General features: G+C 49.7%; 5 protein-coding genes across 8 annotated transcripts; 3 read left to right on the top strand and 2 right to left on the bottom strand.

Moving 5' to 3' along the window:
* Positions 1-350: 350 nt before the first annotated feature.
* TMEM59L (transmembrane protein 59 like) lies at positions 351-16945 on the top strand. 2 transcript variants are annotated; one of them, XM_081177948.1, is made up of 8 exons: positions 351-737; positions 6171-6276; positions 6785-6879; positions 10112-10258; positions 11544-11652; positions 12699-12807; positions 14141-14339; positions 15722-16945. In XM_081177948.1, the coding sequence occupies exons 1-8, from the start codon at positions 486-488 to the stop codon at positions 15878-15880; spliced, it is 1176 nt and encodes a 391-aa protein (XP_081034074.1). In that variant the 5' UTR covers positions 351-485; the 3' UTR covers positions 15881-16945. The 2 variants fall into 2 exon arrangements, with proteins under 2 accessions (XP_081034074.1, XP_081034075.1); XM_081177949.1 differs by having other exon boundaries at positions 352-737; positions 14222-14339.
* A 2809-nt stretch (positions 16946-19754) lies between these two features.
* Positions 19755-40640, bottom strand: SCAMP4 (secretory carrier membrane protein 4). The gene is made up of 7 exons (XM_081178066.1): positions 40494-40640; positions 31355-31411; positions 30278-30406; positions 29111-29267; positions 27408-27509; positions 25046-25163; positions 19755-24148 (listed from the first exon to the last, which is right to left on the bottom strand). The coding sequence occupies exons 2-7, from the start codon at positions 31359-31361 to the stop codon at positions 23972-23974; spliced, it is 690 nt and encodes a 229-aa protein (XP_081034192.1). The 5' UTR covers positions 31362-31411; positions 40494-40640; the 3' UTR covers positions 19755-23971.
* Positions 40641-49770: 9130 nt separating this feature from the next.
* Positions 49771-101490, top strand: ARID3A (AT-rich interaction domain 3A). 3 transcript variants are annotated; one of them, XM_081177803.1, is made up of 9 exons: positions 49771-50032; positions 63131-63893; positions 68718-69018; positions 86238-86310; positions 92661-92844; positions 95481-95728; positions 96814-97119; positions 98887-98976; positions 101078-101490. In XM_081177803.1, exons 2-9 carry the CDS (start codon positions 63508-63510, stop codon positions 101242-101244), a joined length of 1755 nt encoding a protein of 584 aa, XP_081033929.1. In that variant the 5' UTR covers positions 49771-50032; positions 63131-63507; the 3' UTR covers positions 101245-101490. The 3 variants fall into 3 exon arrangements, with proteins under 3 accessions (XP_081033929.1, XP_081033927.1, XP_081033928.1); XM_081177801.1 differs by having other exon boundaries at positions 49771-50163; XM_081177802.1 differs by lacking the exon at positions 49771-50032 and adding an exon at positions 57958-58046.
* Positions 101491-113100: 11610 nt separating this feature from the next.
* RNF126 (ring finger protein 126) lies at positions 113101-127932 on the top strand. The gene is made up of 9 exons (XM_081177994.1): positions 113101-113227; positions 119541-119599; positions 120009-120072; positions 120906-121150; positions 122037-122105; positions 122236-122305; positions 123609-123702; positions 125723-125838; positions 126901-127932. The coding sequence occupies exons 1-9, from the start codon at positions 113153-113155 to the stop codon at positions 127057-127059; spliced, it is 951 nt and encodes a 316-aa protein (XP_081034120.1). The 5' UTR covers positions 113101-113152; the 3' UTR covers positions 127060-127932.
* A 1893-nt stretch (positions 127933-129825) lies between these two features.
* Positions 129826-136175, bottom strand: FGF22 (fibroblast growth factor 22). The gene is made up of 3 exons (XM_081178070.1): positions 135575-136175; positions 132168-132271; positions 129826-130445 (listed from the first exon to the last, which is right to left on the bottom strand). The coding sequence occupies exons 1-3, from the start codon at positions 135960-135962 to the stop codon at positions 130251-130253; spliced, it is 687 nt and encodes a 228-aa protein (XP_081034196.1). The 5' UTR covers positions 135963-136175; the 3' UTR covers positions 129826-130250.
* Positions 136176-140031: the final 3856 nt, after the last annotated feature.

The raw sequence follows: 140031 nt of genomic DNA, 5'->3' as shown, positions 1-140031 counted from the left end.
CCTTTCAGCCCCTGCACCTATTTCTTCCTCCCTCCTTTGAGACCCTGCACCTATTTCTTCCTCTCTCCTTTGAGCCCCTGCACCTATTTCTTCCTCTCTCCTTTGAGCCCCTGCACCTATTTCTTCCTCTCTCCTTTGAGCCCCTGCACCTATTTCTTCCTCCCTCCTTTCAGCCCCTGCACCTATTTCTTCCTCCCTCCTTTCAGCCCCTGCACCTATTTCTTCCTCCCTCCTTTCAGCCCCTGCACCTATTTGCTTCTCCCTCCCTCCCTTGCGCCCCGGCACCTCTTCCCTCCTTCACCCCCCCTCCTCCTCTCTCCCAGGCTGCTCCGCTGCTCGCCCGGCGCGCCCCCGACGCTTCTCCTCCTCCTCCTCCTCCTGCGCGCGCTCCGGGCTCCCTCGGCAGCCTTCCTCCTCCTCCTCCCGGTCCTCTTCTTCTTCTTCCTCGGGCCTCTCCATCTTCTTCTCCATCGCAGGCGGGCAGGATGGCCGAAGGCGCGGCGCTGCTCCTTTTCCTGCTGCTCCCGCGGGCCGGGCTGGCGGCCCTCGGCGGCGGGGCTTCTTCTCCTCCTTCTTCATCATCATCATCTCCTTCTTCTTCTCCTCCTCCTCCGCCGCCTCCTTCGTCTTCTCCTCCGCCGGGAGACGGCGATCCTTTCTCGGCTCAGCTGGGAGACATCTCCGCTTGCCAAGCGCGCTGCGCGCCCAGCCTGCGTCTCCAGACCCCCGGCGCCAAGGTAACCCACCCAGGAGCGCGCGGCGCAGGCTCCTACTCCGAGTAGACCCCTTGCCCCCAAAGGGAGAGAGAGCGCGCGAGAGAGAGGAAAAACCCAGGTCCAAAGCTCGCCCCGTGGTTCCAATGGGTCTACTCGGAGTCGGGGATGGCGTTGCAGGCAAGCCATCAATTCAGAGAAATGGCACCGCCGGACGCGCACGCCCCAAACGCGCAAGATCCGTGCACGGCTAAAAGCGAATATTATATTTAAAAGCAGCGAAAAGACCTGCTCCTCCAGCACCCGAGATGTGCGCGCGATTAAAAGCGATTCTGTTTAAAAGCAGGCGTAGAATTTGCTCCTTTCAGCACCCGAAATTCGTGCGCCATTAAAAGCCAGGGGTAGATTTGCTCCTCGAAGCAACCCAAGATTCAGTGCTCAGTTAAAAGCGATTGTCGTATTTAAAATCGGGAATAAATTTTCGTCTTTGAGAGTCTGGGGTTTTCGGTTGAAACGCACGCAGAAATTCCCGAGGAAAATCAAAAAGAACGCAGATAAATAGCCTTTGATGCCTGTCTCTGCCTGCGCCGCCCCCCCACCCCCCGCTCCTCGTGGCCCCCTAAACTGGGAAGAATACCAGCATCCATCTTTTCCAGGCTGGAAGGAAAGAGAGATGGAAAAGGTTTAAGGGAAGAAAAAAAAACGGAGGGGGAGCAATTTTAAAATAAAAATGAAACATGCCATTTTAAAACGATCCGTTTTGATTTTTTGGGGGGGCATATCTAGTGTGTTGCTTTATTTAGGTGCGAGGTGCTTTAATTTAATTGTATTTATTTTTTTCTGCATGTGGGATCTGCTTTCTTCAGGTACCAATCCATCACTGCCCCCTCCCGCTCGTCCATCGGCAGAAAAACCGCTTTGGATAAAGACCCCTCGCTCTGTCTGATTTTTATTTTTGTTTGTCTATAGCTCCCCCCCGCCCCAGCTAAAATCCACCCATCTCTCTTCCGCAGACATGCAACCTATACTTGTTTCCAATTTCCTGGGGCTTTTGGCCTCCACCTTTGGGGGCCCAAATACTCAGAGTAGACCCACTGGAACAACAGGAGACGACCTGTGTGCCGTTCCGTTAATGGGTCCACTCTGCGTAGGATTTAGCTGCAAACAACCCATACTGTGTGAGGGATTTCATCTCCCAAAACATCTTTTGTTCTGCATTCAATTTTTATTTGGGGGGGGGGGGCGTTTTGCATCAGCCGTGTTTGCGACATACACAATTAGTTTTGTGCAGTGCTGCGAAAGGAGTATGGGACGCACTGAGAGAAGGGGACGCGATGAAAATAAGCAGGCCGAGTTTGCAAGCTATGCTATGATCATTTTCAAATCCTTAAATTCTTTAAGGCATTGAAAATTTATTGGCTCATTTAAATACGGTTTGGAGGTTGGTGTGTGTGTGTGTGTGTGTGTGTGTGTGTGTGTCCCGGTTTTCCTCCGCCGCTTGCTGGCAATTTCCCGGTAGACTGCTCCTCTCCATGGAGGCTCTGTGGAGCCGCCCCCCTCTCTCCTTGGTGCTGATCTGGAGCCAACGGAGAGGGGTGAATTGTGTTGCTGAATCAAAGAGGATGCTCTCATGTCCTTTCTGTCAGTCAAACGTTCCTGGGACAATCGCAAAGGTGATGCAGCGAAGACTTTTTTTAACCCTCCCTCTAACTCCACAGGAAGGCAATTTAAAAATAACAATAATATTTTTTCCCTCTCCGTCGGATTAATTTAAAAAACGTCCTCTTTAGGCTTGCTTTTATTTCATTTTTCTGTTTTCAAATTGAATTTTCTATTCATTAAAGAAGACTTATCACGTTCCCCTGCCGACCTGCTGTCGAAAGGCATCTATTTTTCTGATTCGTAAGATCTTTGCACCGCTGAATTGTAAAAAGGAAAGCAAATGGGGAAAACCTTAGGGCAGTTTGCAAAAAACCCCCAAAACCTCGGAGTTAGTGCAGAAATGGACAATGCGCTTAGGTTAACAAGGAGGGTAGATTTGGGTTGAACGTTAGGTGAGAGCAATTTGACAAGCGAGACATTAACCTGGAGTTTTTGTATCTCTGGGTTGCCTGCGTTAAGCGATGTGCATGGATATATATATATATATATATATATATTTGCTTTCGTAGATTTTCACGGGTACAGGAATGTAGGTTTTGGTGTCTTCGGGTGTCTTCCCGTGTAAGAGTTGGGGTGTCTAGGCGACGTTTCGACGAGGTCTCACTCGTCATCTTCAGGCTGGTGCTTTCGGCTTCTTGTTACTAGAACAGAAGCCGAAAGCACCAGCCTGAAGATGACGAGTGAGACCTCGTCGAAACGTCGCCTAGACACCCCAACTCTTACACGGGAAGACACCCGAAGACACCAAAACATATATATATATATATATATGTGTGTGTGTGTGTGTGTGTGTGTGTGTGTGTGTGTGTGTTATTTATATGCAAGCATTTGCTAAACACTCACTCAGAAAGCTCTCTGGAAGCAGTGTGTTGCAATGTCAAAATAATTTGTTGTTGTTGATTAGTTGTTTAGTCGTGTCCGCCTCTTCGTGACCCCCTGGACCAGAGCACGCCAGGCCCTCCTGTCTTCCACTGCCTCCCGCAGTTTGGTCAAACTCATGCTGGTAGCTTCGAGAACACTGTCCCACCATCTCGTCCTCTGTCGTCCCCTTCTCCTTGCACCCTCTATCTTTCCCAACATCAGGGTCTTTTCCAGGGAGGCTTCTCTTCTCCTGAGGTGGCCAAAGTCTTGGAGCCTCAGCTTCAGGATCTGTCCTTCCAATGAGCACTCAGGGCTGATTTCCTTCAGAATGGAGAGGTTGGATCTTCTTGCAGTCCATGGGACTCTCAAGAGTCTCCTCCAGCACCAGAATTCAAAAGCATCCATTCTTCGGCCATCAGCCTTCTTGATGGTCCAGCTCTCACTTCCATACATCACGGCTGGGAACACCAGAGATTGAACTATACAGACCTTTGTTGGCAAGGTCAAAATAATAGAGAAGGGCAATTACTTCCCTTGATCTGGACAGGTGTGGTTGCAGTCTAGAATAGCATTCACCTTTTTTGCTGCTGCATCACACAGTGGACTCACGTTCCGCTTGTGGTCCACCAAGACCCCCAGATCCTGTTCACATGTACTGCTAGTAAGCCAGGTGTGTCCCCTCCCAATCCTATATTTGTGCATCTGGTTCTTCCTGCCTTACTCCAGAACCCTACATTTGTCCCACAGAGCCCAGGACTTGCCGATCAGAAGGTCGGCGGTTTGAATCCCCGCAATGACAGGGTGAGCTCCCGTTGCTCGGTCCCTGCTCCTGCCCAGTGGCGTAGCGTGGGTTGTCAGCACCCGGGGCAAGGCAAGTAATTTGCGCCCCCTAACCCGTGGATTTGCGCCCCTAACCCTAACCCCCAGATGTTGCGCCCGGTGCGGCCCGCCCCCCCTGCACCCCCCACGCTACGCCACTGCTCCTGCCAACCTAGCAGTTCGAAAGCACGTCAAAGTGCAAGTGGATAAATAGGTATCGCTCCGGCGGGAAGGTAAACGGCGTTTCCGTGCGCTGCTCTGGTTCGCCAGAAGCGGCTTAGTCCTGCTGGCCACATGACCCGGAAGCTGTACGCCGGCTCCCTCGGCCAGTAAAGCGAGATGAGCACCGCAACCCCAGAGTCGGCCACGACTGGACCTAACGGTCAGGGGTCCCTTTACCTTTACCTTAAATTTGTCCCTATTGAAATAAATTAAATAAATTGTCCAGTTGCACCTTAGGGACTAACTAAGTTACGCTTTCATGTGCATGCGCACTTCTTCAGATACCCTGAAACAGAAGTCACCAGACCCTTATATATAGATAGATAGATAAAATGTGAAGAAATCTACAATAAAAAAGGAATATACAACGGGATAGACAGTGTTGGTACAAAGTGTTCGTACATATATGATTTTGGAATAGGTTTTTTTGTCCTTGTTTCTTTTCTTTAGGTACATAAACTTTGTATACATGCTGAAAATTATATTATAATAAGCCTTGGGATGCAATATGATAATGTTTGCCGATGTAACATAAGGACCTTAATAAATAAATAAAACTCGAGTCATGCTCAGGAGAAAATGAGATTGCTCCCTCTTCCCTGCGACAGCCCTTCAGATATTTGAAGATGGCTCTCCTATCTCCTCTTCTCCAGGCTAAACATGCCCAACTCCTTCAACCGTTCCTCATCAGGCTCGGTTTCCAGACCCTTTGACCATCTTGGTTGCCCGAAGAATATCCTTGTCGATACCCTTCTTAAATTGGGCTTCCCAGAACACAGGACACCCAAGTTGGTTCTGGCCCAGGCAGAACAGATTACCTGACCGGGACACTAGACTTTCTGCGGCGTGTTCCAACTTTTAAACATCGTCTGAAAACTTTTCCGACCAGGCGATTAAGAACAGTTCCTTCCAAAACAGTTCATCGCCGCCCATTTTTCAGCGAATGGTTTTTACTGCCATTAGCAGCAAACATGTATAGGGGCCTTGCAAATATTTCCTTTGATAAATATTTTAAAAATATATCTCAGCCACCCACCCATACAACGCCCCTTGCAGGTAGGCACATATATTGTCAGGCTTTCCGCCATATTCTAGGCTCGGGGTGGCGAGGGCTAAACTAACATCTCCCCGCTCAAAACTACCTTTTTCGTTTTCCTGCTCTCCACCTGCATAGCCCTAAACCTCTGGCTCCCGTCCTTTGGTCACGCCTAGACGTGACCAAGAGACTGAACGTCCGGATTGGGTTTTGTATAGGGTGAAATCGAAGGAAACGGGACTGGGAGGGAACTATGATTCTGTGACAGCGGCGGGACATTGTTGTTGTTGTTTAGTCATTTAGTCGTGTCCGCCTCTTCGTGACCCCCTGGACCAGAGCACGCCAGGCCCTCCTGTCTTCCACTGCCTCCCACAATTTAGTCAAACTCATGCTGGTAGCTTCGAGAACCCTGTCCCACCATCTCGTCCTCCGTCGTCCCCTTCTCCTTGCGCCCTCCATCTTTCCCAGCATCAGGGTCTTTTCCAGGGAGTCTTCTCTTCTCATGAGGTGGCCAAAGTCTTGGAGCCTCAGCTTCAGGATCTGTCCTTCCACTGAGCACTCAGGGCTGATTTCCTTCAGAATGGAGAGGTTTGATCTTCTTGCAGTCCATGGGACTCTCAAGAGTCTCCTCCAGCACCAGAATTCAAAAGCATCCATTCTTCATCCATCCTTCTTTATAGTCCAGCTCTCACTTCCATACATCACTACTGGGGAAACCAGATCTTTAACTATACAGACCTTTGTTGGCAAGGTGATGTCTCTGCTTTTTAAGATGCTGTCATTGTGCGGGACATGCACAATGCTTTAATTTCTCTCTCCACTCTTCCCCCCCCCCCCACAAAAATATTTTTTCCCAGGATGCCGTCCTCAACGCCTGCTACCGGGGCTGCCGGCTGTTTTCCATCTGTCATTTTGTGGACGCCACGGCCGACCTGAATGCAACAAGAGTCGAGTGCGAATCGGGTGAGCCCGCGCCCCTCCTCCTTACAAACAATGCCCCCCCCGCCGTCCAAAGCCCGTTGGTTACATTATCCAGAACTTCCTTTCCACTTAACGGCTGTCATCTCCCCACCGTCTATATTCTGCAACCGATTCCCACAGACAGCCGAGCGGAGGGGAAGGATAATGGAAAATTGCAGGTGGGGACAGGCACGAAACAAGGGGGGGGGACCCTCCCTTCCTAGGATGTGATTAACTCTGCAATGGACTCTGTCTTTTTGAAGGCAGTAAAGTCTTTCGGTCGGGAGGTAGCAAAAGCAGAGCAGGGACTCGTTCAGGGAGTTGACACGTACCCTCCTTTCGGAGGCAAGTTGTTCCCGCTGGGAGATTTCCCCCCAAACTCGCAGCCAAGTGCAGAGACACAACAGTACGCCTTGCCCCATCAGAAAGAGCGCAGACTCATGCAGAGACGCGGCGGGTAACCTCTCTTCCCCCCCCCATCTCTTCCTCCCCACCCCCCTCGACAATTCAGCCTGTATGGAAGCTTACGCTGGTGGCGATGAACAGTTTGGCTGTACGACGGGATGCAGGACTCAGCTGCCGGAGACAGACAGCCGGGGAGAGAAGGTAATTTGTCTCCTAAACCAGTGCCGGATTTACGTATAAGCTAAACAAGCTATAGGGTGGCGCTGTGGGTTAAACGACAGAGCCTAGGGCTTGCCGATCAGAAGGTCAGCGGTTCGAATCCCCGCAATGACGGGGTGAGCTCCCGTTGCTCGGTCCCTGCTCCTGCCAACCTAGCAGTTTGAAAGCACGTCAAAGTGCAAGTAGATAAATAGGTACCACTCCGGCGGGAAGGTAAACGGCGTTTCCGTGCACTGCTCTGGTTTGCCAGAAGCGGCTTAGTCCTGCTGGCTATATCACCCGGAAGCTGTACGCCAGCTCCTTCGGCCAGTAAAGTGAGATGCGCGCCGCAAATAAATAAATTAAACCGTCCTCTGGGAGTACACAAACATGCCTAAAAGGGGTGCTGGAACCCCAAACCTCTCTCTTTGAAAGCATGGCATCCAGATAACTATTAAACTGGCACCTGTCTGGTTTTGGCATCGAAATCTCAGCCTAGAGGGATGGTGTCGCTGCTTTCGCCAGTTTTGTGAGACTGACCAAAGTGTCGGGGGGGGGGGAATATGTGTGTGTTGGGGGATTAGAGAGCCATTCTTTAGTCTTAAAAACAGCTTAGGAGGCTAGTGCCTCCAGACATTTCCTCCAAAGCCAAGCCGTGGGCAGGGAACATCCTGGGCCCAAACAATGCCTCCCGCCACCTGTCGCTGCGGGCGGAATGTGCGTCTGCAAATGTGTGTCGGCGCAGGCTTTTGGATCGCAACGTGGGCTGCAGGGATTGCCTTTCTGAATCCTGACAAGACAGAAGGACTGTTTTGGGGGGACAGGAGGCGGGCAGGTGTGGGGGACTCCCTGGTCCTGAATGGGGCAACTGTGCCCCCGAAGGACCAGGTGCGCAGCCTGTGAGTCATTTTGGACTCACAGCCGTCCATGGAGGTGCAGATCAGTTCTGTGCCCAGGGCAGCTCCATCTAGTACGCAGGATGAGACCCTCCCTGCCCGCAGACTGTCTGGCCAGAGTGGTGCATGCTCTGGTTATCTCCCGCTTGGACTACTGCCATGCGCTCTACGTGGGGCTACCTTGGAAGGTGACCCGGAAACTATTTTTTAAACAGGATAGGAAAATCGGTTTCCAGGTGGAAAAATCAAAACTAGAGACCGAATTGTTAGAACCCAATACTAAGAATTTATCTAGAATGTACAACTTGTTGTTGAAATGGAACACACAGGATGAAACAGTTAAATCGGCTATGATTAAGTGGGCTCAGGATGTTGGACATAACATTATGTCAGCTGACTGGGAATGGTTATGGAACACCGGTATTAAATTTACGGCATGTAATGCCTTAAAGGAAAACATTATGAAAATGGTTTACAGGTGGTACATGACCCCAGTCAAACTGGCAAAAATCTATCATTTGCCCGACAATAAATGTTGGAAGTGTAAAGAGACTGAAGGTACTTTCTATCACCTTTGGTGGACATGCCCGAAGATAAAGGCCTTCTGGGAAATGATCTATAATGAAATGAAAAAGGTACTTAAATGTACCTTTTCTAAAAAACCAGAGGCCTTCCTCTTGGGCATTGTCGGCCAATTGGTGACAAAGAAAGATAGAACTTTCTTTATGTATGCCACAACAGCAGCAAGAATACTTATCGCAAAGTATTGGAAGACACAAGACTTACCCACTTTGGAAGAATGGCAGATGAAAGTGATGGACTATATGACACTGGCCGAGATGACAGGCAGAATCCGTGATCAACGAAAAGAGACGGTGGAAGAAGAATGGAGAAAATTTAAAAGTTATCTTAAGGACTACTATAAACTTAATGAATGCTAAAATGTTGTGGTTTTCAGAAGCAAAAGGGTACAGGGATACAAGGCTAGACTATAAAAGAGGACTAAGATGACAGAGATTAGAAAGTAACAACTGGGAGTTGCTAGTTGAATTATGGACATTGGGATGCAGAGAGGGGGGGTATGGGGAAGTTCAAGAAAAGAGGTTTATGAAAATATGTTTGAAACTAAAAAAAAAAATAAAAAAATGAAGGTGACCCGGAAACTACAACTAATCCAGAATGCGGCAGCCAGACTGGGGACTGGGAGCGGCCGCCGAGACCATATAACCCCGGTCCTGAAAGACGTACATTGGCTCCCAGGACGTTTCCGAGCACAATTCAAAGTTTTGGTGCTCACTTTTCAAGCCCTAAACGGCCCTGTATACCTGAAGGAGCGTCTCCACCCCCATCGTCCAGCCCGGACACGGAGGTCCAGCTCCGAGCGCCTTCTGGCGGTTCCCTCCCTGCGAGAAGTGAGGTTGCAAGAAACCAGGCAGAGGGCCTTCTCGGTGGTGGCGCCCACCCTGTGGAACGCCCTCCCGTCAGATGTCAAGGAAATAAACAACTATCCGACTTTTAGAAGGCATCTGAAGGCAGCCCTGTTTAGGGAAGTTTTTAATGTTTGATGTTCTGTTGTGCTTTTAATAGTCTGCTGGGAGCTGTCCAGAGTGGTTGGGGACATTTCCCCATATACAGTCGTACCTTGGGTTAAGTACTTAATTCGTTCCGGAGGTGTGTTCTTAACCTGAAACTGTTCTTAACCTGAAGCACCACTTTAGCTAATGGGGCCTCCCGCTGCCGCTGCGCAATTTCTGTTCTCATCCTGAAGCAAAGTTCTTAACCCGAGGTACTATTTCTGGGTTAGCGGAGTCTGTAACCTGAAGCGTATGTAACCTGAAGCGTCTGTAACCCGAGGTACCACTGTACTTCGTCTGGGTACGGCATCATCCCCATCACACACCTGTAAGAAACCGACCTTTCACTGGAAGAAATTTAAAGACTATTTACAGAAATATTGTAAAATTAATGAATGTTAGAAGGATGTTGGATAGAAACTAAGGGGTTTTCAGCTGTAATGCTTTAGGAGATACGGAAAATAAGGTTTACAAATGGGTAAAAGCTTAATGGCAAGGATTTGCTGAACTAACAAATTGAAGTGGAATACAAAGAAGGGAGGTATGAGGAGGTCTGGGGAAATAAGCGTAAGGAAGATATGTTATGGAAAATTACCGTATTTGTTTTTTAACTGTTTTTATGTTGTATTTTGTTTCTTTTCATTTTGCATTTTCATTGTTATATTTTAAAAACTTTAATAAATATCTTTGGGGAAGAAAAAAAAAAGAAACCGACCTTTCAGGGTTTGGGAATTTTCAGACTGACTCACGCCTATCTTCACACAGGCCCTGGACCCAAAGCCTGCCTCGTTCTCCGTCTTTGACCTCGTCTCCAGCTTCTGCAACGATATCGTCAGTTCGGCGCAGAGTTTTATTTCCTCCACGTGGACCTTCTACCTTCAGGCTGACGACGGGAAAGTCGTCGTTTTCCAGGTGGGTGCTGCTGGCATGGTTGGGTGGCAAAACCAGGGAGCGGTGAATGGGGGGAAACTCGAAACAGAGGAAGGGTGCTTTATTATTATTTTTCACAAAGTGATGTTGTCGTTTAGTCTTGTCCGCCTCTTCGTGACCCCCTGGACCAGAGCACGCCAGGCCCTCCTGTCTTCCACTGCCTCCCGCAGTTTGGTCAAACTCATGCTGGTAGCTTTGAGAACACTGTCCCACCATCTCGTCCTCTGTCGTCCCCTTCTCCTTGCGCCCTCCATCTTTTCCAACATCAGGATCTTTACCAGGGAGTCTTCTCTTCTCCTGAGGTGGCCAAAGTATTGGAGCCTCAGCTTCAGGATCTGTCCTTCCAGTGAGCACTCAGGGCTGATTTCCTTCCGAATGGAGAGGTTTGATATTCTTGCAGTCCATGGGACTCTCAAGAGTCTCCTCCAGCACCAGAATTCAAAAGCATCCATTCTTCGGCGATCAGCCTTCTTTATGGTCCAGCTCTCACTTCCATACATCACTACTGGGAAAACCAGAGCTTTAACTATATGGACCTTTGTTGGCAAGGTGATGTCTCTGCTTTTTAAGACGCTGTCTAGGTTTGTCATTGCTTTTCTCCCAAGATTATCACAAAGTGATAATCATGCATAAATAAGAATAAAAATGTCCACCCAGCACCCGCAAGACCATTCCTTTGTAACTATCCAACCTCCTGAAATTTCACCTCTTGCGACGGTTTGACACCTTTTCCGTTATAACAGTACAAATTCTACAGACACCTTCCGTATCTCCTCAAAAATCATTTCTCCTGGAGTAAATATATGAACTATTTGAAAAGCAATTGTAATGGACAGATTACGCTAGTAGGACGGCAAGAAGAAGTAAGGAGGACTATTTGAAACATTGCAAGAAAGACTATGAGGAGAATTATTAGTTAATGATAATTAAGAGCAATAGAGAAATTAAGAAAGGCAGAATAAGCGATGAAGAACGGGAAATCATCAGAGGTGTTGACGGAAGTCTAAAATATCATCTAAGACAGGAAGTTATATGATTGTTGGAAATGATGTTAAAAAAACTAGTAAAAATGTATAAAAATATAAAAAACAAAAATCATTTCTCCTGCGTATTCCCCGTCTTAGGAGGCAAACCGCAATATACGGAAAACACGCTCTGCAGAAGCTTCCCCTGTGCATTTCAAAGGTTTCATGGGGTTCGACTAGATGCCTCTAGGGGTCCCGGCCGATTCTGCGATTCTAAAGACTGTCCTTCTTTTTGTCCTCAGTCTCAGCCAGAGATCGAGTATCCGGTTCCAGAGGTCCAGGCGCCCAAATCGGAGGTTTTGGAGAAGACGTGGGCACCGTCCACCTCCAACACTTTGAAGCCCCACACAGGTAAGAGAGAGTATTGATTTTGCTAGTATTATTAATAGCCTCTCCTGGTCTGCCCCGCAGAGGACCTTAAGGTCCATGAATAATAATAGTTTAGAGGTCCCGGGCCCTAAGGAAGTCAGACTATCCTCTACCAGGGCCTTCTCAGTGGTGGCTCCGACCTGGTGGAATGCTCTGTCCCATGAGACCAGGGCCCTGCAGGATTTAACCTCCTTCCGCAGAGCCTGTAAGACAGAGCTATTCCGCCTGGCTTTCAATTTGAACTTAGCCTGATCTTTTATTCCCCTTACCTTTTCTTCCCTCCCCTTTTATGAAGATCACCCGCTCTGAGACCCCACAGATTATTCTCCCCTGGTCTCCTCGCTGGCCCAAATAGGACTAACTTAGCCAGCTAGCCCTGGGGATCATCTAATGTTTATGGGATGGATTTCCCCCCTGAATAGATTTTTGAATTCTGAATTTATTGTTATTCACGTTTTCTATCATATTTCATGCTGGTTTTTTGTTGCATTAATTCAGTGTTTTAAATTTGTTGTTAGCCGCCCTGAGCCCGGTTCTTTGAACCGGGAAGGGCGGGGTATAAATAAAAACTTATTCATTTGTTATTATTTAATCGCCTGCCCTTCAAACCAAGGTCCCAGGGCAGAACAATCGCAGAAATATGGCACGTGCGAAAAAGACACATCTCATGTGTCAGAAGGCCAAAGCAGTGCATCTTCTGTGTTCGCCGAAATATGTGCTCGGCGCACCTCTGTGCGGAGGGGTCTCCACAGTTTAGGGGGCGCAGTGATTTATCGCATGGTGATTTGCACCAGCTGGAGCCTTCGGATGACGCCGAGCCTTTTTGGAAACGATTTTTAACACCCTTGCAAAAAAAACCAGGACGCCGCGGGAATTTGGGAATGCCGCAAAACTGCTCCTGGGTTTATTGCAAACTTTCTTTCTCCCGGTTGGTATCGGCGGTTTGCATTATTTCCTCGGTCCTCCACTTATGGGTCTCCTTTTCTGCCCCGTATTTCCCTCCCCGCACGCTTTCTTTGCCCCTTCAGGCCTTCGGGAGAAGCCCCCCGTGGAGGAGCCGAAAGCCAGAGGGAAATCGTCGCCCCCGGCCGAGACCCAGGCGCCCCCAGAACACGACTTCCTGGGCTGCATGTCCAAGTAAAGAAGTGGGAAGGGGAGGCAATATTTGGGGTACAGGGAGAGGAATGGGGGGTGGGATTGAGGATAAATGTGCAGACAGGCCCCAGAGGATAGGAGGAATCGGTTTTTTTTTTTAAAAAAAAAGGACGCCGAGATCCGCTTTATTTTCGTATTTGATTTTTTGTTTGAAAAGTCAAGTTCTTAGTCCTCATGGAGGCAAAGTTAGGCTCAAAGTCTGTGGCTGGTGCCCAAGGTTCTGCAAAGCGGTTGGGCAAAAAGGAGGTGTGGTGTGGGGGGGAAATCTTCCCATTTTTGCCCCCCCCACCTTATCACCACCAGCAAACAACATAAACCATAGGCACTAACTAACAACATAATCCTTTGACATTACACGTACGTTAACTCCCGACTCGCCTCATTGGGCTTTTTGCACCCTATTATCCTATATGCACTTCATCATTATCATTCTTTCCTGCTACTCGTCAAAAGAAATTTTCATTTTCATAATTTCCTTACACTTCCAGATTCAATCTAAATCTGTCAGAAGCATTGTACTGCCGCAGTACTTTTTAATATATTCTTTGAATATTATCCAACCTTTATTAACTTCCTGGTTTGATTTCCCTCTTATTCTCCCAGTCCTTTTTGCAAGTTCTAAATATTTGCTTGCCAATCATTTTTTGTGTGGGAATTCTATCGCCTTCCCACTTTCCAGCTACAGTGGTGCCTCGCAAGACGAAAAGAATCTGTTCTGTGGTTCTCTTCGTCTAGCGGTTTTTTCGTCTTGCGAAGCAAGCCCATTGACGGATTCGCGGATTAGCGCTATTAGCGGCTTTTAGCGGCTTATCTGCTGATTGGATCAGCTGATAAGCGGCTTAGTGGCTTAGAAAAAGGGGGAGGAGGAAAAAAACCCAGCAGGAACTCGCAAGACATTGTCGTCTTGCGAAGCAAGCCCATAGGAAATTCGTTTTGCGAAGCACCTCCAAAACGGAAAACTCTTTCGTCTAGCGAGTTTTCCGTCTTGCGAGGCATTCGTTTTGCGGGGCACCACTGTATTAAAATCCTAGCCGCTGTGGTTGCACACACGAAAAGGGTTCTTTTCCCGCATTTCATTGGAAATTGTATTGTAAGCAGACATTTGAGGGGCGGGGCCAGAGGCGAGGAGGCGGGGCCAGCTGGGAAAGTGGGCGGGGTGCAGGTGGCGGAGGGGCGGAGCTCCCACGGAAGGGATGCTCACCTGGCCAGACTCACCTGATCCCCTCTTCCACGTTGTTGACGGTCCTTTCCCCCCACCCTTTCCCCACCCACCCACCCGCCGGCTCCCCCTCCCCGTTTCCCTCTCCCCCACCAGCCAGTTCGAAGCGTCCGCCCCCTCCATGGCCGGCCATAATCTCGTCGTCTCTCTCTGGCGGGGGGCCTTTGGGTGTTACAGACGTTCGGGGCTGCCGCGATGGATCTTGGCTGCTTGCCTCTTCCTTTCCATCATGGTGATGTTGTGGCTCAGTTGCGCGAGCTTGGTGACAGCTCCCGATCAACATGTCAAGACCCAGGTATGGTTTGGGGGCCAAAGGGGGAGATGGGCAGTGAGCCTTTTTTTCCATTTCCAATATTCTCTCTCTCGCTCTCTCTTTATATACATATATACAGTGGAACCTTGGTTCTCAAACTTAAGTCCGTTCCAAAACCAAAGCGTTCCAAAACCAAGGCGTGCTTTCCCGTAGAAAGTCATGCAAAACAGGAATGATCCGTTCCAGACTTTTAGGACGCGGGTGGCGCTGTGGTCTGAACCACAGAGCCTAGGACTTGCCGATCAGAAGGTCGGCGGTTCGAATCCCCACCACGGGGTGAGCTCCCATTGCTCGGTCCCTGCTCCTGCCAACCTAGCAGTTCGAAAGCACGTCAAAGTGCAAGTAGATCAACAGGTACCGCTCCGGCGGGAAGGTAAACGGCGTTTCCGTGCGCTGCTCTGGTTCGCCAGAAGCGGCTTAGTCCTGCTGGCCACATGACCCGGAAGCTGTACGCCGGCTCCCTCGGCCAATAAAGCGAGATGAGCGCCACAACCCCAGAGTCGGTCGTGACTGGACCTAACGGTCAGGGGTCCCTTTACCTTTACCTAGACTTTTAAAAACAACCCCTAAAACAGCAATTGGACATGAATGTTGGTATCTAACGAGACCATTGATCCATAAAAATGAAAGCAATAAACAATGTACTGCAGTCACACAATCAATCCATCAGTAGCTGAACTGGGTTCCACACTGTCACAAAAACAAAAACAGCCACAAAAACACAAAATAAATAGCAAAAACAGACAGACCTCAGCGTAATACTCAGATCGGAAGCGTAACACTCAAAATGGAGCATATTCGGCTTCCGAAGAAAGTTCACAAACCGGAACACTTCCTTCCAGGTTCGCAGTGTTTAGGTTCCAAGTTGTTTGAGTATTGAGGCGTTTGAGAACCAAGGGACCGCTGCAACGTTTCTTTTTCAACAACTGAGCAGTGTGTGAATTTTATAAAATACGATAAATAAAATAAAATACCACATTTTTTGCTCTATAAGACTCAATTTTCCCCTCCTAAAAAGTAAGGGGAAATGTGTGTGCGTCTTACGGAGAGAATGCAGGCTGCGCAGCTATCCCAGAAGCCAGAACAGCAAGAGGGATTGCTGCTTTCACTGCGCAGCGATCCCTCTTGCTGTTCCGGCTTCTGAGATTCAGATTTTTTCTTTCTTGTTTTCCTCCTCCAAAAACTAGGTGCGTCTTGTGGTCTGGTGCGTCTTATAGAGCGAAAAATACGGTAGTCACGGTTAAGAACCGGCTCTCAAGGTGAAGTTGGTTTTGCTCCGAGTAGAACTCCCCCGTGGCGTTAGCAAAATATTATTTCGAAGGAAAATAAACGGGCAAATCTTCTCCTTCTTTCTTTCCTCACAGCCCCTGAGTATCAACGGAGACAAGGAATACCTGGAAGACCTGGATAGCTCCCTTCCATATTCCCTCCGGCCCGTAATCGCCGTCGCCATCTGTCCGGCGGAGAACGAGGAAGCGGCGCTCCTGCCAGTCAAAGTGGATTTAGACAAGACCGCCCTCTAAGGACGTCCGCTGCTCCATATCTCACCTTGAACCCACCACCAACCTCCCCTTGTCCCCCCCTCCAACACCCCAGATTACCTCCTGCTTTCCATCAAGCCCCTCGCCGCAACACCACCCTTTCCGACATCACCTGCTGTCTCGCCCAGGTTTCTTGAACTCGGTACCTTACCGGCAGAGGCGAAGGCAGGACCCCCTGTTTTTTTAGCAGTGACGTCTTGCGGGTTGGGAAGGAGCAGGTTGTCGTGGTTTTCGAAACCACGATTCGAAATCAACTCGCCGTTCTCTGGGGAAAGGCTGCAGAAGGCTAGGCAGAGTCGGTCCTGGGTTCAAATCGACGTGTCTCTGAGTAGGGCTGACATAGGGGGCAGGCACACACACACATACACACACCCCTGCCTGGAACGATGCCAAACTCGACAGGCAATTTGGCTCAGTATTAAGGCAGCGTCCCTGCTTGAGTTCGGAACGAAAGAGGAAGAGACCCTCACTTTGCTTCCGAGCTCAGCGACTCAGAGTCCGGGGGGTCCCGAGTTCAGGTCCCGCCCTCTCCCAACAAGCCCTGGGTTTTAACGTCCCCTTCATATCATTCGGAACCCGTGTCGTTTTTGGTGGTGCCCGTTTTTTGTTCCGTTTTGCACTGATGTCCGCCACAGGGGGGGTCCCCATCTCCTAACCCCCTCCCAGCACGCAACTCGTGACCCCCTGGCACTTAAGAGGGCACACGCCAGCTTTGATCGCTTGTACATTTCGCCTTACGCTCGTTTCTCTTGTACAGAGGTTTAACTTATTTCCCGCTACCCTTTTTGCCTCCTTCGGTCTTTTTCTCCTGCCCTCGTCAGGTGGTCCTTGCCGTCCGTAACTTCTGAAGCGATGAGACTCTTTGAAAAAACGCGTCCCCAAATATCAGGTGTGGAAGGCAGTTAGCCAGCGGGGAGAGAGATATAATTTTGGGTCGTTTTGCTATCCGTATCCATCCCAGCTTCCGCAACGGGTCACCCTGTGTGTAAAAAAAGCCGAGCCGCCATTTCTACAATCTTCTCAACTGAATAAAGCTGTTTTTTCCCCCCAACTCTCCCAGTCTCCTCTGCTCACCGCCGTTCATTTTTGGGGGGTTCAAAAAATAGCAAGACCTCGGTGGATCTGAGCTAGGCCTCCGCACCTATCTATCTTAACCCTATATCTCTCTCTCTCTTTTTTGAAAATAATATTTATTCAAGATTTTAAAAGTTACAATAAGAACAAAGAAAAAAAAAGAAATTTTAAAAAGGACAGAAAAATTACATTCAAAAAAAAAGAAAAAGGGAAAAAGAAACAAATCAAACCTTTACATAACTTTCTTCCTTTACTTATTTCGTTGACCTCCTCACACCTCCCATTTTTGTATTCTAAATTAAATTGTTGTTTTAGCAAATCCTTCCAACCTAATTTTTATCTTAATAATTTATTTTAAAATACTGTAGCTTTACATTCTCTCTTTCATCAATTCATTTTTACTTAATCCTTTATATCTTTTTACCAATACCACATAAATTTCTTTTTCAAACATCTTATCAACAAAATCCTTAATTTTACAATATTTTTAAAAGCCACTTTTACTTTTTCCGATCTTAACTCTCATCTAAACCTATATATCAATACTTATTCTTAAAACATTTCCCTAAGGTCGAAACCCTATATATCTCTTTAAAATGGTTTGTTCTTAAGTTGTTTCCCCCGTTTAATAACAAAAATCAGGTTGGGATCCAAGGTGCGGAAGAAGTTGGGTAATAATAAGGATAATAATTTTGTTATTTGTTACCCTGCCGACCTGGCTGGACTGCCCTAGATCCTTTTAATCCAAAAGCGGAAGGGCAGTTTTTGTTTGTTAGGAACAACCCAGCAACCCAAAGCTGTGGGGTATTTTTGGGGAGACAGAATGGGGCAGGAGTACAGGGAAAGGGAACAACAGGATCTTGCTTGTTGGGTCTTCAGCTCCAATCAGTCCTAGCTAGCACAACCGACGATGGAGGACGGTACCCCAGAAACATCTGAAATTCTAAAAGTTCCCCTCCTCTTCGGGGTAGCGTGCAGTTGGAAGCCGTTGCCTGCACAAAGAAAGTAACCTTGCACAAATTCTACCGGACCGACGCACCCGTTTCAACCCTGCATATGTTTGCGTATGAATAAAGATGCTTTGGAAGAACGAAGCGGGCTCCCTGGTTTTTTAAAAGCTGGCGGTCCACGAGATTCGCCTCCAAACAAGCGCACAAATTCTGCTTGCCTGACAACCGATGGGGAAAGACGGAGCCCCCCCCCAAGCACAGGGTGGGGGGAAACATGGCTTCGTACGGTTTATAGCTGTGTCTCTGGCCTCTGTGTGTGTGGGGAGGAAACCTTTGGTGGCAAGAGGTCAGCTTCTCTCGTGGCGCGGTGAGCGGAAAGGAAGTTTCTCACTTGGTTGGAGAAAGCCGCTGTTTTCGCCTGCCACCCTGCTGCAAAATTCAGGCAGCAGCTGCCGTTGGCCAGGGAGGCGTGGAGGAAAGGAGATCTTTTGGGACAGCTGTGTCCAGCTGAATCTCAGCAGGTCAGCCCAGGACAACGCTGCTTTTTTGCTCTCTGGGTCTGGAAAGAGAGAGACAAAAAGTTTTATCTCTCTCTTGCCTGGAAAGAGAAGTTTTGCAGAAGAGCGTCGGAAGCCCTGCGTGAAGCTGTGTTAAAAAATGTGTCAGTGATTAGGAACGTGGCATTTTAGGATAGGGTTTTTTTTTTTGGAAAGAGAGCAGGTTAATTGGGGGACCTTGAAGATGGAGGTTAATTGGGAGGGGAGGCGGAGAAAAACCCCACTATCTGGGCTTCCCCAACCACTCTGGGCGGCTCCCAACAAAATATTAAAATACAGTAATGCATCAAACATTAAAAGCTTCCCGAAACAGGGCTGCCTTCAGAGGTCTTCTAAAAGTCTGGTAGTTGTTGTTCTCTTTGACATCTGGTGGGAGGGCGTTCCACAGGGCGGGTGCCACCACCGAGAAGGCCCTCTGCCTGCTTCCCTGTAACATGGCTTCTCGCAGGGAGGGAACCGCCAGAAGGCCCTCGGAGCTGGACCCTGGTGTCCGGGCTGAACGATGGGGGTGGAGACGCTCCTTCAGTTATACCGGACTGAGGCCATTTAGGGCTTTCAAGGTCAGCCCCAACACTTTGAATTGTGCTCAGAATTGGTTATCTCCTGCTCGGACTACTGCCATGCGCTCTCCATGGAGCTATCTTTCAAGGTCAGCACCAACACTTTGAATTGTGCTTGGAAACGTATTGGGAGCCAATGTAGGTCTTTCGGGACCGGTGTTATGTGGTCTCGGCGGCCGCTCCCAGTCCCCAGTCTGGCTGCCGCGTTCTGGATTAGTTGTAGTTTCCGGGTCACCTTCAAAGGCAGCCCCACGTAGAGCGCATGGCAGTAGTCCAAGCGGGAGATAACCAGAGCGTGCACCACTCTGGAGAGACAATGCGCAGGCAGGCAGGGTCTCATCCTGCGTACCAGATGGAGCTGCCCTGGACACAGAATGGACCTGCGTCTCCATGGACAGCTGTGAGTCCAGAATGACCGAGAGTCCCAAATGGTCCCAGCGGCCGCTCCCAGTCACCAGTCTGGCTGCCGCATTCTGGATTAGTTGTAGTCTCCGGGTCACCTTCAAAGGCAGCCCCACGGAGAGCGCATGGCAGTAGTCCAAGCAGGAGATAACCAGAGCATGCACCACTCTGGCAAGGCAGTCTGTGGGAAGAGTACGGCCATCTTCTTTGGCCACTGTGAGGATGGAGAATCAGATGAGCTCCCTTGGGCCTGATCCTGCTAAAGGACGCTCCCTGAATTTCCCGTCCATTTAATCATCGCACAAAACACTCCTTTCCAGTAGGCAAACTTTTAATTCCGTTTTTATTTTTAAAGTCACCAAAAATCGCCGGGCGAGATCATTCCGCGATGCAAAATAAAAAAAAATCAACGTGGCGGATAGAGAGTTGGCAGAGTTGAGACCCCACCCTCGCTTACCCGCCCCTCCAAGAAAAGGCATCAGTTAGTTCCCTTGTGTAAACATGGTGTTACAAACGTATTTTCCTGTTTATTAAACGACAACAGAGTTATCAGTAGGTTATATTAAGACAACGAGGGGAGACTGTACACTCTGCGTGGAGACCCGGTTTTCGAGATTTAAGAAAAACAGATCGCACGTGGCTCCGAAGGTGGATCTGCGACGCTAGAAGAAAAGCAAGTTTTTTTTCCTGTTTTGGGGGAGAGACAGAGATCTTGAACGTGGGGGGCATGGCGTCGAAAAGACTACAATTGCCAGGGTTCCCTGGGGTCAAGAGAAAAGAGGAAAAAACACGCCAGTTTTGTGGGTCTCCCTCCTAGATTTCGAGGAAGTATTTGGCGAACATTTACCGCCTTGGCTTGGTACGTAAAAAAAACCACACACACAACCGCAACACCCCCAGTGTGAGAAACGTGGACCCCCCCCAAAAAATCCAAGTCTCTCCTTCCAAGGAGTTAGGTAGGTTTGTTTCGTATAAATGGGGGGGGGGGAGACCTCTCCCCCAAAATGAAACAGGAGAGTCCAGAAACTTGGCTTTACACTGGAGCAACGAGATGGGAAAGCAATGTGGTGTTGTTTTTTACATAATTTGGCAACCAAGCAGAATTGGAACCCGCCGCTTACAGCTCAGAGGTTGCTAAGCACCCCTATTTGCAAGCGCTCCCCCCTCCCCGAGAGATGGGGGGTCCGAAGAGGCCACGATCCAGGCACTTCACTGCCAACTCGGGGAGGTGGGGCGATCACCCTAATTCCGCAGGCATCTTCTAAACACTCGGATGCTCTTTCGACACCCCCCCCAAAAAAACACCCCGTAGGAGAAAGGGGGTGCGGGAATTCAGGAGAAAGCGCCCTAGTAGTGTTCCTGCCGGGGGGGCCAGCCTTTGGCATTTTTTTTGGGGGGGGGGTGGAGCTGCAAAATAATCGTAATAATTGCAGGTGTTGATTTAAGGTGGTCCAAAACATCTGGTTGGGAATGCCTGCTTTAGGGTATTGCAGGTGAACGTCTGAGCGATTCTCTACCTGTGGGTCCCCAGATGTTGTCGGACTACAACTCCCATCATCCCTGAGCCCTGGCCTTGCTAGCTAGGGGTGATGGGAGTTGTAGTACAACAACATCTGGGAACGTTGAGAAAGGCTGATTTGAGGAAACCGTGGGCCGGGCTTGGAACGCCAGGAAGCGGGCAGGTGGAGGAGACGGACGGACGACACACCTTAAGGGGTCTTTGGGGTCTGAATCTGGGGGGGCTGCCCACATCCCCCCCCAAAAATTCGTAGTGTGCGAGAGGAATGGCTCCATTTGCAAGATATGCAGGAACGTCTCTGTTTAGGAGAGAGGCGATGTGTGTGGGGGGGGGCGACGACTGCCGCCCTGGCCCCACGGTCAAAGATGGAGCCCATCCTTATCTGGGGTGGGGAGGGGGGCAGCCAAATTCCTTGCCCCCCGTGCAAAACAGGCTGGGGTTGCGGCTTCTTGAGATGAGAGTCGCCGCCCCGTAAGGAGGTTTTCGGACCCCCGCGAATTTTGCGTTGCCCGGTGCAAGATTTCGCCGCGAGAAGTTCAGAGTGTATTTACAAGACGTTGGTCCTTTCGAGTAAGAAGGGGAGGAACGCCCCCCCTCCTCAAGTGTAAACAAAACCACACACCCCGTAGCAAGGAAAATAAGAGCAAAAATCAAGTTACGACGGGAGGGATTATTATTTTTTTCGCAATCTCCGGTAAGGCACATGTCGTTAAAAGACCGCTGACGCTAAAGTCTGCACTGGAACTTTAAGGCAGTTCTGAACTTCTCTAAACAGCCCCCTCGAAACCGAGGCATCTTGGGAACTATAGTTCTCCTCAGGGTGGTGTTGTTAGGCAAGCCCTATTCCATTTGCAGGGCGGTTTAATTATCTTGCCTAGGGAATTCGCTGGGGACTGGAGGGAATCGGAGTCTCCTAAGCACACTGGGCGCCCCCGGGAAAACTACAGTTCCCGGGATTCTTTGTGAGAAGCCAGGGCGGCTTAAAGGGGGAACGATACCGCTTTGAGCGTTTAGTGGACCTAAAAGACCACCCTGCTTTTTAGCCCTGCCCCAATTCCTGCTCCGTCCCGTAAAAAAGAGTTTTCACATTCGTAGTTTCCACCCAGCTGCCCCCCCCCAATCGCTCTGGGTCTTTTGAGAAACCCACGTACCCCCCAGGAAAGTTCCTGGTTAATGCATTCGAATTCCGCTCCTCAAAGGGGGGAGCAGAATAGCTAAGGCGAGACAAGGAAACAAACGGGCGCGTTTTGATTCTGGCAAGGCGTGGGGAGGCGAAAATGAGCCCCCCCCCGCCAAAAAACACACACAATGCAGTTGTTTGCAAAAAAATAAAAACAGCATGCCCGCGCCACACATTTAAAGCACGACGATGCCACTGCATAAACAGTTTGTGGCTTCCCCGAAAGTAATCCTGGGAGTTATAGTTCGCGAAGGGCGCCGGGAGTGGTTCGGAGGCGCCTGTATCTCCCCGCACCCCACTACCGTTCCCGGAATCCCCCTCCAAGAGGCGCCAACCGGCAAACTGAAGCTCCACAAAGGGAACGCAAGGGGCCTGCAAGCAACCCCCGGCGCCCTCCGCAAACTATAACTCCCAGGATTCTTTGGCGGGGGTGGACGGGGAAAGCCATGGAGGTTTGAAGCGGTCCCACGGCATTTTAAATGGACAGGGGGGAAAAAGGAAAGCGAAATTCTGGGGTGACATACAGCGTCTGCTGGTTCCAAAATGAAATTTTCGACCGAGGGGCCCAGTTCTGGAGAGACGGTTGTGCTGGGAGTCGGAGCCAAAAGCCGGGTGGGTTTCCAAGAGGGGGTAAAGGCAGGAGAAGGCCCCCACCCTATAGGCGCCGCCACCCAGTCCTGTGGGGATCAAGGCTGCTGTGATATTTGGGTGGATGAAGCTTAAGTGCTATTCAGGATTTGTGGGGCAGACCCAGTTCACCCCACTGCTTTCTGCTTATTGTGTGGGTGGCTGGGGGTCGCGGCTGGCGGCCACAGGTCCGATTCAGCTCCGAAGCGGAAAGGCGAAGCTTTGCTGAGTTGAAACCTGCCGGGATGCGGTCCGTCAGAACCGAGGAGCCCACTAGCATTTTGGGGTTCCCAGGCCAAACACAAAGTCTTCCTCGTCTAGCTCAGGTAAGCTGGCGTTTGGGACGGGAATGAGTAGCAGGTAAAGCATCGAAAAGACATACACAGCCCCCAAAGTCCTCAACCGATCAAGACTTCCAAGAAAAGCAACCCTCTGTTCCCCCCGTGGAGTTAACATTTCAGCGTTTCCCCCTGTCGCCCCGAAACAAATCCCTGCATGCAGAAATTGAGCACAGAGAGATATTTTGGTTTTCCACCTGCGGGGACTTCCTCGGTTTTTCGCGCTTCCCCAACAACGTTATCATAAATTCTCTCTCGCCGTTGTGGCCTCAAAGGAATGGCAGAGAACGGGCAATGCCGTTCCTGGGCACATAACAATAAAAATAAAATAGTAATAATCAAAGGCTTCTCTCTCCTCCTCTCACAACTATTTGCATGAGCGGAGGCTCCGGAAAATGCAAAAAAGCCCGCAGGCGAAGAACGTGGCGGTGATCCGCTTCTCTCTTAGGAAAAAAGGTTGACCACGAAGGCAGATTTTTGGAAGGTTTAAGGATGTGACTTTCCCCCCTAGGCCTGTGTCATTCATCCATTGGCAAAAAAGTGAGGATGGACACAATGAGAATAAAGGAATAGATATGGCAGCCCGCATCCCTCAAGGCAAACTAGTCAAATGTTGGCAAGAGCCGCGCTTCCTGCAGTTCCAAACCAGCAAGGTCCTCCAAATTGAGATTATTTGAAACAAATTGAGAGAGATGGAAAAAAACAACAACAGGGAAAAGACGAACGTCTTGCATGTTAATTCTTCCACCCGGAATGATTTTTAAAATCCGCAAAAACTGCAAGATGTAAAAATAAAAATTTGCACAGCGATCCGGAAAAAAAAAAAAACGATCCGGGCGCAAGTCTGACGGGAGCTGGTTTCGAACTCACGGCCACCGGCCTCCGGGAGGGTAGTTGGGGACGGTCGGGTATTCAGGGAGGCTGTTCCCGGAGAAATTACTGAACTGGGCTTCCCGGCTCGGGGGGTCCCGCCACGACCCGGTCTGCCACTCGTCCTGAGCTTTCTGGAAGCTTCCGCCGCCGCCGCGGTAAAGCCGGTGGACCTGGTTTCAGAGAGGGAGGGGAGTTTAAAAGGCAGGTTGGAACGGAGCACCACGAACTCAAAACCCCGCGGACAGTGCTTCCGGGAAGTGCAGAGAACTACAGAATATTCCCCGCTACCAGTTAAAAATATTGTGCATGCATGCACACACACACCATAGCTGTCAACGTTTCCCTTTTTTTAAGGGAAATTGTGGTGCTGTGGGTGAAGCCACAGAGCCTAGGGCTTGCCGATCAGAAGGTCGGCGGTTCGAATCCCCGCGAAGGGGTGAGCTCCCGTTGCTCGGTCCCTGCTCCTGCCAACCTAGCAGTTCGAAAGCACGTCAAAGTGCAAGCAGATAAATAGGTACCACTCTGGTGGGAAGGTAAACGGCGTTTCCGTGCGCTGCTCTGGTTCGCCAGAGGCGGCTTGGTCATGCTGGCCACATGACCCGGAAGCTGTACGCCGGCTCCCTCGGCCAGTAAAGCGAGATGAGCGCCGCAACCCCAGAGTCGGCCACGACTGGACCTAATGGTCAGGGGTCCCTTTACCTTACACAGATGGCCACTGTTGTAGAAAACTGGGGGGGGGGGGTGATCTTTGCTGCCACAAGGGACTCTGAGTCCCCTAATCTATGACTGGTCTGAGAAAGGATGGAGGCAGCTTTCGGTGAAAGCAAAGAAGATTTTTATTTTTCTGATGCAAAAATAGTGACATGAGCGCTGCAACCCCAGAGTCGGCCACGACTGGACCTAATGGTCAGGGGTCCCTTTACCTTTACTAGAAATACAGAACTATGAAATGATTGTGAGGTTTAACAAGTTAGCTGTTTACACTTGGGCAACTTTTCCGCTGTGCTTTATTGGAAGGAGAAAAACGACCGTTTCCTTAACAGCAATTTAAACAAAACCTCGCTTACCCGCAGAAGGCATACCAGCATCACCAGGGCCGAAAACGTGAACATGATCGCCGGGATGAGCATGATTACAGCAGCGCCGATACTCGTACCAAAGAACGTCACGGCCGCAAGCCAACCGCTGGAAGGGAAGAAAAGGGCATCTGGTCACTGCTGAATGGGGAAGCTTGCATTCTGGCGCAGACCTTCTCATAAAAGCTTCCGGGCTCTGATTTTCAACAGTTCCCTGGGGGCAAGGCCCAAACGCGGGGTCTTCCTAGTCTAGCTCAGGTAAGTTGGCATTTGGGATGGGAATGAGTAACAGGGAAGCATTAAAAAAAAAATACTGTATTTTTCACTCTATTAGACGCACCAGACCACGAGACGCACCTAGTTTTTGGAGGAGGAAAACAAGAAAAAAAAATTCTGAATCCCAGAAGCCAGAACAGCAAGAGGGATCGCTGCGCAGCGAAAGCAGCAATCCCTCTTGCTGTTCTGGCTTCTGGGATAGCTGTGCAGCCTGCATTCGCTCCATAAGACGCACACACATTTCCCCTTACTTTTTAGGAGGGGAAAAGTGAGTCTTATAGAGCAAAAAATACGGTACACAGCCCCAAAACGTTCCCAAAGTCCTCGACCGATCAAGACTTCCAAGAAAAGCCGCCTCTTTCCCCCCTGGAGTCAACATTTCAGCGTTTCCCCCGAAACAAATCCCCGCATGCACAAATTGAGTGCAGATAGAGAGAGGAGACGTTCTGGTTTTCTGCCTGCGGGGACTTCCTCCATTTTTAGCGCTTCCCCCACAATGCATCTTGACTTGTCACTCACCGCTGCGGCCTCAAAGGAATGGCAGAGATCGAGAACGGGCAATGCCGTTCTTGGGCACGTAACAAAAAAAATAAAAATAAGAATACCCCAAGGCTTCTTTCTCCTCCTCTCGCAACTATTTGCATGAGCGGAGGCTCCCAGAAATGATGGAAAAAATGGCGCAGACCTTCTCATAAAAGCTTCCTGGCTCCGATTTTCAACAGTTCCCTGGGGGCAAGGGGAGCTGGCACCGTTTGCAAATCAGTAAGCGGTGCAAATCCTATGCATGTCCCAAACCTGCTTAGGCGTCCGTCTGTCTGTCCTAAAAGCACCTGTCCGGCTCAACAAGGCTTGCTCTGGACTAGAGGCCCATTATAACCCGTGAGATTTTGTTCTCTTTCTCCTCTTGGAAGGAATATTATTTGTGGTGTGTAAAGAAGAATACGCAGAGAGTGAGCTGATCTATGGGACTCTCTTGCCTAACCCAGAAAGACAGCTCCTTAAGATGTTCCAGAATGTGGCAGCTAGACTGGGGACTGGGAGCGACGGCCGGGATCACATAACACTGGTCCTGAGAGATCTGCAATGGCTCCCAGGACGTTTCCGAGAACAATTCAAAGTGTTGGTGCTGACCTTGAAAGCCCTAAACAGCCCAGTATTTCTGAAGGAGCGTCTCCACCCCCATCGTCCAGCCCGGACACCGGGGTCCATCTCCCGAGGGCCTTCTGGCGGTTCCATCCCTGCGAGAAGCGAGGTTACAGGGAACCAGGCAGAGGACCTTCTCGGTGGTTGCGCCCACCCTGTGGAACGCCCTCCCACCAGATGTCAAGAAAATAAGCAGCTATCTTATTTGTAAAAGACATCTCAAGGCAGCCCTGTTTAGGGAAGTTTATAATATTTAATGCTGTATTGTTTTTTAACACTCGATTGGGAGCCGCCCAGAGTGGCTGGGGAAACTCAGCCAGATGGGCGGGGTATAAAGAATAAATTATTATTATTATTGTTGCCATCGCATGTATGAAGATCGATCAGGAAATATCCGCTTGCAAACACGTTGATTTTCAACTCAGCACGGTCAAAGTCCGGTTGGCCGGCATCCCACAACTTCAACACAATGCGAGGAGAGGACCTTGCTTGGGGAAGCAAGACTCTCTTCCTCTAGACGGGTCTGGGGTGCTCCCATGAGAGATATCGCGGGGATTCGTGCGGCCCTGGGAGATCTTGTGAGAGCCAGAGCACACAGGAGTTGGGTTCTGAGTATGGTCGTACCTTGGATTCCAAACGCCTTGGCACTCGGACGTTATGGCTCCTGAACGGCGCAAACCCGGAAGTAAGCATTCTGGTTTGCGAACGTTCTTTGGAACCCGAACATCCAGTGGGGCTTCTGATTGGCTGCAGGAAGCTCCAGCAGCCAATCGGAAGCCACGCCGGACGTTTGGCTTCCAAAAATGGTTCGCAAACCGGAACACTCACTTCCGGGTTTGCGACGTCCGGGAGCCAAAACGTCCAGGAACTTTGCCATCCGACTTCCAAAGTACGGCTGCGTATCCTCAATCTTTTCAGAAACGAATAAACTTACCACGCTCCCCAGCCGCCGATGCCGACGGCTTGAATGACGGTCAGGACGAACTGGGCTCCGAAGACGAAGAAGAAAGCCATGAAGTTAAAAGAGCTGTCCGACCTGCGGGAGGAAAGGGAAAAGAGGGAGGATTCAGCGGAGTCCGCAAATGGATGAAAACACTACAGAGAGAGGGCCTTCTCGGTGGTGGCGCCCGCCCTGTGGAACGCCTTCCCGCCAGATGTCAAGGAGATAACAATTGGACTTTTAGAAGACATCTGAAGGCAGCCCTGTTTAGGGAAGCTTTTAATCTTGGATGTTTTATTGTATTTTTAATAGTCTGTTGGGAGCCGGCCGGAGTGGCTAGGGAAGCCCAACCAGATGGGTGGCGTATAGTTAGCACATTTTTTGCTCTAGAAGACTCACTTTCCCCCTCCTAAAAAGTAAGGGGAAACGTGTGTGCGTCTTATGGAGCGAATGCAGGCTGCGCAGCTATCCCAGAAGCCAGAACAGCAAGAGGGATCGCTGCTTTCGCTGCGCAGCGATCCCTCTTGCTGTTCTGGCTTCTGAGATTCAGAATATTTTTTTTCTTGTTTTCCTCCTCCAAAAACTGGGTGCGTCTTGTGGTCTGGTGCGCCTTATAGAGCGAAAAATACGGTAATAAAAATTGTTGTTGTTGTTAAAAGTTTGATGCCTTATTGTGATTTCACAATTTGTTGGCTATAACAAAAAATAAGAACGGAAACTAGCCAATAATCCTTGCCCTTCCACAACGCGTGCAAAAGTTCTTTCGGGAATCGGGATGATAAAAGGTTTAGGGAGGGTAGGAAATATTTATAGGATACATGAAAAATCATTACATAGACAGATAATCGGTTTAGGAGGCTGCAAGTTTAGTTCGGCAGTGTTTTAAGTTAGAATTAAGAGATCAGGAGAGGATTAGAGAAAGGTTTGGGAAGGGGAAAATAAGAGGAAAGAGGGGAAGGGAAGTCCTACATTTTCCTTTCCCGCCTGAATATGTAAGAATTTTGAAATGTAATAGAAATGCAAATAGACAGAAATAAAAAAGTCTCCCCGGGGGTTCAGAAGGGCTGCGTCCTAGCCGGATGGGCGGAGAATAAATAATATAAAATAATAATAAATATTATTAAAAGTTTCATGTTTTATTGTGGTTTCATAAGGCGAGTGCGGAAGACGCCGCTTCTGAACGCCGCAAGGAGAAAGGAGCCAGTTTCTTGATGGACTAGATTTCTCCTTGCAGAGAGGTTTTTAAAACCACAACAAAAAGGAGCCCAGCCACAGGGCTCTTAGCAACATCAGTCCTGGATATTTGGGGGGAGATAAATGCAGGTGGAGGGACGCAGGTGGTGCTGTGGGTTAAAACACAGAGCCCAGGACTCGCCGATCAGAAGGTCGGCGGTTCGAATCCCCGCAATGACGGGGTGAGCTCCCGTTGCTTGGTCCCTGCTCCTGCAGTTTGAAAGCACGTCCAAGTGCAAGTAGATAAATAGGTACCACTCCGGCGGGAAGGTAAACGGCGTTTCCGTGCGCTGCTCTGGTTCGCCAGAAGCGGCTTAGTCCTGCTGGCCACATGACCCGGAAGCTGTACGCCGGCTCCCTCGGCCAGTAAAGCGAGGTGAGCGCCGCAACCCCAGAGTTGGCCGTGACTGGACCTAATGGCCAGGGGTCCCTTTACCTTAAATGCAGACGGACGGGCCATTTACCTAAAGGCTTTGTAGACCGGCCGGAACCAGCAGACATAACCGCAGGGGCTGAAAGCGAGGAGCCAGAGGAGTGCCAAGCCGAAGTTTGCCCCGGAACCTCCAGCGATCCACCAGGCCAGGCAGGCGATGAGATTGACGCCCAAGGTGATGCAATAGACTGTGGAAGACGGGAAGGAGAAAAAAAGGGGAAGAAAATAAATGTCTTAAGGCAATAGAAACGGGTTTGGATAGCTCAGTTGGCTGGGCGTGGTGCTGATATAACGCCAGGGTTGCGGGTTCGATCCCTTTACGGGACACAGCTGCAAATTCCTTTTTCTATTTTATATATATATATAATTTTTATGGGACGCGGGTGGCGCTGTGGGTTAAACCACAGAGCCTAGGACCTGCTGATTTGGTGGTTCGAATCCCCGCAATGACGGGGTGAGCTCCCGTTGCTCAGTCCCTGCTCCTGCCAACCTAGCACTTCGAAAGCACGTCCAAGCGCAAGTAGATAAACAGGTACCGCTCCGGTGGGAAGGTGAACGGCGTTTCCGTGCGCTGCTCTGGTTCGCCAGAAGCGGCTTCGTCCTGCTGGCCACATGACCCGGAAGCTGTACGCCGGCTCCCTCGGCCAGTAAAGTGAGATGAGCACCGCAACCCCAGAGTCGGCCACGACTGGACCTAACGGTCAGGGGTCCCTCTACCTTTACTATAAGTTTTATTTTTATTTTTGCACATGTTTTTCAAACATAACACCCCATCTTATACAACAGAACAAACCGTTGGCTATCACAGCCTAGGACTTTTGTCAACAACATGGGTTTGCTGACTTTTTCTCTGATTTTGCATTTTATTTTAATCCAGTGGGGGGGGGGGAGTATTTGATCCCCAGCTAAATTTGCCCTCTGACGAAGAAATGGCCAGTCCCTCATTTTAACGGTAGGTTTATTGCAGCCTTGAGAGACAGAGTAACAACAGGAAAACCCCCAGAAAACCCAGAAGACAAAAGTCATGTAACTTGAATCGAAAACTATCTTTAGAAAGATTTTTCCTCCTAAAAGCATTTTATTTTAAAAATCCCGATTTAAATTTTTAAAAAATCCCTTATTTTATTTACTTAAAAAATAAAAATCATTGATTTTTATCCACCCCGAATGTCGTTTTTCCCCCCAGGGAGAAACTTACAGATCCATAAGTGATAGATCCGTCTCACCAGCGTCTGATGATCGATGGGAATCTCGTCGGCAAAGTTCTGGTAGAAGCACGGTTTCAGCGGGATGAATTTGGGGAGCGGAGGGAAGTTGTTGACTTTCTCTGGGAAAAGAACGAGAAAAACCAAAGTGGGGAAAAGTGGTTTTTGGGTTTGCGAAACGGCGCTTTCGCCGCCGGAAGGTTAAGCCGGCGGCTCAAAACTCCCCGAAAGCACAACAGATAGGAGGAGCTGTCCATTACAAACTATGTACAGTGGTACCTTGGGTTAAGTACTTATTTGTTCCGGAGGTCTGTTCTTAACCTGAAACTGTTCTTAACCTGAAGCACCACTTTAGCTAATGGGGCCTCCTGCTGCCGCCAGAGCACGGTTTCTGTTCTCATCCTGAAGCAAAGTTCTTCACCTGAAGCACTATTTCTGGGTTAGCGGAGTCTGTAACCTGAAGCGTATGTAACCTGAGGTACCACTGTACAGTGGTACCTCGGTTTTCGGGTGTCTCAGGAGCTACTGATTGATTGTGCGACTGCAGAAATGGATAAAAGCCCTCCCATCCGAACAGCGACTATCATCAGTGCAGGGAAGGAAAAAATAATTATTTTTATCATCCAAAATACTATCTTATTTATTTTACAGTACAGTGCATTGATGATTGCTTTCATTTAATGGATCAATGGTCTCGTTAGATGGTAAAATTCATGTTTTAGGGGTTGTTTTTAAAAGTCTGGGACGGATTAATCCGTTTTGCATGACTTTCTACGGGAAAGCACGCCTTGGTTTTGGAACGCTTTGGTTTTGGAACGGAATTTCCGTAACGGATTAAGTTTGAGAACCAAGGTACCACTGTATTCTGTAGGAGACGTGTATATTTCAGCCCGGTGAACAGCAGGCCTTTTTGCACAATTCTCAAGACACACACGAGCCCAACGGGCGTCCGAAGTGGCCTGAGAATCACAGGGTTGCAAGAATGATCTAGTCCAACCCCCTGAAATCAAACACTGTTTTTCAGACCGGTAGGGCGGAAGGCTCAAAACCGTGCCCGTGAATCTCGTTACCTGCCATTTTGTCCTTCGGGTGTTTCCCACGGGGCGGTTTTCAAGTCAGAGTCGACCCTACGAGAGAGAAAAGACAAAAATTCTGAGCCTCAGCAAAACATTTCTCGTTTCTTCAGGGCAGAGGACACCCCCCTAAACAGAAAGAAAGTTAACTCGGCAAAGACACAAAACAGCAACACAGCGTTTCATTGACCCCCGAACTGACGCGGCAGCTAAAAAAGCCAATGCAATTCTGGGCTGCATCAATAGGAGTATAGCATCTAGATCAAGGGAAGTAATAGTGCCACTGTATTCTGCTCTGGTCAGACCTCACCTGGAGTACTGTGTCCTGTTCTGGGCACCACAGTTCAAGAAGGACACTGACAAACTGGAACGTGTCCAGAGGAGGGCAACCAAAATGGTCAAAGGCCTGGAAACGATGCCTTATGAGGAACGGCTAAGGGAGCTGGGCATGTTTAGCCTGGAGAAGAGGAGGTTAAGGGGTGATATGATAGCCATGTTCAAATATATAAAAGGATGTCACATGGAGGAGGGAGAAAGGTTGTTTTCTGCTGCTCCAGAAAAGCGGACACGGAGCAATGGATCCAAACTACAAGAAAGAAGATTCCACCTAAACCTTAGGAAGAACTTCCTGACAGTAAGAGCTGTTTGACAGTGGAATTTGCTGCCAAGGAGTGTGGTGGAGTCTCCTCCTTTGGAGGTCTTTAAGCAGAGGCTTGACAACCAGATGTCAGGAGTGCTCTGATGGTGTTTCCTGCTTGGCAGGGGGTTGGACTCGATGGCCCTTGTGGTCTCTTCCAACTCTATGATTCTATGATCTCCTTTCGGTCTCCTCTTTTCCAGGCTAAACGTACCCAACTCCTTCAACCGTTCCTCATCAGGCTTGGCTTCCAGAACCTTCTGCACACCTACCGGCCTGTCAACACCCTCCTTTAAATTGTGGTGTCCAGAACTGGGCACGGGACTCCAGGTGTGGTCAGAGCAAGGCGGAATAGAGCCAAGACTATGACTCCCCTTGATCCGGACGAGTTAGAAGAAAGAAGATTCCGACTAAACAACAGGAATACAGTGGTACCTCGGGTTAAGAACTTAATTCGTTCCGGAGGTCCGTTCTTAACCTGAAGACCACTTTAGCTAATACGCAACGCCGGAGCACGGTTTCTGTTCTCACCCTGAAGCAAAGTTCTTAACCCAAGGTACTATTTCTGGGTTAGCGGAGTCTGTAACCTGAAGCGTCTGTAACCTGAGGTACCACTGTAACTTCCTATCGTTTGGCAGTGGAACAGGTTGCGGAAAGAGGGTCTTCGGTAACTGGGGTTCCCTCCCAATTTGCCCACCCGATACATGGGACACAGGTGCCGCTGTGGGTTAAACCACAGAGCCTAGGACTTGCCGATCAGAAGGTCGGCGGTTCGAATCCCCGCGATGACAGGGTGAGCTCCCGTTGCTCGGTCCCAGCTGCTGCCCACCTAGCAGTTCGAAAGCACCTCAAAGTGCAAGTAGATAAATAGGTACCACTCCGGCAGGAAGGTAAACGGCGTTTCCGTGCGCTGCTCTGGTTCGCCAGAGGCGGCTTAGTCCTGCTGGCCACATGACCCGGAAGCTGTACGCCGGCTCCCTCGGCCAGTAAAGCGAGGTGTGCGCCGCAACCCCAGAGTCGGCCACGACTGGACCTAATGGTCAAAGGTCCCTTTGCCTTTAAACTCCGATACGCAGCTGGTTAACGCGGCCACGCTCCGCGGAAACCAGCCACAGCCTCCTCCTTTCATCCGGGCAGACAGAAGACCCCTTTGTCCTGGGTGCCTTTTTCCAAAAAGGACCCAGGGAAAGTAATACAAAGAGGCTTGTGTGTCTGTCTCCCTGCCATTTTTTAATTTTTAATTTTTTGCCAAGCAAACAGGAGCAGCTCTGCTAGAGGGTGGGAGGGCTGAATCCTAGCATAAAACCTCCAAACCGCAGAGAATATTCTATTATTTCGAACAGAGGCATTCCTCCAATGGGGGAGACGAATGACGACAAAACAGGTTTCTCTTAGGAATGAATGGCTCCCCGAAACTGATTCATCCCTCCATCTTTTCCATGCGGTAAAGGGAGTGTATCTCAAATTTGCCACCCGCCAACGTCTAGGGATCCCGACTCAGGAGAAGGCTGATTTAAGACAGCTGCACAGCTATTGCACTACGAATTTGGTGCGCTGGACATTTCGGAGACTTCTGGGGGTCAACAAGGATCCCAAAGCGCAACAAAAGCTCGCTTGTTGTTGTTGTTGAGTCGTTTATTTGTGTCCGCCTCTTCGTGACCCCCTGGACCAGAGCAGGCCAGGCCCTCCTGTCTTCCACTGCCTCCCGCAGTTTGGTCAAACTCATGTTTGTAGCCTCGAGAACACTGTCCCACCATCTCGTCCTCCGTCGTCCCCTTCTCCCTGTGCCCTCCATCTTCCCCAACATCAGGGTCTTTTCCAGGGAGGCTTCTCTTCTCCTGAGGGGGCCAAAGTCTTGGAGCCTCAGCTTCAGGATCTGTCCTTCCAGTGAGCACTCAGGGCTGATTTCCTTCAGAATGGAGAGGTTTGATCTTCTTGCAGTCCATGGGACTCTCCAGAGTCTCCTCCAGCACCAGAATTCAAAAGCATCCATTCTTCGGCGATCAGCCTTCTTGATGGTCCAGCTCTCACTTCCATACATCACTGTTGGGAAAACTGTAGCTTCTTGTCCCACATAGAGATTTCTCAGGAGACAGATGAGGTGATCAGGCACTCCCATTTCTTTAAGAACTTGCCATAGTTTGCTGTGGTTGACACAGTCAAATGCTTTTGCGTAGTTAATGACGCAGAAGTAGATGTCCTTCTGGAGCTCTCTAGCTTTCTCCATAATCCAGCGCATGTTTGCCATTTGGTCTCTGGTTCCTCTGCCTCTTCTAAATCCAGCTTGCACTTTTGGGAATTCTCGGTCCACATACTGCTTAAGCCTGCCTTGTAGAATTTTAAGCATAACCTTGCTAGCGTGTGAAGTGGGCGCAATTATGCGGTAGTTGGAGCATTCTTTGGCACTGCCCTTCTTTGGGATTGGGATGTAGACTGATCTTCTCCAATCCTCTGGCCACTGCTGAGTTTTCCAAACTTGCTGGCATATTGAGTGTCAGCATATTGAGTGTTTATCCCTGCGTAAACCGCTCGCCGATGTAGCTGCCAAGCATCGCCTTCCCACCCCAACTGTTTTTCTGCTTAAAAAAGGAAAGGAAAGGTCTATTCGAGATATCCCAGTTTCCTGCCATCTCGGATGAATGAAAAACATCCCTTGCCAAAGTCGCGAAAGCCAAGGCAACACCCGTCACCCGGAAAACGGCATGATCAGGGAACGCCATTTCAGTTAAATCTGTTTTAAAAGGACTATTTTATTTTTACTATACAGTAGTACCTCAGGTTAGAGGGACGCGGGTGGCGCTGTGGGTTAAACCACAGAGCCTAGGACTCGCCGATCGGAAGGTCGGCGGTTCGAATCCCCGTGACGGGGTGAGCTCCCGTTGCTCAGTCCCTGCTCCTGTCAACCTAGCAGTTCGAAAGCACGTCAGAGTGCAAGTAGATAAATAGGTACCGCTCTGGCGGGAAGGTAAACGGCGTTTCCGTGCGCTGCTCTTGTTCGCCAGAAGCGGCTTAGTCCTGCTGGCCACATGACCCGGAAGCTGGACGCCGGCTCCCTCGGCCAGTAAAGCGAGATGAGCGCCGCATCCCCAGAGTCGGCCGTGACTGGACCTAATGGTCAGGAGTCCTTTAGTACCTCAGGATAAGTACTTAATTCGTTCCCGAGGTCCGTTCTTAACCTGAAACTGTTCTTAATCTGAAGCACCACTTTAGCTAATGGGGCCTCCTGCTGCTGCCGCGCCGCCGGAGCACGATTTCTGTTCTCATCCTGAAGCAAAATTTTTAACCTGAGGTAATATTTCTGGGTTAGCGGAGTCTGTAACCTGAAGCGTATGTAACCTGAAGCGTATGTAACCCACGGTACCACTGTACCAGGATTCGGCTACTTTAAACAGCCACAGAGAAAAGTTCGCAAACCAGAACACTTACCATATTTTTCGCCCTATAGGATGCACTTTTCCCCCTCCAAAAATGAAGGGGAAATCTGGGTGCGTCCTATGGGGCGAATGCAGGCTTTCGCTGAAGCTTGCAGAGCGAGAGGGGTCGGTGCGCACTGACCTCTCTCGCTTTCCAGGCTTCAGGAAGACATCCGCAGCCTAGACAGCCTGCGGGAGTTCCCGCAGGGCTGTCTAGGCTGCGGATAGCAGCCTGCTTCCCGGAGCGCCGGGCGCCCTGAAAGCAGAGCGTCCGGCGCTTCGGGAATTCCCGCAGGGCTCCCTACGCTGCGGATAGCAGCCTGCTGCGAGGGGCGCCCTGAAGCAGAGCGCCCCGCCCGCCGGACAGACATCGGCCAGCCCCACAAGCTCGGGGGACAGCAAGGAGGCGCAGCGCTGCCATCCCGCTGTTCCTCGACCTGGTTCGGTTTCCCCGACCTGGTTTTGGGGGGGAAATAAAGGGAAATTTTTTTCCCTTTATTTCCCCCCCAAAAAACTAGGTGCGTCCTATGGGACGAAAAATACGGTACTTCCGGGTTTGCAGTGTTTGGGTTCCAAATTGTTTGAGTCCCAAGGCGTTTGAGAACCAAGGTACCCCTGTATGTTCATACAAGACAGAAAGCCTGTTTAAAAACGGGAAGCTTTAAAGGAATTACAGCAGCAGATGTCACACCCCTAAGGATAAAATTAACTCCCCGCCCACTCTGAATCAACCCTTCTTGCGACAGCTTTTCCACGACTGCGAACCCAAGATTCAAGATAACCAAGAGAGCAAAAATCAACCGTTTCGTTTGCAGGCAAGCCGCGCACATTTATCTATAGCAAGCCTTCGCGCAGCCAAAATGTGGCACCTGCTCCCACAGGACTGAGAAATGGCCACCAATTCGGATGGCTTTAAAAGATGGGGACAAATTCACGGAGAAAGAGGAGGATGTCAGCTCCGACAGCTGCGTCCAAAAACCCACCAAAATCCTGTTTTCTTGTTGCTACCCTCCAGACCTCTCGGTATATTAAAGGAGTTTTCTCATTACTCCCCCAGAAAATGGAGTTTTTAGCCCAAGGCCTCCCAAATTTTTCTACTGGGTAAAGCACTGACTTTCCTATGGGCTTCCGGTGCCTAAAATTTAGCTCCAGGATTTGGAGCTGAGTTTAGTGTCCTGATTAGACTCAGCTGGTTCAATTAAATAAAATAACACCATCTGGTTCAATTCAATTCAATTCCCTCTACTTATTCGCCTGCTCAACTCGCCCCGATGTTTTGTCCCTCTAGCTGGGAACGAAAACCCTCAAAAGCTGGGGCTAGGATCATATGCCTGGCTAAGGGAGCTGGGCATGTTTAGCCTGGAGAAGAGGAGGTTAAGGGGTGATATGATAGCCATGTTCAAATATATAAAAGGATGTCACATAGAGGAGGGAGAAAGGTTGTTTCCTGCTGCTCCAGAGAAGCGGACACGGAGCAATGGATCCAAACTACAAGAAAGAAGATTCCCCCTAAACATTAGGAAGAACTTCCTGACAGTAAGAGCTGTTTGACAGTGGAATTTGCTGCCAAGGAGTGTGGTGGAGTCTCCTCCTTTGGAGGTCTTTAAGCAGAGGCTTGGCAACCATATGTCAGGAGTGCTCTGATGGTGTTTCCTGCTTGGCAGGGGGTTGGACTCGATGGCCCTTGGGGTCTCTTCCAACTCTAGGATTCTATGATTCTACTTTCTCCCCAAATATGGTGGTAGCAAATGAGATTCAGCGTGGTTTTCTGGCTTTGGGGAGTCAGCTGTTTTCAAGCATGCGGCTTGCAAGGAGTTAGAAGTTTGTTCCAAATCACAACCAGTTCCTGGAAGCACCGAGGATCGACTTGCATTGCAGACTTAATAATAATGATAATATTTAAAATCAAGACTTTAGAAAATCACACGAGCTGTCAGATTTCCCCTTCTCCTTCCAGAGAACTGGATTTTGGTCTGGCAACCGATTTGCAGAACTCGCGGAGGAAGCCGTGACTCAGAAACAAAATTGCTCATCCTCTTGACAAGAATGTGCAACACATCACTTTGACCGGATACGGCAGAAAGGTATCTTCTTAGATTTTCTAAGTGAGATCCAAACTCAACTCACGACATCAATATCACCTCCAGAAAGCCGTCCTAGAGAAGACTCAAGTCAACATAATCTCCCCCAACTGCTTGTTTTTACGTATTATCCATACACACCATATATATATGCCTGGTGCTTCGAAAAGCAGTAAGCACTTGATGTTTAAATAAATGTTAGCAGCATTAAATACGTATTTTTCGCTCTATAAGACGCACCAGACCACGAGACGCACCTAGTTTTTGGAGGAGGAAAACAAGAAAAACAAATATTCTGAATCTCAGAAGCCAGAACAGCAAGAGGGATCGCTGCGCAGTGAAAGCAGCAATCCCTCTTGCTGTTCTGGCTTCTGGGATAGCTGCGCAGCCTGCATTCGCTCCATAAGACGCACACACATTTCCCCTTACTTTTTAGGAGGGGAAAAGTGAGTCTTATAGAGCAAAAAATACGGCCTCAGTTGTTGAAAGTGTAACTAAAAAACTAGCAAAACCGACTGTTGCATATCAAACACAATGCACCACAGCAAAAAACCAACTAAAGCAAATATAAATATTGCTGCAAAGTCAAGTCTAGCAAATGTAATTGCACTATTTTATGAGCTTTTCTCAGGGCACAAATAGAACTTAATTAGTAATAGTAATAATGAAAATGAAAATGATGGTGATTTTTTTTTGTTTGTCTGTTTGTACCCAGCCACCTCTGGGCAGCTTCCAGCATAAGTGAAAACATACCCAAATCTACTGTTGCATAGCAAACTCAATGCACAACTGCAAAACCAACTAAAGCAAAAGCAATTATTGCTGCAAAGTCAAATCTCACCAATATAATTGCACTATTCTATGAGCTTCTCTCAGGGCGGTGTACTAATATAATAACAGTAACAATGATAATGATGACAACAACAAAACAATAGTAACATTAATGACAACAACAATAATTATTATTTACAACTGTTGCACAGCAAACTCAAAATGCACTATTTTGCAAAACCAACCAAAGCAAATGCAATTATTGCTGCAAAGTCAAATCTAACCAATATAATTGCACTGTTCTAGGAGCTTCTCTCAGGGCCGTGTACAAATATAATAACAGTAACCACGATAAGGATAATAAATATTTATTAAAACATATTATAAAACATAGCAAAACCAACTGATGCATAGCAAATGCACTGCTACAAAAACCAACTAAGAATGGTAACAATGAAAATGACAACAACAATAGGAATAATAATGACAACAACAGTAATAAATATTATTAAATACCCCAAACCAACTGTTGCACAGCAAACTCAATGCACCACTTTGCAAAACCAACTGAAGCAAATGCAATTATTGCTGCAAAGTCAAATCTAACCAATATAACTGCACAAAAATAATAACTGTAACAATGATAAGAATGACAACAATAAATATTATTTACATACCCAAAACCAACTGTTGCACAGCAAACTCAAAATGCACCACTTTGCAAAACCAACTGAAGCAAATGCAATTATTGCTGCAAAGTCAAATCTAACCAATACAACTGCACAAAAATAATAACAGTAACAATGATAAGAATGACAAGAACAACAATAAATATTATTTACATACCCCAAACCAACTGTTGCACAGCAAACTCAATGCACCACTTTGCAAAACCAACTGAAGCAAATGCAATTATTGCGGCAAAGTCAAATCTAACCAATATAACTGCACAAAAATAATAACAGTAACAATGATAATAATGAAAATGACAACAACAAAACAACAACAACAGTATAATAAAAGCAAATGCAATTATTGCGGCAAAGTCAAATCTAACCAATATAACTGCACAAAAAATAATAACTGTAACAATGATAAGAATGACAACAACAATAAATATTATTTACATACCCAAACCAACCGTTGCACAGCAAACTCAAAAGGCACCACTTTGCAAAACCAACTGAAGCAAATGCAATTATTGCTGCAAAGTCAAATCTAACCAATATAATTGCACAAAAATAATAACTGTAACAATGATAATAATGATAACGACAACAACAAAGCAACAACAGTATAATAAAAGCAAATGCAATTATTGTGGCAAAGTCAAATCTAACCAATATAACTGCACAAAAATAATAACTGTGACAATGATAAGAATGACAACAACAACAATAAATATTATTTACATACCCAAAACCAACTGTTGCACAGCAAACTCAAAATGCACCGCTTTGCAAAACCAACTGAAGCAAATGCAATTATTGCGGCAAAGTCAAATCTAACCAATATAACTGCACAAAAATAATAACTGTAACAATGATAATAATGATAACGACAACAACAAAACAACAACAGTATAATAAAAGCAAATGCAATTATTGCTGCAAAGTCAAATCTAACCAATATAATTGCACATAAATAATAACAGTGACAATGATAAGAATGACAACAACAACAATAAATATTATTTACATACCCAAAGCCAACTGTTGCACAGCAAACTCAAAATGCACCACTTTGCAAAACCAACTGAAGCAAATGCAATTATTGCGGCAAAGTCAAATCGAACCAATATAATTGCACATCTAACCAATATAATTGCACAACAACAGTATAATAAAAGCAAATGCAATTATTGAGGCAAAGTCAAATCTAACCAATATAACTGCACAAAAATAATAACAGTGACAATGATAAGAATGACAACGACAACAATAAATATTATTTACATACCCCAAACCAACTGTTGCCCAGCAAACTCAAAATGCACCACTTTGCAAAACCAACCGAAGCAAATGCAATCACCCCTTGCAAAGAGGAATTGCAATACCCTGGGAGCTCCCAGCCCAGCCCCCCTCCCCTTGCACACGCGCCGGGCGTGCAACACGCGCCCTTTGCCCGGGCTCCTGGTGCAAGCCCCGCCCCCTCCTCCCCAGCCAGCCAATCAGCGGCGTCCCCGGGCCTGAGGGCGTTTTGGGAAGCGGGAGCCGCGGCTCCGGGTCCGTTACCTCCGCCGACGCCTCGGCCAGCATCTGCCGCCGCCGCCAACGCCGCCCTTCGCTCTATTCCCCCGGCCCTCCGCTTCGCCGCGGTGGCCTCTGGGAGTCGTAGTTCTGGAGGCGGCTCCCCTCATAGGGCGGCGCGGGAGGCCGGACTGCAACTCCCGTCGGCCACCGCGGCCGGTCACGGGACGGCCGTCGGCTTGCGGGCGCCTAGGGAAAGAGAGAGGGGGAAGAAAAGAACATAGACTTTTCTTGTAGAGTCGCACGCGGGGACGGAGTTCCGGGATTCACGCGGAGCCAAAGAAGTCCGACATACTGTGAAATTTTGGAACAAGGAGGAGATAAACTGGAATTGCAGAGTTTTGAAAAATTAAAAAAACAAAGTGAGAGAGTGGCTTCATTATGATCAGATAATGGAGGCATATAATTTAGATAAGAAAATTGGCTTCCAGGTGGAAAAATCAAAATTAGAAACAGAACTCTTAGAACCCAAAATAAAAAAAATTCCTTCCAGTAGCACCTTAAAGACCAGCTAAGTTAGTTCTTGGTATGAGCTTTCGTGTGCATGCACACTTCTTCAGATAGCAAAACTAAGAATTTGTCAAGAATGTATAACCTGCTGTTGAAATGGAATACTCAGGATGAAATGGTTAAATCTGCTATGATTAAATGGGCACAGGATGTTGGACATAACATAATGATGGCTGACTATGAACAGTTGTGGACCACAGGTATGAAGTTTACGGCATGCAATGCCTTAAGAGAGAATATTATGAAAATGATGTACAGGTGGTACATGACCCCAGTCAAGCTTGCAAAAATCTACCATTTGCCCGATAATAAATGTTGGAAATGTAAAGAAACGGAAGGTACATTTTTCCACCTTTGGTGGACGTGCCCAAGGATTAAGGCTTTCTGGGAGATGATCTATAATGAAATGAAAAAGGTATTTAAATATACCTTTCTGAAGAAACCAGAGGTCTTTCTCCTGGGCATGGTTGGCCAATTGGTGCCAAAGAAAGACAGAACTTTTTTTATGTATGCTACAACAGCAGCAAGAATACTCATCGCGAAGTATTGGAAGACACAAGATCTACCCACCCGGGAAGAATGGCAGATGAAGGTGATGGACTACATGGAATTGGCAGAAATGACTGGCAGAATCCGGGACCAGGGAGAAGAGTCGGTGAAAGAAGACTGGAAGAAATTCAAAGACTATTTAAAGAAATATTGTAAAATTAATGAATGTTAGAAGGATGTTGGATAGAAACTAACTGGTTTCCATCTGTAATGCTTTAGGAGACATGAAAAAAAAAGATTCACAAATGGGTAAAAGCTTAATGGTAAGGATTTGCTGAACTAACAAACTGAATTGGAATACAAGGAGGGGAGGTGTGAGGAGGTCTGAGGAAATAAGTGTACGGAAGTTATGTTATTGAAAATTAATGCGTGTTTTTAATTGTTTTTTATTTCGTATGTTTATTTTTCATTTTTTGCTATATCTTAAAAACTTTCAATAAATATCTTTAAAAAAAAAAAAGGAGGTCCAAGACTTAAGCCCAAAACAATATAAAAGCCTTATTCTATCCAGTGGCATCGGGGGTTGCCCCGGGTTCCTCCCTCTTGTGGGCGAGGAAGTGCTATATTCGTAAAATGAGGTGAGCACGTCTTGATTTTTCTTATCTCTATGAAAGGAGAAAGCAAGGGGAAAGGGAGGCTACGGTGTCTCGGTTGGGACAGAATGGCTGGAATGCAAAGTAGCCTTAAGCACAGGCAGCTAATCTATTGGAACTCATATGTAGCTTGCAATAATCTAAAGCAGGCATCCCCAACCTGCGCCCCTCCAGATGTTGGTTTTTTTATATATATAATATTTTATTAGGTTTTATCGATAGAAAAGTTTAGAAAAATACAAAAGCAAAACAGATACAAGATACAAAAATACAAGATACAAACATACAAACATTAAACACAAAACAGGAAAAAAGAAAAAACACATATAAAAGAAAAACAAAATTCCCCTCTTTCTTAATCTCTCATCTTTAGTTAACTTATTTTCCTGACTTCCTCACGTCTCCCATTTTTGTATCCCTTTTGGCCCTCCAGATGTTTTGGACTACAACTCCCATCATCCCTGGCCACTGGTCCTGTTAGCTAGGGATCATGGGAGTTGTAGTCCCAAAACATCTGGAGGGTCGCAGGTTGCGGTGCCTCGCCTAAAGCCTTAGCGCCGTGCTTTGTGTGCAACAACAACGATACGCTGTATTGGGATCAATGCCGATTGCAAAAACTAATGCTTCCTTATTTATACCAACAAAAAACAAAATTTGCACAATAGTTACAAATTTGGAACTGCCTACCCCTTCACATCAGGCATGAACACAATGCTTTATTCATATATTTTTTTAATGACACACATATTTTCTTTCTAAAATATAAAATTGTATTGACTGATTGCTTTTACAGATTTATATCCCATGTTTACAAAAACACACCTAACCATCTACAATTAAAATCTATGTAAAGGTAAAGGGACCCCTGACCATTAGGTCCAGTCGTGGCCGACTCTGGGGTTGCGGCGCTCATCTCGCTTTATTAGGACTAAGCCGCTTCTGGCGAACCAGAGCAGCGCACGGAAACGCCGTTTACCTTCCTACCGGAGCGGTACCTATTTATCTACTTGCACTTTGACGTGCTTTCAAACTGCGAGGTTGGCAGGAGCAGGGACCGAGCAACGGGAGCTCACCCCGTCACTGCGGGGATTCGAACCGCCCACCTTCTGATCGGCAAGTCCTAGGCTCTGTGGTTTAACCCACAGCGCCACCCACGTCCCTAAAATCTATATATTCTACTCTAAAATAAAGGGCCTGAGATAATAAATGTAAATTTACAGCAAGGTTACCAGATTTTTCCCCCAGTGAATCTGGGGATACTTTTCAACTTTGGTCGGAATGGATGGATTTTCTCAGGGGACTGATTTGTAAATCCGGGGACTGTCCCCAGGCACCGGGGACGTCTGATAACCTTAATTTACAGGCCTGAGATATGTTACAAATGTCAAACTTCCAGGCCTAAGCTATCTATCCCCCCCCCTTTGTTTTCTTTTCAGCGCCTGCTGAAAATGTTTGATTTCACCCGCGGATGTGCACTCCATTGCTTCTCGAAACAGAAGGGTTGGTCTGGGCGGAGAATAAGGATTTCCAAAGGGCTCTCAGCACCTCTGCTAACAAACTACAGCTCCCAGAATCCTTTGGGGGAAACAGGCAACGGTACCATGCGGCTTTGAAGTGTTACGGTGCGAGTGTAACTTCAGCTGTCATGCAATCATCATCCACTGGATGTCAGGATTTCCAAACAAAAATCTCCAAATAGCCAAAAACAAACCCGCACACCTTTCCTTAAAATAAAATAAGACACATCAACTGGGAAAATGCAGTTGGTATTATTGGTATAACCTGTCAGAATTGTAGACGAGAGAATTGTAGAATTGGAAGGGACATCGTGGGTCAACCCCCCAATATGAGGGAATCAAGAAGGGTCAGAAGTGAGAGAATGGACCCGATATTTGTCAGAATGGACCCGATTTTTGTCCTGTAGGCGTTGAGGGTTGCTACCTCATTAAAGCAGAGACATCACTTTGCCGACAAAGGTCCGTATAGTTCAAGCTACAGTTTTCCCAGTAGTGATGTATGGAAGTGAGAGCTGGACCATAAAGAAGGCTGATGGCCGAAGAATGGATGCTTTTGAATTCTGGTGCTGGAGGAGACTCTTGAGAGTCCCATGGACTGCAAGAAGATCAAACCTCTCCATTCTGAAGGAAATCAGCCCTGAGTGCTCACTGGAAGGACAGATCCTGAAGCTGAGACTCCAAGACTTTGGCCACCTCATGAGAAGAGAAGACTCCCTGGAGAAGACCCTGATGCTGGGTAAGATGGAGGGTGCAAGGAGAAGGGGACGACGGAGGCCTCTTCGTGACCCCCTGGACCAGAGAACGCCAGGCCCTCCTGTCTTCCACTGCCTCCCGCAGTTTGGTCAAACTCATGCTGGTAGCTTCGAGAACACTGTCCCACCATCTCGTCCTCTGTCGTCCCTTTCTCCTTGTGCCCTCCATCTTTCCCAACATCAGGGTCTTTTCCAGGGAGTCTTCTCTTCTCCTGAGGTGGCCAAAGTCTTGGAGCCTCAGCTTCAGGATCTGTCCTTCCAGTGAGCACTCAGGGCTGATTTCCTTCAGAATGGAGAGGTTTGATCTTCTGGCAGTCCATGGGACTCTCAAGAGTCTCCTCCAGCACCAGAATCCAAAAGCATCAATTCTCCGGCGATCAGCCTTCTTTATGGTCCAGCTCTCACTTCTATACATCACCTTTACCTTACCTCAGGAGATAAACAACTGCCACGGGGGCTGCATTAAACTGACCAGCGGGCCGGATTAGACCCCTGAAACGGACTTTGGACATCCCTGTGGCTCAGGACATTCAATACAGGGATCTCAAAGCAGCTGTCGTATTACAAAAGAACTTCAGAAATAGACTGGAAAGAGAAGTTGCTGAATTAAGAACTTATTCCTAAACTGAAAACTGTGGAGAGACCTGGTCCGAGTAGAGATATTGGATTATTTTCTTGTTACACATGCCTGCCTAGATGAATCAAAGGGGCCTTTCAAAATCTAAAGTACTTTGCAATGGAGTTTTGCAGAGCTTTGGGCGGTTGTTATGGTTTTTTTACTGCGAAAGAAGAAAGAAAGAAACTGGTATTTCTTGTTTACTTAATGATTTTTTTTATATATCCCTTCATTCCCTTTCCTGTGCCAACTTTCCTTCCTGTCAGTAGGATTTCTATAAGCCCTGAAGGGCTCTCTCTTGGCATAGCATGGGTTTGGCACCAGTTGTTAAATGTCTCATGATAAGATCTGGGTTCAAATCTCCAATCTGCCATGAAACCAAGGTGTGTGTGTGTGTGTGCAACGTACAATCTTTCCAGGCCAGGCATACCTCACTGGGTTGCTGTGAGGATAAACTAAGCAGACAGGTTGCATGTAATGAGCTCCTTGGAAAATAATAATTATTATTATTATTATTATTATTATTATTATTATTATTATTATTATTATTATTTACTATTTATACCCCGCCCATCTGGCTGGGCTTCCCCAGCCACTCTAGGCGGCTTCCAACAAAATATTTAAATACAGTAAAGCATCAAACATTAAAAGCTTCCCTAAACAGGGACGCGGGTGGTGTTGTGGGCTAAACCACAGAGCCTAGGGCTTGCCGATTAGAAGGTCGGCGGTTCGAATCCCCATGACGGGGTGAGCTCCCGTTGCTAAGTCCCTGCTCCTGCCAACCTAGCAGTTCAAAAGCACAAAGTGCAAGTAGATAAATAGGTACTGCTCTGGCGGGAAGGTAAACGGCGTTTCTGTGCGCTGCTCTGGTTCGCCAGAAGCGGCTTAGTCCTGCTGGCCACATGACCCGGAAGCTGTACGCCGGCTCCCTCGGCCAGTAAAGCGAGATGAGCGCCGCAAACCCAGAGTCGCCCGCGACTGGACCTAATGGTCAGGGGTCCCTTTACCTTTTAAACAGGGCTGCCTTCAGATGTCTTCTAAAAGTCTGATAGTTGTTTTTCTCTTTGACATATGATGGGAGGGTGTTCCACAGGGCGGGCGCCACCACGGAGAAGGCCCTCTGCGTGGTTCCCTGTAACGTGACTTCCCACAGGGAGGGAACCGCCAGAAGGCCCTCGGGAGATGGACCCCGGTGTCCGGGCTGAACGATGGGGGTGGAGATGCTCCTTCAAGTACAGTATACTGGGCCATTTAAGGCTTTCAAGGTCAGCACCAACACTTTGAATTGTGCCTGGAAACGTCCTGGGAGCCAATATAGGTCTTTCAGGACCGGTTATGTGGTCCCGGCTGCCACTCCCAGTCCCCAGTCTGGCTGCCACATTCTGGATTCATTGCAGTTTCGGGTCACCTTCAAAGGTAGTCCCATGTAGAGCACATTGCAGTAGTCCAAGCGGGAGATAACCAGAGCATGCACCACTCTGGCGGGACAGTCCGCGGGCAGGGAGGGTCTCATCCTGCGTACCAGTTGCAGCTGGGGGACGGCTGCCCTGGAAAAATGAGGCAGCGTCACAGAAAGTAAGAGGCTTCCCCTTTCTCAGGAGGGAAGGTCTCTTCTAAGCAGGTATGGGGAAACCTGTGACATTCCAGGCGCTGTTGAAATACTACAGTTCCCAATGGCCATGTGAACTGAGGCTGGTGGGAACTGTAGTTTGACGGGGGCCAGTTAGTATTTTTCTGTTGCTAACCTCTCCGGGAGCTTTGGATGAAGGTTGGTATGCTAATAATAATAATAATAATAATAATAATAATAATAATAATAATAATAATAATAATAATAATAATATGTGCTTTGTAAAGAATAGATTCAAATGCCAGCTCACTCATTCCCAGCCAGATGGGCGGGGTATAAAAAATAAATTATTATTATTATTCCATGCACATTTTTGAAAGGGGGAGGGTGGTGGAAACAGTGAAATCATCACCAGGGGGCTTCCAAGTCATAGCAATTCACTGCTTGCATTTATTTAATATTTGAAGATGCCTTCTTGCTTCAACTCTGGGATTTTTTTTATCTTTCAAAGGACAGTTAAGTCCAGTCGTGGACGACTCTGGGGTTGCGGCGCTCATCTCGCTTTATTGGCCGAGGGAGCCGGCGTACAGCTTCCGGGTCATGTGGCCAGCAGGACTGAGCCGCTTCTGGCGAACCAGAGCAGGGCACGGAAACGCCGTTTACCTTCCCGCCGGAGTGGTACCTATTTATCTACTTGCACTCTGATGTGCTTTTGAACTGCTAGGTTGGCAGGAGTTTTATCTTTCATACAAGATACAAACACAAAATAATAATAATAATAATAATAATAATAATAATAATAATAATAATAATAATTTCTTATTTTACCCCGCCCATCCAGCTGGGTTTCCACCTCTATTAATTCCAATAGAGCATTAGAGTTATGATATAAAAGAGGGAAGATAAGTTGCAGTTAAGGGTGGAAAAGAAAAAAAAATTCTAGGAAATGGGATGGGGAGCTGATAATACAAAAGGGGGAAAACTTACGTATCGGATTTTGATGTGGGATTTGTGGAATAACAACAACAACACAAAATACTTAATAAAAACAAGAACAGAAACAATTAAACCAATCCCTCCCCCTAACTAGGAATTATCCAGGAAATCAAAGGACACAACTAATTCAGGTCCATTCATTCCAATAAGCTTACTCTAAGTAGGATTTCCCTGCATTGTCACTACGGCTCCTTGCATTATAATGTTTGGGTTTTTTCTTTTTTTAAAAAAAGACATATTTGTTCTGAAATCCAAGGGGTGGGGGCATTTTTTTTGTTTTTGGTTTAAAGAACCGAAATAATAATCTTTGTTTCCTTTGATCTTTTCTAGCCTATCCTATTCCTTTGCTTTGCACAATTCACTTTTCCTCCCGTCTATTTTCACGGTATAAAAAGAAATCTATCTACTTAATGCAAATTCCAATTATGGGGTTGGTTGGTTAGGTATTAATGGAAATTTTGAAGCTGCGGGAGGGGGCGGAAGTTGGGTGGAAAAAGGGATGCGGCTCCTTTAAATGAAGAGAGAGAGAGAGAGAGAGAGAGAGAGAGAGAGAGAGAGAGAGAGAAGCGGAACTGACTTTGCCAGGACTTCTAGGGAGTGTCTGCAAAGAACCAAAAATGTCACATTTTTTCATGGTCTCTCCCCCCCCTTTTTTATTTTGCACAAGGGAGAGAAAGGGGACAGTTGGCAATCTCAGAGAGTTATGGGGCATCTGTGGCTGTTTTTGGACTCCAATTGGGGGGGGGCGGCAGTGTGGTCTTGTGGTTAGAGCACTGGACTGGGACTGAAGGTTTCGAATCCTTGCCCCTCGGCTGCTCCCTGCTCAGCCCTGAAACGCACCCACGGGGAAATTAAAACGACCACGTAGGCCGTCTGGAGGAAACATGGGACCATTGTCATAATAATAATAATAATAATAATAATAATAATAATAATAATAATAATTTTTATTTATACCCCGCCCTCCCCAGCCAAGGCCGGGCTCAGGGCGGCTAACAAGCAATTATAAAAACAAGTTGAATGAATGCAACGATGGATGAATAATCACCCCTAACCATTGGCCCTGCTGGCTGCAAGCAGAGCAGTGACCCAAAAGTCACCCGCTGAGCTTCATAGCCCAGCAGGCGATTTGAACCCAGGTCCCAGTCTGGCAGTCTAACCACCAGGCCGCACTGCCTCTCCACCTTCCTGCTTAAAGCTGCCCTTAATTTGGGATCTATGTGAGCCCGGCTTTGCCACGCCGCTAGCCGCACCGCACATTTAAGGCGCCCTCAACCAACCTGGGAACTGTAGTTTAAGGGTGCTGGGAGCTGCTTCATGGCGCTGAGGACTGTGGTTAAGGGTTCTGGAAACCAGGGCATGTCAAGAGAGCTGGGAACTGTAGATTGTTAAGGGTGCCAGGAACTGCAGTTTCTTCTGAGCTATGGGAACTGTAGTTTAAGCGTTCTGAGAACTGTTGTTTGTGAAGGGCGCAGGGAACTGCAGCTCTGCCAGGGCTCTGGGAACTGTAGTTTAAGCGTTCCGAGAACTGCCGTTCGTTAAGGGCGCCGGGAACTGCAGTTTTTCTAGGGCTCTGGAAGCCGCAGCGTGCAAGGGAGCTGGGAACTGTAGTTTAAGCATTATGAGAACCGCAGTTTGTTCAGGGCGTCGGGAACTTCAGTTTCTTCAGGGCTCTGGAAACTGTAGTTTAAGTGTTCCGAGAACCGCAGTTTGTTAAGGGCGCCGGGAACTGCAGTTTCTCCGGGGCTCTGGAAGCCGCAGCGTGCAAGGGAGCTGGGAACTGTAGTTTAAGCGTTCCGAGAACCGCAGTTTGTTAAGGGCGTCAGGAACTGCTATTTTTCCGGGGCTCTGGAAGCCGCAGCGTGCCAAGGGAACTGGGAACTGTAGTTTGCCAAGGGTGCTGGGACCTGTAGCTCCCGGTCTGCGCGCGTTTGCTGTTTTTAAGCGCCTTCCCGCCGCCCAAAAGAAGCTTCACCTTGAGGACTAAAACCTTGTGCGCTGGAAGTGAAATTGCAAAACCCTTTCCCTCTCTCGCGCGCACGCTCCTTCCGCGAGGAGCGGAATTGCGCGACGTCCCCTCGAGGCCCGGGACCCAACCCCTCTCTGGTGTCTGGGCCCTGATTCAGAGGTTAGGAATTTGCATCTGATTGCTATTTTGTCATCCTATGATTTGTCTCTCCTGCGCTGAGCACGCCTTAGGCACCCAGCGACCCAGAGGAGGAGGAGGTGGTGGCAAAAAGGAGCCAGCCAGCCGCCGCCGCAGCCGCCATGGCCTCTTCGCTTGTAAAAGGAAACTTGCAGATGGGAGCCCGATAAAAGAGGCTGGCTGCGCTGAAATAAAACAAGAGAGGCGCAGCTTGCGCGGGCGCGCAGGGCAAGGGCAAACGGCGACGGATCAATAAGGACCGGTCTCTTGGAAAGGTGGTTTCCCCCCTCCCTTTTCTTGGATCACTTGCTTGGGCGGAGGGCGTGCGTAATTTTATTATTTTAGCCTTTGGAAGGAAAAGAGAAAGGGAGAAAAATGAAGCTGCTCCAGCCGCCGCCTTTGCAGGGTAAGACCCTATTTTCTTTTGCAACTTGCTAAATAAGAATTTGCGAATTGGGGTGTGTGTGTATGTGTGGTTTTTTTCCCTCTCCCCCCCAGCCCCCTCCTCCTCCTCCAAAGCTTAGTTGTAGGGTGCCGTGCGTAAATACGCGCGGGCGCGTGTTTGGCGAAGTCGTGCCAACATTCATCTATTTATATTTTTTCAAAAAAGCGATACTTTCTCGCAATGGGTTAGGATGTTTATCTACCCAAGTTAAAATGTTTCTTAGCTTGTTGGCTAATAACTTCCTAAACGAAGCCCAAAACGTGTGTGTGTGTGCGCGTGGCTCTGGATACATTTTTGCCAAGCTTAAGTTGCAAGCGCGCAGTTATCGCGGAGCTGACTCCTACACAAGAGTAGACCCGCCGAAGTTAGGCTTTTACTAAAGGGGGGTCTGCTCTCCAGGAGGTTCTGAGAAACGGGAGGCGAGCGTGCATTAAACGATCGGCCAAGATCATGCGATATTTTAATTAATACTGTATTGGTTTGTATATATATATATATATATATATATATATATATATATATATATATATATATATATATATATATATATATATTAAAAATTGAAAGTGTAGCTTTGCTTGGAAGGGACTTTGAGTGTCGAAAGCTCTAATGGAGCTACGCCCCCCCCCCCCCAAATATTGTTCCTTAAGACTGTCCCTGTGGCTGGCTTTTTGGTTTTTTTAAGAAAAGCACATTTCACATCAAATTTATCTGATGTGATTAAGCTGGGGGAAGGGAAGCGTCACACACACACAACACACACACACACTCCTAAACCTCTCCTGTCCACCCCACCCCCTTCTGGGCACAATTATTTTAGACAGCCCACCCCCTGTTTCCTTTCCTATGCAGAGTTTAGGCTCAATATGCTGCTATTATTATTATTATTAGCTTTGCAATGGCCATGGGGGATAATTTGCAGAAAACGTGTGGCTTTGCTATGTGTGCTTTTTTAAAAGATCTATTTGCAAAAGGTTTGCATACGTGCAAATTATATATATATATATGTACAGGTTTGTATCCTTCCTCTGTTAATGTTTTTTTAATATAGTGGCCTCTCTCTCTCTCCACACACAAGCTATTTTAAACTCTTGGGTGAGGGGGAAATTAAATGTACATACTGGATTATTCTAAAGGCCTCGGTGGCTGATTCACACACCCCTCTGATAAGAGCATGACTCTCTTTATTTTTTAAAAAAACAACACCCCACCACAACCTTCTCAGCTTTAACCAACTCTTTATTTTCAAAAGCTATCAGCCGCTCCCTCTCTTTTCTTCTCTGAAATGATCGGTATCTCCTAGAATATCCTAGAGTTGAAAAGTTTCCTCAAAGGACACCCGGCCCAAACTTGCCAAGACAGGAAGTCGGCGGTTAGCACTATGTGGGCACCCTCGTTTTTTAATTTTTTAAATAACAGAGAAGCGGGCAGATCCCAAAAGCAGTGGCTTTATTTTATTTTTTTAATATGTAAAAAGTTGGGGCGTTCTCCTGCGTGAGTCTCTGTTCTCAGGGGGGCGACTCCTCCTTGGAAGGAGACGATTCCTTCTTGGAGGAGGCGAGGAGCAGCTGTGTCTTGAGCTGGGGAGGTCTGCTTGCCCACACGGCCAGGAGCCACGACCTTTGGCTCTGTGAATCATTCAGAGGGGCGACAGGGACTCTCTCCTTCCCGTTTAATTATCCTCACCTATTTCTTGGAAGTTAGGAGGTCCTTTGGCTCTGTGAATTATGCAGAGAGACAGCAGGGAACATCTCCTTCCCATTTGATTATCCTCACCTATTTCTTGGGGTGAGGAGTTTTTGGAGTTAAAAGTGTTCCAGCCAAGGAGTCAATTGGCTGTTGTTGTTGTTGTTGTTGTTGTTGTTGGTGGTGGTGGTGGTGGTGTTGGTGTTGGTGTTGGTGTTGGTGTTGGTGTGTGTGTGTTGGTGTTGCAGAGACTTAAACAACATTTCTGGCCCCTCTAAATGGGTTTCATACACCAACCGTGCAGGATAAAGCTATTAATGGTGACTTCTGTTCTCGCTCCTGTCCGGCGCAATAAATACCTCTGAATGTCAGCTGCTAGGAATCGGTCACGGGGTTTTCGCCATTTGAGAGCAAAATGCTGGAATTGGGGGTCCAACAGCTACACCATGGGTCGGCAAACTAAGGCCCGGGGGCCGGATCCGGCCCAATCGCCTTCTCAATCCGGCCCGCGGACGGTTCGGGAACCAGCGTGTTTTTACATGAGTGGAATGTGCCCTTTTATTTCAAATGCATCTCTGGGTTATTTGTGGGGCCTGCCTGGTGTTTTTACGTGAGTAGAATGTGTGCTTTTATTTCAAATGCGTCTCTGGATTATTTGTGGGGCATAGGAATTCATTCATCCCCCCCCCTTCAAAATATAGTCTCCCCCCCCACAAGGTCTGGGAGACAGTCTTCTGAAAAAGTTTGCTGACCCCTGAGCTAGACTCTTCCAGTGTCCTTCTGAGGCAGGAAACTTTGAGATAATTCGGGGGTGCTGTGTGGCTCGCCACAGCGTAGAATAAACAGAGTCCCCTGTTGCCAGCTTACAGATATCTCTGTGGCCATGGGGAGTGCAGTCTCTTATCTACATATTAAAGGTAAAGGGACCCCTGACCATTAGGTCCAGTCGTGGCCGACTCTGGGGTTGTGACGCTCATCTCACTTTATTGGCCGAGGGAGCCGGCGTACAGCTTCCGGGTCATGTGGCCAGCAGGACTAAGCCGCTTCTGGTGAACCAGAGCAGCGCACGGAAACGCCGTTTACCTTCCCGCCGGAGCGGTACCTATTTATCTACTTGCACTGGCGTGCTTTTGAACTGCTAGGTGGGCAGGAGCAGGGACCAAGCAACGGGAGCTCACCCCGTCATTGCGGGGATTCGAACCACCGACCTTCTGATCAGCAAGTCCTAGGCTCTGTGGTTTAACCCACAGCACCACCCGCATCCCATCTACATATTAAGACAGATGAAATGCACATTTCAAAAAGTGGCGAATGGGATGTTTTTGCCAGGATTCCCCCAACCCCCAACCCCAATTGTTCACTACGTATTTCTCCATAGGGGCGACTCTTCATTACTTGCTTTGCTGACGAAGTTTAAAGGTGACCCTCCAACTAGTTACAGAGCCCCACCCCTCCGGTCCTGGGTTTATTGGTCACGCAAAGGTGTGACGGAATGTCGAAACTGCCCCCGGGTGTGTGTTCTTTTCTTTATTTCCCCCACGGGGGAATCTCTGTTAGGCAATGATTTACAACGTTATTAGAGGTCCGGAGAAATATATTAAAAAGTCACCCGCAAGGTCGCGCAACACCCCCCCTCCCCGGCTCTGCAAATTCTCACATCGTCGCCCGTCTAATCCAACAATTGGACAGATGGACGTTTGCAGAGAAAAGACCTTGAAGTGTCGGCTAGAGACATTTGCACGTGGACCTGAGCATGGAAGCAAACTCCCGTCTCTGGGCCCGTTTCTTAAACCGGCTCGTGGCCGAAGCTAAAATTAAACAAACCACTTACAGGGACTTTCTGTGCGCCATGCGGCTCTCAAGTGGTACACTTCCGTCCGAGCCAGGAAGTGAAATTTTCCTCCCTGGGAGCAATCGTCTCCTCTTAACTGACTCTTAAAACTGAGTTGGTCCCACAAGTCGGTGCAGAATCGGCAGGGGAGACCCGCCGTTTCGACAGTGAAAATATCTCCTCTGTCCGGAGAATGCACTCTGCGCATGGAAGCGCATGGCTGCCTGTTTTATCTTAGGCAGGGAAACCAAAATGTTCGTTTACAAAGCTATTGTGCTGCCAACCTTGTGAAACGTGGACCACTTATAAACGCCATCTCCAGCTCCTTGAAAGATTCCATCAACGGTGTCTCCGAAAAATTATACACATCACTTTGGGAAGACAGGCGAACTAATGCCAGTGTACTGGAAGAAGCAAAGATCACCAGTGTCGAAGCGATGATTCTTCAACATCATCTTTGTTGGACTGGTCATGTTGTGTGATCGTATTCCAAAGCGACTACTCTATTCCGAACTTTAAAATGGAAAGCGTAATGCTGGTGGTCAACAAAAGAGGTCTAAAGACTCTCTCAAGGCAAATCTAAAAAAATGTAGTATAAACACAGACAACTGGGAAACACTGGCCTGCGAGCGCTCCAGTTGGAGAACAGCCTTTCCCAAAGGTGTCGTGGGCTTTGAAGACACTCGAACTCAGGATACAAGGGAGAAACGCGCTGAGAGGAAGGCATGCTTGGCAAACCCTCACTGGGATCAACTCCCGCCCGGAAACCAATGTCCCCACTGTGGAAGGACGTGGGGATCCAGAATTGGCCTCCACAGTCACTTACGGACTCATTGTTAAAACTGTGTTCATGGAAGACAATCTTACTCGGCTACAAGGGATTGCCAAAGAGTAGAAGTGGTGTTTTCTATGTGCAACCCTCCTTATGTTCGCCGCCACTGTGGGGTGGCCGGCACCAAAAACAGAAGGGACCAAATTGGAAGGGACCCACAGAGGTATCTAGTCCAGCCCCCTTGCAGTTCAGGAGATACAGTTGTTTTCAACAAGGGGCCCTCTTTGCTCTTTAAAATTAATCCCGGCGTAGAGAAAGAGGACAGAGAAGAATTTTCCTGCCTCTCTCCTAACACCAGAATTTGTGGCCGTCCGATAAAGCTGATAAAGATTCAGGAAGGGTTTCTTTGTGGAGTTAAACTGTGGAACTGCCTGCCACTGGAGGCAGGAGCAAGGGCGCCAATCTGGAGGTTTGGGCCGATGAATGGAGCAGGGGAAGGCCAGCTTGGCTTTGTGCGGACAGTTGAGGCATGTGCCGATCTTAGCGCATCTCTCCCGTGCTGTTTTCCGACCTGAATTCCATTTACGAACCCTGATCTCAAAGTGACGTGTTTTTTCGGGGTCCATCAACGGGATTTCAACAACCTCAGATATGCAGATGACACAACATTGATGGCAGAAAGAGAGGAGGAATTAAAGAACCTTTTAATGAGGGTGAAAGAGGAGAGCGCAAAATATGGTCTGAAGCTCAACATAAAAAAAACGAAGATCATGGCCACTGGTCCCATCACCTCCTGGCAAATAGAAGGGGAAGAAATGGAGGCAGTGAGAGACTTTACTTTCTTGGGTTCCATGATCACTGAAGACGGTGACAGCAGTCATGAAATTAAAAGACGCCTGCTTCTTGGGAGAAAAGCAGTGACAAACCTAGACAGCATCTTAAAAAGCAGAGACATCACCTTGCCAACAAAGGTCCGTATAGTTCAAGCTCTGGTTTTCCCAGTAGTGATGTATGGAAGTGAGAGCTGGACCACAAAGAAGGCTGATGGCCGAAGAATGGATGCTTTTGAATTCTGGTGCTGGAGGAGACTCTTGAGAGTCCCATGGACTGCAAGAAGATCAAACCTCTGCATTCGGAAGGAAATCAGCCCTGAGTGCTCACTGGAAGGACAGATCCTGAAGCTGAGGCTCCAATACTTTGGCCACCTCATGAGAAGAGAAGACTCCCTGGAAAAGACCCTGATGTTGGGAAAGATGGAGGGCACAAGGAGAAGGGGACGACGGAGGACGAGATGGTGGGACAGTGTTCTCGAAGCTTCTAGCATGAGTTCGACCAAACTGCGGGAGGCAGTGGAAGACAGGAGGGCCTGGCGTGCTCTGGTCCAGGGGGTCATGAAGAGGTGGACACGACTAAACGACTAAACAACAACAATGGGATTTGCTCGGAATATCTCAAAAGTGATTCGTTTCGTAATCGGGAAGATAGGGAGAATCCTTATGCCCGTCAAACTGATTTTTATTTAACTTTAGTTGAAAGCTGGGAGAGAGAGATGGACTCTTGCAGACCCCACTCTTCTTCCCAGATGTCTTATAACTTCTTTCGCACTGTTGGGGCTTAACATCTGGACTCTGCTGGAAAAGCGGAAACGCCTGTAGGGTTTTTTCTTTTTTTTTGTAAGCTAGCAAGGGCCTTCTGTGAGTTCCCCTTTGTCTGTCGGCTCTGCCTCCTACAAGATCATTAAAGAATTAATGTCTTTAGCACGCGGGGTGGTTTAGGAGAGAGATGTTCCTACGGAGCCAGCTCTGCCATTCTTCAAATTCTCTCCTTCCCTTCCTCCTTCCTGTTTCTGAACTCAGCAGCTGGGGGGTTCCAGGTGGAGAGGATTCGAGGGGACCTACAAGGTGCAAAATCTGCAGATTTTCTGCAGCTGATCTCTTGCTCTTTTGGGGAGAAGACTCCAGAGGACATTGCAAGATTCTGTGTGGGGTGGTGGTCCTTTTTAAATTTCTAAACCTGGGAATGAACAGCCTGTTGGTTTCTTGGAGATGTAGAAGGAAAATCACTCTGCACATGCTTCAGTGAACTACAGTGGTACCTCGGGTTACAGATGCTTTAGGTTACATACACTTCAGGTTACAGACTCCGCTAACCCAGAAATAGTACCTCGGGTTAAGAGCTTTGCTTCAGGGTGAGAACAGAAATCGTGCTCCGGTGCCGCTGCGGCAGCAGGAGGCCCCATTAGCTAAAGTGGTGCTTCAGGTTAAGAACAGTTTCAGGTTAAGAACAGACCTCCGGAACGAATTAAGTACTTAACCCGAGGTACCACTGTAGTTAATTACATAATCGGCCGGTTTCTAGGGCCGAGCCGATGTAATCGAAGCAAAAGGCAGGGGTTATGCACAAGTGCATTCTTATTACAGTGGTACCTCAGGTTAAGAACTTAATTCGTTCTGGAGGTCCGTTCTTAACCTGAAACTTTTCTTAACCTGAGGTACCACTTTAGCTAATGGGGCCTCCCGTTGCTGCCACACAATTTCTATTCTCATCTTGAAGCAAAGTTCTTAACCTGAGGTTCTATTTCTGGGTTAGAGGAGTCTGTAATCTGAAGCGTCTGTAACCTGAGGTATGACTATACCTATATAAAGGGACCCCTGACCATTAGGTCCAGTCGTGGCCGACTCTGGGGTTGTGGCGCTCATCTCGCTTTACTGGCCGAAGGAGCCGGCATACAGCTTCCGGGTCATGTGGCCAGCAGGACTAAGCCGCTTCTGGTGAACCAGAGCAGCGCACGGAAAAGCCGTTTCCCTTCCCGCCGGAGTGGTACCTATTTATCTACTTGCACTTTGACGTTCTATCGAGCTGCTAGTTTGGCAGGAGCAGGGACCGAGCAACGGGAGCTCACCCTGTCATTGCGGGGATTCGAACCGGCGACCTTCTGATCGGCAAGTCCTAGGCTCTGTGGTTTAACCCACAGCGCCACCCGCGTCCCGAGGTACCACTGTATCATCATCACCATCATCATTTACTATTTTTGGCACCCGTCTGTCTCGAGAGACAATGGAGTTCGTCTCTGGGGGTGAAGCCAAACCGCTGTGTGAGCAGCCGCAAAGTGATCTCCCCAAGGCACATGCCTAGGACGTGTGTCTGGGGATACTGGCCTGCAAGCTGGCCCTGACCACAATTGCCACAACTGCCTTGGTTTGGGTGGGATTGCCAGCCGCTGGTATTTGGGAAGGTAGACTGCCCCTGATACTGGAAGTTCAGCCACTGGGAAGCGACTCTCTCCGATCTCAGTCCCCAGCTGCTGGGAATTTTTTCCAGAGGCGTCGATAACCTTCCCTGATATGAGTTAAGAAGGGCGGAAAGCTCAAAGCACCTTCCCGAGGCTCCGTCAATGAAAGCTGTTGGCCGCGGTCAATGGAGAGGCGGGGCAGCTTCCGATTGGCCGCAGCGCCCTCTGACATCAGAAAGGTCCGTGGTCGCCTTCCGTGGCAGTTGTGCGAGAGAAGAAGAGGTGTGTGGCCATCTTATTTCTTGCGCGCGGGATCAAAACTGGTTCGTATTCGTAGCCGATTCACTTGGCAGAGTCCACCCAATGCTTTTATCTGTTCTGAAAATTTACAGGCTGCATATATATATCTATATATCTGTATAACTATCTATCTATCATCTATATCCAGCTATCTATCTATCTATGTATCCATCTATATATCTATATATATATGGACCTCTGACCATTAGGTCCAGTCATGGCCGACTCTGGGGTTGCGGCGCTCATCTCGCTTTGCTGGCCGAGGGAGCCAGCGTTTGTCCGCAGACAGTTTTTCCGGCTCATGTGGCCATCATGACTAAGCCGCTTCTGGCGAACCAGAGCAGCGCACGGAAACGCCGTTTACCTTCCCGCCGGAGTGGTACCTATTGATCTACTTGCACTTTGATGTGCTTTCGAACTGCTAGGTTGGCAGGAGCAGGGACCGAGCAACGGGAGCTCACCCCGTCATCGCGGGGATTCGAACCGCCGACCTTCTGATCGGCAAGTCCTAGGCTCTATGGTTTAACCCACAGCACCACCCGTGTCTAAATATATATTTATGAACATAGGTACCCAATGCTGTGAGACCTGTCAAAATGGCCTCGGTTAACGCAGGTGCCCATTAAATTCAATGGGTCCTCCTCTGAGTAACTCTTTTATTATAGGGTGTGCCATAAGATGCGCTTTGTCAATGCGCTCAGAAATCGAGTGAGACGGGGCCGTCGTGTGTCTGGGAACGCTCGAACCTAGCTGGAAATAGCTATTTTTCCCCCAGGGCTGAGTGTCTCGCCTTCAGGTTTATAATTTGGGTTTTTAATCCTTTAAGAGCCCAGCCAGCGATGGCCAGCGAGTGGCCCCTGAGAAACAGATTCTCCCTTCCCCTTTTAATTTGCCGAATGCCCTTCTATAACCCTGTGGCGGTGAGTTCCTGAATCTGTTTCACGAAGAGAGCGGCTGCCCTGGCGACATATTTTTTATCTCTCTGTGCTTCTAAGGACTCTCTTCCTCACGTGAAAAGACCGTTTTGTTTTCGGTTTTGGGGGAAAGCCAGGTAAGGGGAGGTCATGACCATAGGTGTCAGCTTACAGATTTGGAAATAAGGGACCAGCAGCCAAAACATGGGATTTTCTGGGCACAGGTATGTTCGACTTCTGAGCCCCTCCGAGCCAAAGGCAGAAAGCCCAGCCAGCAGCCAAACGAAGCCTCAAGCGGTGGTTCCCACAGCGCAGCAACCCGGCAAAGGGGACGCAGCAAGGAAAACCACCGTCACCTCTCCGCTGGGAAGCGCTGAGCAAAGGCGAGTCCCCAGGCAACGCGGCCGATTTGATCGGCACAAGGCATGCAAGCTCCACCCCCCAGTCGTTCTTAGACTCCTTATTGGGTGAGCAACGCAGCCAAGCAACACAGTTGGAGCCTCCCTCCTCCCTGGCCGGCAGGGAGGGAGGGAGAGGAGCTGCTTCCTTTGAAACCCGGGAAATTTAAGGGGCATCATCAATAAGGGACAGCGCTGGGATAAGGGACTTTCCCGCCAAATAAGGGACGGTTGACAGCTATGGTCATGACCGCGGTGCCTGAAATGAACGGTGGATATATAAAGGCGTTTTTTCTCCCTCTCTCCTAATCCCGGGATTCGTAGATGAACCCGAGTGGTGGAAGGTCCGGGACAGGCGAAAAGAAGGGTGTGTCTTTCGAACTCGCTTCCGCGGGAGGCAGCGACTGGCCACCAACTTTAAAAGAGGGTCAGACGTATTCCTGGAGAGGAGAAAGGGCCATTGATGGCTACGCTCTGACTCCGATGCTTCTGAACGCCCGTTGCTGAAAACCTGAAGGGAGAGGGGTCTTGGATTCGAATCCTGATTGCCGTTTTCCCATAATAGGCACTTTGATGGCAGGATCCTGGACAAAATTTGCCACTAGCCCCGTCCTTGATTTTTATGGGGCGTGAAAATTGCAAGCAGTTGTTTGCTTGCTGTGTGGGCAGCCTGAATTTCTATCCCTGTACATTATTATTATTATTGTTGTTGTTATTATTCCTCCTCCTACTCCTCCTTTTTCCCTGGCAGGGACTCAAGGCGGCTTGCAGATAAAATATGAGCAGCTGAAAACCATTTTGGGGAGAACCATTTATTGAAGAAACAGTTGAACTTCAAAAGAAATAAAACTACCGTATTTCTTGCTCTATAAGACTCACTTTTTCCCTCCTAAAAAGCAAGGGGAAATGTGTGTGCGTCTTATGGAGCGAATGCAGGCTGCGCAGCTATCCCAGAAGCCAGAACAGCAAGAGGGATTGCTGCTTTCACTGCGCAACGATCCCTCTTGCTGTTCTGGCTTCTGAGATTCAGAATATTTTTTTCTTGTTTTCCTCCTCCAAAAACTAGGTGCATCTTGTGGTCTGGTGCGTCTTATAGAGCAAAAAATACGGTATATACAGTGGTACCTCGGTTTTCGAATGTAATCCTTTCCGGAAGACCGTTCGACTCCCGAAACGTTCGAAAGCTGATGCATGTGTTTCCGGAAGCATTTACGTTGGGAAAACTCTGTGTGGCAGGTTCGGTTTCTGAAAAGCATTTGAAAACCGAAGCAGTTACTTCCGGGTTTTCGACGTTCGAAAGCCGAAATGTCCGGCTTCTGAGAGATTCGAAAACTGAGGTACCGCCGTACGTACAGTGGACATTCAGGTTGCGAACGTGATCCGTGTGGGATGCACATTCACAACCCGCAGCGGCCCATCTGTGAACACACGGGTTGCGATCTGGTGCTTCTGTGCATGCGCAGAGCGCGGTTTAGCGCTTCTGCGCATGCGCGGCAGCCGAAACCCAGAAGCAACCCATTCCGGTACTTCCGGGTTTCGGCGGTTCGCAACCTGAAAAAACGCAACCTGAAGCATCTGTAACCCGAGGTATGACTGTACCTATATAAAGGTAAAGGGACCCCTGACCATTAGGTCCAGTCGTGGCTGACTCTGGGGTTGCGGTGCTCATCTCGCTTTACTGGCCGAGGGAGCCGGCGTACAGCTTCCGGGTCATGTGGCCAGCAGGAGTAAGCCGCTTCTGGCGAACCAGAGCAGCGCACGGAAACGCCGTTTACCTTCCCGCCGGAGTGGTACCTATTTATCTACTTGCACTTTGACGTTCTATCGAGCTGCTAGTTTGGCAGGAGCAGGGACCGAGCAAAGGGAGCTCACCCTGTCATTGCGGGTGTTCGAACCGCCGACCTTCTGATCGGCAAGTCCTAGGCTCTGTGGTTTAACCCACAGCGCCACCCGCGTCCCTTATACCTATATAAGATATCTTTAAAAACACACACACCCAAAACAAAAACATGAAAACATACATTATCTTTCCTCTTCATGGTGAGGAACATCATCTCAAAAGAAATGAGGTTGCTGGAGACGGTCCCTGAGACTTTCCTCTTTCCAAAGAGGAAACCATCCAGGATATTTGAAAATATAGCCCCTTGGCTCGGTCGCCTATGGCGAGAAGCAACGGGTTTCCAGGAGACCCCAAGAGCAGAATTATCTGTCTGTCTTTGGTTTGCCAGTTGCCCTCTGGGATAGATATTAGGAGAGAGTGAAGGTTAAAAAAAGCATTCCTTGGGATCCGGCGACTTGAATCTGGACTCACCAGCCGGACCAGTTGCTTAATGGCCCTTGAAACCTGTTTTACGCAGAAGCTGAGAAGCGACTGGCCTTTTATGACTGGCGTGGGTCCAGTTGTGACCACATGGAGATTTCGGGTTGCCGTTTTGGCGAACTGTCTGCCTGCTCCAGCTTCCCTAAGCAGCTCAGCCAGAAGAGATTATTCACTGCATTTTATATCCTGTGTGAGTGTCTGGAGGCGGTTGGAGGATGGATGGCGGCTAACAGATTGAGGTTGAATCCTGACAAGGCAGAAGGACTGTTTTTGGGGGACAGGAGGCGGGCAGGTGTGGGGGATTCCCTGGTCCTGAATGGGGTCACTGTGCCCCTGAAGGACCAGGTGCGCAGCCTGGGAGTCATTTTGGACTCACAGCTGTCCATGGAGGCACAGGTTAATTCTGTGTCCAGGGCAGCTCCATCTGGTACGCAGGATGAGACCCTCCCTGCCTGCGGACTGTCTTTCCAGAGTGGTGCATGCTCTAGTTATCTCTCGCTTGGACTACTGCCATGCGCTCTCCGTGGGGCTACCTTTGAAGGTGACCCGGAAAGCGCAACTAATCAAGAATGCGGCAGCTAGGCTGGTGACTGGGAGCGGCCGCCGAGACTGTATAACACCGGTCCTGAGAGATCTGCATTGGCTCCCAGTACGTTTCCGAGCACAATTCAAAGTGTTGGTGCTGAGCTTTAAAGCCCTAAACGGCCTCGGCCCAGTATACCTGAAGGAGCGCCTCCACCCCCATCGTTCTGCCCGGACACTGAGGTCCAGCTCTGAGGGTCTTCTGGCGGTTCCCTCGCTGTGAGAAGCCAAGTTACAGGGAACCAGGCAGAGGGCCTTCTCGGTGGTGGCACCCTCCCTGTGGAACGCCCTCCCATCAGATGTCAAGGAAATAAGCAGCTATCTTATGTCAGATGTCTTCTAAAAGGTCTTTATCTCCTTGACATCTGATGGGTGCCACCACCAAGAAGGCCACCAAGAAGCTGTACGCCGGCTCCCTTGGCCAGTAAAGCGAGATGAGCGCCGCAACCCCAGAGTCGGTCACGACTGGACCTAATGGTCAGGGGTCCCTTTACCTTTACTCTATCTATCTATCTATCTATCTATCTATCTATCTATCTATCTATCTATCTCAGCCTCTAGCACGGGTTGAAAGGTCAGATTCTGCTAACTTCAAACGGCGAGTCGCCCCGTCTGTCTGTTCCTTCCTGCCCAAGCTAAACCTCCCCTTCCTTCCCTTTTGTTAAAAACGAAAAGAAAAAAATTATCCCCCCTCTCTCTTTCCTTCCTCTTTTTGTGCGAATATGTCGAGGTCTGCTCCGGGTGTGTTCGTTCCCTAACCCAACAAAGCGGCTGTAAATCAAGTTTCTAGTCCCTGTCGCTTGGGGAGGGGGAAACGAAGTCAGTTTTCTAGTCCTCATTGTGCTAACGTGCCTATTTTATTCTCTCTCTCTCTCTCTCCCCTGTTCTTCCAGGCAGCGCTTTCCCTGACGCCTAGATGACGCAGAAGAGGCCCCGGCCTCGAAGCACGCCTCTCGAACCCAACACCCCCTTCGGGAAAGCCCCTGGGAGCACCGCAGGACCGCCCCACCGGCACGGTTCGGGGCGGCTGGGAAGCGGAGGGACCCCGCGGCGAGGGATGGCGGCTGGCCTCTGAAAGCCCGTGCCCTGCGAGGAACCGTTTGGCACCTGAACTCCTTTCCCACAGCCGTGAGGACTGCTGGGGCTGAAGGGCCCCTCGACGGCGTCCCCCACGGCGTTGCCTCCGCCCGGACGCTGCCCTCCGGCGCCCCCGTTGCAGGGCGAGGGCTCCTCGGTGGCGGCCCCTGCCAGGCCCACCGCCGGCCGGGCCATGAAGCTTCAGGCGGTGATGGAGAACCTGCAGAGGCAACAGAGAGCCCGCCTTCAGCAGGAAATGGAGTCGCGCCAGCCTCCGCCGGCCGACCCGCCGGGCGCGCTTCCGGTTCCTGCCGCGGCAGCGATGGCCTTCTCCCGCAGCCGTAGCCAGGAGCCCGCCGCCGAGGAGGCAGGGGAACCGGAGAGCGCCCGGATCCAGCGGGCACAGATGGCGGCGCTGGCGGCCATGCGGGAGGCGGCTGCCGGCCTGAGCCAGTCGTCGAGCCCCGGCCCGTCGGAGGCCAGCCGCGGCTCGGCGGAGGAGGAAGAAGAGGAGGAGGAGGACGAGGAAGACGACGGAGGGGTGTTCCCGCGGGAAGCGGGCTCCGAAGACGAGGAGATGTGAGTATTGGCCTTTATCGGCTGCGCCGGATTTACGTACAGTGGTACCTCGGGTTACGTACTTAATTCGTTCCGGAGGTCCGTTCTTAACCTGAAACTGTTCTTAACCTGAAGCACCACTTTAGCTAATGGGGCCTCCCTTTGCCGCCACACGATTTCTGTTCTCATCCTGAAGCAAAGTTCTTAACCCAAGGTACTATTTCTGGGTTAGCGGAGTCTGTAACCTGAAGTGTATGTAACCTGAAGCATCTGTAACCCGAGGTACCACTGTATAAGCTAAACAAGCTGTAGCTTAGGGCCCCACACTCTCGGGGGTCCCAAACAAATTTAAAGGGGGGAAAACTGGATGTACATTTCCAAAATATAAGATAGAAAACAAATGAAATAAAACCTACATCCAGGAACAGTGTTTTGTGTTGTGTAGGCTCCTCTGATGTAAGTCATGGGCCCCGCCTGCTAGCCTGCTCCCCAAAATATTACTGGTTAGATACCGTATTTTTCGCTCTATAAGACGCACCAGACCACAAGATGCACCTAGTTTTTGGAGGAGGAAAACAAGAAAAAAAATATTCTGAATCTCAGAAGCCAGAACAGCAAGAGGGATCGCTGCGCAGTGAAAGCAGCAATCCCTCTTGCTGTTCTGGCTTCTGGGATAGCTGCGCAGCCTGCATTCGCTCCGTAAGACGCACACACACATTTCCCCTTACTTTTTAGGAGGGAAAAAGTGAGTCTTATAGAGCAAAAAATACGGTACCTATTAGGTCCATCAAACGTGCTCCGTTTTGAGTGTTACACTGAGGTCTGTCTGTTTTTGCTATTTATTCTGCTTTTTGCGGTTCTTGTGTGTGTGTGTGTGTGTGTGTGTGTGTGTGTGACTGTGTGGAACCCAGTCCAGCCACTGATTGCTTTGGTGACTGCAGTTCATCGTATATTGCTTTCATTTTATGTACAGACAGTCTCATTAGATAGCAAAAGTCACGTCAAATTGCTGTTTTAGGGGTTGTTTTTAAAAGCCTGGGACGATCCGTTTTGCATTGCTTTCTATGGGAAAGCAGCGCGACTCAGTTTTGGAACGCTTTGGTTTTGGAACGGAATTTCCGGAACGGATTAAAGTTCGGGAACCAAGGTACCGCTGTACCTTTGCTCTCTCCAAATATCCTGGCGGCAGCTCTGTTTATGGCTGGCTCCGCAAGAGGCAGTTTCCTCTGAAGCCAACCAAAAACAATGAGGACTAGAGCCTTACTTGACGCTTTGATAAAGGGCTGCATATTCAGCGGTTGAGCGCCAGCTTTTTCGAGCAGGAGGCCTCGGGTTCAGTCCCCAACGGTAGGGCTGGGAACTCTTCCCCGGCGGCCTCCAACCCTGGAGAGCTTCTGCCAGCCAGAGCCGGCGTGATGGGTGGGACCCATGGTTTGGCTTAGAACGAGGCACTGCCGAGCCCCACTGAATACGCGTAATAAACAGGCCCAGCCGCAGAGCCGAATCTCCCCTCTTCGCCGCAATAAAAAGAATTACAGTGGTTCTCCACCTGCGGGTCCCCAGATGTTGTCGGACTACAACTCCCATCATCCCTGAGCTCTGGCCTTGCTAGCTAGGGGGGATGGGAGTTGTAGTTCAACAACACCTGGGGATGTTGAGAAAGGCTGCCTTAAGCTCAGCTTGCACCAGGCTTCCTCAACCAGATGTTTTGGGACTACAACTCCCATGATCCCTTGCTAGCAGGACCAGTGGTCGGGGATGATGGGAGTTGTAGTCCCAAAACATCTGGAGGGCCGAGGTTGAGGAAGCCTGGCTTATGCAGACTCTATGGAAGAGCTTCCCCTCTGTCCTCTTAGCTCAGCGGTTCTCAACCTCTGGGACCCCAGATGTTGTTGGACTACAACTCCCATCATCCCTGAGCTCTGGCCTTGCTAGCTAGGGGTGATGGGAGTTGTAGTCCAACAACATCTGGGGACCCACAGGTTGAGAAAGGCTGCCTTCAGCTCAGCTTGCACCAGGCTTCCTCAACCAGATGTTTTGGGACTACAACTCCCATGATCCCTTGCTAGCAGGACCAGTGGTCGGGGATGATGGGAGTTGTAGTCTCGAAACATCTGGAGGACCTACGGCTTATGCAGACTCTATGGAAGAGCTTCCCCTCTGTCCTCTTAGCTCCGCGGTTCTCAACCTGCGGCTCCCCAGATGTTGTCGGACTACAACTCCCATCATCCCTGAGCTCTGGCCTTGCTAGCAAGGGGTGATGGGAGTTGTAGTTCAACAACATCTGGGGACCCACAGCTTGAGAAAGGCCGCCTTAAAAGGTGGACAACCTGCCGTTTGCTTCTGTGGGAAGAAAGAAAGGAGCTGGAGGGAACAAAATAAGCTTGTATTTCTCCTGATTTTTTTATTATTTTATTTTGGGAAGTGTTTCTCTAAAGGAGAGAAGAAGAAAAGTTTTTAGAAAGACTCAGGTTGGGCGATTTAATAAGGCGCTTGCAAGGTTCCTCGTCCCCCAGCTTGGAAAAACAGCAAAGAGTTTGGATCCTTGGGAAATAACTTGAAAAATCAGTTTCCCCGACTGGCCTCCTGTTTCTCTGCCGCTTCCTTGCCCCACCCTGATCTGCTTGGGGTCAGGAGACAATATAAACAGGGAGGAGAGACCAGTTTGGCAGGTTCTCTCCCCCCCCCCCTCGCTGCCACCCCCTTAAATGCCCGGAGAGCTTTCGATTTAAGTTCCTGATCCCTCTCTGAAAAATTTCCAGCTGTTTTGAAAGCGGCTGGGTCTTCCAAAGTTTGGAGAGATTCCCCCTCCCCTCGGAAAAATCTGTTTTTATACTATTATTATTATTATTATTATTATTATTATTATTATTATTATTATTATTATAGCTGTCAACGTTTCCGCTTTTTTAAGGGAAATTCCCTTATTCCGAATAGGATTCCTCGCAAGAAAAGGGAAAAATTGACAGCTATTATTATTATTATTATTATTATTATTATTATTATTATTATTACTATTGATGTCAACGTTTTCCCTTTTTTAAGGGAAATTCCCTTATTCCGAATAGGATTCCTCGCAAGAAAAGGGAAAAATTGACAGCTATTATTATTATTATTATTATTATTATTATTATTATTATTATTTATGTTAGTGTTCTGAATAATTTGCCGAATCGATTGTTCAGAGACCCTAATGGGAGCTGCAGGCCAGAGACACGTGTTTAGAGCTGGGAGTGGGGACCCCGCAAGACCCATCTAGCAGCTAAAGGATCCCGGCCTTTATTTTGAAACCTGTGCCACCTTCTGGCTCTGACTGCTGCTTCCTAATAATAATAATAATAGTAAAATTTTATTTATATCCCACCCTCCCCAGCCGAAGCTGGGCTCAGAGCGGCTAACAGTAAAAGTAACACAATTTACATAAAATCGCAACCAATTACCGTATTTTTTGCTCTATAGGACACACTTTTCCCCCTCCAAAAATGAAGGGGGAAAGTGTGTGCGTCCTATGGGGCGAATGCAGGCTTTCGCTGAAGCCTGGAGAGTGAGAGGGGTCGGTGCGCACCAGAATCCTAGAGTTGGAATAGACCCCAAGGGCCACCGAGTCCAACCCCCTGCCAAGCAGGAAACACCATCAGAGCACTCCTGACATATGGTTGTCAAGCCTCTGCTTAAAGACCTCCAAAGGAGGAGACTCCACCACACTCCTGGGCAGCAAATTCCACTGTCAAACAGCTCTTACTGTCAGGAAGTTCTTCCTAATGTTTAGGTGGAATCTTCTTTCTTGTCGTTTGGATCCATTGCTCCGTGTCCGCTTCTCTGGAGCAGCAGAAAACAACCTTTCTCCCTCCTCTATGTGACATCCTTTTATATATTTGAACATGGCTATCATATCACCCCTTAACCTCCTCTTCTCCAGGCTAAACATGCCCAGCTCCCTTAGCCGTTCCTCATAAGGCATCGTTTCCAGGCCTTTGACCATTTTGGTTGCCCTCCTCTGGACACGTTCCAGTTGGTCAGTGTCCTTCTTGAACTGTGGTGCCCAGAACTGGACACAGTACTCCAGGTGAGGTCTGACCAGAGCAGAATACAGTGGCAAATACAGAATACAGTTCTCTGCAAGCCTGCAGAGCCCAGCGGGAGTTCAGGCTTGCGGAGAGCAGCCTGCTTTCCCCGAAGCCAAAACAGCGAGACGGGGCGCTGTGCAGCCCTCCGTCTCGCTGTTCCGGCTTTGGGACGGCTGCGCAAATCCTCCGAAGGGCGGAGGCGACAAAGGATGTCCCCGAAGCCTCTAGCCTTTGGAGGGCAGCTGTGCTCCAAAGGCTTCAGGGATCTTTGAGGCTGGCGGTGGGAGAAAGCAGCGCTTCCCCCCACCGCCAGCCCCACAAGCTTGGGGGGCCTGCTAGTGAACGCACCTTGAACACACCTTGTTTTTGAGGGGGAGAACAGGGAAAAAAATCCCCCCTATCCTCCCCCTCCTTTGGTCCGGTGCGTCCAATAGAGCGAAAAAGACGGTACCGTATATCCCGACCTCCCCAGCCGAAGCCGGACTCAGAGCAGCTAGCAACAGTAAAAGTAACACAGTTTACATAAAATCACAACCAATTAATTGAAATAAATTCTAAAATCAATTCATTCTAAAGTCAATTCAGAATCAAATTAGTGGCCGGTCCCGTGCTAAGAAGGTTGAGGACTAGAAACCTGCTTTTCTCTAGAGGGGGAAAGGGCCTGTAGCGTAGCGGACGGCGGTTTCCGGGGGTGGGATATGCTGCCGGCCCATGCCTGCACTGCTGAGCTAGGCGTTCCTTCGGCCCCTGACCTCTTCCTCTTTCCCGACCCCCCCAGGAAAGCTAAATGGGCCGACGAGGAATTCGACGAAGACCTTGGCGAGGAGGAAGAGGACGATTACGACGACGAGGAGGAGATGGCGGAGGAGGAAGGGGTCCCCATGTCCGGGGAGGCTGCCCGTTCGAGCCCGGGCCCCCCGCTTCTCCGCAAGCAGCAGCCCACCTTGCCCTACAGGGGGGAGACGTCCAGACTGGCCGGGGGTCCCGAGAGACTTTCGGCCTCGCTGCCCCACCTGTCCCAGGTTCAGACCCAACCCCTGGACCACGGCGACTGGACCTACGAGGAACAGTTCAAGCAGGTAAGTTTCTGCGGAAAACTCTCTTTTTTTCCCTTCCAGGTTTCGGCGGGCTTTGGCTGGGGAGGGCGGGATACTGCCAAAATCGACCTCTCTTTCAAATCGGAACCAGTGAAGGCGGTGAAGGTCCTATGTGAGTGTCTGGAGGATGGATGGCGGCTAACGGATTGAGGTTGAATCCTGACAAGACAGAAGGACTGTTTTTGGGGGACAGGGAGCGGGTTGGTGTGGGGGATTCCCTGGTCTTGAATGGGGTAACTGTGCCCCTGAAGGACCAGGTGCGCAGCCTGGGGGTCATTCTGGACTCACAGCTGTCCATGGAGGCGCAGGTTAATTCTGTGTCCAGGGCAGCTCCGTCTGGTACGCAGGATGAGACCCTCTCTGCCCGCGGACTGTCTGGCCAGAGTGGTGCATGCTCTGGTTATCTCCCGCTTGGACTACTGCCATGCGCTCTCCGTGGGGCTGCCTTTGAAGGTGACCCAGAAACTACAACTAATCCAGAATGCGGCAGCCAGACTGGGGACTGGGAGCGGCCACCGAGACCAAATAACACCGGTCCTGAAAGACCTACATTGGCTCCCAGGATGTTTCCGAGCACAATTCAAAGTGCTGGTGCCGACCTTGAAAGCCCTAAACAGCCTCGGTCCAGTATCCCTGAAGGAGCGTCTCCACCCCCATCGTTCTGCCCGGACACTGAGATCCATCTCCGAGGGTCTTCTGGCGGTTCCCTCACTGCGAGAAGCCAAGTTACAGGGAAGCAGGCAGAGGGCCTTCTCGGTGGTGGCGCCCGCCCTGTGGAATGCCCTCCCGTCAGATGTCAAAGAGAAAAGTAACTACCAAACTTTTAGAAGACATCTGAAAGCAGCCCTGTTTCAGGAAGCTTTTAATGTTTAATAGGTTATTGTATTTTCGTGTTTTGTTGGAAGCCACCCAGAGTGGCTGGGGGGACCCAGCCAGATGGGCGGGGTATAAATCATAAATTATTATTATTATTATTACTGCTGAAAAGCACTCTGCACGGGCCCAGGGGCTCTGCAAAACCTGCGTTTTCCGAGGGCTGCTTTCTCCGACTCGCACCCCCAGATTGTCGGCGGGCTGCGATGGGAACTACAACTCCCAGTGGCTGGTAGCTATGGGATTTGCGACCCGGTTTTTATAAAGGTTTGGGGCTTGAAGGGAGATTGTCGAAATCTGAAAAGGCGTCTTCGGCCTCTCCTCCCTTTGTGTGGCTTTTGCTAAGGCCGTGTGTGTGTGTGTGTGTGTGTGTGTGTGTGTGTGTGTGTGTTTACGACAAAGATAAGCCGAATTTTTCCATTTGAAATTCAGCCGTGTCAAAGTCCGCAAGAGGGGGGGGGGGGAGAGAATCTTGCTAGTCTGGAAATATTTATCCCCTGGCAAAACGGACCGTCGTCAGCCAGATTTTCCTGGGTGCCGCAATAAAAAACAACAACGCCGCGGTTTTTCGGAACAAGCTCGCCCGGGTTTTGCCTCCACCCGCAACTTTGCTTTATGTGTGCTGAAGTTTAAATAGACGGCGTTCTTGCATTTCCTTAAAGAGACCCTTTCCTAATTTCAGCCAGCAAACATACAGCAAAAATATAGGGATTGGCTTTCGTATTTTATTTTATAAAGAAAGCATTTGGGGTCGCTTTGAACGGCGGCGTCCGGAGAAAAGAGAGTTCTCTGCGGCCCAATAGCTGCTCTGGGGAAGCGCATTGTGTGATCCGAAAGCCTGCCGTGCCGACGAAGAGCTCTGTGCAGCCTGAAAGCTTGCTGAAATAAAAACAGGTATTTCCCCCAGGATTCCTGAACGCATACAAGGTATTAAGAACATAAGAAAAGCTGGGCATTATAAGAGAGTGCTTTTCTTAACGTTCTTGATACGGCACATGTGTTTCCAGCGTCCTGGGGTGTGTGTGGAAATACCCCACGTTTTCATGTTTCACAAGCTTTCGGATCTCACAGAGCTCTTCTTCAGCGCAGCGGGCTTTCGGATCTCACTGGGCACTGCTTCTTCAGATAGCGGGTGGCAGCTAGCTCTCTCCTTCCCCGCGGGTTTGAATTTTGAACCCATCGAGGTGCGTGGTCGATCGGCGCCTCCTGCAAAGAGCAGGCTTCGCGGCTTAACTGCACGCTGCGCGGAGAAGTTTGCATTTCGACGAACGTTCACCCGTGTAGCTGGAATTGCAGCCTGCAATTCATCCGGTTATCTGTGTGAATCTCTTTTCTTTCTTTCTTTCTTTCTTTCTTTCTTTCTTTCTTTCTTTCTTTCTTTCTTTCTTTCTTTTCTTTTTCTCTTTCTCTCTCTCTCTCTTTCTCTCTCTCTCTCTTTCTCTCTCTTTCTCTCTCTTTCTCTCTCCTTTCTCTCTCTCTCTCTCTCTCTCTCTCTCTCTTTCTCTCTCTCTCTTTCTTTCTCTCTCTCTCTCTCTCTTTCTTTCTTTCTTCTGTTTTTTTCCACCGGCAATTATTGCAAGAGATGTCGTTTGCAACAAACTGATCAGAAACACACACAGAGAGGAAGAGAAAGCAGTAATTTAGCGGCCCCGACCTCCCCCACCCCAAAACCTACTCTTTTTTTTCTTTTTTGTGGAGAAAGAAATCCTTCCTTTCTTTCCGGCAGCCTCCCTCTCTCCTTGTTTGATCGGTCCGGTCTGGGTATTGAATCAGGAAAGCTGTAGAGTTAATAGAAGGAAATCGCTCTCTTTGCAAGGGACTTCTCCCTAGAGGACCGGCCTTCCTTTGATGTCCGAGTTGTAAATACATTGGGAATTTGGGGGGGGGGGAAATCAGCGGCAAACCAAGAAGCAGCAGATGGAATCCAGATGGGAAGAGAGAGAGAGAGAGAGAGAGAGAGAGAGAGGTTTATTATTATTATTATTATTATTATTATTATTATTATTATTATTATTATTATTTGTACCCGGGCTCAGGGCGGCTAACAAGCAATAATAGAAACAAGCTGAATGGATACAACCTAAAAACAAGATTAAAATATTGAAACATTACAATATTAAAATGCAGCCTCATCACAGGAGGAGAAAGGAAAAAGGAAAAAAAATATATGAAATAATTATTATTAATTGTTAACAAAGCGGCAGGAGCAATTTGAAAACAAGCGCTTCATCGTTTCAGGAGAAAATTGCCTGCTTCTGTATTACCCTCCTGGTTGCATACATTGGATTTAGTTTTTTAAGGTTTTGTTCTCAGATAAGGGCTGTTTTGAAAACCTTGGAGGTGGGAAAGGTTCCCTGTTGCCTCTCTGCGTGAGTCTCTGCTGTGCAAGGAGGCTAGCTTCCCTCCCCTGCTAATGGCGGGCGAGTTTTTGCCCTGTATTTCCCCGGGTGTGTGTGAGTGTGTGTGTGTGGCTGGGTTGCTGATTCGCTTCCGGTGCAGAGAGGCTCCCCACTGTGTCTCTGGATGAGTCCCCGGCAGCCTCGCGCTAAGCCGGAGCGTCAGACCTAGCTCAGTAGCGTCCGGCAGTGGCTATTTAGGGTCTCCGGCCATCCCCAGTCAAGCCTCGGAGGGCGGACGGCGATTCTAGCCACCCTCCTTGGGAGAGTCTGCCCGCTGCATCTCTGTATGACTTAAACACGCTGAAGATTGTTGTTGTTGAGTCATTTAGTCATGTCCGCCTCTTCGTGACCCCCTGGACCAGAGCACGCCAGGCCCTCCTGTCTTCCACTGCCTCCCACAGTTTGGTCAAACTCATGCTGGTAGCTTTGAGAACACTGTCCCACCATCTCGTCCTCTGTCGTCCCCTTCTCCTTGTGCCCTCCATCTTTCCCAACATCAGGGTCTTTTCCAGGGAGTCTTCTCTTCTCATGAGGTGGCCAAAGTCTTGGAGCCTCAGTTTCCGGATCTGTCCTTCCAGTGAGCGCCCAGGGCTGATTTCCTTAAGAATGGAGAGATTTGATCTCCTTGCAGTCCATGGGACTCTCCAGAGTCTCCTCCAGCACCAGAATTCAAAAGCATCCATTCTTCGGCGACCAGCCTTCTTTATGGTCCAGCTACCCCAGAGCTAGGGACGCGGGTGGCGCTGTGGGTTAAACCACAGAGCCTAGGGCTTGCCGATCAGAAGGTCGGCGGTTCGAATCCCCGCAATGACAGGGTGAGCTCCCGTTGCTCGGTCCCTTCTCCTGCCAACCTAGCAGTTCGAAAGCATGTCAAAGTGCAAGTAGATAAATAGGTACCACTCTGGCGGGAAGGAAAACTGCGTTTCCGTGTGCAGCTCTGGTTCGCCAGAAGCGGCTTAGTCCTACTGGCCACATGACCCAGAAGCTGTACGCCGGCTCCCTCGGCCAGTAAAGCGAGATGAGCACCACAACCCCAGAGTCGGCCACGACTGGACCTAATGGTCAGGGGTCCCTTCACCTTTACCCCAGAGCTAAACTTGGGCGGATGTCGACCCTTTATTTCCGGCTTGGAAACTTTGGGGCGGTTCTGTTTGGCTCTTGTCGGCCTCCTAAGTCGCTGCCTGCAGGAATCGAGACTTTGCGGGGAAAGAGAGTGAGAGATAGCGGGAAGTATGGCAGGGTGTGTCCGAGATAAGGGGTCGCAAGCCCGCTTAATTCCCTGGGTGGGGCGGACTCGGCCGGTTAAGCCGGGCCAGACGCCCTGGATTTTCGGCTGCGGGTTCCGCAGGTCGGAGCAGTCCTGAATTCGAAAGTCTTGGCCGTGTGTTGTTGATTTTCCCCTGTGCCAATGACGCAGTGCTGGTTAAAGGCAGGGGTTGCGTCCGTTGCGGCCCCCACCCAAATATTCTGGGACTCTCAGCTATCTATGGTCGCCTTTTTTATTTTAAATTGCATTTGAACCTGTACTTTAAACTGGTTTTCCCCCCTATTATGATTTTACTGTAATTTTACTCCCGCAAAGCACCCCTGGATCGGATTTTGAGTTTCCCCAAGCACCATGAGTGCAATTTTGAGCTTCTCTTCACTTCCCTAGGAGCTCGAAGTCTGCTCCTTATCAACTAAACATTAATGGACTACCCATCATCTAACGCAGGGGTCAGCAAACCTTTTCAGCAGGGGGCCGGTCCACTGTCCCTCAGACTTTGTGGGGGGCCGGACTATATTTTTTGGGGGGGAAATGAACGAATTCCTATGCCCCACATATAACCCAGGGATGCATTTTAAATAAAGGCACACATTCTACTCGTGTAAAAACACGCTGATTCCTGGACCGTCCGCGGGCCGGATTGAGAAGGCGATGGGGCCGGATCCGGCCCCCGGGCCTTCGTTTGCCTGCCCATGGTTTAAGGAGCCGTGGGGCGCCCGACGTATATATCTCCGAGTTTCTTTCCCCCCCAAAAAACTTTTTTTATTGATTTTCCACATTTCCGCATACAAAAACATCTTTTTGGGGCTATATAGTGGTACCTCGGGTTAAGTACTTGATTCGTTCCGCAGGTCCGTTCTTAACCTGAAACTGTTCTTAACCTGAAGCTCCACTTTAGCTCATGGGGCCTCCCGCTGCCGGAGCACGATTTCTGTTCTCATCCTGAAGCAAAGTTCTTAACCCGAAGCACTATTTCTGGGTTAGCAGAGCCTGTAACCTGAAGCGTATGTAACCCAAGGTACCACTCCATCTCCAAATTTCTAACCCAGGTCAGGACTCTCTCTACACACGCCGGGTTGCGGCAACCGCCGGCTCGCCCTCTGCCCCTCCTCGGAGCCGCGCTTTGGGGTTAAGAAGTCACCCGGCTGCGCCGCTGCCAAGGTCCTCCTTTGCGGGACGGCCCCGGAGGTGGCGGCGGTAGCGCTTTGGCAAGCCCTGGCTCGCCGGCTCCTCCAAGAGCGCCGTTCTGTTTACATTCCTGCGTTCCTCCTCCTCCTCTCCCCCGGGCGTCTCGCTGCCAAGGTTGCGGCCGACCAGCTGAGCTTGGAGAGCGTTCAGAGCCGAGTCGTCTTCTCCTTGGAGCGGGGCCAAGTGGGACTCCCAGCCAAGCCCTTGAACGCTGGCCAGGATCGCTGCTCCGCCCCGTATCGGGGAAAGGCAATCCCCAAAGCCGGCTTTTCCCTTTCGCAAACGCACAAAGTCTCATTGCTCAGACGGGTGTTGTTGATTAGCTGTTTAGTCGTGTCCGCCTCTTGGTGACCCCCTGGACCAGAGCACGCCAGGCCCTCCTGTCTTCCACTGCCTCCCGCAGTTTGGTCAAACCCATGCTGGTAGCTTCGAGAACACTGTCCAACCATCTCGTCCTCCGTCGTCCCCTTCTCCTTGTGCCCTCCATCTTTCCCAACATCAGGGTCTTTTCTCTTCTCATGAGGTGGCCAAAGTCTTGGAGCCTCAGCTTCAGGATCTGTCCTTCCAGTGAGCACTCAGGGCTGATTTCCTTCCGAATGGAGAGGTTTGATCTTCTTGCAGTCCATGGGACTCTCCAGAGTCTCCTCCAGCACCAGAATTCAAAAGCACCCATTCTTCAGCGATCAGCCTTCTTTATGGTCCAGCTCTCGCTTCCCTCAGACGGGTAGGATTGCGCAGTTGCAAGGGACCCCCATAGGTCATCGTAAAATATGCCGGGATCTTTGATAATGCAGAATGAACCGTGGAAAGAGAAGAAGCGAAGTCGTTGATATTTTAAGGATGTTTAAACGAGTGCAGCGGTACCTCGGTTGTCAAACATAACCTTCCGGGTTTTTGGCGTTCGACTTTTGAAACGTTCAGCTCCACTGAACGAGGTTCCGCTGTCTTTCACATTATAAAACAGAAAATTTAATAATAATTGTGTATCCGGGGGCGGGGGAGAATTGCAGTCTGCCGGGCACGGCACTAGAGGAAAAAGCAACGGGCAGGGTTGAGGAAAGAATGCGTCGCTGCAAGGTGCCTTATTCTGTGACCCATCAAGACTGGGCTGGGCTCGTCTCCACCATCTGCCCCCCCAAGGCGATAGCTTCCTAGTGAGGGCCCCCCCCCCAGAGCAAACCTTGCGTAATTCGGACGTTGCGTGCCGGAACTCTTTGTTGTTCAAAGCGTGTTTGTGTGTCTGTTTTTTGTAGCAAACTGACCGAGTTACTGGAAGGTCTTCAGTTGCGGCTGTTGATTTCTGAGCAGAACTTCCTATTTTCTCTCTCTTATTTCCTCCCCATACTCTAGCTCCTGCCTTGCAAACCGAGGGTTCCCACAGCACTGTTTTTTCCCTGCCACCACTTTTGGGTGAAGACATCGACTTCCTTGAGTGGTCTTGCATCATTTTGCAAAAACCCGGCTGCGTGGAAGGGGACGCCGTCCCTTCCTGGCCGTTCGCCACTGCAGCAAGCATTAGCCGTTTAGTGGTGTCCGCCTCTTCGTGACCCCCTGGACCAGAGCACGCCAGGCCCTCCTGTCTTCCACTGCCTCCCGCAGTTTGGTCAAACTCATGCTGGTCGCTTCAAGAACACTGTCCCACCATCTCGTCCTCTGTCGTCCCCTTCTCCTTGTGCCCTCCATCTTTCCCAACATCAGGGTCTTTTCCAGGGAGTCTTCTCTTCTCCTGAGGTGGCCAAAGTCTTGGAGCCTCAGCTTCAGGATCTGGCCTTCCAGTGAGCACTCAGGGCTGATTTCCTTCAGAATGGAGAGGTTTGATCTTCTTGCAGTCTATGGGACTCTCAAGAGTCTCCTCCAGCACCAGAATTCAAAAGCATCCATTCTTCGGCCATCAGCCTTCTTGATGGTCCAGCTCTCACTTCCATACATCACTACTGGGGAAACCAGAGCTTTTACTATATGGACCTAATGTCAGGCCTTTATTTGTTATCATTGTGATGATCATGGCGTACAGCTGATGAAAACCCCAAATGATCATCACAATTATCACAAATAAAGGCTTGGCATATCTCTCGTTGCATGTCGTGAGTCTATCTCATATATTAGTTTCACCTTTTAAGCTGAATTACTGAAATAAACAAACTTTCCCACGATATTCTCATTTTTCGAGTTTCACCTGTAGACGTACAGAGGGGAAGAGGCTTTTTTCTTAAGGAGGGCTGTGGAGACTCGAACTCGTGGCCGGGGTACTGAACGCTGGGAGGTTTCAGGACAGGGCAGGTAAAAGGGAAGGTTGGACTAGAACTGGCTTCCGCAAGAGGCAAGAGCGGCCACAGACTTGGGCGGCTTTGAAAAAAGGGAAAAATTCATAGAATCGTAGTGTTAGGACCCAAGGGTCATCTAGTCTGACCCCGCTCCCGCAGTCCAGGAATCCCAACTGAAGCATCCAGGACAGATTGCCTCCTGACCTCTGCTTAAAAACCTCCAAGGAAGGAGGACCGTTCCCAGCTCTTGCTGTCAGATGTTGAGTCGAAATCTCCTTCCTCGCGGCTTGAAGCCACGGGTTCGAGTCCTGCCCTCCGGAACAGGAGAAAACGAGCTTGCTCCCTCTTCCCTGCGACAGCCCTTCAGATATTTGGAAGACGACTCTCCTATCTCCTCTTCTCCGGGCTAAATAGACCCCGCTCCTTCGACCGTTCCTCATCAGGCTCGGTTTCCAGACCCTTTGACCATCTTGCTTGCCACAAGAACATCCTTGTCGATATCCTTCTTAAATCGTGGCGCCTCTGGCAAATCTGTGATTCCATCTTCCATGGGAGAGCCCGTCAGATATTGGAAGTCGGCCGCCGTGCCTCCGTTTCCTCCTTCCCAGCTCCTTCGACCGTTCCTCATCAGGCTCGGTCCCCAGACCCCGGCTGCCCTCCTTCTGGCTTGTCGGCACCCTTCTTAAAATGGGGCGCCCTGAACCCACAGGACTCCAGGCGCGGGTTGCGACCAAGGTGGGGCAGAACCCTCTCAATAACACGTCCTCTTCGAGCAGGGATCCTGGGGGAGCTGGGGTCCCGCCAGATCTCCCAGTAGCCCCAGCCGGCCAGCTTGCGGACAGCGGCGAAGGACAATGGGAACTGTAGTTTTTCAACTTCAGCTCCCTTTGTCCCTCAAGAGACAATCCAAACCGGAACGGGTCTCCGTCGTGTCTTGTCAGAACCTCTCCTAATTTTCTCGCCAGCTGCGAACCTTTTTGATGTCGTGATCCCTTTTCATCTCATCCCGGTTCCTGACCTCCCTCTTGTTTGCGTCCTAGTTTTTATTTTCCGAGCCGACGACAGTTCCTGTCTTCCTTTCTCCTCCGCCCACCCGGCCTCCTCGCCTTTCTAGTTTTTGTCTATTTTATGGGAGCGTCTAGACTCTTTATGGCCTCCCCGGGAACAACAGACCTTTGCAGTCCTTCTGCTGGCAGTGACCTCTTTAAAAAAAAAACACCAAAATATTTTATTTTCCCTCTTAATGGTGAGGCAATTTAAGCCACGGCACAACTGAGCAATAAAAGCTTTTTCCTCGCCCGCCCGAGTTTTGGGATTGATTCCCAGGGAAGTTGTGAAGGCCCTGGGCCAAATGCGGCGTTCTGTTTAGGCTTGGAAGGTTGCATCACTCTGTCTCGCGGTGACCAGTGTGCTCTGTAACTTTCTCTGGATGTTTCTGCGTTGCGTTTAACGCAGGTGTTTTTCTCCTGGCCCAAACTGGTGCCGAGGTCTCTTACGTTTAGCAAACACAGCCCATTTCACAGATAGGGAGACTGAGTCTCGCCCCACAGCCTTCCCCCCGCAGGAACAAAATCCATAGCTGGCTTTCCACCAGTCCAAACCCAGGTGAGCTGTGCAAGAGATCATCTGCATACTTCTTTCAGTAATTCAACTTAGAAGGTGAAACTAATAGATGAGATAGACTCATGACATGCAATGAGAGATACAGTGGTACCTCGGGTTACATATGCTTCAGGTTACATACGCTTCAGGTTACGCACTCTACTAAGCCAGAAATAGTGCTTCAGGTTAAGAACTTTGCTTCAGGATGAGAACAGATATCGTGCTCCGGCGGCGCGGCAGCAGCAGGAGGCCCCATTAGCTAAAGTGGTGCTTCAGGTTAAGAACAGTTTCAGGTTGAGAACGGACCTCCGGAACGAATTAAGTACTTAACCTGAGGTACCACTGTATGTCAATCCTTTATTTCTTACCATTGTGATGATCATTTGGGGTTTTCATCAGCTGTACGCCATGACCATCACAATGATAACAAATAAAGGATTGACATATCTCTCTTTGCATGTCATAAGTCTATCTCATAGATTAGTTTCGCCTTTGAAGTTGAATTACTGAAATAAATGAACTTTTCCACGATATTCTAATTTTTTTGAGCTTCACCTGTATGTATGTATATATATATATATAAATGTAGATAAAGGTAAAGGACCCCTGACCATTAGGTCCAGTCGTGACCGACTCTGGGGTTGCGGTGCTCATCTCGCTTTATTGGCCGAGGGAGCCGGCGTACAGCTTTTGGGTCATGTGGTCAGCAGGACTAAGCCGCTTCTGGCGAACCAGAGCAGCGCACGGAAACGCCGTTTACCTTCCCGCCGGAGTGGTACCTATTTATCTACTTGCACTTTGACGTGCTTTTGAAGTGCTAGGTGGGCAGGAGCAGGGACTGAGCACCGGGAGCTCACCCCGTCGTTGCGGGGATTCGAACCGCCGACCTTCTGATCGGCAAGTCCTGGGCTCTGTGGTTTAACCCACAGCACCCCCCGCGTCCCTATAAATGTAGATATTCTGGGTCTATTCCCTCCTCTTTTGCAAGCGTGCCCAGGGATTGGGGTGGGGGTTGGAGAGGAAGAAAAAAAGGAACCCAGAGGATTTCGGCGGATGCAGGCTGCGCGAGAGATAGATTGCGTCCCTCCTGTAATGACCGCAGGAGGGTCAATTTACTTTCTTCTAAAATATTGATTAGGGCTTTCTCTGCATTAGCTGGCCGGGCAGATAATCTGCCCCTCGCAGCCAGCAGCTGTTTGGAAATGGACTCCTGGACGTGTGAGATATTCTTCCCGTCCAACTTTTGCAAGCAGACGCGCCACTCTCGAAAGATGCCTTAACAACGCGGAATCGGGCCATTTCTTATTTTTTTGAGGGTCTTTTTAAAATAGAAAATAAAAAATTATTAGGAATAATAATTAAGATAAAATAATTATAATAATAAAATAAAAATAAAAAATTAGGAATTTCAACATAGCAATTTTAACGGAGCTACATCATCCCGAAATGTTTCCCTCCCCCATTTTTCCCCACCCCTCCCCTAAACAGATACCCCCCCGGCTCCTATCTTTGGTTTCTCAACGTATATTTTTATCTGCATATTTTAAATTGTGAAGATCTATCTGTCAGTCAGTCAGTCCGTCAGTCAGTTTTATTGCACGTAGCCAAAGGCTGCCACAATGCACACAGAACCATTCAACGATTAAAAGGAAATGTACTGGACTGATACAAAAAACTTAAAACGTTTACGTTATCAAGACATAACCTACTCTAGAATGTCTTTAGAATGTTGTATTATTTTATTGTTGTTAGCCGCTCTGAACCCAGCTACATTGAGCATATAACACCGGTCTTGAAAGACCTACATTGGCTCCCAGGACGTTTCCGAGCACAATTCAAAGTGTTGGGGCTGACCTTGAAAGCCCTAAACGGCACAGTATACCTGAAGGAGCGTCTCCACCCCCATCGTTCAGCCCGGACACTGAGGTCCAGCTCCGAGGGCCTTCTGGCGGTTCTCTCCCTGCAAGAAGCGAGGTTACAGGGAACCAGCAGAGGGCCTTCTCGGTGGTGGCACCCGCCCTGTGAAACGCCCTCCCATCAGATGTCAAAGAGATAAACAACTACCTGACATTCAGAAGACATCTTAAGGCAGCCCTGTTCAGGGAAGTTTTTAATGTGTGACATCTTAGTGTATTTTTGTTCTTTGCGGAAGCCGCCCAGAGTGGCTGGGGAAACCTGGCCAGATGGGCGGGGTACAAATAATAAATTATTATTATTATTATTATTATTATTATTATTATTATTATTATTATTATTATTTATTACTAGAAGAGGGTTGGAATGGATGATCTTCGGAGGGACCCATCCACCTTCCGATTCTGCCGTTCTTCCTGGGTTGACACGTTCGGGGCTCGTTTTGTTTTATTTTTTTAATCGTGCGGGCCTCTGGGATTCCTCCTCCTTCCGGAAGCTGCCTGTTGTGGGGGTTTTTTGTGTCCCTCTGGAGGGGGAGACTGATATCAGGAGAGGAATCCGCAAGGATTCCCAGCCTCGTGTGACATTTCGGCAGCTATGCCCACCTGCTGTCATGGATACGGTCCGGCTTACGTTACCCCTTCAGCGTCGGGCGGAGGGTCAGTTGGAGAGGAGGCGGATGAGGCCAGTCCCACAACTCCCTCCGGTTCCCCCCCTGCACAAACAAATACCGTATTTTTCGCCCTATAGGACGCACCTTTCCCCCTCCAAAAATGAAGGGGAAATCTGGGTGCGTCCTATGGGGCGAATGCAGGCTTTCGCTGAAGCTTGGAGAGCGAGAGGGGTCGGTGCGCACCGACCCCTCTCGCTCTCCAGATTTCGGGAACACATCCGCAGCCTAGGCAGCCCTGCGGGAGTTCCCGCATGGCTGTCTAGGCTGCGAATAGCAGCCTGCTTCCCGGAGCGCCAGGCGCGCTGAAAGCAGAGCGCCCGGCGCTTTGGGAAAACATCTGCAGCGTGGGGAGCGTTGCAGGAGTTCCCCGCAGGGCTCCCCACGCTGCGGATAGCAGCCTGCCGCCAGGCGCGCGGGGCACCCTGAAGCAGAGCGCCCGCGCGCTGGGCAGACATCGGCCAGCCCCACAAGCTCGGGGGACAGCAAGGAGGCGCAGCGCCGCCATCCCACTGTTCCTCAACCTTGTTTGGTTTCCCCGACCTGGTTTTGGGGGGGAAATAAAGGAAAAAATATTTCCCTTTATTCCCCCCCAAAAAAAAACCTAGGTGCGTCCTATGGGACGGAGCGTCCTATGGGACGAAAAATACGGTAATAATAATAATTTATTATTTATACCCAGCCCATCTGCCCAGGCCTCCCCGGCCACTCTGGGCGGCTCCCAACAGAATACAGTGGTACCTCGGGTTACATACGCTTCAGGTTACATATGTTCAATGGCTGTTTTTCAAAGTCCGGAACAGATCAATCCGTTCTGCCTTACTTTCTATGGGAAAGCAGCGGTTTGGTTTCCGAAGCCGTTTAGGGCTTTCAAGGTCAGTACCAACACTTTGAATTGTGCTTGGAAACGTACTGGGAGCCAATGTAGGTCTTTCAAGACCAGTGTTATATGGTCTCGGCGGCCGCTCCCAGTCCCCAGTCTAGCTGCCGCATTCTGGATTAGTTGTAGTTTCCGGGTCACCTTCAAAGGCAGCCCCACGTAAAGCGCATTGCAGTAGTCCAAGCGGGAGATAACCAGAGCATGCACCACTCTGGCCAGACAGTCTGCGGGCAGGGAGGGTCTCATCCTGCGTCCCAGATGGAGCTGCCCTGGACACAGAATGGACCTGTGCCTCCATGGACAGCTGTGAGTCCAGAATGACTCCCAGGCTGCACACCTGGTCCTTTGGGGGCACAGTGACCCCATTCAGGACCAGGGAATCCTCCACACCTGCCCGCCTCCTGTCCCCCCAAAACAGTACTTCTGTCTTGTCAGGATTCAACCTCAATCTGCTAGCCACCATCCATCCTCCAACCGCCACTTCTGGTTGCTGCGGACCACGCAGCCTAACTTTTTGCTTCCAACAGCTGGGGAAGGGGTTCTTTTTAGAGGAGGGGGAAGCTGGATTTGGTGGGAGAGTCACACACATATATATTTAACGAATTCCTTCGACATTCCTCACATTTCTGGGAAGGCTGAAGCACTCGGGCCGTTCCCGTTTACAGCCGAGCGAGATATCCATTTCTCTCGAACTCTGGATTGTGGGGAGCTGATTGCAGTTCTTGGCTCACCGCTCAAGAATGTAGGTGCGATTGTAATGGAATTTTATTCTTACGGTCACAGACCAGTTCCGGCTCGCTTGCAATATCTGGAAAAGCATAAAACGCAACAGGAATACATGGAATTGCAATTGGGTATAACAGAGACAATACAGACATAGCGGCAGTTAAAAATATACATTGAAATAAAATATAACCTAAAATTGTCATTTAAAACATGAATCCTTTTGGTTGTACAGCTTGTTCCCTAGGTTTTATGGCAGTCACACAGAATTTGGCCACCCTTAGCATGATCGCTTGGGACACGGGTGGCGCTGTGGGTTAAACCACAGAGCCTAGGACTTGCCGATCAGAAGGTCGAATCCCCGCAATGCGGTTCGAATCCCCGCAATGACGGGGTGAGCTCCCATTTCTCTGTCCCTGCTCCTGCCAACCTAGCATTTCGAAAGCACCTCAAAGTGCAACTAGATAAATAGGTACCGCTCCGGCGGGAAGGTAAACGGCGTTTCCGTGCGCTGCTCTGGTTCGCCAGAAGTGGCTTAGTCCTGCTGGCCACATGACCCGGAAGCTGTACGCAGGCTCCCTCGGCCAGCAAAGCGAGATGAGCGCCACAGCCCCAGAGTCGGCCACGACTGGACCTAATGGTCAGGGGTCCCTTTACCTTTACTTTACTTATCTCTGGATATTGCTTGACTACATATCCCATCGTCCCTGAGCTGGTGGGATGGGGAATGGATAGGAACTGGGGTCCCCACGACATCCTTTGCCGCCCTTAAGAGGGGATGCCTTTTCAAAACGGAGATATTCTCCCCCCTCTCGCACGCAGGACGGCTGCCGTAACGGAGACAGCTTTTCGAACAGTCTCCTAGGGCCAGCCCCACACCACCCCCCATTGTAGTAGTCAAGCCCTTCTGGGTTGCAAACGGCCGCATTCACAGAAAGGAAACCTTCTCGGCGTCCCCATTTAGATGTCCCGTCCCCCCCTCCCCTTGAAAGGAAGAGAAAAAGAATCTCTTTGCATGTACGAAACGCAGCTTGGCCGTGTGGTTTTATTTTTAATGACTGGTGCAGCCCCAGCGCACCTGCTTGTTTCTGTGGCGACTCATTTAACGGGTTCGCCTGGCCTGCAAGCAGTTGCTTTCGGTTCCTCCATTTCTGTTATCTTCTTTTTGCCACTCCTCCCTCCCGATCCGCCGTGTCCTCAAGTCCGGTGGTTGCAGCGTTTCGCTGCAGGCAGCATTGAGCCTCTTTCTCAAAAGTGATGTTGTTGTTGTTGTTTCTCTGCTTCTCTCCTGAGCCGGGCGAGCATGAAACCCGGGAAATTTAAGGGACATCATCAATAAGGGACAGCAGCGGGACACAGCGCTGGGATAAGGGAGTTTCCCGCCAAATAAGGGACACTTGACAGCTATCCTCTTTGGCCGCCGTTCGAATGTGTTCCTGCGCCGTAGCTGGATGTAGCCAACTCGGGCAGGGCAGGGGGAATAAATAGAAGCGAGACCCCGGGGGCTTGGAAACTCCGCGCGGGGCATCTCGGCTTCCGACTGACGTGACACGTACAGGTTTCAGGGAGGACCGGCCAGGAGGTCAGCAACTGGTGCCAGAGAGAGACATTCCTGTTGACAGCTGCCTATTAATAGCTGGGAGCAGGGGCACCCAGTTTCCGCCCACCGGGGAGCCCAGCGATGGGAGAGGCAGCTTGCCAAGGGGGAGAGGCGCGTTGCCGTCACACGCCGGAGGTCATCGCGATTCGGTCAGCGGGGTGCCAGAATCTCCCTGCGTCAGATGGGTTCACATATCGTCTCCTCCTGCGCGCGTGTTCAGCACGGTTGTGTTGTGCGCAATTTCACTTACCCTTTTTTTTGCTCTATAAGACTCACTTTTTCCCTCCTAAAAAGTAAGGTGAAATGTGTGTGTGTCTTATGGAGCGAATGCAGGCTGCGCAGCTATCCCAGAAGCCAGAACAGCAAGAGGGATTGCTGCTTTCGCTGCGCAGCGATCCCTCTTGTTGTTCTGGCTTCTGAGATTCAGATTTTTTTTTCTTGGTTTCCTCTTCCAAAAACGAGGTGCGTCTTATGGTCTGCTGCGTCTTATAGAGCGAAAAATACGGTGCATGCTTTCAACAGTTGTAGGCGGGCTGGTTGAGACTGGCACGGTTTAAAAGCGAGCGAGGCGGAGACCTTAACCCTTTTGATGTTTTATTGCTTTATTATTTTTATTATTAATTTTATTAATATTCTGTTGGGAGCTGCTCAGAGCAGCTGGGGAAACCCAGACAGATGGGCAGGGGATAGATAGAACTCGGGTTGCGAACGTGATCCATGCGGGAGGCACGTCTGCAACCTGCAGCGGCGCGTCTGCGCATGCAAGGGTTGCGTCCCACCTAATCAAACTGATTACCAGCCGCTTAATTGCTGCGCATGATAAGTTGCTGTTGGCACCCTTCTGTCCCGGGAGACGACAGAAACGCCTTTTATGTATCTATAGAGAAATGTTGGGGGTTCGATTGGGATGTGTATTCCTAACATTTCTGAGATTCAGAAAATGTCAGAAAATGGTCAGAAAAGCACCCTCAACCCCAAAGACTGGTCTCTGTGGGAATGCAGGGGAGCCGGCGAATTGCTAATTTCCCGAGGTTCCCCAGGAAAGAGACTTGTCAGGTTTGCTTCAGCCTTGGTGGTTAGGCAGGAAGATGTGTTCTTTAAAGGCAGAGGCGCCCGGCTCGAGGCAAAAGGGAGTTGGGGACCCGGGGATGGCTGGAGACTTTTGTTTTTGAAAACCGAACCAAGCCCAGCCCTGTAGCTAATGAGAGGCTCCGCGAGCAGAGAAAACTGCAGGGTCAGCAGCTCTGCAAAAAAGCACACAACGTCCAGAGCCCCATGTCGTCCCGCTGCGGGCGACAGAGAGGTGTGCCGTGTAGAGGAGCAGTCAAAAAGCACGGGCGAATTAGCAAGCTGTTGCTCAATTTCCCATGCTTTGAACCTACGAACAGCCCTGCGGCTGGATCAGGCGCAACTGGGAGCCACCTGACGCAGGATCCTGTCCTCACCATTGACCACTAGATCCCCCAGAGGGAATCTATACAGTGGTACCTTGGGTTACATACGCTTCATTTTTGGAGGGGAAAAAGTGCGTCCTATAGGGCGAAAAATACGGTATATCCCAAACTCTATATTTTAACTGGAAAGGTTTTGGGGGAGTCGTCTTATACGCCCAGTCATCTTATATGCCGGAAAATACGGTAATTGGGAACTTGGTTGTAAATTTATCGCTTTGCTGCAGACTTGATTGCAAACCTTAAAAATACCAAAAGCGAAAACGAGATTTCTGGGTCTCGGGGCTGAGAGTTAGGGTGGCGTTTTCGCGTCTCCCCATTGGAAACGGTCTCTGAATAACGTGTATCCTTCGTCTTATGTCGCCTGCAGCTGTATGAACTGGACGGAGACCCGAAAAGGAAGGAATTCCTGGACGACCTTTTCAGCTTCATGCAAAAGCGAGGTGAGTAGACAACCCACCCCTTTCTCCCTCCCTGCCTGTGTGCCTGTCTGTCTGTCCGGCAAATCTTTTGCAACGCATGCATTTGCAAAGCCAGCTTTGGGTAATCTTCCTCTGTGCTTGCTAAGGTCACACACATACACACAGCGAGGGGTGTGCCGGCTTGCAGAAAAATACTTCTGTTGCATCATTCTCTACTCCTCCTCTGATGAAAAAAGGCAATTATAAAATATTCGTTTATGTGTTTTTTCCAGTTTTACATTTACACGTCACGTCAACACCCTTATACAATATTTTACATAGACCAGGGGTCAGCAGACGTTTTCAGCAGGGGGCCGGTCCGCTGTCCCTCAGACCTTGTGGAGGGCCGAACTATATTCTGAAGAAAAATTATATGAACGGATTCGTACGCCCCACAAATAACCCAGAAATGCGTTTTAAATAAAAGCACACATTCCACTCGTGTAAAAACACTGTCCACGGGACGGATTTAGAAGGCGATTGGGCCGGATCCGGCCCCCAGGTCTTAGCTTGCCTACCCATGACATAGACCCTGGAACTAGGTCTATGTAAAATAGGTAATTTCCTACCTAAGTGGTGGAGGTGCAAAAAAGCTTAAGAGATTATTATTATTATTATTATTATTATTATTATTATTATTTCAACTTATACACCGCCCTATACCCAGAGTTTCACAACAAGACCACAACATATAAAATCAAACAAAACGCAGTAACCCAAGCCACATTCTAAAAGGGCATAGGGTGTAAATCGGATCGACCAAAGGTCTGGTTAAAAAGGAACATTTTTCCCGGTGCCCAAAGGTGTATAATGAACGAGTAAAGACGGTAATTAAAGAGCAATTAGGTTGGGTCCGTGATATAGAGACCGCATCTTTCAGGTGCCCTTAAAATTAATCGATAAGGAGAATCGTTTATCTCACCCATTCCAATTCAAAAGCAAAACCTGCGATGTTTTCAAAGATTGTCTGGGGAAAGAATTAAAAGAATTGCTTTGTGGGAGTCGCAAGGGTCGGGAGAAGAGACGGTTGGTGGTGTCACGGGTTCGGGCCAATACGCCGAGACTCCTGCTGCTATGTTGCTTAACATGGTTTTTACTAGGCAATAAAAACCCGCGCTGGCTGGCAGCTGAAGGGAGTGTCGAGAAAAGCGGTGGGAAGAGAGATTTACCTTAAGTCAAGGAATCCGATTGGGGGGGTGGCGGTTGTGGGGGGGGGGGAAGCAGATGGTCTTGTCCTAGGAGCTTTGCACGACCGGAATCTGCATCTAGAAAACGATTACCGTGGGCAAGGATGGGCGTAAAGGAAATTGCAAGGTGCTTTTGTGGGTTTAAGGGACGCGGGTGGTGCTGTGGGTTAAACCACAGAGCTTAGGGCTTGCCGATCAGAAGGTCGGCGGTTCAGATCCCCGCCACAGGGTGAGCTCCCATTGCTCGGTCCCTGCTCCTGCCAACCTAGCAGTTCGAAAGCACGTCAAAGTGCAAGTAGATCAATAGGTACTGCTCTGGCGGGAAGGTAAATGGCGTTTCCGTGTGCTGCTCTGGTTCGCCAGAAGCGGCTTAGAAGCGGCCACACCACATGACCTGGAAGCCGGCTCCCTTGGCCAGTAAAGCGAGATGAGCGCCGCAACCCCAGAGTCGGCCACGACTGGACCTAATGGTCAGGGATGTTGTTGTTTAGTCATTTAGTCGTGTCCGCCTCTTCGTGACCCCCTGGACCAGAGCACGCCAGGCACTCCTGTTTTCCACTGCCTCCCGCAGTTTGGTCAAACTCATGCTGGTAGCTTCAAGAACACTGTCCCACCATCTCATCCTCTGTCGTCCCCTTCTCCTTGTGCCCTCCATCTTTCCCAACATGAGGGTCTTTTCCAGGGAGTCTTCTCTTCTCACGAGGTGGCCAAAGTCTTGGAGCCTCAGCTTCAGGATCTGTCCTTCCAGTGAGCACTCAGGGCTGATTTCCTTCCGAATGGAGAGGTTTGATCTTCTTGCAGTCCATGGGACTCTCAAGAGTCTCCTCCAGCACCAGAATTCAAAAGCATCCATTCTTCGGCCATCAGCCTTCTTGATGGTCCAGCTCTCACTTCCACACATCACTACTGGGAAAACCAGAGCTTTTACTATACGGACCTTTGTTGGCAAGGTGATGTCTCTGCTTTTTAAGATGCTGTCTAGGTTTGTCATCGCTTTTCTCCCAAGAAGCAGGTGTCTCTTAATTTCCAGACTGCTGTCACCATCTGCAGTGATCATGGTACCCAAGAAAGTAAAACCTCTCACTGCCTCCATTTCACAGGCTGTAAATAAACTGCCCATTTTACAGTTAGGATAGTTAAGGCTGCAAAAAGACCTCTCCTCCTTCCCACCCCCCAAGACCCCCCCAGCATCCTCCCTCAAAGTCTCCCTCTCCTGGGATCCAAGCCATAGGCCGACCGCCCCATCCTCTGGCCGGACACCGTTTAATCCCGGAAAATGACCCATTCCTTCCTGCAATAAAACGTTCGGACGACTGCACCACCGCACAAACGTCTTCTGGCTGCCGTCGGCGCTTGTTTTCTCGGCCCGATTGTTCCTTTCAGCTTTAAGGAAGCAATAAATCAATTAGAGGGGGAAACGGGGTGGTTTGTTTTGCCCCCCTTTTGAAAGCCGCTCCTTTTGTCCGCTAGCTAGGAGTGTCCATACCCATTTGTGTGCCAAAGTGGTGGTTTTTTTGTTCATGTGCTACGATTCAGTTTCCTCAGGTTTTCGCTGCTTGTTCGGGTTTCTAGACCTCATGACTGCATCATCAAAATCATCATTATTACTATTATTATTCTTGTTAGGGATGCCCTGCCTTTTTCCTTCCAAGGAGGTCAGGGCTGGTGCCCCTGATTCTCTGCCTCCCCACCCCGTTTTGTCCTGACAAGAAACCTGTGAGGTAGAGGAGAGAGAGAGAGAGAGAGAGGTTCTGTTCCCCGAAATCACCCGATGAGATTCGCGGCTTGAATCGTCGCGGGATGTAAACGTTTTGAGGCGAATGAAAAACGTTGGACCTGCAGAGAGTTAAAAGCGCCCTTTCTTTCTTTCTTTCTTTCTTTCTTTCTTTCTTTCTTTCTTTCTTTCTTTCTTTCTTTCTTTTTTCTCTCCCCCCTCCTTTCTCTCTCTCTTCCTCTTTCTCTCTTTCTTTATCTCGCTCCTCTCACTCCTTCTCTCTCTCTCTCTCTTTCTTTCTTTCTTCCTTTCTTCCTTCCTTCCTTCCTTTCGCTCTCTCTCTCTTTTTCTCTCTTTCTTTATCTCTCCTTCTCTCTCTCTCTCTTTCTCCCCCTCTCTTTCTTCTTCTTTCTTTCTTTCTTTCTTTCTTTCTTTCTTTCTTTCTTTCTTTCTTTCTTTCTCTCTTTCTCTCTCTCTCTCTTGCTCTCCCCCCTCCTTTCTCTCTCTCTTCCTTTTTCTCTCTCTCTCTTTCTATCTTTATATATATATAATCTTTTTCTCTCTTTCTCTCTTTCTCTCTTTCTTTCTTTCTCTCTTTCTCTCTCTCCTTCTCTTTCTTTCTTTCACTCTCTCTCTCTTTCTCTCTTTCGTTATCTCCTCTCTCTCTCTTTCTCCCCCTCTCTTTCTTCTTCTTCTTCTTCTTCTTCTTCTCTCTCTCTCTCTCTCTCTCTCTCTCTCTCTCTCTCTCTCTCCTCTCTTTCTTCCTCTCTTTCTTTCTCTCTTTCTCTCTCATTTCGGCCCTGAGCACATGCAGAAAGGGCGCGATTTGAATCCACCAGACCTTTCAGAAAAAAACAGCCTGATGCAAATTGGAGGCTCTGTGGCTTGTCTTTGGTCAAAGGTGTTGAGGAAGCGGGAACAGAGTCTTGTTTGCTTTCTGAAACCTGCCAGGGTGTTTGTTTCAGAATAGGCAGGCGTGCAAACATAGCACATCCGACGAAGAGAGGCAGCGCGGTGTAACGGTTAGAGCCGCTGGTCCTGGGAGAGACCAGGGAATCAAATCCTAACCCCCCCAAAAAAACAACAACCCTCTGCTTATGAAAAAATAGCAGAAAGCGGTGAAATAATGTGGTCGGTTCTGTCAAGCACTGAACGTTGAATGAAAAACTTCACGCAACTTTCAAAATAACCCAGATCTACACTATAAACCAACTTGGGTCCCTAATAGGGGAGAAAGGTGGAATACAACTAATAATAATAATAATATGTTACTTATATGCCACCCATCTGACTGAGTTGCCCCAGCTTCTCTGTGCAGATTCCAACAAGTTAAAACACCCAACACAATAAAACATAAAACTTTAAGAACTTCCCTGTGTTTCAGGGTCATCGTGGAGATTAAATTTGGAGCCAGGACAGCAGGGGGGAAGAATAATGAGCCCCGAAACACAAAGCACTCCAGTTTTGAGAGTTAATAATAATAATAATAATAATAATAATAATAATAGCAATAATTTTATTATTTATACCCCGCCCATCTGGCTGGGTTTCCCCAGCCACTCTGAGCGGCTTACAGTGTATATAAATAAAGCATCAACCATTAAAAACTTCCCCAAACAAGGCTGCCTTCAGGTGTCTTCTAAAAGTTCTTTATCTCCCTGAGACTTGATGGGTGCCACCACCGAGAAGGCCCTTTGCCTGGTTCCCTGCAACCTCGCTTCTCACAGGGAGGGAACCGCCAGAAGCCCCTCGGAAGTGGACCCCGGCGTCCGGGCTGGACGATTGTGGTGGAGACGCTCTTTCCAGGGTCATTTGGACAGACACAGAATACACATATACCCAAAAAAGCATCCAGTGGTGGTCTATGTTAATCACTGCAATGCCTCCCTAATCCTTATAATTGTCTAATTATATCAGGAAGGGAACCTGCCCTTCTGATTTTGCCACTGCACGCCTGGTTCTGCCGGCGGAGACTGTGCCCCGCGGCTCAGAAACTCGAGGGGCGAGTCAAGGGAGCTGCCAGTTCGAATGCCGCCTCGTAACCCGAACTTGCTGGTCCGGTCCGTCATAGCAGCAGCAATTGTAATAAAAATAAAAAGGAAAGGAACTTTAAAGAGCTTTGATGGAATCATTTCACTCAAGCTTCCGTTGCATTCAGATTTCCAACATGGGTTTCGTGCCTGTGAGCCACTTAGGACTATATATTAACAAGGTAAAGGGACCACTGACCATTAGGTCCAGTCGTGACAGACTCTGGGGTTGCGGCGCTCATCTCGCTTTACTGGCCGAGGGAGCCGGCGTACAGCTTCCGGGTCATGTGGCCAGCAGGACGAAGCCGCTTCTGGCGAACCAGAGCAGTGCAAGGAAACGCCGTTTACCTTCCTGCCGGAGCGGTACCTATTGATCTACTTGCACTTTGACGTGCTTTCAAACTGCTAGGTGGGCAGGAGCAGGGACCGAGCAACGGGAGCTCACCCCGTCATTGCGGGGATTCGAACCGCCGACCTTCTGATCGGCAAGTCCTAGGCTCTGTGGTTTAACCCACAGCGCCACCCGCGTCCCGATAAGGGAAGTAATAGTCTCACTCTATTCTTGCTTCTGGAGTCCTGTGTCCAGTTCTGGGCACCGCAATTTAAGAAGGGTGTTGAGAAGCTGGAAGGTTTGCAGAGGAAGAGATGATCAAGGGTCTGGAAACCAAGCCTGATGAGGAACGTTTGAGGGAGCGGGGGATATTTAGCCTGGGAAATAGGAGATAATAATAGTAATAATAATTTATTATTTATACCCTGCCCATCTGGCTGGGTTTCCCCAGCCACTATGGGCGGATCCCAATCAAGTGTTGAAGATATTTAAAACTTCCCTAACATTCTAGCTGCAGTTGTGGCATACAAAAAATAGTCTAACATCTTTCTTGGGCACTTCCAAACCTCTGGTTTCTTAATAAATGTATATTTCAACATTTTTTCCAATTCATTACAGTGGTGCCCCGCAAGACGAATGCCTCGCAAGACGGAAAACTCGCTAGACGAAAGAGCTTTCCGTGTCGGAGGTGCTTCGCAAAATGAATTTCCTATGGGCTTGGTTCGCAAGACGACAATGTCTTGCGAGTTCCTGCTGGTTTTTCCCCCCTCCCCCCCTTTTCTAAGCCGCTAAGCCGCTTATCAGCTGATCCGATCAGCAGATAAGCCGCTAAAAGCCGCTAATAGCGCTAATCCGCCAATGGGCTTGCTTCGCAAGACGAAAAAACCGCTAGACGAAGAGAATCACAGAACGGATTCTTTTCGTCTTGCGAGGCACCACTGTATATATCTTCTCCCAGAAGTCTCAGAAAGCACAGAGACTTTGGTTGTTGCCGCCGTCGCCGGCGAGCGGGGCTTCGATTCGGCCCCCACCGAACTGCTATTTTTGTTTCTTTCTCTTTTCGTCTGCAGGGACACCGGTCAACCGCATTCCGATCATGGCGAAGCAAGTCCTCGATCTGTACATGCTCTATGTCCTGGTGACCGAGAAGGGCGGCTTGGTGGAGGTGATCAACAAGAAACTCTGGCGGGAGATCACAAAGGGTCTGAACCTGCCCACGTCCATCACCAGTGCGGCCTTCACCTTGCGCACTCAGTAAGTAATAAAAATAAAAATAATAATTTATTATATACACCCCACCCATCTGGCAGGGCTTCCCCAGCCACTCTGGGCGGCTTCCAAAATAATAATAATTAAAATACTGTAATACATCAAACATTAAAAGCTTCCCTAAACAGGGGTACCTTCAGATGTTTTCTAAAAGTCTGGTAGTTGTTGTTCTCTTTGACATCTGGTGGGAGGGCGTTCCACAGGGAGGGCGCCACCACCGAGAAGGCCCTCTGCCTGCTTCCCTGTAACTTGGCTTCTGCTAGGTTGGCAGGAGCAGGGACCGAGCAACGGGAGCTCACCCCGTCATTGCGGAGATTCGAACCGCCGACCTTCTGATCGGCAAGTCCTAGGCTCTGTGGTTTAACCCACAGCGCCACCCGTGTCCTGCGCCACCGGCACCATGAGTAAACTGTAGTTCCCAGGATCCTTCCCCCAGCCCTGATCTCCATAAGAGGCACGCCATGCTCCAAAGAGGGGGTGCCTCTATCATTCCTCAACTTTTCACGCAGCAAAGGTAAAGGACCCCTGGGGTAGGCAACCTAAGGCCCAGGGGCCGGATCCGGCCCAATCTCCTTCTCAATCCAGCCCACGGACGGTTCAGGAATCAGCGTGTTTTTACATGAGTAGAATGTGTCCTTTTATTTAATTTGCATCTCTGGGTTTTTTGTGGGGCATAGGAATTTGTTCATTTTCTTTCTCCAAAATACCGTATTTTTTGCTCCATAAGACTCACTTTTCCCCTCCTAAAAAGTAAGGGGAAATGTGTGTGCGTCTTATGGAGCGAATGCAGGCTGCGCTGCTATCCCAGAAGCCAGAACAGCAAGAGGGATTGCTGCTTTCACTGCGCAGCGATCCCTCTTGCTCTTCTGGCTTCTGAGATTCAGAATATATTTTTTCTTGTTTTCCTCCTCCCAAAACTAGGTGCATCTTGTGGTCTGGTGCGTCTTATAGAGCGAAAAATACGATGTATACAGTGGATCAAAGGCTCTTTGGGAAGAAATTACATATAGTTCTATATGGAGACGCACCCTTGAATTTTTGGAAGCAGGGGAATGGGCTCATTCTGACCCCATGCTTTCTCCCCCTCCTCTCTCTCTCTCTCTCTCTTTCTCTTTCTCTCCTCTTCTTCCTTCTCTGCCATTCGCTTCCCCCACCTATTACATCCACCCTAATCAAGGCTAATGTTAATTAGTCTGGAATTCAGAGGACCAGGTGGCGGAAAAAGGATTTGTGGGTGGGGAGGGAGGGGTGGGCCGGTGGGGGGGGGGAGGTGAGTGGGTGGAGGGCTTTTAACTCCTTCGTAGCTGTAAACCCGACTTCCTTTCTCTTAAAAAAAGAAGCAGTGTCTTGCCTGTCCTTAAATGCTGCCAGAAGATTCGAAAAAGCACCTGGTTTTGTGTTTGTGTGTGCAGAACACAAATAAAAACACAATAAACCATCAAACATTAAAAAAAAACCTTCCCTATCTCCTTGACTTGGGGGTTGCATAGCTCCATCCCCTCCAACGTTTCTCTCCTGAAAATATGGACGTCCTATTCCATCCCCTCCAACGTTTCTCCCTTGAAAATAGGGATGTCCTATTCCATCCCCTCCAACGTTTCTCCCCTGAAAATAGGGATGTCCTATTCCATCCCCTCCAACGTTTCTCCCCTGAAAATAGGGACGTCCTATTCCATCCCCTCCAACGTTTCTCCCCTGAAAATAGGGACGTCCTATTCCATCCCCTCCAACGTTTCTCCCCTGGAAATAGGGACGTCCTATTCCATCCCCTCCAACGTTTCTCCCGTGAAAATAGGGACGTCCTATTCCATCCCCTCCAACGTTTCTCCCCTGAAAATAGGGACGTCCCATTCCATCCCCTCCAACGTTTCTCCCATGAAAACAGGGACGTCCTATTCCATCCCCTCCAACGTTTCTCCTGTGAAAATAGGGGTGTCCTATTCCATCCCCTCCAACGTTTCTCCCGTGAAAATAGGGACGTCCTATTCCATCCCCTCCAACGTTTCTCCCCTGAAAACAGGGACGTCCTATTCCATCCCCTCCAACGTTTCTCCCCTGAAAATAGGGACGTCCTATTCCATCCCCTCCAACGTTTCTCCCCTGGAAATAGGGACGTCCTATTCCATCCCCTCCAACGTTTCTCCCGTGAAAATAGGGACGTCCTATTCCATCCCCTCCAACGTTTCTCCCCTGAAAATAGGGACGTCCCATTCCATCCCCTCCAACGTTTCTCCCATGAAAACAGGGACGTCCTATTCCATCCCCTCCAACGTTTCTCCTGTGAAAATAGGGGTGTCCTATTCCATCCCCTCCAACGTTTCTCCCGTGAAAATAGGGACGTCCTATTCCATCCCCTCCAACGTTTCTCCCTTGAAAATAGGGACGTCCCATTCCATCCCCTCCAACGTTTCTCCCATGAAAACAGGGACGTCCTATTCCATCCCCTCCAACGTTTCTCCCCTGAAAATAGGGACGTCCTATTCCATCCCCTCCAACATCCAATAGGGACGTCCCATTCCATTGGAATAGGGGGCCAACTCTGTCCATCTTGGCAGCGTGCGTTGAATCGGAACAAAGCGCGAGTGGTTGATTTTTGTGTGTGTGTCTTTTTCCCTGGAAAGGTACATGAAGTATTTGTACCCGTACGAGTGTGAGAAGAGAGGTCTGAGCAACCCCAATGAGTTGCAAGCCGCCATTGACAGCAACCGCCGTGAGGGTCGCCGGCAAGGCTTCAGCGGCTCCATCTTCACGTACTCTCCCAGCAGCACCCATGGCATGCTGTCCTCGCCCAAGCTCCAAGTGCCAACGCTGGGGTTGGGGTCGACCACTAATGGCAGCTCCTTGGCCTCCGTCCCGAAAATCAAAAAAGGTACGGCAGCCGATTGCCTCGCGCGTTTTGTGCCCCTCTCTTCAACCTAAAAGGTCTCCAGGGTTGGCTTAAAAAGGTAAAGGGACCCCTGACCATTAGGTCCAGTCGTGGCCGACTCTGGGTTTGCAGCGCTCATCTCGCTTTACTGGCCAAGGGAGCTGGCGTACAGCTTCTGGGTCATGTGGCCAGCTGGACTAAGCCGCTTCTGGCGAACCAGAGCAGCGCACGGAAACGCCGTTTACCTTCCCGCCGGAACGGTACCTATTTATCTACTTGCACTGGCGTGCTTTCGAACTGCTAGGTGGGCAGGAGCAGGGACCGAGCAACGGGAGCTCACCCCGTCACAGTGCAAGTAGATAAATGGGTACCACTCCGTTGGGAAGGTAAACGGCGTTTCCGTGCGCTGCTGTGGTTCTCCAGAAGCGGTTCAGTCCTGCTGGCCACATGACCCGGAAGCTGTACGCCGGCTCCCTCGGCCAGTAAAGTGAGATGAGCGCCGCAACCCCAGAGTCGGCCACGACTGGACCTAGTAGTCGGGGTCCCCTTTACTATCTGAACGATAGTCTTGGTCATTTGATTGCTTGTTTTATGTTGCTATGGCCGTTGGCTAATGCGAATAAAGTTTACAGTGGTGCCTCGCAAGATGAAAAGAATCCGTTCTGTGATTCTCTTCGTCTAGCGGTTTTTTCGTCTTGCGAAGCAAGCCCATTGACGGATTAGCGGATTAGCGCTGTTAGCGGCTTTTAGCGGCTTATCTGCTGATCAGATCAGCTGATAAGCAGCTTAGCGGCTTAGAAAAAGGGGGGGGGAAGGAAAAAACCCCCGCAGGAACTCGCAAGGCATTGTCGTCTTGCGAAGCAAGCCCATAGGAAATTTGTTTTGCGAAGCACCTCCAAAACAGAAAACTCTTTCGTCTAGCGGGTTTTCCGTCTTGCGAGGCATTCGTCTTGCGCGGCACCACTGTATCTCTCTATCTAAAAAAACAAAACAAAATCTCCCTGCATCGCTCTCTCCGTCTCACCTGCTTGCACCTCTTTGCGCTAAAGGAGCTTTCCTTTTTGTTGTTGTTCTTGCAACCCCTGCAGAGGAGGAGACGCCCATCCCCATCGGTGTGCCCGGCCGCCTGCCCGTCTCGCTGGCGGGCCACCCGGCCATCGCGGCCCAAGCCGTCCAAGCTGCGGCGGCCCAGGCGGCGGCTGTGGCTCAGGCGGCAGCGCTGGAGCACCTACGGGAGAAGCTGGAGTCCGGGGAGCCCCCGGAGAAGAAGATTGCTCTCGTGACGGACGAGCAGCAGCGGTTGATGCAGAGGGCGCTGCAGCAAAATCTCCTGGCCATGACGGCTCAGCTCCCCATGAGTATCCGTATCAATAGCCAAGGGACTCGCTCGCCAGGTACCCGTGATCTCTGGCCACGCCTCTTGCCTTGGAGCGAGTTACAGATAGGTAGCCGTGTTGGTCTGCCATAGTCAAAATAAAAAAAATTCCTTCCAGTAGCACCTTAAAGACCAACTAAGTTAGTTCTTGGTATGAGCTTTCGTGTGCATGCACACTTCTTCAGATACACTGAAACAGAAGTTGCCAGATCCTTCGATATAGTGAGAAGGTGGGGAGGGGTATTACTCAGAAGGGTGGTGGGAATGGGAGATTGGCAGATAGCTGAGATGGATTCTTATCCCATTATACATGACTAAGCCATTTCTCACCTTCTCACCCCTTGCCTTTTCATGTAAGACCTATTGCAGTCGTTAAGAGTCGTCAACAGGCTCATCTCAGCTATCTGCCAAACTCCCATTCCCACCACCCTTCTGAGTAATACCCCTCCCCGCCTTCTCACTATATAGAAGGATCTGGCAACTTCTGTTTCAGTGTATCTGAAGAAGTGTGCATGCACACGAAAGCTCATACCAAGAACTAACTTAGTTGGTCTTTAAGGTGCTACTGGAAGGAATTTTTTTATCTTGCCTTGGAGGTTAGAGAGAACGATCTTGAAAGACCTCCATTGGCTCCCAGGACGTTTCCAAGCACCATTCAAAGTGTTGGTGCTGACCGTTAAAGCCCTAAATGGCCCGGTATCCCAGGAGGAGCCTCTCTACCCCCATTGTTCTGCCCAGACGCTGAGGTCCAGCTCCGAGGGCCTTCTGGCGGTTCCCTCCCTGCCAGAAGCCAAGTACACTGAGCATGGACCACCATATAACACCGGTCTTGAAAGACCTACATTGGCTCCCAGAACGTTCCCGAGCACAATTCAAAGTGTTGGGGCTGACCTTTCAAGCCCTAAACGGCCTCGGTCCAGTATATCTGAAGGAGCGTCTCCACCCCCATTGTCCAGCCTGGACACCGGGGTCCATCTCCTGAGGGCCTTCTGGCGGTTCCCTCCCTGCGAGAAGCCAAGTTACAGGGAACCAGGCAGAGGGCCTTCTCGGTGGTGGCGCCCTCTCTGTGGAACGCCCTCCCACCAGATGTCAAAGAGAACAACAACTACCAGACTTTTAGAAGACATCTGAAGGCAGCCCTCTTCAGGGAAGCTTTTAATGTTTGATGTATCACAGTATTTTAATATTTTGTTGGAAGCCGCCCAGAGTGGCTGGGGAAGCCCAGCCGGATGGGTGGGGCATAAATAATAAATTATTATTATTATTATATAATGATCTGTGTGTGGACATTAGGCACCTGTAAAGATAAAGGTAAATGGACCTCTGACTGTTAGGTTCAGTCATGGCCGACTCTGGGGTTGTGGCGCTCATCTCGCTTTATTTGCCGAAGGAGCCGGCGTACAGCTTCCTGGTCATGTGGCCAGCATGACTAAGCCGCTTCTGGCGAACCAGAGCAGCGCACAGAAATGCCGTTTACCTTCCCGCCGGAGTGGTACCTATTGATCTACTTGCACTTTGACGTGCTTTTGAACTGCTAGGTTGGCAGGAGCAGGGACCGAGCAACGGGAGCTCACCCCCTTGCGGGGATTCGAACTGCCGACCTTCTGATCTGCAAGCCTAGGCTCTGTGGTTTAACCCACAGCGCCAACTGCGTCCCTTAGGCACCCTGTACAGGTGTGGAAATTTGCATGTCTCCCCCGCCCACTTTTGCCCCTGGCCCCGCCTCCCGGAAGGAAAATGGCTGTCTGCCGGCCTCTGTCTTACCTCTGTCTTTTTTGCCTTCCAGAAAACCGCCAAGACTCCGCCATGAATTTGGCCACCAACGGGACGAATAGCATCAACATGTCGGTTGAACTCAACGGCATCGTTTATACAGGTAAACTCCGGTTGAAGGGACCTGAGAAAGGAGGTTTCGGACAGCGTCACAAAACCAGTCTTTTTTTTTTAAAAAAATCATTTTTATTGATTTTCCAATAAAAACCATCCAATTAATAAATCCGATCGTAATACTACTCCAATTAAAATAAAAAACTAAAATAAAAAAGACCAAATTATAGCCCAGTCTTAAGTTTGCTAAGGTCGCAAGCTCAGAAGGTTGCAAGATTACCTTACCTACACCTGTAAGGTGAAAGGTGAGGACGGGTTTTTGCATTTTTTTAAAAAAAAAAGTTTGCAAAAAGAAAATACCTGAAACTGGTGCAAACATTATTATTATTATTAATAATATTTGCAGCCTCAAAGGACAAAGTACAAAAGTTCTGCTGCAAAGGGATAGTAAAGTTAGTAAATCACCCAAATGTTCCCTTTGCAAATCATAAAGCTATAAATATAAAAATGGAAGCGTTCTGCACCTGTGAGTTGCATCGCTATTGAGAATCAAAGCTGAATGTAGTCTTAATTGAGCCAGAATTTCCATGTATTAGTGACACCACGTGCCTCAATGTTTATATAAGAAATAAAATTCCTTTTTTTAATGGCCGCTTTTAAGAGATTAAAAATAAAGCTCTTAACTTTTCAAATCCATAAGAAGTTTCAAGAGCGCCTGGTGGGAAAATGGCACCATAGTTTGCTTATACAGTGGTACCTCAGGTTAAGTACTTAATTCGTTCCGGAGGTCTGTTCTTAACCTGAAACTGTTCTTAACCTGAAGCACCACTTTAGCTCATGGGGCCTCCTGCTGCCGCCGGAACATGATTTCTGTTCTCATCCTGAAGCAAAGTTCTTAACCCGAGGTACTATTTCTGGGTTAGCAGAGTCTGTAACCTGAAGCGTATGTAACCTGAAGTGAATGTAACTTGAGGTACCCGAGGAAATCTCTGCAAACGCCTTGCTCCAAAATTCATGTGCCTTTGAGCAGCTCCACCACAAAGGCTGATAGGTGCCACCTAAGGGTTGAAAACGTGTTTGCAGGCACGGCAAATGAGCCATTCCCCTCCCCTTCTTTAGCATCTGTTGCGATGGGTGGAAAGCCCATTGCAGAACCCATATTTCTCACTGCATAATAAAACTGCAAGGGAAGCGGGTGGTGCTGTGGGTTAAACCACAGAGCCTAAGGCTTGCCGATCAGAAGGTCGGCGGTTCGAATCCCCGCAATGACGGGGTGAGCTCCCGTTCCTCAGTCCCCGCTCCTGCCAACCTAGCAGGTCGAAAGCACGTCAAAGTGCAAGTAGATAAATAGGTACCACTCCGGCGGGAAGGTAAACGGCGTTTCCGTGCGCTGCTCTGGTTCGCCAGAAGCGGCTTAGTCCTGCTGGCCACATGACCCGGAAGCTGTACGCCGGCTCCCTTGGCCAGTAAAGCGAGATGAGCGCCGCAACCCCCGAGTCGGCCATGACTGGACCTAATGGTCAGGGGTCCCTTTACCTTTACCTTTACCCTATCTCCTCTCAAAGCAATTGCTGAAAGGCAGCAGCCCCGGCTTTTGTAGGGTCTCTTAATAATAATAATAATAATAATAATAATAATAATAATAATAATAATAATAATAATTTATACCCCGCCCATCTGGCTGGGTTTCCCCAGCCACTCTGGGCGGCTTCCAACAGAGTATTAAAATACAATAATCTATTAAACATTAAAAGCTTCCCTAAGCAGGGCTGCCTTCAGATGTCTTCTAAAAGTCAGGTAGTTGTTTATTCCCTTGACATCTGAAGGGAGGGCGTTCCACAGGGCAGGCGCCACCACCGAGAAGGCCCTCCGCCTGGTTCCCTGTAACCTTGCTTCTCGCAGTGAGGGAACCGCCAGAAGGCCCTCGGAACTGGACCCAGGTGTCCGGTCTGGGCGATGGGGGTGGAGACGCTCCTTCAGGTATACAGGGCCATTTAGGGCTTTCAAGGTCAGCCCCAGCACTTTGAATTGTGCTCGGAAACGTCTAAGGCAACCGGGATTAAGGGACCAGTCGGGTGTTTAGGTTGGTGAGAATGAACAGGTCCAGGGTTCTGGTGGCCCACCAAGTGTCTTCTTCCATCCTCGTCCAGGTGTGCTGTTTGCCCAAACTCCGGGGCCGTCGTCCTCCCTCAGCAAAGGAAACTCCAACAGCGGCCGCGGCGCCTCGCAGGGCGGGCAGGCCACCGCCGCCAGCGCCCCGCAGACTGCTTTCCCCGCCGCGCCGACGTCTACCTCAACCAATTCCTCGTCGCCTTAAGGAAACCCTCCCCGCTTCTCCTCTTCGTCCTGCCAAAGCCGAAAGCCCCCGGCGACGCACGGTCGGCGAGAAAACATCCCCGGTTTGGACCCTTATCCACCTGTCTGGACGGGAATTTCCTGGGGGCGTTTTTCCGGAGAGAGGGGAGAGATGGACCCGCTGGATCTTAACGCACGCGCCTTGTTTGTTCCCAGGGGGGCAAGGGGGGTCTGGAAGGTGCCATCTTCTGTCCCCCAAATCCCCCCCCCCCGAAAAAATAAAGGAACCTCTTTGCCATTGCTGCAGGGAGAAGTTTTGATCCTGCCCCAACCGGGAACGGAGGGAGGTATCCCAACCAATTTCAGCTTGACCCCAAAATAACCAAACCTTTTTGGGGGGAAACAGGTGGGGGAGCCACTGGGTCCTAATCTCTCCCCCCTCTTTCTCTCCCCGCTTCCACCAAATATTCCCCCCATGCCCAGCATTAAAGATATCAATAGGAGAACCAAAAAACGGAAACAAAGCTTTTTCAGCCTGGATTTTGGAGGGCAGGGGGTGGCGCGCCGAGCGCCGACGATTTCTGAGCCAGATGGAAAACACTGTGTGGTTTTAGCTCTTTTGTTTTTTTTTTGACGTAATGCATTGTAGACACAGAACTCCTTACCTCATGCGAACTCACACTTTTGCACTGTGTGTTGTTTTTATTTTTAATTTGTCTGGGGCGGTGGCGGGGAGACGCCTCTCGTCAGGCGGTCTCAGAACGAAATCCATTTTTTAAACCGCACCCCAAACAGCATTTACAAAAGGGGGCAGGGGGGGGGAAAGGTGGGTGGTGGGAAAGCTTTTAGCTATTGCGTTTTTGTTTTCTTTCCTTTTTTACAAAAAAAAAACAACCGCTCTCAAAACATATATAAGGAAAATTCAGGGGTGGGTGTGTGTAAATAGAAACTTCTTTTGTTTTCGGGATACGATTCTCAACAGACAACCAAAAAAAGGAAAAAGCGAAAGCAGATCTATAGAGCAGATTCTGTAAGTTTTTATTTTGGCGGTTATCCTCTTAACGCGTGTTGCTTCACGGGTGTTTTCCGTTGGCGATACGGCTGCACTTTTCCTCCCGAAATCTTTTCGTGTAACACTGGCAGGGGCTTTTTTTGCAAGGGGGGGGTCTCGGGGAAAATTGTCTTTGACGAACGAGCTCAGGTGGGGTTTTTTTTCTACATATTGGGGTGGGTCGGGGGCGGCGCGCAAGCAATTGCTTTGGGATTTCACGGGATGATATTTTTGTACGGGGATTTCTTTGCGTGGAAATTGGAGGGTCGGATGGGGCAGCCTTGCCTGCGTCTTAGCGCCTCACTCCCCTGACCCTCAAACTTTTCTCCTTTGCGATGGCAAAACAACGACACCAAAAAACCCACTGGGTTGTTTTTCCTCGCCTCCACCCCCCAAATAATTTAAAAACCGCAGCGTTAACCTCTGCAAAGTCTGCGGGGCTTGTCGTTTCCCCAATGCCCAGGAAAACTGGGGACCTCAGACGTCACCATTTCCAGAACTGGCTCTTGCCAGTACAAAACCCTTTTTTTAACATCGCATCCTCCAAATGCATTTGAAGCACGCGGCTTCCCTGCAAATAATCCCGGGAAACTTAGTTTGCAGAGGGTGCTGGGGACCTCAGACGTCCGACTGGCTTTTGCCAGGACGAAACCATTTTTTAAACTTGGCTTCCAGACATCGCATCTTCCGTGTGCATTTGAAGCGCGGAGCTTCCTTGCAAATAATCCCGAAAACCGTAGTTTGCAGAGGGCAGGCAGTTATTTCAAATTTCCCTCAACGGTGCGTTGCCGAGGAGTAGCGTGGCGAACTGGGGGTTTTGGCAGAGTTTTGGGAGCACAACTGGCGGAGAGGATAAAATTTGGGGTTGTGGTTTTTCTCCCCCTGCTCCCACCAAACTCACTTGTGGTTTCCTTTGAACATAGGGTAAGGGGGCACGTCCTTGACTTTGGCAGGAATCGGAGAGGTTGTGGGTCACGCACACCAGGCGGGGGGGGGAGCCCACCATTTCAGATGCAGACGAAGAGGGGGTCCAAATATTTGCCGCTAGCCGCTAGAGAACCCCCTCGACTTAACAACGACAGTTTGTTGTGTTGGCATATCTACCTCATCGTACCCCTTTCTCCTCCTTTCCCGTTCCCCCCGGGGTGGGCAGATTGGAGAGGATTCTTGAATCAGAATATCTCCCCCCTCCCACCAATGTCTTCTCTTTGCCGGACCCCCTCCCGGGAAATATTTCTAGAAATTCAGTTTTCCTTTAACGGAACGCAGCAAAACGCTCAAAGTAAACAACTACTACTAACATGGGCTCTCAAAACATCTATCCATCACTCCCTTGTCCTCTCATGTTCTGGTTTTAATTTCTTAACTGGGGTTTGGGGGGCTGGGAGAAGACGACCACTGCCCCCCCCTCAACAAAACAGATTATTGTGCCCCTAAAGGAGACCCCATTTTGATCCAGTCCTGTTTTGTTTCAGCCGGCACCGTTAAGCGGACGGTTCCTTTCTGGAACGAACAGAAGGTTTCTCCCTCCCTCTCTCTCTCCTTATATTTTTAAAAATGATTTTTAGAATTTGTCGCTTTTCTGGGATCAAAGAGCGACAACTCTCCCTCTCTCTCTCTCTCTTTCTCGGGGTTAATATTAAGGTTGTAGAACCCAGACTTTTGCTTGGGAACGTTTTTAAATTTTCTGTTCAAGGCTGTAGGAAATTTTACAGGGTGCATCTCCTCGCTCCTATTTTCCCCAAACTCACTAATATATCTTCCATTGGGTATCGACCTGGTGCCCTCCGGACTTTGGGTTTCGTGCCCTCTGGGAGTTGTAGCGCAACACATCCGGACGGCTTCTAGATTGGCGGCGATCCCTGTAGACACTGAGCGCCTTCGTCCCCTGCGCTGCGATACCCCTTGAAACCGTTGTGGTTCCTGGGAGCTGTAGTTTTGTGCCGGGTGCTGAGCGTTGTAAGGCGAGCGCCTCGTTCCCCCTCGCCAGAGCTACAGTTCCCGGGGCTCACCGGGGAAAGAGGGGTTGATTGCTATGCCCTTCTTAAGATGTTATAGAGGGGAATTTCCTGGGTCTCCTGACAGCTCCCGGCGCCCGTAACAAAACTATAGCTCTCTTTGGGGAAAACCACGACGGTTTCCAGGAGCTTGACTCTTCCGGAGCCTATTTTGAGGCCTGTTGTCAAAGAAGTCTCCCCTACCTTATATTTAGATGCTGGCAGAGGAACAGACAAAGGGATATCTCTTCTCCACGAACCCCAAAGAATGCTGCCACCCAGAAAAACAAAAATCCATTTTCTGCCCACATCGTTCCCGCTTTCAGGAACGTGGCCAAAGTTTTGGAGAGCACAACCGAGAATATCTTAAGGTGGTTTTTGTGGGTTTTTTAAGGCTGCATTGTTAAATTAAAAGCACACAACGTTCCCCTCCCCAACCTCGCAGGAACTGTAGTTTGCCCAAGGCGCTGGGAACTGTAGCGCCGCGAGCGTTTTTTCGTTTAATTATCGATTCTGCTTTTTTTTTTAAAAAAAAAAATGCGCTTGCCAATTTCTGGAATGGGAATTCCAGCCCGAGGGCCGTTGATAGCCTTTAAATTCGGCGTCCGGGTCCTTTTATTATTATTATTATTGTTATTAAATAATAATAATAAAGCTCTCTCAGATCCCGTCGGGAATAGCTCTTTGCTTCCCCGCTCCTCTTTTTTCAAAACGGGCGCTCAGCAAACAGATGCAGATATCCGTAAATCAGATTTTATACTCCTTTGCGGAACTGCTTTGGGCAGTTTTTCGGCGCACCTCAAAACCCTTTGGAGCCAGCAATGTAGTTCCGGCTATTTTGTGCACCCTGAATACGTTGGGTCCCCACTTCCAGCGTGGTAGCAGTTAACATCCCACCCCCCTCTGAAATGGCCCCCATTCTGACTATTTCTCTAGGAAAAAGAGAAGGGCACCATTGCCGTTGAGTCTCCCTATAGTGAATTTAAGGACTTTGCAAGTGAACCCCGGACTTGGGGTAGTCTGGGCATGTTGGATCCAGCTTACCTCCTCCTCTGAGTAGACCCATTGAAGCGAATGGGCCCCAATTGGCGGCTGACATCAGTGGGGAGAGACAAGGCAGCCACACCCCTCATCACCAAAGCAAGGTTGCATTTTGCGGCTGCGTTAAGACGGTTCCCGGAATCCAGCCCCCAAGCTACCCAGCCCGGAAATATATAGAAATATTGCTTGCAAGATCCCACCGCTGCCACCAATCCTCTTGTATCGCAAACAGGTCTCCCCCCCCCCTTTTTTTATTTTTTGGAAAGCTTACTAATCGAACCATACGGGTACCGCGGATCACAAAAGTGTCTGCTTTGAGTTGCGGGTGAAATGGCCTCGCACGGACCCAGGGGGTCCGTCGGCCGTGGGGCAGGTATGGATCTAGGGAGAGGAGAGGGGGCGAATTGTTCCTTCAACATCTGCCTAGTATTTTTGTTTTTTAAACTCCGTTTTCAGGTGCGTTGACCCACCTCAAACCAATCTCTCTTGTGGCTCTCTATGTGGGTCTTCCCCTCGCAGACTTTCCTGCCTTCCCCACCCCTGAAAATAATTTCTTTTTAAAAAATCTACCCATTGGGCAAGCCTGCCTTTTCTTTTCGGGTCCTCGAGCTGCCATGCCGAATCCTGGGCGTGAAACCCTCCCTTTCTGCCTGGAGACACAGAGATGGGTCAAAAATCGGTTTACGAACCCGCAAATCTGGCTCTTTCGATGGGACCCGGTTAAACCACATCTGCCTGTGTTCAGACTTGGAAACTATAGGATATACCTCTGTTATTAAGGCAGTATATGCACCATCCCTTTTTAAAAAACACCCCCCAAAATCCTGAGAATTCTAGTTTGAGGGTCTTTGGAACTATAGCACTGTCAGGGGGTAAACTACAGTTCCCGGAATTCCTTTATTTTTGGGGAGCTGCTTTGAAGGGATGTTGCGTACGTTGCTTTTAACTATGATTTGAAGTCGGTTGGGTGAATCGCCGCTTGTCCAAAAAAAAAAAAAAAAAGAGGGTCTTGGGTTCAAGGTGAAACGCAGAACTTTCCAGTTAGGCGTTTTTGCGGTCTGGGTTCGGAAGTAAAGCCCCGTAAGCCGGTACAATCACCTGAATTTTAAATGCCCGGCTTTGGGCATTGTGGGGTGTGCACAAGACCAGTCTGATAATAATAATTTTGTTATTTATACCCTGCCTCGCACACTCGCCCTGTCCTCGTGTCGACAGCTCCGCGTCTGTGAAAGGGCCGGAGTCGTCGGGACTCGAACCCAGAACCTCCGCCCGCCTTCCCCTAAAGAAGAGACCCTTCCTCTCTGACGTGCAACCCCCTTTCCTCGTTGGAAGGAGTTGTTGTTGCTGGGTGTGTGTGTGTGTTGTGTGTGTGTTTGTGTGAATTTCCCCCCACCCTAGACATATTTTAAAAAAAGAGAGAGAAAGAGAAAAAGAGGGGAGTTTTTAGTGTAGGTGGGCGAGAAAGAAATTCTATATCCAAATTTATATAAATATATATAAAAGTGTGTATGTTTGTGGGTTGTTGTTTATTTAGGGTGTGCGCGGTGTGTGTCTGTCTCTCAAGGAACGTGGCAGAATTCCTTCATTCTCAGGCCAGAATTTTTGCTTTTTAAGGGTTCGATGGCGACTCAGGGGCAACGTGGAAAATGCTATCGGGATCCTGATTGTATTCTGGAGGGGCTGCGAGGGTCGGGGTGGCGGGTGGGATACGGGTTTGGGTTGGGTGTACAGGAAACAAACCAAAATAAAATTAAGATTTGCTTGCAGGGATGGTGGCTGAGGGTGGGCCGGATTCGAATTCCGACCCAGGGCTTTCCGCGTTCCCAAGAACGGGGCGACGCTTGGGGAGGGGGAAACCCCTTTATTTTATTTTATTTTATTTTTTGGGAATATTTCACCGCTCGATCGCACCCTGCTATCAAGAAGAACGTTTCCCGGGTTCTCGACTTCTGCGCAAATTTTCACAAAAGAGACTCCGTTCGAGGCAAGATTCGCGGGAGCGAGGTTCCTGTTGCAGAGGTTGGTTTTGCGAACCCCCCAAAAAACTTTAAAAATAGCTGCAGGATTTGGGGGTTTTGTTGTTTTTTCAACGACGCCTTTCCCACAAAAGCAAGGATTTTCCGTGCGGCCCCCAACTCGCAATCCCGTTTTACGTCTAATTTGCTTGCGAAAAGCGAAAACGGGAAAACTTTAGGTGGTAGTAAAAGGATTTGTGTTACATTTGTACAAACACTTGTGGTTTTTTTTTGCGGGGTGGGTTCTGATTTCTTTTGGGGGGTGTGCAAACTCGGATCCCCTTCTTCCTTTCTCTCTCTCTCTCTGCATATCAAGTTTTTAAATAAGATGTAATTTCAGGGTGTGTTTTTTCTCCCCATTTCTGGGGTTATGTTTGTTTTTTTTCTTCTTCAAAGGAAATAATCAAATTTGAACGAGCAGCAAAGATATGCAATCTGTACAGCGTAGGTAGACTTTTGACTCAGGAAAGAAAATAAAAATCGAAAAATAAACCACATTCTACCTCTGAAAACAGCAGCGGGCTGCCTTTCGTCACGGCGGGGGTATTCGTTTTTTTGGGGGGGGTTAAGGCAGCCTCTGCGTTTTGCGCTTTTTATTTTTCGTTTTGTTTTTTTCGTTTGTTTGTTTTGTGTGTTGTTGTTGATTTTTTCCCCCCTTAAGAAAGAATATCACGTTTTCGCAAAACATTCAGGTATTATTAACCTTTGTGACTTAAGAGAGAAATAAAATAATAAAAAAAAACACTGAAAAAGTTTACATTTTATAACATTATTATTACAGATTGTATTTAAACTTCAGAAATATTTAAAACGATTGTAACCTTGTAAAGTTGGAGAAATATTAAAAAGGAAAAAAGAAGAGAAAAGGAGATTCATCCGGAGGTTGTCTTTTCATCTGTGTCCGTGTGTGTTTTGTGTGTCTGGTTTTTTGGAAACGTATGAAGTTCCCCGATCCCGTTTACAGTGGTACTTTGGTTCCCAAAATTACTCCGTTCCGGGAATCCGTTCCAAAACCAAAGCGTTCCAAAACCAAGGCGCGCTTTCCCATAGAAAGTATTGCAAAACGGATTAATCCGCTCCAGACTTTTAAAAACACAACCCCTAAAACAGCAGTTGAACATGGATTTTACTGTCTGATGAGACCATCGATCCATAAAGTGAAAGCAATAAACAATGTACTGCAGTCGCACAATCTTTTTTTTTTTAAAAAAAATATTTATTGCAGGTTTTAAACAAAAAACAACCACCAAACATATATAATACCATCACCATATAACAAACAAAGAAAGAAAAAAACAGAGAAAATTTAGAAAGTAAAATTAGAATAAAAAAAAAAGTACAACAAAGACAGTTATCCATAAATCATATTTTCATAATCTTTGGACTTCCTCACATCGCCCTTTCCTGCGTTCTCAATCACATAATTATAAGCAGCAATTTATTACCTTATTTCAAATCTTATTTTGTAGTTCTCAAATATTATGTCCCAAATATTTTTTATCATATACTAAACCACTTAACTTAACCATAATATTTACTTCAAATTTCATCATTTTCTTAAACATCACTTATTCTCATATATCTTACGACTAAATTGCTGATGCCATGTTATTTTCAATCGTGCATTTTCTTAGCATTCATACAGCTTATAATGTTTTTGTAGATAGTCTTTAAATTTTTTCCAGTCCTCTTCCACCGTCTCTTCTCCCAGGTCTCGAATTCTGCAGTCGCACAATCAATCCGTCAGTAGCTAGACTGGGTTCTGCACAGTCACAGAAGCAAAACGAAAAAGAGCCGCGAAAACGAAAATGCAAAATAAATAGCAAAAGCAGACGGACCTCAGCGTAACACTCAAAACAAAAGCGTGGCACTCAAAACGGAAGCATAAAACTCAAAACGGAGCATGTTCGGCTCCCGAAAAAAGTTTGCAAACCAGAACACACACTTCCGGGTTTGCAATTCCCAATGCATCTGGGAATTGTAGTTGGATCAGGATGCTGAGAGTCGATGGGAGAGAACAGTTCTCCAGGAAGAGGGATTGGTTGTTGATTTGCTCTGGGAATTGTAGTTCTGGGAAGGGAGTAGGGGGTCTTTGCAACACCGCCCAGCACCCTGTAAATGTAAAGGGACCCCTGACCATTAGGTCCAGTCGTGGCCGACTCTGGGGTTGCGGCGCTCATCTCGCTTTACTGGCCGAGGGAGCCGGCGTACAGCTTCCGGGTCATGTGGCCAGCAGGACTAAGCCGCTTCTGGCGAACCAGAGCAGCACACGGAAACGCCGTTTACCTTCCCGCTGGAGCGGTACCTATTTATCTACTTGCGCTGGTGTGCTTTCGAACTGCTAGGTTGGCAGGAGCAGGGACCGAGCAACGGGAGCTCACCCCGCCATTGCGGGGATTCGAACTGCCGACCTTCTGATGGGCAAGTCCTAGGCTCTGTGGTTTAACCCACAGCGCCACCCGCGTCCCTGATTTAAGTCATAAAGGTAAAGGGACCCCTGACCATTAGGTCCATTCGCGGATGACTCTGGGGTTGCGGCGCTCATCTCGCTTTACTGGCCGAGGGAGCCGCCGTACAGCTTCCGGGTCATGTGGCCAGCAGGACTAAGCCGCTTCTGGCGAACCAGAGCAGCGCACGGAAACACCGTTTACCTTCCCGTCAGAGCAGTACCTATTTATCTACTCGCGCTGGTGTGCTTTCGAACTGCTAGGTGGGCAGGAGCAGGGACCGAGCAACGGGAGCTCACCCCGTCATTGCGGGGATTCGAACCGCCGACCTTCTGATCGGCAAGTCCTAGGCTCTGTGGTTTAACCCACAGCGCCACCCGTGTCCTGCGCCACCGGCACCATGAGTAAACTGTAGTTCCTAGGATCCTTCCCCCAGCCCTGATCTCCATAAGAGGCACACCATGCTCCAAAGAGGGGGTGCCTCTATCATTCCTCAACTTTTCACGCAGCAAAGGTAAAGGACCCCTGGACCAGGGGTAGGCAACCTAAGGCCCAGGGGCCGGATCCGACCCAATCTCCTCCTCAATCCAGCCCACGGACGGTCCAGGAATCAGCGTGTTTTTACATGAGTAGAATGTGTCCTTTTATTTAATATGCATCTCTGGGTTTTTTGTGGGGCATAGGAATTCGTTCATTTTCTTTCTCCAAAATACCGTGTTTTTTGCTCTATAAGACTCACTTTTTCCCTCCTAAAAAGTAAGGGGAAATGTGTGTGCGTCTTATGGAGCGAATGCAGGCTGCGCAGCTATCCCAGAAGCCAGAACAGCAAGAGGGATTGCAGCTTTCGCTGTGCAGCGATCCCTCTTGCTGTTCTGGCTTCTGAGATTCAGGATATTTTTTTGTTTTTTTTGTTTTCCTCCTCCAAAAACTAGGTGCATCTTATGGTCTGGTGTGTCTTTTAGAGCGAAAAATACAGTAACACTCATACCTCTTCTTGCGAACGCTTCACGTTGCGTTTTTTCTTTTATTTCTTATTTCTTTTTAAAAATTTTATTAGATTTTATCAATAAAAAATTCGAAAGAATACAAAAACAGAAAAATACAAAGTTACAAAATACAAAAATACAAACAAAAATACAAACATTAAACACAAAAAAGACAAGAATAAAGGGAAAAAAGAAGCACATAAAAAAGAAAACAAAACTCCCTCTTTTTAAATTTCTCACCTTTAGTAAACTTATTTTCCTGACTTCCTCACGCCTCCCTTTTTTGTATCCCTTTTAAAATTTAGTTCAACAAATTCATATCCAATTTAACTTATCTATTATCAATCCCATCTTACATTTTACCTTGTTGCTACACGTTGCGTTTTTTCGGGTTAAGAACACAGCAAACCCGGACGTTCTGGGTTTTGGCGCAGACGCAGAAGTGTTCTGCGCGGTTCGCACATGCGCAGAACTGCTCTATTGCGCTTCACACATGCGCAGAAGCACTGCTCTGGTGACGGACTTTTCAGGGTGCGAATGGCACCCAACTGATCGTGTGCGCAACCAGAGATACCACTGTGTAGTCCGGCCCCCCACATGGTCTGAGGGACAGTGGACCGGCCCATGGCTGAAAAAGGTTGAGGACCCCTGTCTTGCATGGTTCAGTCCAGTCAAAGGTGACTCTGGGGTTGCGGCGCTCATCTCGCTCTATGGGCCGAGGGAGCCGGCGTTTGTCCGCAGACAGCTTCCGGGTCATGTGGTCAGCAGGACTAAGCCGCTTCTGGCGAACCAGAGCAGCGCACGGAAACGCCGTTTACCTTCCCGCCGCAGTGGTACCTATTTATCTACTTGCACTGGTGTGCTTTCGAACTACTAGGCTGGTAGGAGCTGGGAGAGAGCAACGGGAGCTCGCTCCTTCGCGGGGATTCGAACTGCCGACCTTCTGATCGGCAAGCCCTAGGCTCTGTGGTTTAACCCACAGTGGTTAAAGGTAAAGGGACCCCTGACCATTAGGTCCAGTTGTGGCCGACTCTGGGGTTGCGGCGCTCATCTCTCTTTACTGGCCGAGGGAGCTGGTGTACAGCTTCCGGGTCATGTGGCCAGCAGGACTAAGCCACTTCTGGCGAACCAGAGCAGCGCACGGAAATGCCGTTTACCTTCCCGCCGGAGCGGTACCTATTTATCTACTTGCACTTTGACGTGCTTTCGAACTGCTAGGTTGGCAGGAGCAGGGACCGAGCAACGGGAGCTCACCCCGTCATCGCGGGGATTCGAACCGCCGACCTTCCGATCGGCAAGTCCTAGGCTCTGTGGTTTAACCCACAGCGCCACCCGCTCCCCTAAGGTAAAGGTAAAGGACCCCTGGACGTTTAAGTCCAGACAAAGACAGCTATGGGGTTGCAGCACTCATCTCGCTTTCAGGCCGAGGGAGCCGGCGTTTGTCCACAGACAGCTTTCCGGGTCGTGTGGCCAGCAGGACTAAACCGCTTCTGGCGCATGGCGGAAACCAGAGCACACGGAAATGCCATTGACCTTCCCGCCGCAGTGGTACCCATTTATCTACTTGCACTGGTGTGCTTTCTTTTTTGAATTTCATTTTAATTCTTTGCTGATTAAAAATGTACCTACCTATACAAACATGATGTGCTATCTCTTTACATATGAAGAAAAAAGGAAATGATGTAGGGAATAGAAAATATTTAAAGGAACAAAAAAGAGGAAAAGGAAAAAAATAAAGATACGAAGTAAAAAAATTCAAAAGAGGAAAAGAACAGAACATTATTTACACAATGAGGGGCAGTATTTCCATAATAATAATTGAAAATCTGGACACAGATTTTAGTCCTTTTGTTTTGTTTTATTTCTTTTATTTTTAGTCCTTTATTTTATTTTATTTATTTTATTTTATTTTTGTCCTTTTATTTTATTTTTGTCCTTTTATTTATTTTATTTGTTGATCTGTTATACATATATTATTTTGAAAGGGGGGGGGAAATGACGTTTCTGTGGTATTTTCAAGGAAACCCGCCCCAAATCTGCATTTCCGGCACTGGCTGCCAGCCGTCCGGATATCCCCGGGCACTCTCCGCGAATCCCCGGGCGCCGTCCGGGAACATCCGGACGCGCGGCCCCATCTGCGCATGACTATGGGCAACCCTCGCTTCGAGAGGAGTCCATCAATTCCCCTCACACACACAGGAAATCCCGCCTCCGCGACCGGAAGCAGCCGCTCTAGGGCAACTGCGACGGAGGAGGAAGTGCTACGTGCGCTTTGCCGCCTGATGCTTTCCGGCCCTCGCCGGCCGCCGTCGTCCCCGTCCCCACGCGGTGACGTCGTCGGGGGCGGGGCTTGGCCTCCCGTCAGGGAGGAGGAGGAGGGAGGAGGGGACAAGATGGCGGAGGCTTCGCCGCAGCCGGGCCGCTACTTCTGCCACTGCTGCTCGGCCGAGATCGCCCCGCGCTTGCCGGTGAGTCCCGGGGGGCCGCGGGACGGCGCTTCCCCTCCCGCTCCGGGGACGGAGGAGCCGCCGCTCCGCAAGGCCCGGCGGGGGAGGCCGGTAGACTGCGCTGCCCGGGGGAGGCTCCACTACGGGAGGAGGGCGCCTGGGCCTTCTAGGCCCCAAGCCCCCCCCCCAATTATGAGGAGGGGAGGGGTAGACTGCTCTTTGCCCAGGGGGCTCCTCTCCTCCTCCCCTTATATGAGTCCTTTTCTGGGGGGGGGTCTCTCCCAAGCCCCCCCAATTAAGAGGGGGTCTTCTCTCCCAAGCCCCCCCCCAATTAAGAGGGGGTATTCTCTCCCAAGCCCCCCCCAATTAAGAGGGGGTCTTCTCTCCCAAGCCCCCCCCCCCAATTAAGAGGGGGTCTTCTCTCCCAAGCCCCCCCCAATTAATAGGGGGTCTTCTCTCCCAAGGCCCCCAATTAAGAGGGGGTCTTCTCTCCCAAGCCCCCCCAATTAAGAGGGGGTCTTCTCTCCCAAGCCCCCCCAATTAAGAGGGGGTCTTCTCTCCCAAGCCCCCCCCAATTAAGAGGGGGTCTTCTCTCCCAAGCCCCCCCCCCAATTAAGAGGGGGTCTTCTCTCCCAAGCCCCCCCCAATTAAGAGGGGGTCTTCTCTCCCAAGCCCCCCCCCAATTAAGAGGGGGTCTTCTCTCCCAAGCCCCCCCCCAATTAAGAGGGGGTCTTCTCTCCCAAGCCCCCCCCAATTAAGAGGGGGTCTTCTCTCCCAAGCCCCCCCCCACAATTAAGAGGGAGTCTTCTCTCCCAAGCCCCCCCCAATTAAGAGGGGGTCTTCTCTCCCAAGCCCCCCCCCACAATTAAGAGGGAGTCTTCTCTCCCAAGCCCCCCCCCAATTAAGAGGGAGTCTTCTCTCCCAAGCCCCCCCAATTAAGAGGGGGTCTTCTCTCCCAAGCCCCCCCCCAATTAAGAGGAGGGGAGGGGTAGACTGCTCTTTGCCCTGGGGGCTCCACTCCTTCTCCCCTTATATGAGTCCTTTTCTGGGGGGGGTCTTCTCTCCCAAGCCCCCCCCCAATTAAGAGGAGGGGAGGGGTAGACTGCTCTTTGCCCTGGGGGCTCCACTCCTTCTCCCCTTATATGAGTCCTTTTCTGGGGGGGGTCTTCTCTCCCAAGCCCCCCCCCAATTAAGAGGAGGGGAGGGGTAGACTGCTCTTTGCCCTGGGGGCTCCACTCCTCCCCTTATATGAGTCCTTTTCTGGGGGGGTCTCTCCCAAGCCCCCCCCAATCAAGAGGAGGGGAGGGGTAGACTGCTCTCTCACCTGGGGGCTCCACTCCTTCTCCCCTTATATGAGTCCTTTTCGGGGGGGGGTGTCTCTCTCCCAAGCCCCCCCCCCATCAAGAGGAGGGGAGGGGTAGACTGCTCTCTCACCTGGAGGCTCCACTCCTTCTCCCCTTATATGAGTCCTTTTCTGGTGGGGGGGGTCTCTCCCAACCCCCCCCATCAAGCCTTGTAAAGAGGAGGGGAGGGGTAGACTGCTCTCTCACCTGGGGGCTCCACTGCTGTGCGTTGCTTCATCCCATTTATATAAGTCCTTTTGGGGGGTGTTATTTAGGGGGGGGCAAGTTTGCAGCGGAGGGTTTTCCCCATCAAGATATTTAGGTATGTGCCTTGTCATTTTTTTCTTTGGGGGGAGGATAGTGTAGGCTCCCCTCCTTCCCCCCCCCCTTCCAGGTGCCACTGCCAGGCGTTGCTTTCTTCTCCCCTTATATAAGTCCTTTGCGGGGGGGGGCATGTTTGCAGCGGAGGGTTTTTCCCATCAAGGTAAAGATGGGTTGGGTGGGGAGGTGTTGCCCTCCCCCCTTTTCTCCCTCTTTTTTGTGTGGGGGGGTAGACCGCTCTCCCCCTTTCTTTAGGGCAGGGAGGTAGACTGCTCTCCCACCTGGAGGCTCCACTACTGGGCGTTGCTTCCTCCCATTTATATAAGTCCCTTTTTGGGGGGGGGGGTTGCCCATCAAGATAAAAATGGGTTCGGATGGGGAGGTGTTGCCCTCCTCTCCCTTCTTTTTTGTGGTGGGGGGGGAGACTGCTCTCCCACTACGGGAGAAGGGCGCCCGGGCCTTCTTGGGGGGTGGGGAGGCAGGGGGGGTTCTCCCCCAAGCCCCCCCCCACAAAAAAGCCTTGTAAATAGGAGGGGAGGGATAGACTGCTCTCCCACCTGGAGGCTCCACTTCCGGGCATTGCTTATATAAGTCCTTGGGGGGGCATGTTTGCAGCGGAGGCTTTTCCCCATCTAGGGGGTAGACTGCCCCCCCATCTCTAAGCCTTGCTGCTGTATGTGGGTTGGCTGGGTGGATGTTACCCACCTCTCTTCTCCCCTCTTCCCCCCCAGTTTGTCAAGCAAGGGTAGACTTCTCTTTCCCGCAGAGGTTCCACTTAATAAGGGCATTGATTACACACCAGGCCACCTATCAGGAGTCCTGTCTCGCCTACTGTTTTTAAGTTGCATTTCAACCAATTGCTTTTTTTACTTGAGCCCCGTCTTGGCTGCGGAGGGCGGGGTATAAATACAATTTATTATTATTTATTATTACGAGCAGTGCCTGAAAGGAACAGCTTCCCCTCTTTGCCTGCCAGCAGCTGGTATCCAGGGATAGACTATGCTGGAACACAGAGGTTCCATTCTGCGTTTGCAGATGAAATCGACCCAGGCAGCATGACTTCGGTCTTTTCCAAGGCTTGCTTTCTCTTTCTCTTTCGCTATCTCTTTCTCGGCCTTGCCCGCCCATGTGTCTTTCCTCAACTGCTGGCTGAGAAGAAAAATCCCGGAACGTTTTATCCTTTTCTCCCTCTGCCACCCCCCTCCCCCGGCAGTTGTGCATGGAGCTGTGGCCGTGCCGAAATATATTTATTTTCGCAGAATTAGAACGGGGGCTCTGGAAAGGTCCCGGCCGGTCATCCGGTCCCAAGCCCCTTTGAACACATTTTATTTATTTTGAAAAAGCGCAGGCGGATTGATTGAACGGTACCCAAAGTGACCAATGTTGAACCTGGGGAACTCCTCGCCTTCTTGGGTGGGGGCCAATGCGACTGACAGCGTGCAAAACAACGCGCTGTAGAGAAAAGTATATTTTCCCTGCCTTCCTCATAACACTAGAATTCATGTACGTCCAAGGAAGCTGATTGTCATGAGATTTTTGGGACGGCTAAAAGGGAAGTTCTGCTCCAGGTAGCAGTGAGTTGAATTCCTCAAGAGGTGTGCAGGGTGGCAACACAAGAACGGGGCCTTCTCTGCAGTGGCTCCCCGTCCATGGAATGCTCTCCCCAGGGAAGTTCATCTGGCGCCTTCATTATACACCTTTAGGCACCAGGCAAAAATGTTCCTTTTTAACCAGGTCTTTGGTTGATCCGATTTACATCCTATTAAAATGTGGGGTTTTTTTGTAGGAGCGGGGCTGTTGGGTTGTTGCTTTTACGTTTATTACGTCTTTTTATATCTTGATTTTATTCCGTGAACCGCCCTGAGACCCCTGTCTATAGGGCGGTAAAGGGACCCCTGACCATTAGGTCCAGTCGCGGCCGACTCCGGGGTTGCAGCGCTCATCTCGCTTTACTGGCCAAGGGAGCCGGCGTGCAGCTTCCGGGTCATGTGGCCAGCAGGACTAAGCCGCTTCTGGTGAACCAGAGCAGCACACGGAAACGCCGTTTACCTTCCCGCCGGAGCGGTACCTATTTATCTACTCGCACTTTGACGTTCTTTCGAAGTGCTAGGTGGGCAGGAGCGGGGACCGAGAAACAGGAGCTCACCCCATCATTGTGGGGATTCGAACCGCCGACCTTCTGATCAGCAAGCCCTAGGCTCTGTGGTTTAACCCACAGCGCCACCTGCGTCCCATATAAGGCGGTAAAGGTAAAGGTACCCCTGCCCGTACGGGCCAGTCGTTCCGACTCTAGAGTTGCGTGCTCATCTCACTCTAGAGGCCATGAGCCGGCGCCGTCCGAAGACACTTCCGGGTCACGTGGCCAGCGTGACGAAGCTGCAGCTGGTGAGCCGGCACCAGCGCAGTGCACGGAAACGCCGTTTACCTTCCCGCTATAAAGCGGTACCTATTTATCTACTTGCACTTAAGAGTGCTTTCGAACTGCTAGGTGGGCAGGAGCAGGGACCGAAAGACGGGAGCTCACCCCGCTGCGGGGATTCAAACCGCCGACCATACGATCAGCAAGTCCTAGGCACTGAGGTTTTACCCACAGCGCCACCCGCGTCCCTTATATAGGGCGGTATATAATAGCAAAAACCTACGGAACTCGCTGCCACAGGACCGATCCGAGGAGGAGGAGGCAGGCAATGGGTACCAGCGATAATGGCTGTGTTCTCCTTCTGAATACCAGTTGGGAGGTGTTGCAGTTTTGCTCAGGCCTTGCTCAGGGGGCTTCCCATCTGGCTGCCCCTGCAAGGACAGGCAGCTGGGCCCGATCCGGCTCGCAGGCCTTTCCCGATGTTCACGCGTCCAGGATGATGGGAAACGTAGTCCTCAACTAAGGCTGCCGTGTTTGCAAAAAAGCGAAAATCCGGACGCAAAAACGGCCGAGGTTCTTTGGGTGCCTAAGTTGTTGAGCTCGTTTTGCAAAACCTCAGAGGTTATTGAGCCGGGCATTTGGACTGATTTTCTAAAATTCCACCCGGGCGCTTTTTCTGCTGAACGGATCCCAAATACGTCCGGGTAGTTCTGGACGTGCGGCAGCCAGCATCAGAAATTTGCCTGGCGTGTTTTGCGTCCGACGCGGGCCCGCTTGCGGCCATGTGAAGAACTCTGGGTGCCATGTTCTTGTGACGGACATTTCCTTCTGACCGACTCCCCCTCCAGATTTCTTAAGCATTTAAGCAGAAGAGCTTCTTTAAGGAAATAATAATCTGTCATCGTCTTCCTTGCAGCGCTCAATTATGTGCTGGAGATAATAGTCTTGTTTAGATTTTGTTTTCCATAAAGGGCATAATTTAACCGCACCGAGAGTACAAGTTGTGACGGCTGTTTTGCCTTAGTCTGGTTGGGCAATGGGGGATTGTCTGTAAGGTATGGGAGAAGCAATCGAGTTACGGGGGGCGGGGGGAGAGCAGGCCTGTTAGCATAAAGCCCCCTTCCTCTCTCTGGGACTTAGGCTACGTATAAGTAGCTGCTCGCCTTCGGGTGAGTACAGAACGCTTGCAGGCGACTAGCCAAGGTGGATCTGTGCACCCCGGCGTCGCATATGTTTAATGCAGCCCTGTATACAGTCATGGGAGGGACGCGGGTGGCGCTGTGGGTTAAACCACAGAGCCTAGGGCTTGCCGATCAGAAGGTCGGCGGTTCGAATCCCCGCAATGACGGGGTGAGCTCCAGACTTTCGGTCCCAGCTCCTTCCCACCTAGCCTTCCGATTAGACCTGAGAACATTTTAAACATGAGGATGTAGCCGAATGGCGGCTTCCGTACTTTGTAAAACTTCCTTCCCAGACAAAAAGGTTGGGAGATAAATTCCATAAAGGAGCTATTCTTACCTGCGAAATAGAGACGTCGGACCGCAACTTGGCACCCGAAAATCTTCCATGTGGTCACAATTGTACCTGCGCCAGTATATTAGTGGGTGGCTGGGCTACGGAGGGAGTGGGCTTCTGGCGGTTATTTGGGGAATGAGGAGGCTTTGCGCGAAACGCCGACGATTCGCCGTATATAGCCTGATCTGAAATTCCAAAATCAACACTGCCATGTAGATTTCGAATGATTCTCCGATGCATCGCCCAGCCCTCTACTCCCATCGTCCAGCCCGGACACCGGGGTCCAGCTCCGAGGGCCTCCTGGCGGTTCCCTCCCTGCAAGAAGCGAGGTTACAGGGAACCAGGCGGAGGGCCTTCTCGGTGGTGGCGCCCTCCGTTCAGATGTCGAGGAAATAAACAACTATCTGGCTTTTAGAAGACATCTGAAGGCAGCCCTCTTTAGGGAAGCTTTTAACGTTTGGAGTTTTATTGTATTTTTAATATTTTGTTGGAAGCCGGCTGGGGAAACCCAGCCAGATGGGCAGGGTATAAATAAATTATTATTATTATTATTATTATTATTATTATTATTAGTATTACTGCTGTAAGCATTTGCAAGGAAGTTCCTTGCAAAAGGAAGAAGGAGCTCAGCCCTTTAAAGGGAGAAGCCTTGGTCACGGCAAACATCAATACTTAAATTTGGGTTACATCTTGCAAGCGCCCCATCTTTCTCTGGTGCGAGAGAGTCCCAATTGCATGCATTTATTGTTGTTGTTTTCTAAAGCTAATTTGTACTGTCTTTTCCCCCCTCCTGCAGGACTACATCTGCCCGCGGTGCGAATCTGGCTTTATCGAAGAGTTGCCGGAAGAACCTAGGTAAAGCCCAACTCTTTGGGGACAAAATGAGATTTTTGCCAGTTTTCAGTTTGGGGTCCGGGGCGGGGTCTCCTTTTCGGGCTGTGGGGGCCGCATTCTGGCAGCGGGCAGACCCCCAAATGGCCACAGCCTGCGGGCAAAAGCCGGCCTGTAGGGGCAAGTAAGAGGAACGACAAGTCCTTAATTAATGCCCCCACTGTTGTCAAGTACAGACCAATCGTGGATTGAAGGGCACAGGTTCACCACAAGTAGCTAGTCCACATTAAGGAATCGGCAGCCTTGAGAGAGACAAAAAAACCCCCAGATTTGTTCAGAGTTTCTCCTGCCTTCGAGGTGGTTTTTTAAGTGCCGTCGCTGCTTCCTTGCCTGCTTGCCTTCAGCTCGCTCTTCTATCTCGAAATCTTTTCAGGAACGTCGAAAATGGATCCAACTCTTCGGCGTCGACCAGCGAGCAGAGCAGGCTCCCGTTCGAGGTGAGGAGCCAAGTGTGGCAGGCCGATTCTGCACTGTCGCGTTTTTGCCAGAATTTGGAAGCTGGGAGGGAACGGATGGAGTTGGGTTGCTGGCGAAATAGCCACTCGACTTTGGGCAAGTTGGGGTCGATTCCAGGCGACTAGCTTTGCCCGGCGGAGGTTATCTTTGGCTGGAAGCAGAGGCTTCTGCCTGATCTTTTTTGTGAACCGCCCTGACTGAGACCTCCAGGTATAGGGCTGTATATAAATTACCGTATTTTTTCCTCTATAAGACTCACTTTTTCCCTCCTAAAAAGTAATGGAGAATGTGTGTGCGTCTTATGGAGCGAATGCAGGCTGCGCAGCTATCCCAGAAGCCAGAACAGCAAGAGGGATTGCTGCTTTCGCTGCGCAGCGATCCCTCTTGCTGTTCTGGCTTCTGGGATTCAGAATATTTTTTTTCTTGTTTTCCTCCTCCAAAAACCGTGCGTCGCGTGGTCTAGTGCGTCTTATACAGCGAAAAATACGGTATCTACTTGCACTTTGACGTGCTTTTCAACTGCTAGGTTGGCAGGAGCAGGGACCGAGCAACGGGAGCTCACCCCATCACGGGGATTCGAACCGCCGACCTTCTGATCGGCAAGTCCTAGGCTCTGGTTTAACCCACAGCGCCACCCGCGTCCCTTATAGGGCTGTATATAAATTCAATAAATGAATGAGGGCAGCGTACCTTTCTGGGGCGGGGTGTCCCAGCAGTGGGCGGGGCCAGAGGCAGGAGTAGGCGGAGCTAGAACCTCGCACCTGTACACAAGGCGTCTTCCCAACGCCCCTGACTCTCTCCCCTTCCGCTCCAGAACGCCGACCAGCACTTATTCACCCTGCCCCAGGGCTACGGGCAGTTCGCCTTTGGGATCATCGACGACACCTTCGAATTCCCGGCCTTTGGGTCCAACGCTCAACCCGAGGACAACCGGGAGGCGGAGAACCGGCGCGAGAGGGAACACCAGTCCCGACACAGATATGGCACCAGGCAGCCCCGGGCGCGCTTCACGGCGCGGAGGACTGCTGGCAGGCACGAAGGCGTCCCCACGCTGGAAGGGTGAGAGGACACGACTCCGGCATAGCTGCCAACCGTCCCTTATTTGGCGGGACAGTCCCTTATCCCAGCGCCGTGTCCCACTGCTGTCCCTTATTGATGATGTCCCTTAAATTTCCCGGGTTTCAAAGGAAGCAGCTCCCCTCCCTCCCTCCCTGTCGGCCAGGGAGGAGGGAGGCTCCAACTGTGTTGCTTGGCTGCCCGGCCCGCCCCCCTCCGGCCTCCTCTCACCAGCCTCGGCCCCTGAGAGCCCCTTCCCGCCAGGACTGGTGGGAGCCTCGGGCCCTTCCACGTCCATCCTCCTTGCGGCCGTCGAACTGGGCATCTCTGCCTGGGGCCTCCCCTCTGTCCATCGCCACCGCTCCCACTAGGCCATACTGCGGCCGAAGGACCCGGATGAGATGGGCAGCTTGGCGCGGCCGATGAATTGCTGAGGAGCCTTGAGAGGAGAGCGAGGGCAACCATAGAGGAAGCAGTTCAGAGAGAGAAGGAGGAGGAGGCGGAGGCGCGGGCAGGTGTTTCCAAGGGCTAACCATATTGGGGGAAAGCGGAGAAAGGACTGCAAGCACTTCTCCCATAGATTTGTAGTGGTAGACTAGCATAGATGGTCTAATAATAATAATAATAATAATAATAATAATAATAATAATAATTTATTATTTATACCCTGCGGGTTTACTTCGGGCGCTATTTCCCCCCTGCCTTCCTCCCCGCCTGATGGAACTGAGAGCTGCAGATAGAGCATGAGAGAAAAGATACAGGCACGATGGTCAGGATTGGTGCTGGGTCGGATTCCCAAAGCCTTGAGGAGCGGCGTTTGCGAGTTTTCCTCTTTCTCCCGGCAGTCGGCTCACTTTTCCTTCTCTCCACCTCCCTCCTCTTTCTGCAGAATCATTCAGCAACTGGTCAACGGCATCATAGCCCCCACCACGATACCGAACCTAGGCGTGGGGCCTTGGTGAGTTCACAACGCCCACGCCCCCCCACTCCGTCCTTTTTCCCAGAGGCCTTTTGGTCCCGGTGGAAATCTTAACCCTTCCTCTCTGCTTCTCCCCTCCCAAACCCCATTTATCGTTACGTTCTTGAAGGGGAGTCCTGCATTCGAATCCGATGGACTACGCCTGGGGAGCCAACGGCTTGGACGCCATCATTACCCAGGTAAAACCTCTCTGCCCTTCCGGGGGGAATCGTTGGTTTCAAAATCTGCGTCGCTTCCGTCTTCTGCGCAGACACTGTCCGCATTTCCAAAACTAAAATAAAAATTACTGTGTTTTTTGCTCTATAAGACTCACTTTCCTCCTCCTAAAAAGTAAGGGGAAATGTGTGTGCGTCTTATGGAGCGAATGCAGGCTGCACAGCTATCCCAGAAGCCAGAACAGTTTTTGGAGGAGGAAAACAAGAAAAAACATATTCTGAATCTCAGAAGCCAGAACAGCAAGAGGGATCGCTGCGCAGCGAAAGCAGCAATCCCTCTGCTGTTCTGGCTTCTGGGATAGCTGCGCAGCCTGCATTCGCTCCATAAGACGCACACACATTTCCCCTTATTTTTTAGGAGGGGAAAAGTGAGTCTTATGGAGCAAAAAATACGGTATTTTGTGTGTTTTTTTATATTGTAGGTTTGGTATTCCCTGTTTAGGGAAGCTTTTATCATTTGGACTACTGTATTTTAATATTTTGTTGGAAGGCGCCCAGAGTGGCTGGGGAAACCCAGCCAGGTGGGCGGAGTATAAATAAATTATTATTATTATTTATTAGAGGTTACAATCAGAGGGTGTTTTTGGTAGTCCCGCCCTGTGGAACGCTCTCCCAGCAGATGTCAAGGAGATAAACAACGATCTGACTTTTAGAAGACATCTGAAGGCAGCCCTGTTGAGGGAAGCTTTTAACATTAGATGTTTTATCGTGTTTTTAATATTCTGTCGGGAGCCACCCAGAGTGGCTGGGGAGGCCCAGCCGGATGGGCGGGGTACAAGTAATAAGTTATTGTTATTATCTGGAATCCCCACCCCTTTGCAACAAGGCAAGGACTCGAAGCATCTCGGGGCTTTTGCCTCACTCTCTCCCGCATCCCCGGACGCGGGTGGCACTGTGGGTAAAACCTCAGCGCCTAGGGCTTGCCGATCACATGGTCGGCGGTTCGAATCCCCGCGGCGGGGTGAGCTCCTGTCTTTCGGTCCCAGCTCCAGCCCACCTAGCAGTTCGGAAGCACCCTTAAGTGCAAGTAGATAAATAGGTACCGCTTTATAGCGGGAAGGTAAATGGCGTTTCCGTGTGCTGCGCTGGTGCCGGCTCGCCAGAGCAGCTTCGTCACGCTGGCCATATGACCTGGAAGTGTCTCCGGACAGCGCTGGCCCCCGGCCTCTTTAGTGAGATGGGCGCACAACCCTAGAGTCCGACACGACTGGCCCGTACGGGCAGGGGTACCTTTACCTTTACCTCCCGCATCCCTGTTCTCTTCCAGCTTCTGAATCAGTTTGAGAACACGGGGCCTCCTCCGGCGGACAAGGAGAAAATCCAAGCGCTCCCCACGATCCACATAACAGAGGAACACGTAGGTTAGTCTCTCTTTTTCTTCCGCATTTCTTTTCTCCTCTCCCTCCCTCCCCCCAAAATATACCGTATTTTTCATTCCATAAGATGCACTTTTTTATCCTCCTAAAAAGTAAGGGGAAATGTCTGTGCGTCTTATAGAGCGAATGTGTGGTCGATCGCTGGCTCCCTAGCCCAGGCCTCCATTGCTGAATGTTCTGCAGACGGAGGCTGTTTGTCTCTCCCCAGCGACATGTGACTGGCTGATTAGATTATCTGTCTGGGAAGAAGCTGCAGAACTGTGAGCTGAACGCCATAAAAACAGGATTTTTTTCCCTTTGCAAAGGAAGCTCAACAACTTTGAGCTGATCTTCAAAAAAGGGGGCTTTTCCCCTTTGCAAAAGAAGCCACACAACTGTGAACTGATCCCCCCCAAAAACGGGTCTTTTCCCCTTTGCAAAAAAGGTGCACAACTTTGAGCTGATCCTAAAAAAAAAGAGGCTTTTCCCCTATGCAAAAAAGCTGTGAACTGTGAACTGATCCCCCCAAAACCAGGGCTTTCCCCCTTTCCTCCTCTAAAAACTAGGTGCGTCTTATGGAGCGAAAAATACGGTAGCATCTCATGGCATCGCTTGTTTTTATGCTTGATTTTGCTGATTTCTTCCTCTTGCCCTTTGAGATAGATAGATAGATAGATAGATAGATAGATAGATAGATAGATAGATATGGCGTTTGCAACTTCAGACAGGGTCAACGTGGGGGCATCCTTCTGGGAAGGGTGGAAAGGGGCATAGCAGAGCTAGTTTCTGCACAAAAACAGACTCGCACCCCCTTTTCTAAACCCTTCATCCAGTCGAGCTGGCGGCACGGCCAGAGGCCAGGGACCAGGGGTCGAAACGTTGGTTGTGCAAACGACGCGATCAGTGCCGGATTTACGTAAATATAATATAAGATAAAAACAAAATAAAACCTACATACAACAACAGTGTTTTGTGTTGTGTAGGCTCCTGTGATATAAGTCATAGGCCCCACCTGCTCGCCTGCTCCCGAAAACAGGCATAGGCCCTCCAGATGTTGTGGACTACAATTCCCATCATCCCTAGCTAACAGAACCAGTGGTCAGGGATGATGGGAATTGTGGTCACAAACATCTGGAGGGCCAGGGTTCACCCATGCCTGCCCTAAAATATCACTGGTTTGCTCATTTCCATATATAGGGTGCCTACATTCTGTATGTGCAAATGGCTTGAGATACCTATTAGGTCCATAAATTACCTATAACATATATTCAGCACAAAAAAACAGTGACCGTTTGTTGTGGTCAAAGGACAGCTGGACATATAAAGGGCCCCCTTACCTTCAGGAGCTTAGGGCCTCATCAAACCTAAATCTGGCCCTGGATGCGATCCTACTGAATATAAAAAGGTAAAGGGACCCCTGACCGTTAGGTTCAGTCGTGGCCGACTCTGGGGTTGCGGCGCTCATCTCGCTTTACTGGCCGAGGGAGCCGGCATACAGCTTCCGGGTCATGTGGCCAGCAGGACTGAGCCGCTTCTGGCGAACCAGAGCAGTGCACGGAAACGCCGTTTACCTTCCCACCGGAGCGGTACCTATTTATCTACTTTCACTTTGACATGCTTCCGAATTGCTAGGTTGGCAGGAGCAGGGACGGAGCAACGGGAGCTCACCCCGTCACGGGGATTCGAACCGCCGACGTTCTGATCGGCAAGCCCTAGGCTCTGTGATTTAACCCACAGCGCCACCCGTATCCCTGTACCGTATATAACTCCAGTTAAATTCAAGTAAATTCATGGTAGGGGCCAGAGAGTGTTTCACTTGACTGTTGTGGAAATTCCGGGGGAGCAGGGCTGTAAATATTTTTTAAGGATCACAAATCTCCCAGCCCACGTGGAAGGAAAAGTGTGCCCACAACCGCACAAAACGTCGTTGCTTCTTTTGCCAGGTTTTTCCCCTCCCCCCTTTTTATTTCTTTATTGCAACGTGGGCCAGTAAATCAACCCAAGGTTCCTTGTTCTGCAACCGCAGGTTCCGGTCTGGAGTGTCCCGTCTGTAAGGAAGATTACGAAGCGGGCGAGAGCGTTCGGCAGTTGCCCTGTAATCATTTGTTCCACGACGGCTGCATAGTTCCATGGCTGGAGCAGGTGAGTTGCGAAGAGAGAGAATTTCAATACAGTGGCACCTTGGTTCTCAAACTGAATCGCTTCAGGAAGTCCGTTCCAAAACCAAAGCGTTCCAAAACCGAGGCGCGCTGCTTTCCCATAGAAAGTCATGCAAAACGGATTATTCCGTTGCCGGCCTTTCAAAAACAACCCCTAAAACAGCAATTTTACATGAGTTTTACTATCTAACGAGACCGTTGATCCATGAAACGAAAGCGAGAATCAATGCACTGTGCTATAAAATAAACAAGACAAAATTAAAACTAGTTTTCCCCCTTACCTGCACTGATGATGGTCATTGTTTGGATGGGGCAAGTGTGGGGTCCAGCGCCGAGGGCCTTCTGGCGGTTCCCTCGCTGCGAGAAGCAAGATTACAGGGAACCAGACAGAGGGCCTTCTCGGTGGTGGCGCCCGCCCTGTGGAACGCCCTCCCATCAAATGTCAAGGAGATAAGCAGCTATCCTATTTTTAAAAGACACCTGAAGGCAGCCCTGTTTAGGGAAGCTTTTAATATTTGACGCTGTATTGTTTTTAACACTCAATTGGAAGCCGCCCAGAGTGGCTGGTGAAATAAAAGGAGACCTGACCATTAGGACCAGTCGTGGCCGACTCTGGGGTTGCGGCGCTCATCTCACTTTACTGGCTGAGGGAGCCGGCGTACAGCTTCCGGGTCGTGTGGCCAGCATGACTAAGTCGCTTCTGGCGAACCAGAGCAGCGCACGGAAACGCCGTTTACCTTCCCGCCAAAGTGGTACCTATTGATCTACTTGTACGTTAAGATGCTTTCGAACTGCTAGGTGGGCAGGAGCAGGGACCGAGCAACGGGAGCTCACCCTGTCATCGCGGGGATTCGAACCGCCAACCTTCTGATCGGCAAGTCCTAGGCTCTGTCGTTTAACCCACAGCGCCACCCGCGTCCCATTGGGCGGGGTATAAATAATAAATTATTATTATTAAAGTCAAGTGCCAGTGTTAGAAATTAGACCGGGCGTCTACGGAAGCGACGGCCCGACTCAATTTCTCCTTTTCCGCGTTTCGTTCCAGCACGACACCTGCCCCGTCTGCCGGAAGAGCCTCAGCGGCCAGAACACTGCCACCAACCCCCCGGGACTCTCGGCGATGAACTTCGCCTCCTCGTCTTCCTCCTCCTCCTCCTCCTCCTCTAGCTCGCCGAGTAACGAGAACGCGGCGAACAACTCGTGAGAGCGGAACGGCGGGGCGGGAGGTTGCCGCGGGGGGGGGGGTCGGTCGGAAAACGAAACACGCCTTTCGAAAGCAAGCAAAAAACGAAACAAAAACGTCGCTGCTCTCGCGCCCCTTTTGTCGCCTTCCTCCCCACCTGGCGAAAATGGGGGCGGGGGCGGGCGGGTGTCTGTGGAGGGGGGGGAATGGGAGAGGAACCCCCCCCAGCCCTGGAACACGGATCAAAGGGGGCAGGGTGTGGGGCAGGGGAAGCAGAACGCGACCCCCCCCCCACCACCGACACATTTCCCCCTTGAACACACAAACTCACCCTTGTCTCTTTGACCCCGCAAGGGTATTTCGGGCGCTCTCCCGTTTTGTTTCCTCCGGGGTGGGTATGAGGGAAGCCCACCCTTTTTAAAAAAACGCGGACTCTTTGAGGAAAAACCCGGCAAAGGAACATGGAAGCACTGAAGTGAGACTTTTTGGGGTTTTCTCCTTTTTTTTTTTGAGCGGAAATCGTTTCTGTTAGTAGCTTGGTTTGTTTTTTTTTAAAGCATTTTGGCCATCTTTTTTGGGGGGGGTCTCTTTTCAGTTCCTCAAGCCTTTTGACGTTCCCTCTTCCCTCCTGTCCCAACCTAATGGATTTTTCTACTTCCTAGCTGGGAGAAAGAAAGCCAGCCAAGGAAGGGGTTTTTTTTGGGGGGGGGACAGGTCGTGTGCTCATACCCTAACGACCGGACCCACATTTTCAGACTCGTTAGTTTCCTCTCCTGTTTTAACATCACCCTTCCCCCCCCCTTTTTCTTTTTTGGGCAGCCCGGTGTTGAGAAAGGGGTTTTTATAATGTTAAATTATTACTGCTGTTGAAATAAACGGACATTTCAGCTCGGATCCTGTACACGCATGTTTGGGTTCGTCCCGCACCTTCGAGATATAGACGCCTGATTTGACATGGTGGCCCAATTTTATCGACTGCTTGGGAGAAACCCTCAGTCGGTGGAGCGTGAGAGTCTGAATTTTGGGGCCCCATGTTGGGCGAAAGATTACCGCGTTGCAAGGCATTTGTGGTTCCTTCCAACGCTATGCTCTATGAACTTGTCCTGGAATGGAAGAATCGGGCCTCAGATCTAAGTCGGGGGTGGCCAACTTGACATCTTCTTGATCCCCCGCTGTCATCCATGTTGGCTAGAAACAATAGGAGTTGAAAATCCTTCTACATCTGCAGGGATGTCCCGGTTCTTAGAAGAAGCAATTTTTCTCTTCCGGAGAGAATGTCTCTACAGTGGTACCCCGGTTCTCTTAGGTTTCCTGTTTAAATTGCTCCTTCACAGGGACTAGAAACTTGAGCATCTTCGGTTAGGGCTGCGAGAGATTCACCGTCCATGTAGAAAAATACTTTATTAAAAATAATAATAATCAGTAATAAAAAAGTTATTGAGCTTTTTGGGGAGAATTTACCCCCCAAATGCAAAAATTGATACCCAAACACACGCTTCCTGGTTCTGTTAGCAGAAACCCCAGACGCTGTGCCGATTATTCCAAATTCCGCCCCCCGGGTCCTATTATCGCTGTTTGAATCCCGAGAAATTCCGGACGTATGGCAGCCCTCCCCTGTGGGGGATAGAGCCAGGTTTTTTCCCTCCTGCTCCGGAGGGGAAGACCCGAACCAACAGAAACCGATATATCACGATGTCTGAAATAAGGGCAGAGCTATGCAAAGGAAGGGACCCGGGTGGCGCTGTGGGTTAAACCACAGAGCCTAGGACTTGCCGATCAGAAGGTCAGCGGTTTGAATCCCCGCAATGACGGGGTGAGCTCCCGTTGCTCGGTCCCTGCTCCTGCCAACCTAGCAGTTCGAAAGCATGTCAAAGTGCAAGTAGATAAATAGGCACCACTCCGGCGGGAAGGTAAACGGCATTTCCGTGAGCTGCTCTGGTTCGCCAGAAGCGGCTTAGTCCTGCTGACCACATGACCCGGAAGCTGTACGCCGGCTCCCTCGGCCAGTAAAGCAAGATGAGCGCCGCAACCCCAGAGTCGGCCACGACTGGACCTAATGGTCAGGGGTCCCTTTACCTTTACCTATGTAAAGGAATCGGCTGGCCTCACGGTTTTCCCTGCATTGTGATTTTTGCCAGTGCGCGCTCTCGCGATTCGCTGCCCCATGCAAGAGGCTGGGTGTTTGTGTGTGGAGCTGAGCCGGCGAAGTTAACGGGCTGCAGGAATCGAGAGAAGCATTGGCTGCCTTCAAAGGTCCCCCCCCCCACACACACATTGTGATTTTTGCATAGCGCACAAATGCACATCACGTTTTGCAATACAGTCAAACCTCGGTTGTCGGACGTGCTGCGTTCCAGAAGCCTGTTCGGCTTCCGAAACGTTGGACGACCGATGCTCTGCTTCCAATGGGTTGCAAGAGCTTCCTGCCCTCAATCGGAAGCCGCGTCGGCTTCCGAAAAACGTTTGAAAACTGAAGCATTTAACGTATTTTTTGCTCTATAAGACGCACCAGACCGTAAGACGCAGCTAGTTTTTGGAGGAGGAAAACAAGAAAAAACACACATTCTGAATCTCTGATTGCTGCTTTCACTGCGCAGAGATCCCTCTTGCTGTTCTGGCTTCTGGGATAGCTGCGCAGCCTGCATTCGCTCCATAAGACGCACACACATTTCCCCTTACTTTTTAGGAGGGAAAAAGTGAGTCTTCTAGAGCAAAAAATACGGTACTTCCGGGTTTTTGGCGTTCGGGAGCTGCGGTTCGACTGTATACCGCCAGCTCGAAAACTACCGATATCACGATACGGACCGATATCACGATACGGACTTCGAACTGTTGCTGGACGATATATCGCCCAGCCCTATTACCTCCTTCACGGAAGGTTTTTAAACAGAGCTTGGGTGATCCTGCCGCTAGTCCCTTAGGCCCTCCATCCAAAGTCTTGCAGCACCTTTCCCCGAAACATTCTGGTGGACCTGCAAGGCTGTAAACAAGACTTTGTCCTTGCTGAGCTCCGAACACAGCAACGAAGGCGATGCCAACAAACCACCTGGGATTTTCCATTCGGCGTCGAACGCCGGCTTGCCTTTATTTTTTCGTACAAAAATAATAAATAACCCCCCCTCCCACCCGAAAGTTTCTGTTGTTTTTAAGTACTCAATATAAGAAGGCGTTTGATGAGCAATACGAGTCCGTTGTGTGTTGCCCACTCTCCGTCAGGAGACCAGCATGGGCAGAAAGTGCGCAGAGAGCTGCTGTCTCCTGGTCTTGGGTCCCTTTCGCGGAACGCCCTTGGCGTTGAGGGAGAGGAACATGGGGCGTCCCTCATGCTGCCAGAGGAAGGAAGCATAAGTGTTATAGCCGTTCTCTTCGATCCGCTCCACGAAGTTGCAGCTGGGGGTGTACGCTTTCTGCAGAGAGAAAAGGAGGACGGAGGTTGGTTTTGGCCTGGCGGACGCAGCTCGGACGTTAGGACATCTGCCTTTGCAAGCAGGGCCGCATTTAGGTTTGATGCGGCCCTCCGCTCCTGAAGGTAATGGGGCCCTTTATATGTCCAGCTGTCCTTTGTCCACAACAAATCGCTGCTGTTTTTTGTGTTGAATATATGCTATGTGGAAAAGGGACGCGGGTGGCGCTGTGGGGTAAACCACAGAGCCTAGGACTTGCCGATCAGAAGGTCAGCAGTTCGAATCCCCGCGGCGGGGTGAGCTCCCGTTGCTCGGTCCCTTCTCCTGCCAACCTAGCAGTTCGAAAGCACAAAGTGCAAGTAGATAAATAGGTACCACTCCGGCGGGAAGGTAAACGGCGTTTCCGTGCGCTGCTCTTGTTCGCCAGAGGCGGCTTAGTCCTGCTGGCCACATGACCCGGAAGCTGTATGCCGGCTCCCTCGGCCAGGAAAGCGAGATGAGCGCCGCAACCCCAGAGTCGGCCACGACTGGACCTAATGGTCAGGGGTCCCTTTACTTTTTTATATGCTATGTGGCAGGGGTGGCGAACTCCCAAGAGACTGTGATCTACTCACAGTTAAAAACTGGCAGTTATCTGCCCCCTTTTTGGGGTTCAGGTCAAAGTTGTTGAACTTTTCTTAGAAAGGGAAGCCCTGTTTTCCTGGGCTCAGGTCAAAGTTACTGAGTTTTTTTTTAGGAAGGAAGGCCCTGTTTTGGGGGGTTAAGGGCAAAAACGTTGAGCTTTTTTCAGGGGAGCCAAAGTGGTTGAGCTTCTTTGGGTGGGGGAGACAGTGATCTACCTGTGATCTACCACAGACGTCCAGTGATCTGACGGTACATCACGATCTTATTTGTTGGCCGTGCCTCCTATATGGCAATTTATGGACCTAATAGGTATCTAAAGCCATTTGCACATAATAGGAGCCTACACAACACAAAACACCTGTTGCTGTATGTAGGTTTTATTTCATTTGTGTTTTATCTTATATTTTGGAAATGTACATCCAGTTGGTTCTTTCCCTTTAAATTTTTTTGGGGCGCCCCAAGAGAGTGGGGACCTGAGCTAGAGCTTGTTTAAAGGTAAAGGGACCCCTGACCGTTAGGTCCAGTCGCGGCCGACTCTGGGGTTGCGGCGCTCATCTCGCTTTACTGGCCAATGGAGCCGGCGTACAGTTTCTGGGTCATGTGGCCAGCAGGACTAAGCCGCTCCACCCCCATCGTTCTGCCCAGACACTGAGGTCCAGCGCCGAGGGCCTTCTGGCGGTTCCCTCATTGCGAGAAGTGAGGTTACAGGGAACCAGACAGAGGGCCTTCTCGGTGGTGGCGCCCGCCCTGTGGAATGCCCTCCCTTCAGATGTGAAGGAAATAAGCAGCTATCCTATCTTTAAAAGACATCTGAAGGCAGCCCTGTTTAGGGAAATTTTTAATTCTGTATTGTTTTTAACATGTGATTGAGAGCCGCCCAGAGTGGCTGGGGAAACTCAGCCAGATGGGCGGGGTATAAATAATAAATTATTATTATTAATACATGGCTTCCCCCGGTTGACCCATTGGGGACGGGGGAAGGACTCTGCAGAGCTAAATCCTGCCCCATCGCGTCAACTGGTGTCGCCCGCCCATCAGGGTGACAGCAGCCGATTGACAGCAGGGCGCCGTTTTGCAGGAGACGCCGCCATGAATATTTACCGTGCCGTAGAGTTTCCCCTTTCTGTTCATCGCTAAGTAGAACCCTCTATGGACTGACCGGATGGCCACGATCCCCGCACGCACCGATCGGATCTCCACGATATCTGGAAGAGACGGGGAAAAGCCCTTAATTTATTTCTGTTTTTTTAAAATTGCACTTAAAATTCCTTCTCCTTTACGACAACCTAGTGCCCTAGTCTCCCCATACGTAACTTTTCTTCGATTCAGCTCTCTGAACATCTGCAGCGATTTGTGGTTTTATTTTTAAAATATCCCCGCGGAAATCCTTCGGCGTTTCAGTTTGAATTCATCCCAATAAAAACACTTTTTTTTTGTTTGCAGTTTTACCTAATGGTCATATTGTGGCAAGCAGTTTAACCCAACACAGTGCAAAATAGTTTTTGGTATGGTATATTCACGATTATATTCATTTTTGTGGACACTTGCCTAAAATACAGTGGTACCTCGGGTTAAGTACTTAATTCCTTCCGGAGGTCCGTTCTTAAGCTGAAACTGTTCTTAACCTGAAGCACCACTTTAGCTAATGGGGCCTCCTTCTTCTGCTGCGCCGCTGGAGCACGATTTCTGTTCTCATCCTGATGCAAATTTCCTAACCTGAAGCAATATTTCTGGGTTAGCGGAGTCTGTAACCTGAAGGTAAACGGCGTTTCCGTGCGCTGCTCTGGTTCGCCAGAAGCGGCTCAGTCCTGCTGGCCACATGACCCGGAAGCTGTACGCCGGCTCCCTTGGCCAGTAAAGCGAGATGAGCGCCGCAACCCCGGAGTCGGCCACGACTGGACCTAATGGTCAGGGGTCCCTTTACCTTTTACCTTACTCTGAGGACAGCTTTAGGAAGATATTATTGCTGCAAAGTTGTTGTCGGTGATTATGCATTGTTGCAAAGTTGTCATTAATGACTATGGCTGTGTTGTCCTTTCTTAAAGCATTGTCATCTTGTAGGCAACCGACAAAAGAGCGAGACTTCTTAACTCCCTAAAAATGCACACAGAGTCTTGCAGGTGAACACTAGTGAGGGATGCCTCTCGGAAAGGCAGCGTGGTGTAGTGGTTAGAGAGTTGGGAAAGGACCTGGGTTCAAATTCCCACTTTCCTGGGTGACCATGGAGCAACCGCTGTCTCTCTCAGCCTGAACTACCTCAGAAGGTTATTTGGGGGATAAAATGAGAAGGGGGCGGGGGAAGGAACCAGGTATGTTGCCTCAAGCTCCTTACGGAAAATGGTGGAAAATAAATGCAATTAAAAAGCAAAAAACTCCCTGCTTTGCGTTTATTTCTCGTGGCAGACAAGCAGAGTTTGACGCCTCTGGTTAGGGCTGGGCGATAATCTGGCTTTCAGATTTGTGATCTATCCCCGGCTGAACGCGGCGGTATACCGATATATCACAACGTCTGGAATAAGGAGGGAACTTCGTAGAGGCGTTGGCAGGCTTCACGGTTTTCGTGAATCCTTTGCACACACGTATAACGATTTGCAGTATATTGGCAGGTCGGAAATGATGGAACCAGTATCACAACAGGGACCTCAAAGCGGTTTCGGACAATATATTTATAGTTAGCCCTCGTTGCGATTGCAGACAAATGGGCCAGGAATTACTGTCTTTTTCGCTCTATAAGACGCACCAGACCACAAGACGCACATAGTTTTTGGAGGAGGAAAACAAGAAAAAAAATATTCTGAATCTCAGAAGCCAGAACAGCAAGAGGGATCGCTGCGCAGTGAAAGCAGAAATCCCTCTTGCTGTTCTGGCTTCTGGGATAGCTGTGCAGCCTGCATTCGCTCCATAAGATGCATACACATTTCCCCTTACTTTTTAGGAGGGGAAAAGTGAGTCTTATAGAGCAAAAAATACGGTATACAGAACAACTGGGGTTTAATCACAACAGCTCAGGCCCTTTGGGAACTGAGAGCTTTGACCTACAACTTAGAGCTTAAGTCTGCTCCCCAACCCAGTTTTGGATTCTGCGCTCTCTCTGAAGCATGAAAAAACGCAGTCATTGTGATGAGAGGACCTCTGAGGTCATACAGACTGCAATATTCTAAAAACAAACAAACTCTGAATAATCGGTCACACGTCTCTGCAGAACCGCCAGGACTTGTGCAACTTCCTTATCCGTAAAAACCGACACTAAACTGATTTGGCAACTTGGAAGTTTCGCCCGTTCAGAGTGCATTTGCTAACGGTGTCGACTCGGAGGTGAACCCCAAAGGAGCTTACTCCATTGGTTTAGGATGCTAGCTTTGCTTCACCAGTGAGAATCGGAATCAACTAGCCCTCTTCTCAAAGCAGGAAACTTGTCAGGATTCGAACACAAGATCACTCTCCTTTGGTTTCGGCAGCCACGATTCAGAAGCATCGCTGCGTCTGAAATTAGGATTCTGCTCTCCTAAAGCTGGCATCGGGAACCTGTAGTGCACCGGGCGCTGCTGAACTACAACTCCCAGGGAGGATGTGAGGCAGGCAAAATCTGGAACACCAAAGTTTTCCCCAAACGTCCCTGACTCTTTCCCCCCCAGGCTTGCTTTGTTGGGGACGCTAGTGCACTTTTCTGCTTTAATGAGGACTAGAAGATTGCTTCCCCTTCATGGATCCCTGCCTTGCCGTGGCAAAGGGGCTTGAATAACTCAGAGAAGCTATGAACTATGCCGAGCAGGGCACCCAAGATGGACAGGTCATAGTGGAGCGTTTTGATCAAACGTGATCCACCTGGAGGAGGAACCGGCAAGCTGAGAGATTTTACTTTCTTGGGCTCCCTGATCATTGCAGATGGTGACAGCAGCCACGAAATTAAAAGACGCCTGCTTCTTGGGAGAAAAGCAATGACAAACCTAGGCAGTATCTTAAAAAGCAGAGACATCACCTTGCCAACAAAGGTCCGTATAGTTCAAGCTCTGGTTTTCCCAGTAGTGATGTATGGAAGTGAGAGCTGGACCATAAGGAAGGCTGATGGCCGAAGAATGGATGCTCTTGAATTCTGGTGCTGGAGGAGACTCTTGAGAGTCCCATGGACTGCAAGAAGATCCAACCTCTCCATTCTGCAGGAAATCAGCCCTGAGTGCTCACTGGAAGGACAGATCCTGAAGCTGAGGCTCCAAGATTTTGGCCACCTCATGAGAAGAGAAGACTCCCTGGAAAAGACCCTGATGTTGGGAAAGATGGAGGGCGCAAGGAGAAGGGGACGACGGAGGACGAGATGGTGGGACAGTGTTCTCGAAGCTACCAGCATGTTTGACCAAACTGCGGGAGGCAGTGGAAGACAGGAGGGCCTGGCGTGCTCTGGTCCAGGGGGTCACGAAGAGGCGGACACGACTAAACGACTAAACAACAACAACAACAGAAGCTTGCTTTCAACCCTATGTTCGAAAGCATCAAATGCAAGCGAGACTTACTGTCTGGACACTCGACCCGACGCGTGCCGTCAACTTTGCCGTCCCCGCCGATGCGCAGGAAGTAGTGAGTGGACGAGTAGAGCCGCCTCCTCCGCGCGTCGCCCTGGAGGTGGGGGTAGCTGCGGGCGGGCCTGCCCCCCCTTGGCCACCAATACCCGCCGTGTGGCTGCAAAGCCGTGTCTCCGTGCCCCAGGGCGGAGTTGGCGAGCCAGACCAGCAGCAAAAAACACCAGGCGGCGTGGGCAGTCGGTGGGTCCTGGTGACCCATGCCAGAAAATTTCGCCCGGCTCTCGGGCGACGGCCACCATGGGGCTTCAGAAGGCTGCCCGGCGAGGATTCGGCGGCGAGGCCCGAGGTCCCACGGGTCACCGTTGGGCGCGGTCAACATCCTACGAATGGCGTCATGGCGCTCGTAGAGGGTTGGACTAGATGATATTTGGAGATCCCTCCTTCCAGCTCCGCAGATCTGTGATCCTGCTGTTGTTTCACCGGTCTCGATCAGAGAATTCGGCAGCAGACCTGAAGCTGGCAGCGGTTTCCTTGAGGTCTAGCACCTTGCCGCGCCTTCCAGAAGCTGGCAGCGGTTTCCTTGAGGTCTAGCGCCTTGCTGCGCCTTCCAGAATCCCCGACTCAGAAGCTCGAAGCTCCTCTTTCAGTTTCTTCTCGATTTGCCAAAGCTCCCGGGAGAATCTAGCTTTGACAGGAGAGAGAGGTGCGTGCGAGCCTCGCGTGAACCCAAACAGCTCTCTCATTGACAAGAATTTCAGCTGTACATTCCCTCCTTCTGACAAGGAAGCGTGGCATTGGCTGGGCCTGCCCCCCGACAGCCAATCGCCGAACCTTCGAGGCGGAGCTAAGGTGTGGCTGTGAATGGAATTTTATTCCCCATTCATAAATCTGTTTTGGAGTTGGCCAGATGTTCTGTGCCTTTGGCACCGGACGGCGCTTTGCAAATCCCATCCTGTTTTGGTTCGGCGAGGCTGACACACACATGCAAAATGAATAGGTAAAGGTTTATGTTAAGAACACACACACACACACACACACACACACACACACACACAACGTATTTTCCGCTCTATAAGACGCACCAGACCACAAGACGCACCTAGTTTTTGGAGGAGGAAAACAAGAAAAAATTATTCTGAATCTCAGAAGCCAGAACAGCAAGAGGGATCGCTGTGCAGCAAAAGCAGCAATCCCTCCTGCTGTTCTGGCTTCTGGGATAGCTGCGCAGCCTGCATTCGCTCCATAAGACGCACACACATTTCCCCTTACTTTTTAGGAGGGGAAAAGTGAGTCTTATAGAGCAAAAAATACGGTAGTTTTTATTTTAGTTTTGGAAATGAGGACAGTGTCTCCGCAGAAGACGGAAGCGACGCAGATTTCGAAACCAACGATTCCCCCCGGAAGGGCAGAGAGGTTTTACCTGGGTAATGATGGCGTCCAAGCCGTTGGCTCCCCAGGCGTAGTCCATCGGATTTGAATGCAGGACTCCCCTTCAGGAACGCAACAATAAATGGGTTTTTTTGGGGGGGGGAGAAGCAGAGAGGAAGGGTTAAGATTGCCGCTGCGACCAGAAGGCCTCTGGGAAAAAGGACGGGGAGAGGGGGCGTCGTGAACTCACCAAGGCCCCACGCCTAGGTTCGGTATCGTGGTGGGGGCTATGATGCCGTTGACCGGTTGCTGAATGATTCTGCACAAAGAGGAGGGAGGTGGAGAGAAGGAAAAGTGAGCCGACCGCCGGGAGAAAAAAGAAAACTCGCGAACACCGCTCCTCAATGCTTTGGGACTCTGATCCAGAACCGATCCTGACCATTGTGCCTCTATAGCAGGCACCCCCAGACTCGGCCCTCCAGATGTTTTCGTGCAAAACGAAGATGCTGCTGCAGTTCTGTATCTTTTCTCTCGTGCTCCATCTGCAGCTCTCAGTTCCATCAGGCGGGCCGGGAGGAAGGGGGGGGGAAATAGCGCCCGAAGTAAACCCGCAGATCAGATCAGCTCTGGTCAGACCTCACCTGGAGTACTGTGTCCAGTTCTGGGCACCACAGTTCAAGAAGGACACTGACAAACTGGAACGTGTCCAGAGGAGGGCAACCAAACTGGTCAAAGGCCTGGAAACGATGCCTTATGAGGAACGGCTAAGGGAGCTGGGCATGTTTAGCCTGGAGAAGAGGAGGTTAAGGGGTGATATGATAGCCATGTTCAAATATATAAAAGGATGTCACATAGAGGAGGGAGTAAGGTTGTTTTCTGCTGCTCCAGAGAAGCGGACACGGAGCAATGGATCCAAACTACAAGAAAGAAGATTCCACCTAAACATTGGGAAGAACTTCCTGACAGTAAGAGCTGTTTGACAGTGGAATTTGCTGCCAAGGAGTGTGGTGGAGTCTCCTACTTTGGAGGTCTTTAAGCAGAGGCTTGACAACCATATGTCAGGAGTGCTCTGATGGTGTTTCCTGCTTGGCAGGGGGTTGGACTCGATGGCCCTTGGGGTCTCTTCCAACTCTAGGATTCTATGATTCTACGACCATCTATGCTAGTCTACCCCTACATATGCAGTTGCAATCGAAACGATTCAAACCCCATTTCAAATTGGGTTCATGATCAAAAGGTACAGACTATTAGCTGTTTGCATGTTTGTATTTTACAATGTAGATTGTTCCTTGCTTCCCGGACTTTGGGATGGAAGTTCAAAGGCTCCAAGATGCTCCCATTGACCTAATCCCCGCATAAGCTGCGAGTTACCTGCACTTGATCAAATTTCAGGGGATTGAAAGACAGCTTGTTTCTAACTACAGGAACCGGAGAGATCAGTGGCCTTGCGCCAGCCCTGCAGTGCGGTCTGACCAGTGCCGGATTCACGTATAAGCTAAACAAGCTATAGCTTAGGGCCCCGCTCTCTTAGGGGTCCCCAAAAAAATTAAAGGGAAAAAAACCTGGATGTACATTTCCGAAATATAAGATAACAAATAAAACAAAACCTACCTACAGCAACAGTGTTTTGTGTTGTGCAGGCTCCTAGGATGTAAGTCATGGGCCCCGCCTGCTCCCTAAAATATCCCTGGTTTGCTCCTTTCTATATATAGGGTGAGGGATGCGGGTGGTGCTGTGGGTTAAACCACAGAGCCTAGGACTTGCCAATCGGAAGGTCAGCGGTTCGAATCCCCGCAATGACGGGGTGAGCTCCCGTTGCTTGGTCCCTGCTCCTGCCAACCTAGCAGTTCGAAAGCACGTCAAAGTGCAAGTAGATAAATAGGTACCACTCCGGCGGGAAGGTAAACGGCGTTTCCGTGCGCTGCTCTGGTTCGCCAGAAGCGGCTTAGTCATGCTGGCCACTTGACCTGGAAGCTGTCTGTTAACAAATGCTGGCTCCCTCGGCCCATAAAGCGAGATGAGCGCCGCAACCCCAGAGTCGGTCACGACTGGACCTAATGGTCAGGGGTCCCTTTACCTTTACCTATATATAGGGTGTCTACATTCTGCATGGACTGGTTGCAGGGCAATGTGTGCAAATGGCTTGAGATACCTATTAGGTCCATCAATGGCCATTCAACACAAAAAAACAGCGACCGTTTGTTGTTGACAAAGGACAGCTGGACATATAAAAGGCCCTGTTACCTTCAGGAGCTGAGGGCCTCATCAAACCTAAATCCGGCCCTGGGTGTGATGTTGCGAACGCAATGCAAATTAGGACACAGCCCTATAGGGTTAGGGTTAGCCATCGTGCAGAAGGATGGCTAGCGACACACGTTCCACTGACAGTTTTTGCTGCTCCTCCAAGCTCGGCAATGACCCAAATTCTTTCCCCCAAGAACCTTGGCCTGCGGGGAATGCGGCCGTTCCAGTCTCCTGCGTCATTTGAGGCCACGCCGAACCCGTTTGCTCTCAAAACGGTGAGAACGCACCGCCCTGGGAGGAAATATTTGCCCTGCTTTCTTTTGCAAACATTTCTGGGAGGTGGAAACCTCGGGACAGATATAGCAGCAATGGTGCTGCAGGAATCTCACACAAATGTTGTTTTTTAGTCGTGTCCGCCTCTCCGTGACCCCCTGGACCAGAGCACGCCAGGCCCTCCTGTCTTCCACTGCAGTTTGGTCAAACTCATGTTGGCCACTTCGAGAACACTGTCCCACCATCTCGTCCTCCGTCGTCCCCTTCTCCTTGTGCCCTCCATCTTCCCCAACATCAGGGTCTTTTCCAGGGAGTCTTCTCTTCTCATGAGGTGGCCAAAGTCTTGGAGCCTCAGCTTCAGGATCTGTCCTTCCAGTGAGCACTCAGGGCTGATTTCCTTCCGAATGGAGAGGTTTGATCTTCTTGCAGTCCATGGGACTCTCAAGAGTCTCCTCCAGCACCATAATTCAAAAGCATCCATTCTTCGGCCATCAGCCTTCTTTGTGGTCCAGCTCTCGCTTCCGTACATCACTACTGGGAAAACCATAGCTTGAACTATACGG

This window comes from Podarcis bocagei, assembly GCF_964188305.1.
Source record: "Podarcis bocagei genome assembly, chromosome: 18".
Lineage (NCBI taxonomy): Eukaryota > Metazoa > Chordata > Lepidosauria > Squamata > Lacertidae > Podarcis > Podarcis bocagei.
Note: the sequence above shows the minus strand (reverse complement) of the source record. Positions and strands in the feature narration are given on the sequence as shown.

Bases quoted from the DNA above. Each gene is read 5' to 3' on its own strand.
- SCAMP4 (XM_081178066.1), bottom strand. The intron at 25,164-27,407 runs GTAAGTTTATTC...CTTCCCTTCCAG, and splicing joins ATCGGCGGCTGGGGAGCGTG to CGGTTGGCTTGCGGCCGTGA. The intron at 24,149-25,045 runs GTAAGCGAGGTT...CTCTGAAACCAG, and splicing joins TGCTGGTATGCCTTCTGCGG to GTCCACCGGCTTTACCGCGG.
- ARID3A (XM_081177803.1), top strand. From the start codon at position 63,508: ATGAAGCTTCAGGCGGTGATGGAGAACCTGCAGAGGCAACAGAGAGCC. The intron at 63,894-68,717 runs GTGAGTATTGGC...CGACCCCCCCAG, and splicing joins GGCTCCGAAGACGAGGAGAT to GAAAGCTAAATGGGCCGACG. The intron at 98,977-101,077 runs GTAAACTCCGGT...ATCCTCGTCCAG, and splicing joins CAACGGCATCGTTTATACAG to GTGTGCTGTTTGCCCAAACT.
- FGF22 (XM_081178070.1), bottom strand. From the start codon at position 135,962: ATGTTGACCGCGCCCAACGGTGACCCGTGGGACCTCGGGCCTCGCCGC. The intron at 132,272-135,574 runs GTAAGTCTCGCT...CGTCTCTTCCAG, and splicing joins TCGGGTCGAGTGTCCAGACA to ATATCGTGGAGATCCGATCG. The intron at 130,446-132,167 runs GTAAATATTCAT...TTCTCTCTGCAG, and splicing joins AGGGGAAACTCTACGGCACG to AAAGCGTACACCCCCAGCTG.
- TMEM59L (XM_081177948.1), top strand. From the start codon at position 486: ATGGCCGAAGGCGCGGCGCTGCTCCTTTTCCTGCTGCTCCCGCGGGCC. The intron at 6,880-10,111 runs GTAATTTGTCTC...ATCTTCACACAG, and splicing joins CAGACAGCCGGGGAGAGAAG to GCCCTGGACCCAAAGCCTGC. The intron at 12,808-14,140 runs GTAAAGAAGTGG...CTCCCCCACCAG, and splicing joins TTCCTGGGCTGCATGTCCAA to CCAGTTCGAAGCGTCCGCCC.
- RNF126 (XM_081177994.1), top strand. From the start codon at position 113,153: ATGGCGGAGGCTTCGCCGCAGCCGGGCCGCTACTTCTGCCACTGCTGC. The intron at 113,228-119,540 runs GTGAGTCCCGGG...CCCCTCCTGCAG, and splicing joins AGATCGCCCCGCGCTTGCCG to GACTACATCTGCCCGCGGTG. The intron at 122,106-122,235 runs GTGAGTTCACAA...ACGTTCTTGAAG, and splicing joins AACCTAGGCGTGGGGCCTTG to GGGAGTCCTGCATTCGAATC.